Genomic DNA, 144,179 nt, shown 5'->3' on the forward strand with positions numbered 1-144,179 from the left:
AAAATAAAACTAAGAAAATAAAATAATAAAAAATTAACTCTTAAAAAGGAAAAAATTACAAGGGTAAACCCTCTTTGATGGTATAACCAGGCTTGTTTGTGTACTTATCCCTTTTGTCCCCTTTGGTACAGAAAGAGGAAAAAAATAAGGCACAGTGTAGTGACGTGGTTATTGCTATAAGTTATAATAATAATCTGTCTTCACTGCAGAAATTACATGTATGCTTTCAGGATAGTATGAATAAAGTTATTAAGATTAAAGTGTAAAAAAAACCTAAAATCTTCCCTCAAAAATATATTTATGTAAGAGAGTATCCAAATTACAAATAAACTGTATATTTATTTATTTATTCCAACCTCATTAATTGTAGGGAAATGCAACTTCAAGGTAAAATGAAAGATCACTAGTCACCAACATAGTTAAAGTGAAAACCTCGACTTGTAGTATATTAGAAATATTCAAAAACTGCTGATAGACATGCAAATAAGTTACAATTTTGAAAAGTTGTTTGGCATTACCTAATAAAGTTGAATAATGGTGTATTATGGTGTTTGGTATATACTACCAACAAAATATAATAAAAACCCAGAAATAGTAATTTCAGAACTATTTGTAATATCCAAAATAACATTAATATCTAGAATCAATAAACTATATTGCTTTAATATACTCAAAAAAATCCCTGTAAATATGCAGCAAATGACATGAACAGAAATGTTCACTGGGATATTATTTATAATTGTTCCCCAATGGAAACATCTTAAATATTCATTAAATTACAGTGCATATTTACTAGTGTGGTCATATCATAGAAAACTATACAGCAACAAAAATTATGCAGCAACTATATGTGATTGTATCTAGAAAACATAATACTGATCAAAACCTGTAACAAAATGTTTTATGTTCTATTTGTATGAATTTTAGAAATAAGCAAAACGAATCTGTGATGAAAAGCATTGAAATGGTGTCTATGGGAGCAAAGAAATGATTCACTGGGAAAGAATAAAAATACACTTATGGGCTTATTTTGTGAAAATCTATATATTTAGTACGTATAATTCCTATGTTTAAAGTGTGTTACATTTCATTTTTCAAATTAGTTTAAGCATCATTTGGAATATCCAAATACTACATTGTAGATTCAAAATTGTTTAAAAAGATTTTTTTGCCTTAAAAATGCCATACTGTTTCCATCTATCCTTCAGGTTTTCTTGCATAGCCTCTACTTAAAAATATAAATTCACAACGGAAATTAATATCTCTTATAGGAGGTCAAATTCAAAGGTTAAAAAATAGAATTCAATATTATATCTAGGCTGCTGAGATGATGTTTTTCTTACATTAACTTAATTGACCTTCCCCAGTTTCTCAGTCAATAAGTAATGGATCCAGAATTCTAACCCAGTTGTTCTACTTTTGAATCTCTTACAGCTCCCATTCTGTTGCATTTGAATTCATTTAATTTTTTTTATGAATCTTGTCAATTCTAAATATGAAAATCTTCATCTGTAGAGAGGTATCATAGAATCTTATTTTAGGATAGTTTTTAGTTAATATTTTAAAATGGATAAAGTGATAAATAGAAAAAAAATTCTTACTACTACAGATAGTAATTTATTAAATGTTACTACATAGTATTTGAAGAAAATCATCAGTGAAGATTCCTAAATACCACCCTCCCAACCACATACAAATGTAGCACACAGAGTTTACTGTCACTTTTTTGAAGTAATGTATGCATGTTAACCTAGAACCTTTTACTCTAAGATGTGAGTATCAGCATAAAGGAGAATGAATAACATAGACATTCCCTGTTTAAGGAATATGTCTTTATGTAGCTCTTTTTGATATGTATTTCTTCCCAAATCCACTAGAGAGTGACTCATTTAAACAAGGATAATGTTGTGATCGGCTTTCATGATGATAAGGCAGAGTTTGTGATTAAATTTCACATGGGGCACAACGTTTTGCCACAGGGAAAAATGAAGGAGCTGACAATCTTGCCCTACGAATATAATGAAAGGGTCACACCACAAATTCCTTCTTTCTAGAATGGTGACTGGGTTTTCCTTATTGGATCTTGTCTGAGGACAATTTCTTCTGTAAATGTCACCAATCTCTTAGCAATTTCAGCTCCTGATCCTAGGAACCTCTGAGTCGTTGACATTAAGGCAAAGATTTGAAAGCAGATTAAGTGGTATAAGTGGTTACTGTTTAGGTTTTTCCTTTTAAGGGGACAAAAAGGGTATGCAACCACCTTTAGCCATACTCTATGTCTGTAGATCTTTGAACATTCTATGTTAATATGATTTAAGATAAAAAAAAAAAATCAAACTGCTGTGGTCCAGTGAGGAATGATATGGTCAAATTTGTCAGATTTTCAATCTTACAGGAAGTATAATGTCTTAGCAAAGATGGAAGACAGCTGTCTTAGATCATTGAGGCTGCTATAATAGAATAACATAGTTGAGTGGCTTATAGACAACAAGCATTTATTTTTCATATTTCTGGAGTTTGATTGTGATACCAGTAGATTCCTGTCTGGTGAGAACATCCTGGTTCATAAAGAGTCATCTTTTTGTTGTATCGCCACATGAGGAAGAGGGCAGGAGACCATCCTAGATCCTCTTTTATAAGGATACCAAACCCATTAATGCATACTCTGCCCTCACATCTTTAGTCATTTCACAATGGCTCTACCCCTTAATACCATCACCTTTGAGAGTTAGAATTTCAAAATACAAATTTTGGGGGAGATTCAGGATAATTCATAACACCAGCACATTCAGATTCTTCTCAAATCAGAAAATCACCAGTGAAATACAAGGCAAAATAAAGTCACACAACACTCAATGCAAAGTCAGAGCTGTATAACCTAACACAAGGAGCAGAGCCATTCTTTCAATTACCAAGTGTTTTGGATTGAGCTGTGTCACCTGCAAAAGACAGGTTGAAAGCCTCACCTCCAATACCTATAAATGTGAGCTCATTTAAAAATAACATGTTTTCAAATGGAATCCAATTAAGATGAGATTATATTTAAGGTGAGCCCTAGTTTAATATGGTTTCCTCAAAGAGGAAGAGAAAAGACAGAGACAGAGCGTAGATGGTCTATGTGATGACATAAGTAGAGTGATGTGATAAAGTAGCACCAAGGACTAATAGCCATCACCAGAAGCTATGAAGAGGCAGGGGAGGATTCTTGGAAGAAATACAGACTCGTTGACAACTTCAGTTCAGACTTCTAGTCTTCAGAAATATGAGACAATACATTTCTGTTGTTTTTAGTCACCCAGTATTGGGTACTTTGTCAGGAGATTTCCAGAAAACCAATATAGCAAGTTACCTAGGCCATCAGCATAGACAGGTAGCATACAAAGAATAACCCACATTGATGTGGTGCATGAAATACATTTTAAATACCACCATCAGCTGAAATTGGGAAACGTGTGCATGTAGCAGTAGGTTTCTGTAACAAACTAAAGTTCTTGGCTCAGCATTATATATCTAAAAGAACATGTGAAAACCTGGAGTTGAAAAATATACCCAGCATGGTGATGATTTCCTTCACTAAGGACTTTTATGTACTCCATAGCCTAGTTGAAAAAAATTAGAAATTAATACCAGATTCTTATTGTTTGTACCTTGTATGGTAAAGGTACACTATTCTAATTTCATATAAGAGTTTAGTTGCTTCCCCCCCCCTCTAAAAAGCAATGTAGCTGTACAATTTTTTAAGGAATAGCATCCTTCCAAATATTAAAAAATAGGATCCCGCACAGATTGGAGAGCTACTTTGTTGCCAAGGCTCTCTAGTCAACAATATAACTGATGTAAATAGCAGACTCTAGGGAATATTTTCTGGCAATGTTAATTTTCTGTATTCAATGCTACATATTACACCACAGATTATTTCTGATTCCAGAAAAAGCAAAGTTCAAGTTCACATGCGCAAAATGTTTAAAGCTAACCATGGAATTATGGGCCTCCCTGGTGGTTTAAGGGTTTGAGACGCAAGCTATGAGGCTGTCCACAGCCACTGCAGCATGAGTTCAAGCCCTGGCCAGAGAGTTACCCACATGGTGCAGCAGACCTCTCCTGGCTCGCCTGCTGCTCCTCTCAGCAGTACATTTCAGTCAATCTGCCTGTCCTGCTCCCCACTCTGTCTCTGGTGAATCCTCTCACCCCCCACACCTCTACCCTGTACCCCAGTTCTTCTATGAATAAATAAATAAATCTTTTTTAAAAAAAGCTAACCATGGAATTAAATAGGCAAAATAGGCTTTTGTGTTACTCTGTATACAGAATGAAAAATAGGAATCAGTAAATTTGTGAAATTTTCACAATTTTTATTTTCACTTTTCTACTTTATGCCATTTAGTGATTAAAAATGACATACTATTCATCTATTCATGAGCATGATTAGTGCTATACCATGTAAAAATAAGTTATAAGTAGATGTTGCTTCTAATCTGTCAGCAACTATCATTGCAAAGACAAAAACAAATATATTTGTCCTTGTATTTTCCTAACTTACATTTAATATAAAGAAATTGTGGTGTTTTTAAAGAAACTAATATAATGGATATTAAATGCACATATTAAATATACAGGATTATTCCAAATCTTAAATAAAATAGTCTATCCATTTACATTGCAACTAGGAAATTTGATATAATACCTCATGTTAACTATAATGTGTATATATGTATTATTTTTTATTTGGTGATAATAGCATCTTTCATCAAAGGAACTCTAAGATGAAATCCATTTTAGATTCAATATGCTGTTGTCAAAGTAATAATCATCACTATGATCCTAATATATAAAACATGTCATCTTAGAATAAATATAGATATCTATATATACATGTATCTCAAGGAATACTTTCATTAAATAGATTTACTTACCATATATTGCATATATATGTAAATATATTAATTTGTAACTGATAGCAGTCTGTATTACAGTTTTAGACAAGTATTCCAGTCTCATTTGAAGTTAAGGTTGGAGTACCAAATAAAAAAATTGTCACTTTTTTCTATATTTTGCTTTCCTAAACTATTTGGCTCACAGGCAAAATTAGCATCAAAGAATCACTGAGCTCCCTTAAGGACTTTGCTATCTACGTGTTCGATCATTGAAACTAGAAAGAAAGTGCTTAGTTACTGTTGAATTGAAATGCTGAGTGGTCCATTAGGTAGAGATGAGTGACTCATCTGGCATCCATGGTAAGTGATTGTTCTAGCAGTGTGTCTGTTGGAATGTGAGAACACTTATGAGACTGTGTGCACTGGATAAGGAGATGCTAACTTTTCTATTATTCCAAAAGTCTGTTCTTTAGTAAAGGTCTGTAACTCTACCTTCAATCACCAGTCTTGCTATACAGAGCATAGGCTATAAATAATTCTAACCAAACTTCCATATCTATTGAATGATAACTCAAGTGTTTTGTCCAGTATCATGGAGTCACTAAAACCCTCTGCAGCATGTGGGTAATCAGGAATTTGAAATGTTAAGTAAGGGGAGAATATACAAGAAAATTGTGATGCTAACTAGTGAACACCTATATAAAAATGACACCAAAATATAGCCATTAAGTCACCAAATCTTGTGTAACTCAAAATCAACTGAGTGTTTAGACTTACTACCAAGTGAGATATCACTTGAGAAATGAAGCACTGTATTCAATTAAAATGTTTACAAATCATCCCAGCTCTAAATTTTTCTTGCATCATAACCTGAACTATTAATAATGCTAACTACATACCAATTATATTTTATACCCATACTAAATAATCTATAATATAATTTTACTCAATAAATACTGTACACAAAAATGTGATTAAATACTAAAATATTAAAAATGAATAATTTATATTGCATTTAACACATTCATCAGAGTAGAAATTTTATCTGACCCAACTGGCATTAGTGATAATTTTTTTTAAAGATTTATTTTTATTCATCTATGCATATAAGAACTGGCAAGTAGACCAGAGGTAATGGGGAGTGGAGGACAAGGGGGAATTGGGTGAGAGGATTCACCAGAGACAGAGTGGGGAGCAGAACAGGCAGATCTACTGAAATGCACTGCTGAGGGGAGCAGCCAAGACAGGAGAGGTCTGCTGCACCATGTGAATTAGCTCCCTGGCAGAGGATCCAACTCCTGCTGCAATGGCCAATACCATGATAGTGCTGAGACTTAATCTCTGTACCACCAGGGAAGCCCCATTAGTGATAATTTTAATGAATATACAAACAGCCGTGTTAGCACAGGGTGATGACTTCTCCATGTCTGCAAGCATTGTGAGGATGGTGATTTGTGTGACATAGATGGAATAGTTGGAAAATAAATATATATTTAAAAAATGGATGAACAAATAAGTGAATGAAAAATTATAAAACCAAACCAATATGTCAGTTAATTAGATACAATTACATGAGTGCTTTGTTACATGTGACTGAAGTTTATGAAACAAATGAAAGGGAAATTTGATGTATAGTTATATTTGGAGGGATAATAATTAGCAGATCCATTTGCTTCATATCAGATGAAAATATAAAATTGACTCATTAAATTTATATATTAACATATCACCTCTATTAGTTTCTAATCTATTTGTATACATATATATGTAAGATATCTACATATAATGAGAACATTGATATTGTATTTTCTGTAGCAATAGTGTAAGCATGAAGTATGTCTGATTTTTATCACCTCACTTTTTGTATCTGCAGATAGCAATGATAATCAATGTAGCTTTTCTCTAGAAAGAATTTATAAGTAATCATAATCACATCTTCTAATCATTATCTTTTTAAAAATATTTATGCATACAAGCACTAGGGTACAGACCTGAGGTGTGGGGGATGAGAGGATTCACCAGAGACAGAGTGGGGAGAAAAACAGGCAGACTGACTGAAATAACACTGCTGAGGGGAGCAGCAGGTGAGACAGGAGAGATCTGCTGCACCATGTGGGTAGCTCCGTGGCCGGCTGGGGATTGAACTTGTGCTACAGAGGTGGCAGATAGCTTTACAGTGCTGGTGCTTAACATCTTGAGCCACCAGGGAGGCCCCTAATCATTGAAAGAAATGAGTAAATAGAATACATTACAAAAAATAGCAGAAATATTTAAATGTTCACAGAGGACTATTAACCACAAATTGTGATTCATCTTCAGAGGTGAAGAATTAACCATTTTCAAACCATTTTATGAATATAAGAATCCTTTCTGGAGCCACTAATTCATCTACTTATTCTCTCATTTAAAAAAGCAACCTAGTATTTACTGAGTATTTCCATGTGTCACATAAGCTCCTTGAGGGCAGACATCTATTGTAACCCAACAGGTTCTGACACACTTTAAGCATTTGATATATCTATCCTAAGTGAATATATGAACACCAAATGCTAGCGTGAACTAATGAACAGATCATGTATAACCCATTTTTCTTTCAATGTTTCTGATGCAATGGGTAGAGCTTACAGATGTCCAAAAATATTGTATTACATTGTATGAACTTTGTAGTCATACCCAAAAGCAAATCAAATTTTTTTTCAGCAATAGTGAAAACAAGGCAATCCAGATTCAAGATGTTGAGTGACTATTTAGGGCAAGGAAATGAAATTGCAGGAAGTACCTGGCTTTAAATGAATAGTTTCAAAGAAGTCCCTTAATGTTTATACAAACTAGGGAGATCTGCAGGTCTCCTGTTCCGCTTTTATATCCCTCAGCATTAGGGAAGGTGTCTTCTCATATGAAGGCAAGTATGGGCAATTTAAGAAAAATCTTCACTCTCAGAGTCTCTAAATAGTGGAATTAAGCACAGATTGACTGCTTATTCACCCCAAAAAAGATCCTCTAGGGAAAGATTAATGATCAGGAGTGATTCAGTATCCCAGGAGAAAATTCAGTGATAAACACCTTAGCTTTTCAAAGGCATTACATGAGTGAGATCTTAGATCCACAGTTTAGTGTGTTTATTGAAAACTTAGGATTGTGAAGACTTCAAAATACTCAATTACTTTTAAATAAAGAACATAAAGCCAGGGAGGTTGGAAGGTTTTTTTTTGTTTTTGTTTTTCTGTTTGTTTGTTTGTTTTAAGAAAAAGAAGTATCAAGAAAATCTTCAAATCTTTATAAGGATTGTATTACAGACTATACTAACAGTTATTACTATTTGTGTCAAGGAAAATAAAGGTGTAGATATTATATGCACTATAATTAACTTTTTAATTCTTTAAAAAGTTTCCTTACAGTTAAGGTTTTAAAATATTTGTAACAAATGTTGAAAAATGATAGTATGTCTCATTGAAAAACACTTGTGAATCACATACATTTTCTTCTTCCAGGTATTGATATATTTCCACCAAATAATCAGAGAAGGCCTGTTGCATTGTTTTAGTTCTAGATCCTCTCTAAAGTGATAATTTATAATCTTAATGCCCCCTTCATAAATTAACTACCCTCAGTTAACAAAATATCCTCAGGTACTTTTTTTTATACAAGTGTAAGCTGCTGCACATATATATATATATATATATATATATATATATACGTGTGTGTGTGAGTCATCTATTTATTTTAAATAAAACAGTGAACATTATCCAAAATACAGCAACTCATGTGAGGCTTAAAAGAACTGAGTAGTATTAAAATGGATCACTACTATTGATAAATTTTAAATGCTCTCTTATAGTTCTGAAGTTATTTTTAAAGGCTAGAATTTGAGTTAATTTCTAGAAAGACAGACTTCTTAATAATTTATTTAAAATACTAATCATAAGAGAAAGTTCAATTTAGATTTGCAATGAGCAACTTATGGTCCCTGATTACATTGCAATGCTCACATAACGTATTTAGAGGGACCTTTTACGAAAGCATGTGCAAGACTGCATTGTGGGAAAAGATGGAAATATACCTACACATAGCCCTTTTAGCATCAATGTTATTGATTTCCATGTTAACTGAGCCCTTTGAGAGCTCTACTTCAAAGCCATAAATCAAGAAGGGTACACAAATCATCTAGATTCTTGCTAAATGTAAAGAAGAAGTGATATGATTTAAAAGATCAGGGTAGAGATGTGTAAGCAGGATTTGTATGATTAATCATCCAAAGTAAACTTTTATTTAAAAGCTATTGGACCATAAAGAAGCTGATATTTCCCCCAACAATGTGCATTAGATTTACATGGTGTCATAAATATTGGCAGCATTATGTTAGTCATGCATTTTGATTTCTTTCCCTTACTGAGAATCCTATAGAAATAAGGATTATATAAACATGTTTGGGATGGATACACCAGGAGTTGAAATGATGGGGTGATGGAACCAGTGACTCTATGACTGTTAAGTTGTTTTCATGCTGTTAAATATTTTACGTAACAGTAGGGAACTAGGTACAAAGGGTTGTTTCTGCATTTCTTACTCCAACTCTATTTTTCCCATGATTTGTACAGGATTAAAGTTAATAACTTTGATTCTTTCCCAATGTTCTGTAAATGATAAGCACAATACCTCAAATGTTAAGTGGACTTTTTTGGAATTCTATCTAAAGTCTAAATCTGAAGGCGATAGGTATTCAATAACTACCCATTCCAAAGAATGGCTTTGAATAAATCCTTGCAGCCTTTATTATAAGGTAGCAAAACTGATCAAGCAACCTCATTCCAAATAAGTTATATGATAAACACTAGAAAAGTGAAACAGATTTTGTCAAGTGAATTTAGAGTTGAGGATTCTCTGCAAGAAGGGGAGCCTGCTAGCTCACTGACTGTTGGGATATGGACTACACTCTGACATTGTAACAACTGTGAGATTTTGTACTAGACAAGCCATAAAACAGAGCTTGATAGGGATAGGCACATATGTGGACATAGAAACTGCTGATGCCTGCTTTCTGTTGGCAGAAGTTTGAAGGCAGGAATCTGGCTGGAGCAACCAAGAAAGTAATGTAAGGGAGGGAGATAACAGACATATTCCTATTTACTTAAGCAAGGATGCATGAGCCATTGTGTGTCTGTTGGAGCCCAGCAGCACATCCTGAAGGAGCTGCTTTTGACTGCTTAGAAGTGAGGATCCTGGGGATAAAAGAGACTTTGTTTCAGGGTTAGGAGATGTGAAGTAGTCAGGAGGTGGCAAGAGACTGGTTTTCCTGTGAGAGGAGGAGTAGTGTGATTAACACCAAGGGTGGATCTTTGCAATCCAATGACTCTTATAAAAGAGCCAGAATTTGGATGCCATCATAATGGCAGTGTGATGTCAGCCCTTAATAGCACACATAAAATTAGAAGCAGCCCTAAATATAGTGAGACTCAAACAGCATTGGTTCTAATTCCTCCAGTTACTTTTACTATAGCCTGTATTCATTTCCAAACTATGTATTTCATAAAGCCACATAGAAGAAGAGACTGGAATTCGATGGAGCTGGAAGGGATCATGCTCAGCGAAATACGCCAAAAAGAAAAAGAAAAATACTGGGTGGTTTCACTCAGTAGGAGTTTAGAAAACCTAAATAAGGGACCAGGAGAAAGACTAATTATAAATTAAAAATCAAAATCAACAAGCAACTATAAACCAGAGACACACTACGGAGGGGGGCGCGTAGGAGGGATTACGGTCAAAATAAGGGGAGTGGGAATTGTATGGGAACTATAACCAAGATGAAAAAGCATATACTGGGCAAAAATGAAAAATGATATAAAAAATATATAAAATAAAATATATAAAAAAAATTTCATTAGAGTACCAATACTGTTAAGGTATGTGAAAATCATGCTCCAAAAAGGACAATAGTTAAATATGATAGGGAGGAAGATAATTGCAAATGCAGAATTACAGATAAATGGACCTATTCTTTCTCTCTGGATTCTACCAAATACTCTCTTCCCTAGTCCCTTTAGGCCTAGAGTTGGTGACAAATAACTGCATTAGCAATACCTGTATGGCTTCAGCATCCAGGCTATCCTTTCTCTGTCTCTCTGTCTCTCTGTCTCTGTGTGTGTGTGTGTGTGTGTGTGTGGGTCTCAACTCTGTCTTAACCACAGACTCCTGATTCAGTTCTTTTACCTTTTAAGGTTACCAATAAGGAACTAAGTATTTGTGTTGCCAACATGTGGAAATAATAGGAGGAAAAGAGCAAAAAGACATTAGTATTCTTGCATCTACTAAAAATAAACTAAAGAAGGCAATTATATGTCATCTTGCCCAGGAGATAGTCTTGATTTATAGCATTGTTCTAGCATCCTGTCCCTTTACTGTCCCTTTTCACACCAAATGTACACCAATTTGGGATTAAAATGTTCAAAGTATATATTTCTTGTTTGATTTACAGAAAATAAGGAACCAAAACAAAACGTTTAATCCAATTGTAAAAATTTATGTACAAAAAATAGTTTAATGAATACTTTTAACTTGGTTTTGTTTGGCACTTTTTAAAGTTTACACATAAAAACCAATTAATCTTTTGGAAGGCAGATAAGTATTCATTTCTCCTGAGTGTAATATATTTTCTCCTGAGTTTGGCAGTTTAGAGTAAGACCCGTGTCTATACTATACCTCTTTAATCTCATTCTCAACATATTTGCATTTCCTATAAATAGTAAATGAATCAATAAAGGTAAATGAAGAGTGAGCATAAATTTTGTTGGAAATTTAGGCATAATCTGGAACAAAATCATTCTCAGTTTCAGAAGTTGTCCATGGTTTTAAATTTCATTGCATCATAATTAAATGTAAGGGTATGACATTATTCTAGGAATAGCTTCACGAAGTCACATCTGAAATTATGTCTCCAAAAATAGGCTAAGTACTGACATAATTTACTTTGAAGCTTAGCCTTTTTGTGAAAACATCTTTGTTGTAATAAAAACTGGGATGATTAACCTGACCTGAGAGAAATAATTTCTTAGGCTGTATTTAACAAAAATAAGTTATAAATAGGAAAAGGAAAAATAAGCAGGTGGCTAGAAGCAATGATAAATAATTATGGAAAGTCATAGACACTTTATAGCATTCTTCCTCTGAAATTGGAAATTAAAAAAAAATTATAAAAGAATATTTCAGGATGATGCAAGTATCACTATTTCAGTATCTCTTAAGCACTGAAATTGTTTAACAGGAGGGAAATGCTAATTAAGATTTCACTGCACCAAGCAATATTTACTGTAGTTGAACTGGATGAGTTTTAAAGCAGCTCAATCTCATTTCCTTGTTAAGATCTTCACACAAAAACCTGGGCTTCTTAGATTTAATCAGACACAGAACCCTCTCCTCCCCCTCTCTTCAGTAGAGAAGAAACACATTTGGTGCTCCACGACCTCAAGAGATTATTAATCTATGAAAATGTTCTTGCCCTCCCACAACCTCCCAGCCTATGACAATAATTATGATGACTGCTGCCGGGTTGTATTGCTGTTAAAAATGGCAATAATAAAGATGGAATTAAATTCTCTTTCCTTATGTATAAATGCAACACTTATTTCCATGTTATTTGGATAGGATCCATCCATTCTTTTCTAGCAGACATAGCTATGCATCATTCTTAAATATGTTGTAAATCTAATAATTAATAACTGCTATAGCTCAGTTTCTTAAAAATGAATTTATATGAATTATGAATCACCTGTAACTGAATTCATTTTTCTTTCTCCTCAGCTGTAAAATGAAAAGGGAGCTATTGTTTAATATGTATATATAATTAAATTAATTTTATCTTTAAAATATTTTGGTTATTCTTGTTGGCTTTTTTTATTGGCTGAATTTGTCAGAACAACTATTTGACTGCCGTTTTCAAACATACCATTTTGTTATGTTTGTTTCCTCAAGTATAGTTTTGTGCTCTAAATGTGAATTTCTTTTTATTATGGAAATAGCAGTTTATTTAAGAAAAAACAAAGTCAAGAATACTTGATATAGCACATATATAGCTACCATTAAGTTTTTGAAATATCTCCATTTAAAGTGTTCTCTATATACATAGTTATGTGTTACTATCTCTATGACTATAAAAATCCATATCTCTATCTCTATCTGTCTATATCTATCTAAGTTGATGGGGTTGTACTATAGATTGCAATTTTAACTAGATTGTTTTTACTTCAAAAACACATTACACACACTATTACAAACTGAAAAGTATATGCTACCTCATTGCTATGTAAGGGTTTCAAACTTTTTCATTGAACAGGTAATTTGTGTAACCCAATCATAATTTTTCCTATTGGTTTTATTTTTATTTTTACCCAATAAAAGGAAAATACACTAAATTTGTAAGCTTTTTAACTTACATACTTTTGAATTTTCATTGCTATCTCTTCCTTTTGCTATTGTGTATCCCTCCTCATTTTAGCCACAATGCTAATCTTTTCACAGATGCTGGGGTTCAAAAGGCTGAGTAGTTTTTCTAAAGTCACATAGTCATTAATCTTTGGAATAAGACTTGATGCTATCTGCTTTCAGATATTGTGTATTGTGGGTAATGTTACAAATGGAGAAAATTCTGAATCAGAAGTGAGGCTGACATTTAGAGGGCCCCAGAAGAAAAAGCAAAAGTATTTGGAAAGTTATCCTCAGTTTACCAAGAATCTGTAACGTGACTTCTTTCTGATTCAATTTTATGAGGGAAGTTGTCTGTGACTAATAACTAAAAACTTAATTTTAAGTGAATTTAGTTATTGACACATTACTTTAAAATTGTTAAGATTCATTTGTTAATTTATAGTCAATTTCGCTGACTTTATATATAAGTGCACTAAGACTATAAATGTTTTAAATGGCATTCCCAAGGTTGCCAGATAATTTGTGTACCAGTGCATAAATAAATAGTATTGAATTTCTGTTTCTCCACTTGAACTCAAAATGAAAAAAAGCACAAAAACGGAAAGGTGAAAAGAAAGGAAGAAATCCAGTTTTACTCTGTCTCCCTAGTTTGACTCAACAGCTTGAATGTATTTGCCTATTGCTTAGTAGCCATTTAATATGGAAAGTATATCTCAGTTGTATTTTCCTTATTATTTTCATACAAAAAATGAGTTATGGAAATCAGGGAAAAGGAGGGAAAAGGCAAGGTATGCTGGTGCTTAGGGATGCCGTTTCCAAAAAACAGTTAACTGGAATACTTAATATATTTGTTAGCTTTTTGACTACACATAATGGCCCTTTATCTGAAAAATAATGTTCATTCTGATTACTCATCACCGGATCTTAAATTTATTTGAATTGAGTTATTTTCCCTCCATGTTAACTATGTCAGCGTAAAAGTCTATTGAAGTTCAACTATCACTTAATCAAAATTGAAATTTCAATTTTTTTTACTAGTATGTTATAACATAAGGGATAAGTCAAATAGAAGGAAACTTTGACCCCTTTCTACAGAATTTTGCAGAATGCAGACCAGATGCTTCTTACCAAAGGTATTGACTACAGCATAGCAGCAGGTTTTTTTTTTTTTTAATTTTGAAATGTCATATATTTAAGATATTTTTTGAACCTTTGTAGTATACATGCATGGTGCGTGTGTGTGTATACTATACCTTTACAGGTAACATATTAATTTCAGGAAAAAAAAAACAAAAACCAAACACTTACAAATAAAAATGCCCAAATATTTGCATGGGGAGCCAGAGAGAGAGATGTCAGTGTAGGGAGAGCTCAGTCAAGGCTTCAACCAAATATTGAGGGTAAGGCCTTCAGGCAGAGAGGGCAGCTGCGGCTTTACAGAGAAGAGAACAGGGGCAAGCCCTGTGACCTGAGGCAGGGCTGCAAATCGCAGTGGGGAGCTGGCTAATGCCTGAAGTGGGCCTCAGCCATCCTGTAGGAAGGCCTGTGTTTCCCCAGTAGAGCACCCTGGAGAACGAACACAACTTTGCTGGAGGGCTTGTCTTACTTAACACAAAGAATGCAATCCCAGAGGAAGAGGATTTAGCTCAGTTTTGTCAGAGAAAAACTTTTTAGTAATAAATGGAGGAAGAACTCTCAGCTTTTAAGCAACTACTTCTGAAACAAGGTCAGACAGAAAGATCAAGCTTCATCAAACAAGTGAAAAATATCCAGCAAGGAACTTCCTGAAATAGTGAATAGAACTGAAACTAAACCCCAGAAAGTTATCTTAAAGTTCACACACAAAAGGAGATCTAACATAGACCCTTAAGTATCACTAATAGATAGGTTTATTACCAAATGATTGATTAGCAATACTTCCAGATGCTCCAAAGAAGTCTGGGTTTCCTCTCTGAAGCCACAGGTGCTTATCTGGGACAAAATTTATTGTCCACATAGTTTTATTTTTAAATTTCAAATACTAAAACTAGGTTTTAATCTTAAAAAGTCATCATAATATTTTAATGTGGGCATTAAGGACAATTTAAGATTATCAATTACTTTTAAAAAAATTGGTGTGAAATATTGAAGCATTCATAGCTACTTAACTGACTAAAATAATTGCATAGTAATCTTATCTAAAATTGAAGTAAAGATAATGTACTATATAAAGACAGGGGCTGCTCAAAATGACCAGTTAATGTGTTGAATTGTAGTCCAGCTCTGAGTCATAATATCTATAAAATTGTTCCAATTTATATGCTCTTAATTTAGTATGACTTTGACAAATAAACAACCATGCAGAAAACAGTGGCATGTGAGGAAAGTACACCAAATGATCAAACTAGGTTTTTGGCCCAAGAAAACCTTTTGATTTGAGGCAAGGAAGAAAGGAGGATACACCATGAACTTGAGACTCACAGGCAGCAAGCAGGTTACAGACAGATATAATTTGGCATTTCCCATCCTTTTGTAGAGAAGGGAACATATATCCACAAAGGATAGGGAATTTATCCTGTGTTACCAAGGAGACCCTTCTGGGATAGACCCCTGTATCACAGTGGCTTTTTACTACTCTATGAGTTGAAATGTTCCCCAAAAAGGATATTTTGAATTCCTAACACCCAACATTTTAAAATATGACCTTATTTGGAAAAAGGGTTTTTGCAGATATAATCAAGTTGTATTGCAGTAGTGCAGGCTCTAATCCATTATGATAGTTGTCTTAGTATATGAAAAAAGAGAAGAGATCCTGAGACACAAGCATACAAGGGAAAAATGCCATGTGGCAATAGAGAGAGATTGAAATGTAGCAGCTGCAAACTTAACAATACCAAAGATAACAGAAAATCACCAGAAAGACAAAAAGGGTCCCCCTTAGAGGCTTTAGAGGAAATATGACCTTAGAGACACTTTGATTTTCCTCTGCTAACCTCCAGAGCTGTGAGACAACAAATTTCTGTTTTTTAAGCCACACAGTTTGTGGTAATTACTTACAACAATCCTAGGAAACAAATACACCTACATTCTAAAGATCCATTTCATTATATCAAAGGATAATAGTAGTTTGCAAGTAAGTCAACAATATTTAATCTTATTAACTGTGGACTTCTAGATGATAGCTTATATGTGAATAACATAGTAACTTTAGAGCCCTTGATTATCCTGAGATTACTGAATAAAATTAATGTGTAACAGCAAAGTGGACTTAAAAAGACTTTACTGCCAATTTCAAGACAATTTGGAAAATAAAAATGCTAAATTTCATCTTTGCTTAATTAAAGTGTCAGTATTTCTTCATTTATTATGCTGGTTCTTCTTCATTTATACCATTAAAGTCCTTCTTCACTCTTTTTTATGAATGATATGGTATGATAATATGAGAGAGCATCAGAATTGCATGTGGAGTTGGGTACTGGGCAAGTGTAGCAGATTCTAGTGCATCAGAGTAATTATATGTGTGTGTGCACATATATATAAACACATACCTATATATATCTATATATAGCTATATAGATACATGTTTTTATATATATATATATTTAGATCCATATAAAATGTACTTTTGTGAGCCAAGGGTAGTGAAACTTCCTGAGAAAAATATGTATCTTTCTAGTTTATTAAAAATTACTAAATTTAATAGAGCAGGGATGTTTTCTAGGTGTTTCATTTAGACCTAAGAGCTGAAGAGAAAACATAGATGAAGTAAGGCCAGAAAAACTAACTGAAAATCCTTGTTTACAAAATCTACACCCTTCTGTCAGCCATTGTTCACATATTTTCTTTGACTTAGGCAAATTGAAGATTTCCAGGTTTGATCCTCCGCAGAACCAGCAGTCTAAAAGAAAAGTGAAAAACTGGAATTTAGATTATACTAATTCCTAGAGTTTCAAGAGAGACAAAAGATTTAAGGAAACATCATTAACTCTAAATTACAAAAAAAAAAAAGAAAAGAAAAGAAAACTGCTTGTTTAAAATTGCAAATTCCTAACAGAGCATATCATGTCTGGATCCTATCTTATCAAGAAATTGTTTTGTGACTTTGTAAAAATATTGGTGAATTAAAACACGATCATCTACTTACTTGTCTTGTTAACTCTGGGTATTTTAAATCCTATTCACCATGATCAAAACTTATACAGAATATACCCTATTGAAACTTATGAGTCTTTGATTTATTTTAACTGGTAGGAGATAATATAAGAAATGCATTTAAAAAAAAAGTTGGCTATAAATAAAATGATTTATTTGATAAGAGAAGATAATATTGATGTATTTTCAAATAAGGGTTAAAAGAATTTATAAACAAAGATTTATAAATAAGAGCAAATGTCTATTGCTTCCTTCACTTTAGCTCTGGGAACATGTAACACAGTAGTTAAGAGCAAAGACTTGAGCATCACGTAGATTGTCTCTATCACTCATTAACTAACCTTGATCAAATGTTCTCAGTCTCAGTTTGCTCCATATATGCTTAATCAACCTTATAGATTTTGTGTGAAAAATATGAGATAGCACATGTAAAGTGTTTATCTATAAAACCTATCTCATCGAAATTCCTTAAAACTGTTTATAGTTATGCCATTATGAAACAGAGAGCACAAACTCATTCAGCCTTCTAACATTATAGTAGGAGTAACAGCAGGCACCCTTGTAAAGATTTGATGTATTGAATCCTTTTAGCCACCCCATGGGTAGTTATTTACTATCACTGTTTTAAAAACTGAGGCCGAGAAACTTGCTTAGGTTACACAAGAAGCTCAACGTGTGCTATCAAGGAAGTCTGACTTCAGAATCTGGTCAGGACCTTAAGCCATTCTCGTTAAAATACACATCATTCTGTAGATTTGTTGGTTATTCATTTTACTTAGAGGTTTATATAAAGTTTAATTCCAGATTTACATTCTTCTCCCACACGAGCTAATGTGCCATGTCTTTATGGTATTTAACCAATGTAAATCAGATAGTTTGACCTTCACTCAATTAAAGAAAATATTTGTCCATGTATCTGACTTTTAGTTTCATTCAAAAAGTCTTTTATTCAGTGAAAATGAACCAAAAGAAGCTGGGGATATGGCAGGGATGGTTATACATGGAAACCTTTATAGTTTATATGTCTATGCCCCTAACAAAGCAGGAAGCTAGTGATTATAATTCACAAAAGAAAATCCATTGGCAAGTGGGATTCATAATAAAACTCGGGGTGAGATCACAGGCTCACAGAGGGAAAAATTATATATAAAGGAGGAAGAACTTTTTTCCCCATCATTTCCAGCATAGAAAGTTTTCCTAAGAGATTTATGCAGAGTCATATCTGTAGTAAGAAGAAAAGTGTGTTCTGTCCTGAGAATCAAAGCTAAAGAAAGAATGAAGAATAGAATAGCAACAATAAGCTTTTTCTTTTTATAGTCTTGTAAAAAAAAAGGAAAGGAAAGTATATCTGATGCTCCCATTAAATGCAGTAAACTGTTTTAGGAAAAGGATTATATTGAAACCATTTCAATAAACTTAAAGAAATAACACTATTCTCAATTTCATTTAAATTTCAGTAGGTTTAAATGTGTTTGTATTTTTCAACTTTATATTCAAAATTTTTCAAAGAGTAGAACACTAGTTTTTTCCAGTGTGTTTTGTTATAGTGGTCCAAAATAAATTCTTTTTCTTTAAAATTATACTTAAGCTTGTTCAGAATATTACTTGAATAATCAGTTTTCATGTGTTTGTTTACTCTCAAATTATTAAAATAGCACTATATTTTTCTTTATGTGCTATGCATGCCCATTCAAATAGCATTTAATACGAAGAATATTAGCTGAATTTTTATCATCCATAAGTTACACTGTTAATATAGATAAATATGATGCAGTGTCATTATTTATCATAATAAAATTGTGTCATTCCTATATATGTATATAATAGAATATTTTAGGATTAATACACTTAAAAATAATTATGTTAGTACCATAATTTTAAAGCAGTTCCATATTGAAGGATATTGAAATTGACTTTTGGAGTTTTTACTGTTACAAATACAACAAATAATATACTGACAAATTTATCTTTTCATATTTTTCCAATAACTTTATTTTTGGAAACATGTTTATAAATGGAAATAGTTTGTTAGAGAATATTCACGTTTAAACTTTTTAATACATAATTCTAAATTTCCATCTAGTATGTTTGTTTGTTTTTAATTGAGGTAACATTTGTTACAACACAGCAAATGAGTCAGAGATACAGCTTCACACCTCTTGAGACTTATGCTGTCACACTACACCTGCTACCAAGGCAGCCATAGTCTTCCACCATAGTCCACTAGGTTTTCTTTCCCCTGTCCTGGCCAACTCTTACATTCCCCCTCTGGTAGCCTCAATTCTAGATGAGATTGCTAGGGTTAGTTTTTATCTGATCCTTTGTTTTGTTCCCACATGTGATACCATCTGGTCTTCGTGTTCCTCCTTCTGACTTATTTTGTTAACATAATCCCCTCCAGTTCCATCCATGCTGTCACAAATGACAAAATTTCAGTATTTTTAATAGCTGCATAGTATTCCATTATGTATATATATATATATATATATACACACATCTAATTCTATTCATTTGTCCTTGAGCATTTAGTTTGCTTCCATAATATGGCTATTATAAATACTGCTGTAGTAATTGTAAATACTGCATGTATCCATTTGGATTAGTGGTCTTGTATTCTTATGGTAGATACCTAGTAATGAAATTGCTGGATCAAAATGTAGATCTATTTTTTTAATATTTTGAGAATCCTCCATATTGTTTTCCATAGTTGCTGGGACAGTCTATATTACCTACCAATAGTTTGAAAGGGTTGCTTTTTCTTCACATCCTCACCAACACTTGTTTCTGGTCTTTTTGATTTGGACCGTTCTCATAGCGGTGAGGTGATAGCTCATGGTGGCTTTAATATGTAATTCCCTGATTATAAGTGATGATGAGCATTTTCTCACATGCCTGTTGGCCCATTATTTGGAGAAGCGTTAATTTAGCTCTTCTGCCAATTTTTACTTTTTGAGTTGCATTGAATTTTCTGTGGGCCTGGGATAGCCTCTTGTCAAACGTATGATGTGCAAATATTTTCTCCCATACAATAGGGTGTATTTTTGTTTTAATGATAGTTTCACTGTGCAGAATTTCCTATTTTATATACCTCCATTTGTTCATTTTTGCTTTTATTTACCATCATTTTGAATTTGTGTCCCCAAAACCATTCCTGATACCAGTGTCATGAAGTGTTTTGCCTATTTTTACTAATAACATTTTTATGGATTCAATATATATTGATATTATTTTCCCCCCAAAATAGAAATATCAGTCTTCAAATTTTCTTATAATAATGGGAAAGGCCAGGGGAATTTCTTTTACCCATTCTTTATATATGTTAAAAAATTATTTTATAAATATACTATACATCTTGACCAACCCTATACACTAGTCTGCAGAAAAATGTGTTAAAATTTTGAGGTTTATGAACATTGTTTTATGCATTATAGATAGTATTTGACATTTATTAATTCTTTATATTATTTTACAATAATATATGCTAAATAGTCCAACTTTGTTTTATAAATTTCACGTAGTTTTCAAATAATTAGAAAGTAGTAAAATGGTTGACAAAAAACTTTTGCACCTGATAATGCACTATTAAGCAAATGAAAATACAGGTCACAATTTGGGAAAGAATATTTGAAAATCATATATCTGATAAAGGACTTATAGCCAGAATACTTCAAAAATCTTATGCAATAGTAAAAAGGTAAATATTCAGTTTCACAAGGAAAATATTTAAACAAAGAAGATACATGAATGATCAATAAACATAACATGATGCTTTGACATCATTAGACATTAGGGAAAGACAGATTATAACTAAAATGATAGGCTGCCTCACAACTGCTAGGAGGGCTGGAATAAAAAAGACAGACAATAACAAGTGGTAGGGAAAATGTGGAGAAATTAGAATCATGTGCTTTTCTGGTAGAAATTCAGAATACTTAACTTTGGAAAAAAATTAACAATTTCTTAAAATGTTGAGAGTGACGATAACTAATGTCTACATAAGACATGTAGAATGTTCACAGTAAAATTACTCAGTCAAAAAAATATAAATAATCCACTCTTCCATCAGCAGATGCATGAAGCAATGGACTACTAATAATAAAAATAGAAAATACTGATACACATTGCAACATGGATGGTCTTAAAATCATCATGCCAAATTAAAGAAGTCAAATATCAGTAACCATGCATTATATGATGCCTTTGAAATGTCCAGAAAAAGCAGTCACTAAAACAGAAAGTTTGTTACTGCCTGGGCTTAGTGTGAGAATTGTAACTACAAATGGGCATGATGAACCTTTATTTGAGATCATGGTAATGTCCAAAAATGGCATTGTGTTGGCATTTGCACAACTCTGCAAATTTCCTAAAAACCATCAAATAGGACATTGAAAATGTGTGAATTTTATGGAATGGAAATTATACCTCAATCAAGCTATTAAAAATAGATAGACCAAAAATTTAGTTAGTATCATACCTCTGGGGTTTATGGCTATAAACATGATTAATTTTTACCTATGAAATGCAGATTTATGAAATAGTTACCCGATTTTCCCAAGAACACTAAAAATGATATCATATCAATCTAGCTAACATATTGGGTACCTAATTACCAGAGAACATGAGGTCGAAAGAGTAAATCATTATAATGAACTAAGATATTTAACATTGTTTTTTGTGAGTTTTAAAACACTGTTAAAAAGCACTAAGCAATTTTTAAAAACTCACACTGAAACAAAAAGAACCTAATTAAAATAAATTTCAGCCTTTTAAAACTGACTAACTCTTACATTATTGTAAAAAGAAAAAAAAATAAGAGTACATAATTTTATAGATAAAGGTCACTAGGTGTTCTGCAAATATAGTACTCAATGTAAACTTTCTTTGACTGAAATTTATTTGTTGAATGACACTGTACTGCAATGGCAGTATTCTAGGTGTCAAAATTGTACAGAAACTCTGAGAACATGAGTCTTTGGCGAGGTAAACACTATTTACCTATCTAGCTTCAGATCATTTCATGATAGAAATCCAGGGGAAAAACATGTGCTTCGAAAGAAAGAACTGAAAATGGAGAAACCACAGAGGATCAAAGTACATTATTTATTTATTTATTTTTATTTTTAACAAAGGATTGTCTTTGAAAAATAGCAGAGGAAGAATTCAAAAAATCTTTCTCTCAATTGTGCTTGTAAAACCACAGAACATGTTTCAAAGTAACTGTCTTTGTAGAACCTGAATAACAGGAGAGGAATAAATTGAAAGCTATAAAAAATGAATGCAGTTTTAATAGGCACTCAGCATTTCTGTATCTGCTATGCAGTTCTGTTTTCTAATTCTCGGTATAGTTTCTACAGTTCAAAGTCTTATTTATATACATGTTCCACTGTTTTTATTCATATTTATCATATTTCTTATTCAAGAAATAAATTTTGTCTAAGTTCTTAAAGCACTTTTATGTCATCATCTTGTTCTGATTTCATAACAAGATATCAAGTAGTTGGACAGATATAATTATTCTTATTTTCTACATGAGAAAAAAAGAGGTAAATTACTCTTAATGCCTCAGAACTGGCAGTTTATGAAGCTTAAAACCAATCTTAAGACCCCAGGACTTAAAAATTAAGTATTTTTTTAATTTGTTTTATTTTATATTACAATATTGCTTTCACTACTCGTATTATTTTGTTTTTATTTCAAAAATAGAACTTAATGTTTATCCACTAGTCACAAAACAGTCTGAGAACAAATCTGACTGTGACCTTTAAAAAAACAGAGAATTATTTTGGAAAATAAAGTGATTGTTTTAGACAGAAGAATTTAATTGTGTCTAAAACACAATATATCAAGCTCTATCACTGAATGACAGATTTTGAGACATCTTATTTTATCTAAATCATTGTTGATTATTTTTCATTTATTGATTGCATGCAAGAAAGAATATTTAATAAATGTTCAAATTCTTCAGAATTCTCAATTTGGAGAAACCTAGCAAAGGACCAGACAGAGACAAGCTGTAAGACTGACCCTTGAAAGCAGAGTTTAGATGTGAGACACCCAGGAGGAGAGAGAGGGAAAATAGACAACAGCAGGGAAGGGGAGCATTGTGGAGTGTGGTAGAGGGCTGTGGGCACTTTGGTGCTGGGAAAACTATGGTGACCACACCTGAGGGGAGAAATTCTATATTATGAAAATCCTATATTATGAGGGGAGAAATCCTATATTTTGAAGGATGTTTAAAAAAATCAGTTCTTAATTTTTCATACATTTTTCTTTTTTCAATTTATAAATTTTATTCTAAAAAGAATAAAAATGTTACTTTATTTTGAAAAAGAAATATTGAGTACAAAATATTATACACTATACCTATCTCCTTAACCTCAGCCCTGCAGCCAAAACAAAATATACTAAACCTAATGCTAAAATGGCTGCTATCCCCCTGTTTCTGTAGTTGACTCATTGCTTTGACTACAAACAGGAATTGACACTCTGGGTTGCTGTTATTAAACTTGAACCAAAGGGGTTAGATTGAGTAATGTAGCTGATTTATTTAAATAGAAAGTAAATTATGCATCTGGAAAGTACCATAAGTGTCATTCTAAACTTTAAGAGAATACTTTTCCTTATTGGAATGAATTTCAGCAGTCAAACTACCGTCAAGACTAAATCTTTTATTTTCAATGATTCCAATTATTTTGAACACCATATGCTTTAATTACTTCAAGAAGCAATTAATAAGCCCCATTCAATAAATCAAAAATCCCCATCAGTTTCTGCAGCATTCAAATATTCGTTCTTTCTGTTATAAATGAGCACTCTCTAAAGGCTATATTTTCACTTTTTTTTTTTTTCATTTTAACCTAAAGTGTCAAGAAGATGGACATTGTTCCTTAGGTCAATGGGTTTTCCAATCTAGGTTTGCTTTTTAATTTCGGTTGCATTTGTCTGAGCTCACAAAGAACTTAGAAACTAAATTCATAATTTGTCTTAGCAGTGACATGCACAAGGAAGATATTTTTTTGGAGATGAATTTTGTTTTTCAAACATTTTTCGAAATGTTTTTTATAGTCTCATGTCCCCTACCCTCTTAGCCATCATAACATCAGCTTTGTCACAGTTCAGAGATGAGAGCAGAGTCTTTCAAACATTTATAAAATGGGAATTTTTCAATTAGATCCTATTCTACCTCAACCATGTTCAATCATAAATAATTCTATATAATGAAAATATATTCTAAATAAATGAAAGTGGTCCTCATGGCATACTGGTCTTAACAGTTTCCATGCTTAAATTATCTCCTGTAAATAGCAATTTAAATCTTATAAATCTCAACAATTCCTAAAATTCCTTATAATTCTCATTTCCTTATGAATAAGGTGTCATATAATGAAATAAAAACAAATATATCAAATTATTTATATCAAATATGAGTTTCTGTTTGTATTTTCATTTATATATTAGAGAAGATGTTATCAACCTTGGAGAGAATCTTGCTAAATGAAGAAAGACCAAAATAAGTTAGAATTGGGGTATCAAAAAGAAGCTTATCTAGTATAATTTTGGCACATTCTACTTAACTAGCATTTCTTAGCATTTATTTTTCAAAATACAGAGAGACATGAGACTATAACAAAATAGACTTTGAAATCCCATGCTTTAGAAATATCAATTAAATCCATGAATAGTATTTGTTAATTCTTTCCTCCAGCAGTAGTGGCTTTCAATGTATTGTTTTATCCTTCATGAACCAAAAAGAAAAGTAGTATATGCACTGAAGCATAAGGTTTGGTTTCCTCTGTCATTATCTATGCTTTGCATACAACAAATGTTATTAAGAGTCATAAAACTACAAAACCATGGTATTGGGCTCAGTGACCTCCCATGATGGTGAATTCAACAGATTGACTTTATGAAGCATAGAGTGAAATTCCTCTTCTTTTTATAATTTATAGGAGTTAGCATTCCATTTGAACTAATCTACCATGATTAAATTCAAATCTGTATATTTGTTTCCTAGCCAGGGCATAAGAGAAACCAGTAATACATGATATTCTGAGTCTAGAACTTGATTCAGAGTAACCAGCAATTATTTACTGAATAATGAAACAAACATATGTTTACTATTTATTAAAAAGAATAGAGATAGTGGATACAAATATAAATTGGATCCTCTCTCGGTACTTATTCATCTCATTTTTATGTAAAAAATTAATATTCTTTTCATACTACCCTTGAAATCTGAATAATAAAAACTATTTGAGGGGAAAACTCCCAGCTAAATACCAGTATCTTAATTAACTGCCTTCTTCTGCCTGAGGCAGAGGTAATAACAGATATTTAGCTGGGAAGGACAAAGGGTAAAAGATGTTGTAAAATAATATGCAGTTTTGAATGTTGAGAAAAGGACAAGAATGGTAGCCATTCATTTTCTGGCATTCAAACCTAAGGCAGTAAGAGAGAAGTTTTGTATAATCCAGGAAGCCCCTGCTTGTAACATTGTTAGTGAAAATTTAATGAAATAATAGTTCCCAGCATCTCTCATTTTTTTTTCAGTATATACTCCTGGAGACTTAAAAAGATGCACAAAGAATGCCTATAGATTTATCTCCTAAATACTCTATTTTGCCAAGTTTGAAGCCATTACATTAACATTATGAGAGCCATTTGAAAGAAAGTTGCCTAAATTCCATGCTCATTGACTCTAAAAGTAGAAACCGAGGTCCACATTGATCTCATTAGAGTGATTATCTGGATTACTGATTAAGATATTTGTCAAAGACAATTTCAAGCTCCTATACAATTTTTCTATAAAGTTCCTTGAATACATTTTCAATGAATGTTAATATAGTTAAATTTTTCATAATCATAGAATGATTTTAAATTTGGAAATTCTACAATTTGGATTTTTCATAATTTCATTTTTAATAAAAATAATTCATGGGCCTCTCCGGTGGCACAGCGGTTGCGCGCTGGGTTGCGAAGCTGCCCGCAGAGTCTGCGGCGCCGGTTCGATCCCCGGCTGCTCCCCGGCCACCGGAGGAGGATCCCGCATGGCGCGCAGACCTCTCCTGCCGCCCGCTGCTACCCTCAGCAGTGTACTTCGGTCCTTCTGCTTGCTCTGCTCCCTGCTCTGGCACTGGTGAATTCTCTTGTCCTCCCGCGCTTCTGACTGTACCCAGTGCTTGTATAAATAAATAAATAAATCTTAAAAAAATAATAATTCACAATTAAAAACATCTTTGCAAATTTCATTATGATGGAACTGAATTCTATATATGGGAGAAGACAACATTTCTGTAAAACAAATATAATGAATAATTTCATCAGACTTTATATACAGCACACATGGCACACATTTCTGAATCTAGACATGATAATAAAGGTAAATGTTAGAAACCAGAAATATTTGAAGCTTCTTTCTATTTGGGTCTCCAGTTGGGCATATCATTTTGTTATAAGTTGAAAGAAGTGAATATAAAATCAGATGCAGAGATGCCTAGCTGTCAAAGAGAAAAAGTACACAAGAAAGGGAAAATACCAATTTATGAGAGAAAACAATTATTTCCCTCTCTTCCCCTGTTCCAGCAGCATAGGTAATTAGGAGAATTTGATTATTATTGTCATCAAGAGATTTTTTTCTCATAATATCCTTTGAATAACCTAAAGGCAAAATATGAGCACTCAACTCAAAGTGAATGGTTCTGAGAGGCTAAATTGATCTGATCTGATCCAATGTAGAGATTGTGACTATTGGCTTCATACACTAATAGGATTTAGCCTGTCCTTTAAATGATATCAAGATATTGTTTCCTTCCAGATAGTATTCAATAAGAGCCAGTAGCACATTAAAAATTACTCTTTTAACTAGACCTGGAAAACTGACTCTGTTTTCTGTTAAGCTCAATTCCATGAGCATTAGATGCCAGATAAGAATAGCAAGGTAGAAAATAAAGTGGATAGTATTGGAAAAATAATAATAAAGAAGTTAAATAGAAGTAAGAGGGGAACAGACAAAAAAATGAAGCTATTTTAAGTACAGGAAATAGAGTAAAGAATGGGGCATGGGGTGGGGAGAAGATATACAGATGTTAGAGTTAAATGGACTAAATGGACTGAAGATGGTTCTATATTTTAGGTAAGTTACTTTGTTCTAATTGCCATTCATAAAATTAAGGAGAAACTATAAGGGTAAACTAATGTGGCAGTCAGGATTAATGTTGATTAATCATTTTGTGGGACAATCTCCTAACATGGCAGGAGATACCATCTATGCAAAACAACTAAAGGAGTATTTCACCAGACACCTCTGTTTAGTGACTACCTCATTCTTCTTAGAACTTCACATGGATATTTCATTAAGTCTCAAAGTAGTTTCTTTCTGTTGCTTATTGTTAGAAGTCACAAGTGCTATTTTTGATGCTGTTATATTATCTTTCCAATTACCAAGAAGAAATAAAAGCAAATGAAAAATGATAATTTGCCATTCGTTATACATGCATTCTGTAGTTTAGGGCAGCAATGGAGGTCATTGTGGACTAGTTTACTGTTATAAGGTTGCCTTTTTTTTTTTCTCACAGATTTTGTGAAACAGGTCATTCTTCTTTTCTTGATTTTATTTTCAATAATATCTACCTGTTGTTTATCTTGTGCTTCTCATTTTTTTATCACCTTCCTTGAACTGTAAGATTTAAAAAGGAAAATTAAAAATATTATTGAGATGTTTCCTTTTGGGGAAAAAAGTTATTTGCATAGCTTTTTAAATATTTTATGTTACTTATTTTCACCATTTTCAATGTCATTATTCAGCACATTTGCATTCAAAACCTACCCTGAGCCAGGAGCTGTGGATATAAAAAGTGGATCTGTCACAAGCCCTGCCATTGAGTATTTATTTAGCAGGAAATGTGAAAAAATAAAATATGATTACTGAGACACTGGCCTGTCCCTGGTGTGCACAATGGGAATATAACACAACACTAAGAAATTAGGTCTAGAGGAGGCCTTAGAGATTATCTACTTCATCTTTGCAAATGAGAAACCTGAGGAGTGCAGAAGTTTAAGTGATTTGCCCAAAGCCATACAGCATGTTTGAAACAGAGCCAACTGATGACAGTGGAACAAAGATATTTCTGACCATGTAGCTAGTAACTCTCTACTACAAAATATAATCATTTGATTCAGAAGTTGAACTTATTTCAAGCCTTTAGGATTGATGTTAACACTTAGTTTCTTTATTTTGTGTCTTATTTTCCACCCCCCACCCTCATCTCTTATTGCCTTTAAATATTTTCCCTTACTTTGTTAAAAGTGCTCAGGAAACTACTGGGGGTAGGGGCAAAACTTCAAAAATCTATAAAATCCTAAAAAGTTATCTTAAAAAATCAGCAGATCCTTAAGAGTTATATCTTGATGATTTAAGTTTAAATTAATCAGGAATGTAGAGGTGAAGGGCCATATTGGCATTCCCCTCTGCAACCACCTCATTTCATCAGTGTGCAGAGTTCCAACTAATTGCAATGAGAACTTCATGTACAGAAGCAGTGAATAGGGTGCAAGATGCATATTAATTTTGTACAGCATTTCCCCCAGTTACATTTGGTTTTTTTAAAATTGAAGGGGGAAGTGCTTGGTTAAATAGTTCAAGACATCCAAAGAACACCAAATGTAGCTGGGATCCCTAATTAATATGTGTTTTACAGAGAGGAACGCCTGTAAGTTTGAAAGCATTGGGGAGTTTGATGTTATTTTTGAAATAAATTTTTAATTAAATTTTCCTTAATTGAACATACTGAAATTCCAGTAAAGGATGCCTATAAAGTACTCCTTGGGGTGTAGAGGATATCCACAGAGGTGTGGAGAAATATGTGAATTGGACTGAGTATCTCATTAATTCACATAACACCCTGGGAAGAAGATAGGAAGCATATTGTGCAAGCCACAATTCACTGAAGTAAAATGACCTTGGAGGGTACGTGAAAATCTTTGATGTCTGGGGACTAAAGGGAGCTTAACAGGATTTCTTCCCATCAACCTACTTGTTCTCCCCCACGTTCTACCTTGTGAATTAGGCAGAATTCTAAGTATGGAGAGCTCCTGTAACTTTGGTTTATGTGGCAGAGACAGGATTTTTAATCATGATGGGTAAGGTATATATATATTTTTGTTACAGTCAGAGTAAACAATTTAACTTAGCATTTATTATTATGTACAGATCACACTCTGCGGGAGACATAAAGTTGAAAAGTCTACATTTCTTCCTAAGTCTCTCTCCATGAACATGTCACACCTTCTGTACAATTCCAAACATATGCCAAGCCCTGAAAATTTTCTAAACCTTCCTCATTTAATGCAAATTCCATTATGATGCAGATAGCATGAATGGAGCATTTCCACAATAAGATCAAGGGCTGCTCAGCACCATGTTAGAAGTAAAGGTCAAATGGGAGACATGGAGGAAATGAACTTTCTTCCAAAGCAAAAACTGATTGACAAGAACCAAAACAGACAAAAGTTTAAATGACTAGTTCCAAACTATAGGAATTTGGAGAAAAGATAGGTCTGCAATATGTGGATTTTATAAACTTCATGGACAATATAATGTTAAGATTCTTAGAGCAATGTCAACCTCTATTCTACCATTATGAGTCCTGTACCTAATCTTCACATTTGTACCAATCTCAAAATTTGACATATTTATTCTATATGTCAAGTCAAAATGCATTCACTAGGAACAGGTTTGGGTAGGCTTGTTAATGGAGCAGGGAGAGTTCATTTTAACTTCTAACTTGTAGTACCTTATGTGAGGCTCACAGTACCATTAATACAGAACAAAAAGTTTAAAAACTGTGACTTCCTTGTTTTTCCTATAAATGAATACCATGAAAGGAATTAATAGTAACAATGTTCTCAAAAACACATAATGTGATTATTTCCTTTTATTTTTTACTGAACTCCAAATTCCTTGAGGATAGCTTCTGTCTGGTTTACTACTTTATCTAAGAGTCTTGCATACTTATCATACAGGTTGCCAATGCATGGTAAATATTTGTTGAATGGATAAATGAATAAATGTATTTTCTTCCATCTTTCTATAATGATGATTATCTTTCATAATAATGAAATGTTTTGTGAACTATTTTGGATAAATTACTTTGAACCAACATATAGAAGAAATATGACTTTTTTTGTAAAACTAATCATTTTAATGATTTGCCAGAATCTGTTTTTTAAACTTTAATCCTTTAATCCAATATGTTCAAAAGTAAAACTTGAATTTACCAAGTGTAATATATACAGTTTTCTGTCAAGATAGCCATTGCATAAAGTAAGGTGTCTATACTGAGATAAATTGTAGGTCATAGCCCATTTTATTGATTTATTATTGGCATTATATTTCTATACAGATTATTGTAGCAGTTTTTAATCACATGCATTTGAATATATTAATTCAAAGCAAAATATTTTCTTACTTAAATACTTTTGTCTTTCTTAGCCCGATTTTATTCTCTATAGGCTATGATCTTCCTATTTAAGGATACCTCTAGAACTCATTCCTAAATGGATAATCTTTAATACTTATCATCCTGAGGTTTAAGATGCTCTTCTTCCTTCTTTGCGTTACGTCCTTTAACGTAATAATCTTGCCCAGATGTCTGCCACATAACAACAGCAGTATGTGAGTAGATATGGTTAGATGTTATTGAGCTGAAAAAGTATAATTATCAATCCAAAATAATAATCATAACAATAATGATAATGCTGTTCTTTATTAATATCATGTCAAACAATTTATTTCTGAGGCAATTGCAAAATTAAATGAATAATAGAAAAGGAGTTTCAAAAGAAATGCCCCAAGAAAGGCAAAATTATATTTTACAAAATATCACATAAAATAAAAATTTTAAAGGTCCCAGAATATACTTTCTGGTTGCCTGGATGAATATTTCTGTTTCATACTTCATGGAAATTTTATGGCAGAAATAGTAGGCAATTTTGATATGTTTAAAATGTATAAGAGCTATCAAAGAGTTGTGACATTCATTGCCTTTTTTTATTAGAGCAGATAAGAATGGACTATAGGTTATGACATTTCCTTTCAATGAAAATTCTAAAAATTGCTCTTAAGTACACAGATAACCTTCAATATCATATCACACTAGTTCATTGGAGAGAAATAGTCTGCCTTTTTTTCTGTACTTCTCTCATATAACACACTTGTCAAGGTATCTAAGGAGCACACATTACAGTATTATACAAATAGATACAGCGAGATGAGTGTTCTTTGACTTAGAAATAATAAATTCCAAACTAAAACTGTTTTTCTTATTGTCATTGGAGATCAGAATGAGAAAAGGGAAGAAAGAATACATTTTTTTCAACAAATGAATGAGGGACAAATATGAAAAAATGAAAGTACATGTGTGACTCCAGTGACTAACAAAAAAACTTGAAAACTTACTAATCAGAACATAATAAAGTCTGAGTGATAGGTTTGGGCCTAAAAATAAGGGGGAATAGAGGTAAAATATTACTTCATAATAGGCACACAATCTAACTTGACCAAACCAAGAATAAAAGTATATAAATATCCCAGAGAATCTCTTCCATTAACTGTAAGTAAGAATTGTAAATTAATTGAAGTTATGTCTAAGGCAAATTCTTCTATTCCTTTAAATTTATCTAAGTGAAAATGTTTAAATGTAAACATTTTATTTGCTGGAAGGGATATTAAAGATAAGATAATGGAATTAGATAATTGCCTAATGGTCCTAACTAGGACTTCTAGCACACCTTTAAATGGCTACAGAGAGCATCCTTCCTGGTCTTCAAAGGACGACATCCATTTATTCTCCCTGATGATGTTAGCTTTGTGTTTGTGTAGATATTCTTTATCAGGTGGATGTTTCCTTCTTCCAGGTTGTGAGTGTTTCAGAAATGAAACAACATTAGATTTTATAAAATGTTTTTTATGACAATACTGAAATGGTCTTGTGGTTCTTATGCCTTATTCTATTAACACGATATACTACATTGCCTGCTTTTCTTAGGTTGAACCACATAAAAATGCCTGCATTTCTGGCTATTCTCACTTGGCTGTATTTCATAATTCTTTTCACATATTGCTGTATTTGGTTTGTTAGTATTTTTATAGTTTTATATGTACATATTCATAAAGAATAATGGTGTACAGTTTTCCCTTATTGGATTGTCTCCTAGTTTTGTCTTTGCTTGTCAGGTATAATTTAGTGGACAATCTGTGACTAGACAGGTTTCTCTTAATACCTTGCCCTTACTTAACACCTTGCCTGAAGAAAAAAAACCGCAGATCCTGTTATCATACTGAAGGTTAGTCCCTTCTCTTGGAGCATGAATTTCAGTTTGTTTTGGAGATTTGATTAACTGGTTAGAATTCTGAATAATCCTATCCACATTATTATTGTTTTAGAGGGAAAGTAAAATTATGGAGATCCGAATGTCCCAATCTGGGACTCAATCACCTCTCTGCTCCTTTATTTGTTATACCTATAATTATCATTCTCTAGTTATCCCTAACCAACTTAAAATTTTAAAGCCCACCCCCACCACCCCTATTTTCTAATGTGATGCTTCCAAGTGTATTTCAGGCCTAAAGTCTTTATTATCTCACATTACAAGTATATGTGAAATAAAAATCAAAAACATTATAAGCCAGAGTAACAAACAGAAGTCAAATAATTTTCACTGCTTATGTTTACTCTTGCATTTCTCTTTGCCAGACTTTATACTTGGTTTGCAAACAAGTATATATTGCTTTAAAATATCAGATCCAATTTCTTTATCCTGTAAAATATCCTTCTCTCTTCCAATCAGAATATATCTATTAGCACTTGATATAAATTTACTGAAATAATTATACCATTATACTTAATTTATTGGCATTCATTCCCTTCTTCACACCCAAATTCTCATTCTACATGAAATCAAAAATTTCTGTAGGCTTATGATTTGTGTCTTAATTGGGGAAATTCAAAGTGAAAAGAAAAGCCAAAGAATTCACCAGCATCAATTGTTAGCTGGCCTGATATCCTCTCCAACTTTAGGGTACTCTTAGTTTCACTGAGTGGAAGGAATATAGAAAAGTATGTCTACTCCATTTTTCTGGATAAGAAAGTTGTCTGAAGATCTGCCCATCTCTATATTTTACACATTGAATCAGAGAGAATTTATATTTGACAAATAGTTGTTAAATGAAAGACTTAATAGCAGAGCTTTATATGAATAATTTTGGGGATCTTATATTTGGTTTGACTTACTTCTGTTTCAGCAACACTTGATATTTCAAGAAAATACTCTTCCAGATTAAGAGACTTATCACTGAATTTTTAAAACTTTTATAATTTCTGCCCTATGATTTTATTCAAATTAGTTAATTTGAAAAGGGAGCACAAAGTCTTTTTTTTTTGCTGTTGTTGCCATCATTTACATTTGAAATTCTCCTAAACCATTTTATTCCTACACTTATTATCTTTATTGTGCTGATTTACAGCTTCTAGATAATTTAGAGAATGTAATTTGTGATTAAGAACATTCTCACTCACATATGCAAATTCTAATGACTACTTGTTATGATCTTGCTATTTTTAATAACATTAGTACTGCTGGGCTGAAATTTCTTAAAGATCAGACTAATTTTAATGGCACAGTTCTTTTTATACTTGTCTGACTCATTTATTATCTCATTGCAAATAAATTATTTTTGTTGTTGTTGTTTGGATATTGGTTATTTTTTCTATTAAGTTGGTTCGTATAGAATGTGACAAAAAAACCTTGGCACTGGTGATGCAATGAACAACTGTCATTTAGATGTTCTCTAATTCTAGGAACCAAAAATGGAATTTATTTTTGAAAATTCTTCAGTAGAATGCTTTGATAGTTTAGGGCCTTGATTGTGGCATTATTCCATCCCTTAATGCCTGTAACTAGTTTTAGACTAACTTGAACTTTTCAAAAGCTATTCTTAGTTTCTCCATTGAATAAATCAATTAAACCAAGTTCAGTTCAGGTAGTCTTGCATTCAACAAAAATCATTTGTCAGAAAATTATGTGGTGCTGTGGTTATTTGGAATTAAGGCAACAAAAAGAGCAATTATATCTTTTAAGTTGATTTTAAGATCATATGACTACTGTTAGATGAGGACTTCTTTGAGACAACATTAATGGTATAGTAATGAGTAAGGTGACATATGGGGCCTCAGCCATTCATAACCCTATCAATAAATAGAAGCATAAGCAATATTATTTTTCTAATAGTGACATAACATTCATCAGCTTAATATAAGTAATAGATACTAGAGGGTTTGCTCATGTATGTCTTATAAATATTTTCATAACTAATTTGAACAAGTACAACTCAGAATAGTTAAAACTTTTTTTTTTTAAGATTTATTTATTTATACAAGCACTGGGTACAGTCAGAAGAGTGGAAGGGTGAGAGAATTCACCAGAGCCAGAGCAAGAAACAGAACAGGCTGACTGCTGAGGGGAGCAGCAGGTGGCAGGAGAGGTCTACCTGCCATGTGGGACCCTCTGGTGGCCAGGGATCGAACCATCGCTGCAGAGGCTGCGGGAAGCTTTGCAACCCAGTGCTCAACCACTGCGCCACCAGGGGAGGCCCAAGTTAAAACAATTTTACCTGTGACATTGTTTACAAATGTTTCATCTAGGGCATTTCATTTTAAGGTTTGGTCTCTCAGAGTTCAGTATTTGTGTTTCTTATTCATCCTTGATTGTTACATCTGAAAATTTATGATCCCTTATTGTTCATATTCATGCTTCTTTTCTTTATTCTGGGTCATTCTACATTCCAGGTCTTCACAAAGTGATTTCAGGCCTTTAATCCCTCTTCCACTAGCCAAAATTTTTACTGTATTTTATCAAATCTGGGATGCCACCCACTATAATATACAAAGTTTTTAATGTGTCTTTAAGCAAGAAAATGCCTTCTCATTTAATTTTTGTATACCATCAATTGTGTGATACAGTAAGATTTCATAAATATTAACATGTGAAAATATGTATTTTAGAGTCAATAAAATATGAGTGTTTCCTGTTTGAAGCCTGATCTTATCACAACATTAATTATGCAATAAAAGCATAAGAAGAGAAGAAGGAGGTTCGAGGGAACAATTTACTTTGTCCAAGGGAATTCTTCAGCAGAAGCTGGCATTTAAAGTAATTTTTTAAAAACAATTATTTTGACAAGATTGTTGTGAAGAACATGATAATTTGCAGGAAGTGCTGCCTTAAGACTATATAATACATACATTGGTGGATCATTCTGCCCTAATATTAAGTTCCATCTATGCCTCTGGCCTTTTTCATTGATTTCAAGCTTTTGGGAGTGCAAACACTGTTACTGACTAATATTCAAACAAATAATCTTACAATAAAATTTCCCATATAAGTAGAATAATATGAATACTTTCTCTACACCTGAATTTTTGTTTGATATTGCATCAATAAGAAATTTTCCTGTTTTAAAAAGCAAAATAGTGCAATATTAAAAAAATTTCTTTTTTTTGGCATTGTAGTTCTTTGGTCTACCTGCAGTATACTGTGACAGTCCAGACGTTCAAGCTAAACCATTATGGGTAAACTGAATACTGTTTTTGTGCCAATATTGAAACTGTGGATTGTAAACATTTAATTATTATCCAACCATATTGTTGATGGAAATAAATGCAATGTCTTCTATATTTGTTATTTTTAGTGCCATGGTAATTTTAGTATATACATACATATATAATTTATTGTGAAGTAGTGATATATTTAATGATTGTACTCAGGAACAAGATTAAGATGATAAGATATGAGAGTTAAGAACTGTCTGACTTTGGTGTCATCAATATTAAATGTTATAAGTTTCCCTCAAGACTTGATAGTCTCAAGGTCTCAAACATCTGTTAGATAGGGATTCATGAGTTGCCTCGGATATTTGGGAGTCAAAATGGTCAACATAAAGTAGTGTAGTTTACATTTTGAGGTAAGAACTGGATACCTTCTAACTTAATTCCAAAAAGCCAATTCAGACAGCTTCACATGGAAAGCTGTCTCCCAATGGTAATAAGAAGAAATAACAAGACTGCTTAGCATTGGTCATTAGTGCTGCCTAGCATATTGCATATTAGTGATATGCACTCTAGGATGTTATGTGATGATATGAAGATACTGCCTGGGGTTCTCAGGTGTCCTGATATTTTTGCAAAGAATTATTCTAGGTCTCTCACTGCTGACCCTATGCATTTCCTGAAGCTTAACCACTGTCCAAAGAACTGGTGCCACACTCAGGTCTGTCCTCCTTGGGGGGCAATATAAGCCTTTCTTCTCATTCCAGCCTAAGGCAAAGCAGTCTGTCTTTCCCTGAAATATTTTCTAATGAACCGTCCTTAATTCTGTTCCCTTCAATGATTTATTTTTGATTCTGAAAATACCACTGGGAAGGTCTTAATTCTCCTAGATCCAATGTGACTACATCTGTTTATTAAGAAAAGGCTCATAAACAGGAAAATATGTCCAAATTTTAGAAATTTTCAGTCTTCCTCCAGATACTTCAAAAATACAATGTTTTGAAAAATAGACATAGAGGACTCATTTAATAATGGTGTTCCTGTTTTCTCTACAGTAAATTTTTGAGTCTTCAAAATTGTCTTCAATTCAATGAATTATCTAGGTGTTCTGTGCCTTCTTCCAAGAAAGAGACAAATAAAAATTGTCACCTGAATTTGATTAGGGATATGAAATTCTATTTCTCCTGAACCATAGCAGTGATTCAAGTTGCTATCTCTTTAGAGATACTCAGATTCTTGGATATGTTTGGGCATATTTTCTACCTTAAAGAGTTCAGAAAAATATTCCTAGATCCACAGTGAACATTCTATCCATCATTCTAGTTTATTATTATAATCTCTTTATTCTGACTATGATTTGATTTCCTATTTTTCTCCTTAAGAGTAGGGGTCATCAAATTTTTACAAGGATAGAACATTCACTACCATATTCTTGGGCAGGCTTTATCTATCTAGAACATGGGATATGTTTTTTCTTTAAATGGTCTCCTAAAGTGATACATTCTTTTCAGTTATTCTTGAACAGAGATCTAAGTACATCATTCCAAAATCGAAAAGCATATCAACTGCCTTATGTTATAAAAAGAAAATTTACTTTTGTTGTGGATATAGTCAATTGGCAAACACAGATGGCCTACCATGATCCCCATCCTAGCTTTTAAATGCTCTCCTTCCATTTATTTTAGCAGAGTTAAACAAAAACTGAGTATTGATCTCTTACCTCTTGCAATGGCATTGAATAAAATCTCATGTGTCTGTTTAATTAAATTTATCTAGTGCCATTTTTGTTTTGCCATGCTCTGAAAAATTCTGGTTTTGTCAAAGGTTCATGCAATGTATTTGACATGTAGTAGCATACCATAACTTGGTCATTGCTCTGAAATAAAAAGTAACTCAAGATGCCTCAGTGTTGTAAAATGCAAACTATAACCCCCCCACCAGAAGAATATATGGAAAAAATCTTTATAAACTTGCAATTGTAATGGAATTTTAGATAAAATGAGAAAAGTGTGATTCATAAAAGAAAATAAATCTGTAAGTAATTTTATGACATCATAGGAAAAGAAATAATTTCAGCTGAAATCATTTTTAAATGAAGATCATTATATACTCAAAGATTATGTACACCCAGAAAACAGCCAGAGAGAGCAAATTCTGACAGAAAGTATGAAAAACCATTATAGGTTTATATGTTTAATTCATCGTTTCTATTTTGAGGACTTTTGTCATTTAGTTTCTATTGCTTCCAAAGTAATAGATTCAGAAATTTACTAACATTTTGCTGTGCAATAATCTCATCTATTAAATTTCAAGAAATTGATCCAAATGCTTGCATGCTAGAATTGGATGAATGAGATAATATTCTTTATGTTCATATTCTTAATGATGTTTTACAGTTTAAAAGTATCACATCCTATATCAACTCTTGTTTTTTCCAGACTGCCTATTTAATTGCTCCATATCCTTACCCACTGAACCATTTTCACTGTCATTTACCTTTTTTGGATATTATGACTATATTAGATTTTAACTAATTTCTGGTCTCATTGAGTATTGGCACACTACTAAGGATTAAGGTTTCTGTTTGTAATTAACAAAACACTTAAAAACAAAAGGAATTTATTACAAGCACATGGTACTGTCTAACGAAGGTGAAGGGATTCAGTAAAAGATTGAGACAGAAACTAAGAAATTATATTACAGGCAGTTACTACTCTCCAGTCTCACCACTCTGCATGTCAGAATCATATCAACACACATCTCTGTAACCCTCCATACTTGATATGTCCTCTTAAGAATAACTATAAGAAAGAAAATATCAAAATCAACAAACAACTATGAACCAGAGACACTCTATGGGGGGTGGGGGGCGGAGAAAGGAGGAATTGGGGTCAAAATAAGGGGGTTGTAATTGTATGGGGAATATAAAAATAACATTTATGTAATAAATAAATAAATAAATTTTAAAAAGATTTATTTTTATTTAAGAACTGGGGTACAGGTCAGAGGCACGGGAGGGTGAGAGAATTCACCAGAGACAGAGCAGGGTGCTGAACAGGCAGATGGACAAAAGACACTGCTGAGGGGAGCAGCAGGCAAAGCAGGAGAGGTCTGCTGCGCCATGTGGGTATGTCCCTGGCCAGCCAGGAGTCGAACCCGCACTGCAGAGGCTGCAGACAGCTTCACAGAGTGGTGCTCAACCCGCTGTGCCACCTGGGAGACCCGATTATGTCCTCTTATTCCTGTAGCACTCACACGACCATCTCACCCATAATTATTAGCGTATTATCAAACTTCCCAAAATCTCACTGAGATTTCTAGAGTCATTCAACTAAAAGATGGTTCATTTTCATACTACCAGCCATACATTTCAAATCACCACCTGAGATGTCTGATGTGAGATTTGATTGACGACAGGTTTGCAAATTCGAATTTGTACTACTCTTAAGTGTCTGGTTTCACCACTTATGAATTGTTATTCTTCCACTACTCACAGCACACTAGCTCTTCACTTTTTCTCCTGTTTATCTACTACTTATTCACCAGGTGATCTTAAATGATCTATTTCATGTTTGGTTTTACTAAATATCACTGAGTGTTGGACTTGTCCTAGCTTTCCATCCCACTGTTTGTTCTTATGTTCTGCCTCTGTCCTGAGGCTGCAGCGATCATTTCCTTTTAGTTATTTATTACTGGGTTGAGTATACTATTAGTATTCAATAAATTAAAATAATAATGATACAGCTCATCATCATAATTATCTTTATTTCCTTAGGCAGATCAAGGAGGGAATGAGAAAATTCAGAGAATGCTGATTTCTATAAATGCCCTGTAGACTTTCACTCCACTCATATTTTCATCAAAACAGTCACAGAGCAGTAATCATTGAGGAGTGCTCTTTGAAGCTTACAGCAAAATAAGATAACATAGTCTGGTTTCTGCTTTTAAATTCCTGAAACACACAGAGTCCTTTTCATTTATGTATGTATCATGTTACTCTTTCATTTCTTCATATGAATAATTTATTATCCATTCAAGGGAAGGAATAAGGTTGAACTCACATCATATACCAATGACTGCTAGTAACAGAGTCTAAATAGTTTCAAATTATAGATAAAAATAATGATGATGTTTCTTCATCAACTTATATGAAGAATCTTTCTCACTTATGAGATTTTATAAATATGTGCACCCAGTAACTCGTGAGCTCCTTAGTTAAACATACATTTTGAATAGCCTACAAAAAACAAAAACACAATACAATTTTGAACCAAAAGCAATCAAATTTAAATTGAATTTTTAATTTTAATGCTGAAAATACATTTAAATTTTGTGCAATTTGTCCTATCTTCAAATTGAAATGATTTCTTTATCCAAATAGGACAGAGTTTTTATTCTCAGTATCTTTCCTATACCTTCCATCTGATACCCTCAATTCACTAATGTTTGTTCATTAACCTCCAAAAACATCTTTTCCTTAGCCTTTTTTTAAATCCCATAAGGCTGAGGACTTTCTGGTTTTATTTCCCTATTTTGAACATCAAGAAGGTCATAACTTCTCAATCACTTTAAACACTAGTTTTCATTGTTTTTACCCAAAATTCTGAATTCAAGTTTATCTTCTTCAATCTATCATCTTTGTTATATCTGGTTCTTGAAATCACTTTGCTTTGCAAATGACTGATTTTATAAATTGATGGTTATAATCTCAAACTTAGCTTTACTACTGCCCATTGTTTTGCTAGCCTGTTATTTATCTTCCTTGTCTTTTCTGAAATTTCACTACATTTTCCCTACAATCTTTAGTCAAGCTCCTGCTTTACACCCTCAGAAAGTTGCTTTGCCTGCTTCCATATTTAGAAATGTAAAATCTATAAATTAATTTTGCTGTAATCTGGAAACTTCTTATGTGCATACTTACCATTATCATGTTCGGCCATAATTCTTTCTCTCCAGACTTAGGGCATGAGAATACCCATTGTTAACATTTATTCCATTCTCTCTCATCTTGTACACCTTGTTTCATAATTTAGATTCCCAATAATTTATTATATATTGAAAACTTTGTTTTCCAATACTAAGAATGAGAATTGTTTTTTTCAATTTCTTTTTTTAAAGATTTATTTATTTATGCATACAAGAATTGGGGTACAGGCCAAAGGTGCAGGGGGTGTGAGGATTTACCAGAGACAGGGTGGGCAACAGAACAGGTAGTTTGACTAAAATACACTGCTGAGGGGAGCAGTAGGTGAGTCAGGTGAGGTCTGCTGCACCATGTGGGTCACCTCCCTAGCCGGGGATCAAACTTGTGCTCCAGTGGCTGTGGATAGTTTCATAGTGCTGCGTCTTAACCCCTTGCACCACCAGGGAGGCCCTTGACTTTTTAATTTCTATAGAGAAATACAAAAAATAAAATTTCTCAACATTACTGTCCCCTATAGCCATGGATCAACTTGTTATCTTACCCTTTCAGTTTTATTTCTAGGAAGAATAGTGATGAATCAGTCAATTTCTGTCTGTCTGTTAATATATTACTATTGAAATCCCTCCTAATGTTAGTGTCTGTGCTATGTCTGGGAAAACTGTGAAAAACAAGATGGTTCTGTTTCCTGGTACTTTAACCTCTATTTGCTTACCTCTCATTCAGTCTTCATGCTACTGTAATTATTATCTCCTTCAACAACTATACTGAATCAGCTTCACTCTTGACCTCGTGATTGCCAAATCAAGTACATTTTTCAGTATTTTTTGTCTTATTCTTTGGAATTTATGATATTAACCTCTCCTATTAACTTCTCTTGGGCCCAAGATCAGCCTGTTCGAAGATGTGCCAAAGTACATGTTGATTATTTTGAATTAAAGAAATAGTGGTAAAATTTTCATGATAATAATGACTTGGTAAGAACTTTCCAAGCTTTTTCTTTTGTAATGCTTTTTTTAATAGCCAGATAAAAATATTCCTTCTGCCAAAGAGGCATATTTGGGGGGAGGTTAGTCTCATCTTCAAAGTCTTTTACCGACTCTTCTTTCTCAGTCTGCAGTTTAAAAGATGGGAATCCTTACATTTCCAGTACTTCCCTCATACTACTGCTCTCCTCATAATTTTTAACTAAAACTAATGACTAATATTAGATTCCTATATTAAAAATTTATTAAGTAAAGACCTATACCTTTGTGTATCACTGGATCCCTCAAATTCCAAATGCTTTCAAATAAGCTCATATTTTCTCATAACCTTAATCTCAGTTGCTGACACCTCCATTCTATTTATAAACATTTTAAACTTTATAATTATCTTTTATGTGTTGTTTCCTCTCTACACTTACTATGACTAGCCAAGATCAAGAGTTACTTGAATAGTTCTCTAACTGGTCTATCTTTGTCACCAGAGTATCCTAGTGTTATATGATCACATTAGAATCCTGTTGAAAAAAAAAAAATTTAAAGATTTATTTATTTATTTATACAAGCACTGGGTACAGTCAGAAGCATGGGAGGGTGCGAGAATTCACCAGAGCCAGAGCGGGGAACAGAACAGGCAGACTGATGAAATACACTGCTGAGGGGAGCAGCGGGCAGCAGGAGAGGTTTGTCGCGCCATGTGGGACCCTCGCCCGGCAGCTGGGGATCGAACCGACGCTGCAGAGGCTGTGGGCAGCTTCGCAGTCCAGCGCTCAACCGCTGCACCACCAGGGGAGAAAATTTTTTATAGTTGCACAGGCCTTATCTTTTAGGTACCAGATGTAGAAACATGTAGAAAAGCTCTTCATTGCCTAACTACTCAAAATATTTCTATCTTTATAATTTTGTCTCTCACTACCCCTTGCCTCTTTATTCTCCTTCAGTCTTTTATAAAAATTTCTAACATTTTTTATCTTTTTCCTCCATAAATGTTCTTTATTTTTGTCTTGGAAGCTTTCATTGGCCCACATTTTCCTTTTTTCTTCTACTTTATTACAAAGTTAATATTTTATTTTATTTTGAATAGTTAGTAGAAATATATATTTTTATGATGAGAGTTTTCTGACTCCTCTGGACTATATGAGGTATTCCAATTCTGTTTTTAGAGCATTAAATGCATAAATTTATCATAGAATATATCAAAATCTATCTGGTTGATAAATATTTATAATTTTTCTCTGTTGAAGTATGAATTACTTAAAGGATAGGATAGGATATTGTTTTATTGACATTCGTATCCTCAGTATCTAGATTTTATTGATACCACCAGTGAGTATTAGATATTTTTACTTGAATTATAGAAATGGAAAGTCTTTGACATCTTACTTACTGTTCTTATGATATAAAAGAGTTTAGAGATGGACAATTAATCAAACATAACTTAGTATCATCATAGTTCTTATCATTTGTCCTAAGCAAATTTCTAAGAGCAGTCGAATAAAAAAAAAAAATGAAGAATGGCATAGACCTCAATATTGAATTGTGGCATATAAATACAATATGCCCTCTCCTTTGACATTCCTCCAAAATCAAATGGAAATCAGATTAGACACACTCACTGTGACATTTGAACTTCCCCTAAGGGAAATGACAGTCTTTATTCACTGTACCTGGACCAAAATCTTTATTTCATCCTGAAAAATTGTAAGGAAATTTTTGTGACTGTGTTGCAAGGAAGATCCATATAATTTACTTATTACTTAGAGTAATTATTTTATCCTGAGCAAAGTAGGTGACTTTTAAGTATTAACCACTCCAAGATTCAATGATATAGAAACAAAGGTAACATCTTTCATTTTGTTCTGATTACATGATTTATATAGTCGGTATAATAAATTCAAATCATTCTTTTTACTGTCTCATAATATGGATGTTATAAACATGAAATTACTAACTCAGGAGAGAATATTACATCGTTTAATTTTAAATTTTATTTTATGAAAAAGACTTAAGCAGGGAAGTATTAACAATTTTCTATAACCAGAACATTTAAATAAGTTATATAGTCCTATTAACTCACAAATGGACAAATGAAAAATGTTAATAGTCCTAGAAAATCCACCATGAGAATTATATCTTGAATTTAAAATTTTGATCTGCAATGAGTTTTTGTGGCTAAGTTACAAAACACTCAATCTTGGGTCTTATCATGGAAATGCAAAAAGACCTTTAAATATAAGAGCAAGAGTGATACTGCCTTAATATAAAAGGAATCCTTTTCTAACAAAATGCTGAATATATAAATCATTGTTATGAAAAATACCTTTCTTCTTAGTTATATTCAATCTGCAAATCATAAACTCATTCTTGCTAGCAAAAAATGACTTGGATTTGATTTTAATGTTGATTTTTTGTTCATGCTTCTCCTCATTCTACATCTGTTCTGACTCTTCCTTTCAATCATTTCCTTTGTGATTGCTTAGCTTCATGCTTCCTATGTTTTGTTAGACTAAAATGTAATATACTCAAGGTTTGTATTAGCAGGCCCATGGAACTAGTGAGCTCTGAAGCTAGCTTTCATCGCAAATGGGCAAGGCAGGGGACGGGTGTATAAGGGAAAGGCAGGCAGCAGAAACTGGGACAGAGGGGAAAAAAAAAACCCACTTTTATTGCTGAATTGACTAATGTTCTTTGTTATGCAAGTTGTTCTAGAAGAGAATACCCTCTTCAGCTAAGTATTAGCAGCTGTGTTATCTGCAGAGCAAGATACCTATCTCAAAACATGCAGCTTGGCTTATTTTTAATAGTCTGATATTTGTCTCCTGTTTACTTATATCCAATAAGTTTTCTCAGGTCTGCTGTCTTCTTTAGCTTCCTACTGATTTTGGCTTACCTTGTGTTCTGTGTTGACATGTAACTAATGGACTTTGGGGAGGCATCTGATCAGAAAAATTATTTTTTTATCTAAAATACTTTAGGTTGTGCCAAATTGTTTGGTTATCACATTAGCCAATGAGGGGAAAAGGATTAGGTTTTACTCTACAATTTTACTTGTAATATAATTGGTTCATAATAAAAGGATAATAAATGACTCTGAATGCATGAACAAAAAAGACTTTATTTTTATTCCTCTCATTAAGAACTGTCTTGAATTTCCAAGGATGGACTGAGCAATAGAATACCAAATTCTACCTGTTTATATGAGTAGTAATTATAGATTCTGGGTGGCAGAAAGCAGGCGGCAGGACTCTGAGGAAGTCTGTTAGTCATTTCATCATTTTATGCAGCACTGATCTTGCTGAGTGCACAGAGCGCTCATAGAACAAGTTAATGGAGTTTATTCTGTCACAAATGCTTCCAGTTAAAGAAGATGATTGCTATGTATGGAAAACCAGGCTCTCTAACTTTTTCCTAAAAGATATATTGAAATATTAAATCTGTTATCTGCCATAGAGGAAATGCATAAATATTGCCTCCTAATATGGTACAGGCAAACCGTATCTTAAGGTAAAAACTGCAGAGAATTTTGGCAATCTATGGTTGTAAAACCTATAGTGAAATATAGTTGCTTGCTTTTTTAATTAATCATATGATATCAACATGATAGTTTTTTGCCCAAGAAATTCAAATTATCTTAACAGAGAAATGAGAAACTCATATTTGATGAGCTGAATTTAAACCAAATTGTGCTATTTAATAAGTAACTTGCATACTTGGATTGGTGTTGATAAAGATGTAAAAACCAAATGTTGTTTCCCAAGCTGCAAAATTGCATGTTATTCATGCTAAAATATGAAGCTGATTATAAGATTCAATGGTAATCAGACTGAATTAATGGGAGTCCTTTAACAAACCTTCATTTTTCTCAATAGTCCCAACAATTCAAGTAAATAAAAATTGAGAGGATGTACCAGTTCAGAAAATGAATTTAGAATCTTGCTTAGTGACTAAAATATTTTTCCAACTGATCAATAAAGCTACCTAATTAAAATATTTTTTTATGGACGTCAAGGTTTCTGTAAGAATGTGTATTACCATTTACATGGGTCTAATTATTAGTTGAAGCTAATCAAGAATTTTATATATAAATGTACACACACATAAATATACATATATAGTCATTTGTTGTCACTGTGTTATAGACTAATTGTGATTTGTCCAGTGTATCACTATTTTTATTTAACATTTCCCTCTGTGAGACTATGGGCTTTGACTTTCTTTCAGGGAGACAAAAACTAGTAGAAAGTTAATACTTGAAGACAAATTATTGAGTTCACAAAAATTTTAAGTGTGTGTTTTCTATGACAGAATATATGCTTTCCTACTCAAATCTCTACAAATTAAAAACATTGAGTACACATTCTAAATATTTTTCTTTTTTTATTCATTAATTATATATGTGTTCCCTTACAAATAAAGTATGTACATCATAATATGTGTACAACTTTAAATATTGAAATGGATTCATTAAAAAACATGTTTCTGAAAATGTAACTTTAAAACTGAGTATGTTAAGATTTAGAATCAGTAATCATCTAAGAGAAGAAGTTCATTTTGTGAACATAGTTTTGGTGTTTACTCATAACATCTTTCAACATTCTAATTTGTAGGCCATTCTTCTCCTGTCTCCAATTCAGTATAGATTAAATTTTAGATTTGTCAATTAGAGACCAACATTTTAATAATTCATCTTTTAAATGAAGCACACATTAAGGACAATGTTAATGGATTTGCATTTGGAGAACATGTAATCTATTAATACAGTTAAAGATATAAACAATTCATTTCTGCTTCCAAATATGAGAGAACATTCCATCAATATAATCATCCTGACAAGACAACTATAAATGGCAGAACATTCAAAAAATTATTCTTCAAGAAGCATTGAAAATCAGTGAAAATTATCCAGATTTAGGAGCCAAGGAGTTTAAGCTGACGGAGAGAAAGAGCATATTGAGATGCATTTTGCACTATCATTGCTTTTGTCCTAAAGGTATTTCTTGATTCTTAAGCTAAATAATATTAGAAGGTGGGAAAATAATCTTGAAATTAATACAGGAAGCAGGAGCATAGAGCTCTCATCTGTTCACAGAGAAAGGTCTTAAATGTTGGAATTCAGGACTTACCAGGGAAAGGAATACTGATAAAAATCTTGGATTTTGAATAATTGTCACGAAAATTCAAAACTTTCCTTCAAGAATCTCATCACCTGGAAGTGATATGTCACTTTTCTAACTACCACCCGGACATTAAAATCTCTATCTTTGAGTGCCCCAATAAATTATTTTAATAAATAATATCTGAATACCAGCCAAATATTAGCAGACGTGCCAGAAGACAGGAACAAATAATTGAAATACAGAGAAAAAGGGACAATGAAAATTGAAATAAAGATGATCATGATATTGAAGTTATCAGGAACAGATTAAGAGGTGACTATGTAAAATTAGTGCAGGAGAGTAGCTTCAAAGAAGTAGAATTTCACTGAATAATTTTATTAAATTTTTATATCTATAAAATAATTAAAAGGAAAAGTTCAAATTGAAAAGAAATTTGAACTAAAATTAAGAACAAAAATTGTTTTAAAATTACACTAGATAAAACAGAGAGAAGGATTACTGAAAGGGAAAGTAGAGTAATAATAGAGTAATAAATATGTAATTTTATGTACGAGGTAACATGTGCTGAAGGAAAAAGAGGATATGATAATTTTATAAATTGTATTAGGAGAGTAAGTAGCTGAGAGAGAAGGAAAGATGAAACAAGAGAGGGAGAGAGACTTTTCAAGAAATTTCAGACAATTTTCCAAACTTTATATCAATGATATACCTGCAGTCAACAACCTAATAACATTGAAATATCTGGAGATTTTCCCCTAGATATCAGGAATGATTGAATGATACATTATATCATTAATTTTATTAAACATTCTAATGAATGCTTAACCAGTAAAATAAGGTTAACCAAAGAAATGACAGTATGAGAATTAGAAATGAAGAAATAAAATTATTACCCACAAACAATATATTTATAAATCTACTACAGATATAATTTACAAACAATATTAAATTAATGACTGAAATCAGTAGGTTGATAAAATCAGGGTCACTGATTGTTAAAAGGTGTTGTATATAGAACTAAAGGGAGGAACATGTAGATGGCCATCTAATCTTTAAAAAATAATGAAAACTACTTTTTCCAAAATCCTTTTTAGATCTATTGTTTTGAAGCGGAAGACAAATTTATAGTTTCTTGACTATGATATATCAGACTTTATATTTCTGTAGTTAATACAATTGCTGTGAGTGTTTGAAAGTGTTTTTGACTTTATGTAGAACTGCACTGAAAAATGGATTCCGCCACATATGATTTATTAGTTTATCTCATGTCTCTATGCTTCTGAAGGGAATTACATCTTGATTTGTGCATGGGGTATGAAGTTGCTGTAAGTTTTCTAAAGCTAGTTACTCTTTAGGTATACCCAACTTTACTGCTAATTAAATACTGTGAGAAAGAAAGATAAAGGCACAATAAAATATTCCCAAAGGACCTGTTTTCATCCTTAAATACTTCTAAAAAATGATCATAAGGAAGTAACTGTCCATTTTTTTCCTACAATAAAGAGTATAGTTTTATATATCTTACTACAATGTTTTATTTTGATTGATGGAAAGTACCCAACAAGTAATGGGCAAATGAGAAAAATGGCTTTAATATATATAAAGGACATAAGATTAAATGTTACAAAGACAATAGTACAAGCAAAAGATCCAATAGTATCTTCCTTTCACTGTTTTAAGTTCCAACAGAGCTGCCCCATTTTCAGTAGCTCTAGATATCTAGGGCGAGGAACACGTATGGACCATCAAACTTCCCATTTTTAGTTTTCTTAGGATTCAAGGGAGGCCTTTATTCCTCTGTGACTATTCTCTACTTTGTTTATAAAGGATGCAATCTTTTTAGCTGTCACCTAGCCATTTGTGTAGTGCTTCCAGGAATGACTCTTGAGAAGCTGTACCAGGGAGAGGACATTTACCTAAGACTATTCACACTTACATGTCTTATCACTGTACAGGTCGCAAGTTAGTAACTGTAATATCAAGCAAACTGAATAATCTTTGACCATATGGCATTTCCAAACTCTGACTGCTACTGGTCACTCCTAAGATTGAGAACACCCATAGTTATTTTCAGAGAAGTCATTAACTCCTAGGTATCTGGCGATCCCTTCAAAGTAACATTTTTAAAAAAGTAAAATACTGTTGCCATTTGAAATGTCTTATTTCAACAGTGGTATAGAAATATGAACAGACAATTTTAAAAGTTTCCTGTCATTGTAATGCACAAAACTGATAAAGTCAACATGCCACATGTCATTCCTGACAATAAGGATATGTTGTTATTTTAATATTACTAAGAAACAATAATACTGCTGACAAAATTTTCATTTTCTTTTGAAAAATTATAAGTTTTAATTAAAGGTAATATTTGATATCCTCCATCAGGTATTGCCACCATAGTGAGCCCACCACCAACTTTCCATAGTCCACCATTATAGTTCATTTTTGTTTCTTCCCTCTGACAAACATTTCTTTTTTTTTTTTAAGATTTATTTATTTATGCATACAAGAACTGGGGTACAGGCCAGAGGTGTGGGAGGTGAGATAATTCACCAGAGACAGAGTAGGGAACAGAACAGACAGATTGATGAAGTACACTGCTGAGGGAAGCAGCGGGCGAGACAGGAGAGGTCTGCTACACCATGTGGGTGCTCCCTGGCCAGTTGCGGATCAAACTCGTGCTGCAGAGGCTGTGGACATAGGTTGTGTCTTAATCACTTGCACCACCAGGGAGACCTGACAAATATTTCTTGATGTCAGAAATGTTTTGTTTTTTTTTTAAAGATTTATTTATGCATATAAGAACTGGGGTGTAGGCCAGAGGTGTAGGGTATGAGAGGATTCACCAGAGACAGAATAGGGAGCAGAACAGGCAGATATACTGAAATACACTGCTAAGGGGAGCAGCAGGAGAGACAGGATAGATCTCCTGTGCCATGTGGGTAGCTCCCTGGCTGGGTTTGAACTCATTTTGCAATGGCTGGTGATAGCTTGATAATGCTGAGACTTTAACCCCTGAACCATGAGGGAGGCCCTTGATGTCAGAAATGTTAACCTAAAAAATGGATCTCTGCATTAAAGGAATTCAAAGTATATCTATAAGAAATAACTTTTAGAAATGAAAACTCTTTTCCTGCAGTTCAGTATAATACAGTAATGGAAATAATAATAATTTTCTATGTAACCTTAATATGAAATTAAATATGTAACAACATTAGTTTTTACAACATATGGAATACTACATTTGGAAAAGTTTAGGAAGTGAATTAATTACAGAGTTTTACAGCTTCTTATAGCTCAAGGGTTGGAGGTTTTACTAATTACAACACTGTTTGATGTTGCCTAATAGGAAATGCAATGTTATATCTCTGCCATGGGTATAAATCAATTGAGAAATAATAAGTAGCATAAGACAAAAGGAAATCAAAATATCAACTTTATTAAGGATTATTGAAGAAAGTGGTCTATTTGTAAGAGTTAAATGGTCTTCCATTTATTGATCTCAAGTTAGACAGACTTATTCTACCGGCAGTGATGGATTGATTGGGAAGAAGCTGCTACTGGACAAGCAGAGAAAGGTTTACTTTTGAAATTCTTTCTCCAAAGTAATGCGAAAATAAAAGATTGCACTCTATCTGATGAATTTCTTCCAAACTTGTGAATCTCAAGTCTCCCCACTTTGTCAGGGAGGAGAGCATGGAGGGATGAAGAGGGAACAAGAGTGTTACACTAATGGATATATGTCAACTTGGAGGGAAACAGAGGCAGAGGGGCGAGAGTGCTGACCCCATCCAGCAATTCAAATAGAGTTTGTATGTCATCCTGTGCATTGGAATGTAGAGAACACTTATCACTTCTTGGTTTAGACTATCTAAAAGATTTAATCATCAGAATGAATCAGACTTATGGATCAGAAAAGGTCTAATTTACACCTGATTATGTGTGATGCATGTAGGCCTCATTGATTGGTGATATGCTAGCATAGTGAAACTTAGTTATTCGAATACAGAATTTTAAGAGGTAAGGAGAAAAGATGGTGTATAGCTCTTATTTGTTAGTATTTAGTAGTTAACTTGAGTAGTGGTGGTGATGGTGGGAAATGTGCCTAGAAAGAAATTTTAAGCACTCATACACATAAAATGATGACCAATTTTTAGTTTAGCTTTGGCTCTAGTATCTCTAGAAAACTTTGAGTTAAAAGAGAAAAGTAACCTATTTTTGTGTTGCTTTTTCCCACCAGTATAGACTTCTGGAAAATACTGCTCCAAAAAACTTTTATAGATGTACAAATGTGAAATTTGTAATCTGAATATGTACCAATTTTTACAGTTGTTAATTGGAACATTTGGGATGTTCGAATTTAAAATAACACAGGACAATATAATGTAAAGATGGAAAATACACTGATATTTTTGAAGACTAAAGTAAAAGTATTTTTCTTTAAAGGATACGTAATCATTATAGGAACAAGGAAAATACAGGAAAGAAACAAAAAAGAGAAAAAATATCATAAATACATGCATATTGAGTAGAGAATGAGATTTTATGAAAAATGAGCTATACTATATATATAATTTTATTTTAAAAGTATTCATATTTTTCAAAAAAATTATTCCAGGGCCTCCCTTGGTGGGGCAGTGGTTGAGCGTTGGACTGCGAAGCTGCCCACAGCCTCTGCAGCACCAGTTCGATCCCTGGCCGCTGGCAAGGGTCCCACATGGTGTTACAGACCTCTCCTGCCGCTCCCACTGCTCACCTCAGCAGTGTATTTCATCACTCTGTCTGTTCTGCTCCCTGCTCTGGCTCTGGTGAATTCTCTCACCCTCCCGCACTTCTGACTGTACCCAGTGCTTGTATAAATAAATAAATAAATAAATAAATAAATAAATAAATAAATAAATAAATGAATTAAAAATTAAAAAAATAAAAAATTAAAAAAAAATAACTGCTTTAAAAAATATGTATTCCAATAACATTGGTTTACAATACAGTGTATGATTCAGACACATAGGATCATGCCTCTTCACATTTCTGTTTCCATGTCACATCTGCAACCAAAGCACCCATAACCTCCCACAATGGTCCTAATGGACCCTTACCCCTTTGCTGCCTACTATCCATTCTCTCCTTTTGGTAGCCTCAATTTTATGGTCAGTTTCTAGGGTGTGTCTTTGTCTAACTTTTGTTTTGTTCTTCTATATTCCACATACAAGTGAAAACATCAGTATTTGAATTTATCCTTGGACCACTAGTGTACTATGCATATAAGAAAAGGAATTGCCAAATTTAAGTTAAATGTTTGCTCACATGCATCCACATTTACACTCAAAAATGGGCCTCCCTGGCGGCGCAAGGGTTTAAGATGCAACCTATGAAGCTGCCGAAGCCACTGCAGCGCAAGTTCAATTCCTGGCCAGGGAGCTACCCACATGGCTCAGCAGACCTCTCCTGACTCACCCGCTGCTCCCCTCAGCAGCGTACTTTAGTCAGTCTGCCTGTTCTGTTCCCCACTCTGTCTCTGAATCCTCTCACCCCCCACACCTCTGGCCTGTACCCTAGTTCTTATATGCATAAATAAATAAATCTTAAAAAAATACACTCAAAAATATAGTATTTAAAATATGTTCTAAAATAAAGAAAAGTGGTAAAAATGGTGTAAACTTCATGTGTTTTTTAACTGTATATTACAAGTTAGACCAATTATTGACACCTTGCTTTAAAAACCTAAGGAAATAATCACAAATATGTATTCCCCTTTCTCCTTCTCTTCTATTAAACATAGGTCTAATCATTTTTAGTCCTGTTTTATAACAGAGTGGTCTAGTGGGTCATTGTATGAATCCTTTGAATACCACTTCTCTATTCCTGATTTATTTTATTTAATCTCTTTGGTCACTGCACTATTTATTTTCCATTACACTTTACCCAAAATCTTCCTTCTCTCAACACCCACATTTCCCTAGCCTCTCCTTTTTTCACATTTCCTGTGATTATGCATTTTGAGAACATTTCCATCTCTTTTCCTGTGTTTCTGGTTTCTGGATGCAAGTGAACAATGTTTCTTTCACCTCCAAATGGTGGAGATATCATCAAGACCTTTCATTGCTGATTAATTCGGTGAAAGAATCAGCCTTTTGAACTTTTCTATTCAATATACCTGACTTGCTTTTTTAACCCTTGAAATTCTGTAGTTTGACTAGAATAGTCTTTCTATTATAACATTTTTTTAAAAGATTTATTTATACAAGAACCAGGGTACAGGCCAGATGTTCAGGAGGGTGAGAGGACTCACCAGAGCCAGAGCGGGGAACAGAACAGGCAGACTGATGAAGTACACTGCTGAGGGGAGCAGCAGGCGAGACAGGAGAGGTCTGACACTACATGTGGGACCCTCGCAGGCCAGGAGGACCCTCGCAGGACACTACATGTGGGATCCTTGCAGGCCGGGATCCAACCGGCACTGCAGAGGCTGCGGACGCTTCACAGCACTGTGCTCAACCGCCTGCGCCACCAGGGAAGGCCCTATTATAACATTTTTCTCAGGAATAATTTTGCCTTTTAATCAGAAGATTATAAAATATTTTTCAGGTAAGATACATGCTTTATATACATTTTTTACTTTGTTAAGTTTGTTCAATCAGGATTATTGATCATGATTCATTTCCTTGATTTCCACTTTGTTGCCCTCTCTAATAAATTGCATCACCATTCATTTGCATGCCTCTTTCTTCCCTGTAATATGGTCAAGTTTTCCCCTCTATATTTCCAGATTGAATTTCACCTTTTTTTTTTTCATCATCTAAACACTTCCTTGAACCTCCATTTCTCTTCTCTGAGCTGTGTGCTTGTTTTGAAAGGTCAGATGTTCTGTAACTTTTTGAGACTAAAACACAATATTTTTTTGAATTCTCCCATCTTTTTTTTTTTAAGATTTATTTATTCATATATACATGCACTGGGTACAGTCAGAGGTGCGGGAGGGTGAGAGAATTCACCAGAGCCAGAGCGGAGAGCAGAACAGGCAGAGTGATGAAGTACACTGCTCAGGGGAGCAGCAGGCGGCAGGAGAGGTCTGTCCCGCCATGTGGTACCCTCGCCCGGTGGCCGGGGATCAAACTGGCGCTGCGGAGGCTGCAGGCAGCTTCACAACCCAGCTCTCAACCTCTGCACCACCAGGGAGGCCCTGAATTCTCTTATCTTAATGCCCTTTGATCCAGTTATTTTAACTGTACCTCAAAGATCTTGTGCTTAGATCCTTTTCTTATTTAGTACATGTATGTCTCATTCATGGTAATTTTTGTAAGTAAATGTATATATGTAATTATATATATGTATTTTATTGAGGTAACACTGGCTTACATTATTGGTATATTGGAAGTATGGCACCCTCCCCCCTGGTATAACCAACATAATACACCCACAACCAAATCGCCCATACTCTAAGGAGACAGTGACTTCATGAAAAAAGAATGGGAGAGAGGCAACAAATGAATAAAACTGTGCCAAATTCAGCTTTGACTTGTGTTTGTTGTCCTAGAGATGTTCTTAAAAATGTTATGCCATGTATTATGGGGGTGTGGGTCATTTAGCTTTTGTAATGAAGATTAAATGTGACTCCTAGTAACTCTCCTTTGAGACTCTGCCAAAAACATTGGACCCTGCTGGATTCTTTCAGTTGCAAAGTAACATTATAGAGAAATTAAAAGTTTGAGCTTGCATTTTCATTTAATGATTCTCTTATCATGCTCTGCAATAAAAATCTGTTGGATCATCACAGATATGGGATTCAAACCTAGATCTGGTTGCTTTATGCCAGGATGCTTTCTCATTTACTTTAGACTCCAAAATTCTTTGAAAGTATATCATAACTGACCTCAATTAACTTAGATATTTGGAGAATGAGATATTGTGGTCAATTATATTTCAGTTTAACTCAGACACAGAAAATGATTTGATTTCAAAATGTATTATTGAAAACTCTTTTAAAATGTATTAGTCAACTTCCTTGTTCTTCATAGTACATTATTCAAAAGGTAATTGATTCTTCTTTGGCTGATTGAGGTTGTTTAGGATCTCTTAGTTAATATTGTAAGGAGAGACTTTTAGCATTGTGTACAGTATATGTAGGTGACTGACCCAAATATTAGAATATATTCTATATTCTAAAACCATGCAATCAGCTAACATTAATTTGTAATATTATGTTTTTGTTAATGAGTTTTTTTCCCTATGGAAATAGATGGCAAAATATTCATGTATGTGCCTGTATCTCCAAAATAAACAGAAATTTTATGTAGTGGTATATATATGTAGTATGTATATATAATTATTTTATATATTACATATATACATACATATGACATATACTAAAGTATATAATTATATGTACATTTGCTTATCAATATTTACAATTTTAAATTACCATTTATTAATGTTTTACTGTAGCATATTTTATTTTCTTCTAGGATTTTAAGGTAACATAGCAAGGCATTGAGATAACAGTGAACTGAACCCATCAATGCTGAACATCAGATGACATTTTTATGAATATGACATAAGTAGATATGATATAAACTAAAATAAAACAAGGAATATATCTTTTATGTCATCTATTATGACTAGGGAACCCTATGAAATATCTAAAATATGTTTGCACAAAGAAGTTTCAGGTTTCTTTTTCACTTAAGTGCTAATAATTGTGAAAATTGAACCAGTTATGCTGCCGTTTATAAAGGTAGATATTTAGAAATTTCTGAAAATTTGACTCCATTTTTCATTTTTCCTTCACGTTTGGCAACTTGTAAACACAATTTAAAAGCACTCTGATAAACTATAGTTTGCTTGTATTTGACAGTATTTCAACTGATGTCTTTCACATCATATTCCATGATAAGAAGTTTTATTACCTTATACATTTTAGGTTGATAGCTCAAAGAAAAAAAGAACTAGTAAAAATATCTGAAAACTCCCTTGTGTTCTTATCTTTCAGAAGGGAAAGCATGTGCTGAGTAGATGAATTAAAAGCAGATAGGGAAGCCCTGACTGCAGTTTAACAGAAACCATTGATCTTTACAAATTAGACTGACAACAGAGATCCATTAAAGTCCACAGTATAATGAAAAAAATTCCTTTCCTTTGGCCTTTCTTTTATCTCCACTCTTCCTAATTCTGATTCCTCTCTCTCATACTCTCCTGTCCTTCAGAAGAGATGTTAAATGCTGATGAGGTAATGGCCGTTACAAACCTCTTTCAGTCTCATTTGAGAAATTACTCTGATTCCAAACATTAATTTTTGTACCTATCTGAATAACAATAAGGCAGCTATATCATTGATTATGCAGTGGGAAAGAATCAAGACAGAAAAAAAAAAAAGGATGCTATTCATTTTAATACAGCCATGGCAGTTTGATGAAATTCATTATGACTTAAAACATGATACCCACAGTCATTTCTTATACAACTTATCGCAATATTTAGAGCATTTATTACTTTCTGCATTCCATTGCTTTTATTTGTGTGCACATGTTTTGCTCTTATTTAAAGGTGAGCTTCTAAAGTTTATTATTCCTGGACTCTTCAACTCAAGTCCAAACCACAGTGCCATCATTTAACTAGTCATTTGAGACATATTTTTTGGATGTCTACAAGGAAGAAAAAATGCTTGCTGGTATATGCTGTTTTAATAGATGGATTGCTTAGTTAGTAATAAAGTGGAGTAATAACTGTGATTGAGTGTGACCTAAGCTACAAAATGGAGAAAAATTCTGCAGTGCAAAAATGCCTTTTCATTCTCACATTTCTGCAAAGGAGGAAATCATTATATCCTGTGTTCCTCAAATATATATTTTTCATCTGTTATAGCACATATCTGATTGTGTTGTAATCCATTTTTTCTTCAAAGTAAAACCTCAAGGTTCTTGGAGGCAGGGGCCCTAGTTTGCATGTTTTTATTGTCAGTGTCTATATTAATGCTTGCCAAGTATAGATGATCAGTTAAGTATGTGTTGTAGTACATGTGTGCAGATATATATGTAATGCACTTACATAGGTTGTGATGGTTACACAAAAGCTATTTGGAAATGTAGCACAAGGAGTTGTGGAGCCTGCTTCTCACTTGTCTGGCCATTTCACAAAAAAAGGAAATCTAGTTCCAAGCAACAGAAGCAGGACTTCTGTTTCTGGACTCTGCTATTGGTACCATACAGAGCTCGGTGCCTACAGTATCCCATTTATAAGAGGTACTCCTTTGAATTTGGACATTTTGTTTCTTTTCTAGTTTTGAAAGGGGGGTAGAGCCTAATGTCTCAATTCCATGTCAAACATATAAACACAATCGAAAATTATGTATAATGCCAATGTTTCTGCAATAACAAATTTCTAACTGCAAATATGTAAGTGTGTAAGTATAAAACACATCAAAACAAGCTGTCTTTCTTGCATGTTTTAGCACAAATTAAAATGCATTCATTAAGTGGGGATTTTATATCACCAAATGAAAATCAGCTAACTTCATATCATTCATGAAAAGGTTAACAATAACTGAATGTGTGGTCAGTCCTTCCTTATGCTTTATCTAGCAAAAACCAAATAGTGAAGTGATTTTTCAAGTACCAATGTCTAATTAGTTTCTAAATATCTTCTTCACATATGTCTGCAGCAAAGTCAGAGTCACTATTATCATTTTTCAAGAATTATCCACATATTTTGTGCTGTGTTAAGCAGCTTCAAGGAGGAATGTACTGGGGTACTTGGAACAGGATGTTATAATGATATTCTTCTGAGGTCACTTTCAACTCAACTCTGAAGAAAATAGAAATTAATTCTAGAGGAGTGTGTCCTGCAAAAATTTAAAAGTAGGATCCTGAAAACTAATTTGATAACTCTTACACTTATACTGAAGCTATAAAATACAATATCAATCAGAACGAAGATTGGGGCATATTTGGTAATGGAGGTTTCCTTGGGGGAATTTGTAATGTGATCTTTTGTCTCCCACCAGAGCCAATCTGCCCAAAGTGGGAAGGGATGAAGGTTGCTTCTCCAAAATTTTCAAGTTGAGACAAGCCTTCAAAAATTAGTTGGAGATTTTACTATATGCCTCTGATTTTGAGGTGAGTGACAACTCAATGGACAGTGGCTTCAGTCAATCTTGAGAAATCTGTGTAATGACAAGCCAGATAGTTGCTCAGGATAAACTGAAGGCAGGTGCCTGCTCTGCCAGCAGCTTGCCCTATCATAGTTTCCAAGGCAAAGTATGAATGCTTGTCCCATTGATCATTTAGCTATCAAAAGCACCAAAAATGTTGAATGAACTTTATCTTAAGACTCAGCTGAGAAAGGCTACCTGACTCTCTGATCTCATAGTGCTGCCATAAGGGTATGGGATGTGCTGCAGCAGTGTGTAATGAAATGTATCAAGAGAATGAAAGCAAATGGTACCAGTAACAGAGAGGGTTCCTTCCTCTATGAAGTCCAGAAATGGCAAAGCTATCTTGTAATAGAAATCTAGCACTTTCCTGCGTACTTAACTTCTTTTTTCTGTTCTCAATACCAAAACCAAATGGGCCAAGAAGTTGGATTAGCATCCTAAAGGGAATGATTTAAACCAAATTCTGCATTTGACTTTAGATTACCAGCGTAGTATAGACCTAGCAAGGGAGGGGAAAAGATTAAATTAGGTTGAACAGTGCAATTTCCATGGAATTTTCATAGAATTCTTTATTACCTATGTGTGAATAGAAAAAATACCACCTATCTGTGTTATCATCCAGGGGCAGGGGGAAATTTCACCTCTGAATAAACAAAAGGGAGAGAAAATAAGCTTATTGTATTGATTATGCCTAATGAGCCTGCTCACACAATGTACTATTTAAACCCTCCACTGTGTTAATCAACATAAATCATGTATTACCCTTTAGATTATTTATTTTAAAAATTATGTTTAATGGCTGCCAATCTGTCAGGCCATGCCAGGAGTTGGGTAAACACAGCTAGATTTCTTTTTCACCACGATTTCAAAATATTTGCAAGTAAAAAAAATGCTATATTGTTACATCCACTGGTAGTAACTAAACTCACATTTTACCAGAATAGATCTGTTTTTTTTTTAAAGATTTGTTTTATTTATACAAGAGCTGGGGTATAGGCCAGATGTGCTGGAGGGTGAGAGGATTCACCAGAGATAGAACGGGGAACAGAACAGGCAGACTGATGAAATACACTGCTGAGGGGAGCAGCGGGTGAGACAGGAGAGGTCTGCTCTCCATGTGGTTTGCTCTGAGGCCGGCAGGTATCGAATTGGCACTGTAGAGGCCGTGGACAGCTTGGCAGCACTGTGCTGAACTGCCCGCACCACCAGGGAGGCCCTACCAGAATAGATCCATACTGGTTCTGTTAGTTTCAGATTCCCCTTACTATCTACTCAGAATTTCTGAACATTATTAGTTTTCCATAACTGAGACTATGCATTTGTTTCTTAGACAACACTAAGTATAAAATATACCATAGCCATGTTATTGTCATTCCAAGTACACTCTCTTTAGAAGTTGAGAGTCAATTTTTTTCTAGTGTTTAGATGGCATGTTCCTGTTGAGATACCTTTTCATTCTACAGAGGGTATAAGAATTGGACATGTTATTTTTAGGAACAGATAAAACATTTCTCCAAGGTAATGGGACACCATGAGGTGTGCTCTTGCATATTACTTCCTTTACTAATTAAATGGAATGTGAGAGTGAAAGTAAGTTGACATTGTTAAAGTAAATGACCCAATGCTTTAGTAATGAAGACACATCTAAGCTGAAGTTTATTGTTTTAATTTTAATCTTGAGCAATTTCAGCCCTACAGAGTAAGTTGCTGCAAGTGTCCTGCAGTGTGTTGTTTGTATTGTACTACAGTGCAGCCCACAGACTCCATAAAAACAAGACTGTCTGTAATAAGGTGTATTTTGGAATGAAGTGGCTTATCTATATGCAAGGTGAAGTGCTATTGGACATTTATTAAATCTAGTTTTTAACAGGCTGTCATGAGTGGGGTTCTTCAGAGGGCAGAGATATTGAGAGACTAAGAGTTGCTTAAATTATACCCCATAAAAATATAGATGAGGCTCGGATGCTTTTGGATTAAATATTCATTACTGAATATTTACATAATGCATGTAAAAGTGCTTTTAAAATAAAAACTCTCTATATAACTGGAAACTATGGCCAAATTCTCTTGCATTATACCCTGTCAAGTACTTCAGAGCATTCTCTGGAGCCTTCAAGAAGAGAAATCCCTTCTATCACTTCCAAAAAGAAAGGAGAAGAGTGATTTTTCTGCCCTGTCCAAACTTATTCTACTTAAATTGTTTTGACAATCGAGAGTTGTTTAATCTTTATTCAACATTTATAGGACTACCTTTTTTTGTAGTTTATAAATATATGATTCTAAAAAAAGAGACATGGGTTTTTTTGAACTCCCATCCTCAGTTGAAGTGTTACCTACTCAACAGGGCCTTTTCAATAAATTATGCAGAATCACTTGATTTTTTTTTTTTTAAGATTTATTTATTTATACAAGCACTGGGGTACAGTCAGAAGCGCAGGAGGGTGAGAGAATTCACCAGAGCCAGAGCGGGAAACAGAACAGGCAGACTGATGAAATACACTGCTGAGGAGAGCAGCAGGCGGCAGGAGAGGTCTGCGCGCCCTGTGGGACCCTCACCCTGCGGCCAGGGATCGAACTGGTGCTGCAGAGGATGCGGACAGCTTCACAACCCAGTGCTCAACTGCTGTGCCACTGGGGAGGCCCCAGAATCACTTGATTGTAATGAACAGAGAGAGACCTGACTTCATACTCTCTCTCCACTATTTACCAGTTGCATGACCTTGAACAAATGACTTTAGCTCTGTGGTTTATTATTTTTCATCAGTCCCCATAATAATCCCAATCTACCTTAAAGGATTACTGAAGAATTAAATGAGAAAGTGCAAGCAACATTCCCAAGATTACCTATAGTCAAAATGTTGAAAAGTAACTTGCTTCCGCCCACATATATAATTGCTTCCATGCTGAAAGAAGTTAACTCTCAATTACCCATATTAATATGTGGAAATTTCTATAAATAAATTGATGTAAACATAATTTTCACACATAATGTATTTTGATATAATTTTCTAATATTTCACTATAGAATTTAGACTTGAAAGGCGGATAAGAATTGAATAGTTCAACCCTCTCATTTTACAGATGAAAACATTCAAACAAAGATAACAAATACAATTATGAATGGAATCCAACTAGTTAGTGGTAGAATTGGGACTGAAAATGAAGTCTTTTTTTCCCCTATTTTGTAATTTCATATTACTTCAAATGAAATGATCAAAATAGCATTCAAAATGAAGATCTCAATTTGAAGTAGCTGAAAAAATGCCTACCTTCACTAACTGCCATGCTAGTTTATTACTTTCCCTCTGACACTTGCATTCTGTGTGTGTGAATCATAATTGCTTACACTTATTCAAAGCACCAAATAAGCATATAATTCCAGTCAAAATTTTGAGGTCATGTAGCCCGAATTTTGGGCTAATGAGAACAGTTTTGGACTTAAATAAACATAATGAAATGGTAAAGATCTACAATAGTGATTGAATCACTTTACCACACAGCAGAATTCATTGTTTCCTTCAAGTGCTACCAGAGCGCAGGGTAAGGACTGCTTTTGAGCCTGAGCCCACAGCCACCATCTTAGCTTATAACTTCCCTCGAGGCAGAGAAGTAATTAAATGCTTTGTTGTAAAAGTCCTTCTATTATGATTCAGAATCAGGTATAACTAACATAAGAATGATCAGAACTACTGATAATGAAATAAGTAATGATAAAGTAAGAAGAGCTAATAATAATCTTTATAAGAATAGGAAATTGAGATTTGCTCTGGAAAATTCACAAAGATAATCTTCTAGGGGAAAGATTCATTTCCCATCATTCTCTAGCTATACTCCTCAACTGGTACTTTTTTCCACATTGTGAAGTCTGGTTTTGATAATACCATAAATAGCTTGGGGACCAATATTTTTAATTTCCAAGGCACCTAATCTATTATACTCTGGACAAAGTAGGTAGCTATCAAATATAGGTAAATTGAATTAATACCTTTATGTTTTGACAGTGTTAAAATTATATTTTATGTAATGGAAAAAAAGAAATAGTCATAAAATTGCAACACTTCCTGGAAGAAAAGGAAATATTCTCATGTTCTTATTTTTTTTTAATTTTTTTTAAAGATTATGCATATAAGAACTGAGGTACAGGCCAGAGGTGCAGAGGTGAGAGAATTCACCAGAGACAGAGTAGGGAGCAGGACAGGCAGATTGACTGAAATACACTGCTGAGGGAGCAGTGGGCAAGGTAGGAGAAGTCTGCTACACCATGTGGGTCACCTCCCTGGCTGGGGATAAAACTTACAGCTTCATAGTCTGATACCTATCCCCTTGAGCCACCAGGGAGGCCCCTCTCATGTTCTTTTTCAATAAGAGTAGTTAATTGCAGCCGTTCTTCCATGGTTCACAAATAAAAGGAAGAAAATAGCTGTGTTATAATTCCATAATTTATTTGAATTATTTCCAACATGATATTTATAAATAATACATGGACTGAATATTAAAAACAAGATAGGTTAAGTCCTTTTGCATGTGGTTAAGTTCTACCTCATGATTTCTAACCCCATTTACACAAAGCAAACAATGGTGACTATTTTCATAATATCCATTTCTGCATCTTTCTATAGAATCCTAAAGTTTTTCAGAGATTCATCCTGCTCCCTTGATTCCCAAGAGACTCAGGAGAAGCTAACTTAATGCCGAGTTCCAATCTAAGATTCTGACCTGATGCTCTGTTCCAATCATAGTCTGCCATCACTCTCTTCTGTGATTGGCTAGAATATTTGATTGAATCAATCAGTAAGTGATTGCCAGGCCACACCTTGAGTTATTGACCTATCAGATTGATGTTTGAGAGAGCCTCTTTTCATGCTCCCCTTCTTGGCTTTACTTCTGTTCCTTTCATTCTCTATCTCCTCTCTCCTCTCTCATCCATCTCTTTCTAGCTCACCTATCTCCTTTCTTTCTTTCCCTCTTTCCTCTGTTCCTCCAAGCCCTTCCTCTCCCCACATCTCCTACCCCTGTCCCTATTCCCCTCTTTCCTGCTAAATGTAAACAAGGAAAAAAGCAGTTCAACAGCTTTGCAGATACCAGCAACATTTTTACCCCCACAAAGAGAACCATATGTGAAAGAAATTGATGTTGAATGTGACAGAGCTGAGAGTTGGAAAGAATCTGAATCTGTGATGTCATCCCTGAGACACTATATCAACTAACCCTGAATTCTACACTCCATATGGACTGCCGCTTACTTAAGATGATAAATATACTTACAGTTTAAGCCAGTTTATTCTAATATTGCTGCAAGTTAATTCTGATGCATGCCTCAGCGTCAATTCTCCACTATGTTTTTAAATTTCCTTCCTTGCCCACTTATTTTTCTATATGGGCCATTATTATTCTTATGTAAAGAAACATGTCTAGCTTTATGATACTAAATGATTACCATTAAATACTGACAATAGCAAGGGAAAATAGCACAAACTCCAATGAAATACTAACAGCTAAAAGGCCGATTTTATAATGTGCATTTGTAGCAGCCATTTGAGTGAGTCTACATAATGGTTTTAAAGGACTTTCAATAATGTTTCCTGCAGCTGTACAGACTTTTAACTTTTAACTCTTCATTTTTAAAAATACATCTAAATATAAATCAAGCACTATACACTTCCAATTTAGCTGTTTGAATGGAAAGAGAAAGTTGAAAGCTGGAGCAGTCATGAGTAAGTGCTATAGAAAGCTGTAGTCGACAGTTGCAATTTAAAACCAATCAAGTGGGCAGGGGCAGGAGAACACAGAACCTGAAAATAACTGGGAAGCTTAGAAATAGTTTTAAAGCAATAGCTACCCTAATAATGATTATGCCTAATTAGTGATAAGGCTACCACCCTCTCAGCAAGGGGAATTTTGACGGAGCAAAGCAGTTGAAGCACAGTCTTTCAGTTTTCACTGGAGATTATCATGTGTGTTTAGTCTGGTACCAAAGTCAATAGAGTCTGTGATGAGGACAGTTACGTAGTGGGATACAGCCATACTCCATTGTAGGGTAAAATATTTTCAGGCTTTTCTGCCCTTCTGCCATTAGGTTTGCATGTCTGATGGTGGGCACCTGCATTTTGTTACATTGCTATTTTCAGTTGTGTTTTTACTCTGGTGGACCATGGCTGTAGTATTTTATATTCCCTAAGAGAACAGGAGAGAGAACAGGGAAAGAGAACTCTAGAGAGAGCCCAGTAAAGTGAAGATTCCCTGGGACTGGGAGGCCTGTTAGCCTCCTGGCCCCCTGACACCCCTGCCTGCTATGTACCTGTTTGCCACACTACATGTAAAACCTTAAAAAACACCTGAAAAGCCACCGAGAGCTCCAGGACTCCTCCTTTAGCTGTCTTGTCTGCTCAGATCATAGAAAACCTGACCTGTGCCTTCCTGGCCATGTATTTGAGTCCATCAGACTAAGGACTGGAAAACTAAGACCTTTTCATAGTTATGACACATGTGGCAAGAGAGATGACACTGAGGCACCCACTCAAGTGCTTACTCTAGGAATGATGCATTAGAGTATGTCCCCATGTTGCTTTCTGTATTTTCACCTTAGCTATTATATCATCTTTTATTGTATGACTTTTTTTTATTTGCGGTATAACTTATTTCTAACATTGTATATGTTTGAAGAGTACAAATTCACACCTCTTCAGATGTATTTACCATACTGTGCAAACCAATAACTTAACAAAATGTTCCACCATATTCTACTGTTGGCCATTTAATTTTTTTTTTGAGAAAAGTTATTCATAAATCAATTTATTTGAATTGATCTTAACTTTAAAATGTGTAGCAAATTCTTAGTATCTCATAAATAAAAGAGAGTGCTGAATCTTTATACTAATCCCAAACATCCCTTTCTTACTAAACCTCAAGAGATAACATAATCTTAAACAATAGGGAAGGGCAAGTAATTTTAAAACTAAAATAATTCCTTCTCCTTTAATATTGTAAAATATAGTAGCCTTGGTGCTCTTAGTCTTACCTACATGTAACCTTGGCAAGTTACTTAAATTCTGTGTCCTCTAAAGACAGAGAACATTAACCTGCAGTGCTTTCCCTCCAGAGGTGCTTATGAAAACACAGTATATATGCACATGAAAATCCTTTGTAATAGCAAAGTATATATAGATATTACCAGTTGAAGTTATTATCAGTATACAAACTAGAAAAAAATTGGTGATGATGTTGCATCTTTGGGGAGTTTATTATTTTTTTGGGAATTATCACTGAGGAGGTGAAAAATCCCCTTCCCTTAATAAAAAAGCACCTGAAAGGGATATTAGACTACTAAGAAGTATGGAAAGGTAGCTTAGGACATTTATATATATATTTTGGATATATTTACCCTAAGTAATGTTTACATATTTCATTGTGAGATACCTCGCAGAATGTATTGTGTTGACTTGCTTACTGTGCTTAATTTCTGCATCTCTACTTCTGGAGCCTTCCCTGTCTGTCCACTTTCTTTTTTTTTTCCAAAGATTTATTTATTTATGCATACAAGAGCTGGGGTACAGGCCAGGGATGCGGGAGTGGGGGGGTGAGATGATTCACCAGAGACAGAAAGGGGAACAGAACAGGCAGACTGACTGAAATATACTGCTGAGGGGAGCAGCAGGTGAGACAGGAGAGGTCTGCTTGACATGTGGGTAGCTCCCTGGCTGGCCGAGGATAGAACTTGTGCTGCAGAGGCTGCAGATTGCTTCATAGTGCAGTGCTTAACCCCTTGTGCCACCAGGGAGGCCCTGTCTGTCCACTTTCTAAGGATGGAGGCAGAGGATAGTATGAAATAGAACTTCATTGTTTGAAAACATATGGGTTAGTGGTTACAAATGACTCTAGCAACAGAATCAGGAGAGGCAATGAGAGAGTGAAATGCAGTTGGTGCAAGAGTGACTGTTGATCCAGAACACTGTTTCATTTTTTTCAAAACCTCTTTTTTTAAATTTATATGTATCTTACATCATTGTTCATTTTTAAACAATGTTTACTCTTTCTCCATTCAGGTGTAGTCCCCATAGAATTTCCTTCACCAATTCATCTGTGCACCATCACCACAGTCCCCTGTGTTCCTCCCTCCCTCCAATCACTCTCCCTCCACCTCCCATTCAGGATGTCTCTGGTTTATAATTGTCTGGTTTTTTTTGTTGTTGTTGTTATTGTGTTTTGTATTCTTATTAAATTTTCCACCACTGATGTCTTATTTGGTTTTCCTATGTTCCTCCTATAAGTGAAACCATCCGATATGTTTCTTTTTCCTTCTGAATTATTTCACTGAGCATAATCCCTTCTAATTCCATCCATGTTGCTGTGAATGGCATGAGGTTATCTTTTTTGATTGCTGAATAGTATTCCGTTGTGTATATATACTACATCTTCTTGGTCCAGTCATCTATTTTTGGGCATTTGGGTTGTTTCCAGGTTTTACCTATTATAAATAGTGCTGCAATAAACATTGCCGTATAGTATTCTTTTGAATCAATGTTTTTGTGCCCTTTGGGTAGATCCCTAGGAGTAGAATTGCTGGGTCATATGGTAGCTCCATTTTCAGTAGACTGAAGAACCTCCATAAAGCTTTCCATAGTGGTTGGACCAGTTTGCACTCCCACCAGCAATGTAGGAGAGTTCTTTTTTCACCACATCCTCACCAACGTTTGTTGCTGCTTATTTTTTTGAAATGTGCCATTCCTACTGATGTAAGGTGATATCTCAATGTGGTTTTGATTTGCATTTACCTAATTATAAGGGATGTTGAACATTTTTTCATATGCCTGCTGGCCATTTGCATTTCCTCTTTGAAGAAGTGCCTTTTAAGTTCTTCTGCCCATTTCTTGACTGGATTGTTTACTTTGTTCTTATTGATTCGTGTGCATTCTTTGTATATCTTTGGGATCAGTCCCTTATCAGTTGACTAGAGTGCAAAGATTTTTTTTTGCAATCGGTGGGTTGTCTCTTTGTTGTGGTTAATGTCTCTTTTGCTTTTCAGTTTGATGCAATCCCAGGTGTTTACCTTTTCCTTAACTTTCTTTGCTTTGGGTAATGAGTCTTTAAAGATGTTACTGAGATGTATGTCTTGTAATGTTTTACCTATATTTTCTTCCATATATTTTATGGTTTCAGGTCTTATTTCCAGATATTTTACCCATTTTGAGTTGATTTTTGTGCATAGTGAGAGGTATTGATCTAGTTTCTGTGTTTCATTTCTTGTAGCTTAAATAATAAAAGGAAGCATCTATTTTTTTATATTACAAGGAAAATGTATGGTCGTTATCCCTGAATAACTACTTGAATGATATAGTAAAATACGAAAACGAAATTCAAACATAAACCCCAGATACAAAATAAAACACAAAATAACATTAATGTGTGTAGTTATTATAGAAATGCAGCACTTGATAACAGACAGATACCAGACAAATTTTAACACCTTTAATTGAATGCATTCTCTTACAAATCTTTTAAAATTTTGACTATATAGCATAATGTGAAATATTTTGAGTCAAGTATTATTGGAAATATGAAGACTTTTGCATTGCAGAGGGCAATTATAAGATTTCTTTCTACTTCAATACTAGTTCTCGTGAAATTTTAACCATCAAGGAGAATACAATTATTAAAGTACATACTTAGATCTTTTTCTATGATGAAACAAAATATGCTCCATTTGTCTGCCTTTAAAAGTAATTAAGTACAGTTGGTATAATAGAGAATGAAGAAAAAATATCTAGATGCCATGGAGAGGGAAAGACTAGGAAGAAGAGGAAAACAGAGACTCAGTAGATTGCAAGATGTTTATGTTAAATGAAGACGCACAAAAATAGTTACTATCTCAACTCTGTGCTTTGAGTGTCCTTTGAAATTTAGGGCATTAACATGCCTACAAATCATTTAACGTCCTTTGAAATTTAGGTGGCCACAGGAACCTGCCAGTAAGAAAATTATTCTTAAGGCTACATGCTATCTCCGTGGTCTGTAAATGCAAGACCAGTATCACTGATTTAATATTAAGAACTGTCCTAAGTAATGAGTAAAAAGAAAAGACTATGGACAATGCTGTTTTTAATCATAGAGTTATACTTATTATGCAACATATTTAACATCTGTTAAAATAAATGTAAAATTAATTTTGTTCAATTACAATATAAATCCAAGCACAAAGATTTCTAGCAATGTGTCTGTATATATATAAAGCAATTTAAAATTCTGTTTTTGTGTGCATTCTATGCCCACTGACCACCCTAGCTGCATACCAGCTGAGTGACTTTTATCTTATTAGGCAGTCTCATATTACTGCAGAGTCATATGTCACCTGGGCAATGGAGAGAGTTATAAAATGTCTATTATTACCTTGTTTGGAGGGTTAATGAAAGATTACTTGTAATACACTTTAAAAATGCCCAGTGCAAAATAAGCATTAAGTAATATGAACTCTCAGTATTATTATTCAACTCTATTTTTATTTAAATAACTCGTGTCTACTCTTAGACAATTATCCTTTTTTTCCTAAGATTTCAAATAGTGGTCATTTGCAATACCAAATAATTGGCAGTATTGTAAATTAGCCTCTTAAAAACAAAATCATTGGAAAAATATTAATGTCTAAAGTAGATCATTTCAAACACTCCATAGCAATTGAAAACTCCAATATAATTCCCATATTTGTCAAACAAAATTTATACCAGTGTATTAAGTTAAAGAAGACTGCTTCCTTTTGAGGAATGCCTCAAGATCATAGATCCAACCTCTCTAAATGCAGTCTACAGGTGCCAGAAAATGCATCTGTGTTGGCCACGATCCTCTCCTTTTTGGATCTTTACAGTTAAGGGTATTCTGATGGGAAAGGAGCTGAAATTTTACATACCAAAGCATTTTTCTTTTAATCCTTTAGAGTACAAAATACAGTTATGTTACAAGGGCATACATAGAATAGTATGTAATATCTACATTAGAATGATATAAAGTACCCCCATCAATTTCACAATGATTAGCAGCTTGTTATATTGTATGTTCCTCAAATGCTTCAAGGACAAAAAGAAATGAAGATCTAATACCAAGCCCTCTGGAAATGCTATTTCAAACTTTCAAGCTTTATTTTTGTACTAAAAGTAATAGAGCTCTTCAGCAAAGCATTTTGCTAATACTGGGATTTGGGGGTGTTGGTGGGGAGGCTGATAATGTAACATTAAAAAAGACAATCCCTGTCCTTAGAGAAACTTATAATTTAGTGTGGGAGATAATCATGTAAGACATAACATGAGGGAGTGAATGAAGAGGAGTTGGACAAAAATGTGAGTTATATATAAAAATACCCAGCTGATGGGACTTAAATAAAACATTGAACTAAATTTTCTCTAGGTAAGTTGTTAGAGCTTTTTCTGGTTAACATTCTGTTTTTAAACTGAAATTATTTCTGGGTGACTAATTTTCAAATTTCGTACTTAAGATACTGAAAGTATTAGAGTTTCTACTAATGTGGGGGGGGGCAGGGGAAGCACAAGTTAGACTATATTGTAATATTTGTATCATTTTCTGATGTCACTTTTGGTAAAATATCAATCAATATGAGGTTTTCTAATATTTCAAAGATTCATCTTTCTTATCTTTACCCATTTCTTCTTGAAATTTTACCCATCATTTTGAAATCCTGCAAAAAAAAAATATTGGAAATGAAATTCCTGATTTCAAAATCATAATACTTAACTAGGAATGTGAATGAAATAGTCTTGGTAAACTAGTAAGCACAGTATGGTTGATCATAACAAAAGAGTGTGACATGAGTACACATATTGGTAGGTGATAAGTTCTCCAAAATTACATATTCAGCTCTCAGCTGTAAATCTTATAGGTGTGACCAAAAGTGCCCTATGCCCTATAAATCACTAATTGATGAGAGAAGACTAGCAATTCAAATGAATAATATATTGAAGATGGAGATGGTCTAGGTGTTATAGGACTCAAGGAGATTTATTTGGCTTTCTCCTCTTTCTTCATGAGCAAAGCTCCCCAAGTCAAGGAAGCAGGTCTCAGAAGGAGCCTCGGATAGACTTTGACATGTCTGCTTTAGGATGTGCAGCAGATATCATTGGTGCTCTTGTCATATCCCTTTCCCTCTCCTATCCGATTCAGTAGACATTCACCGGCTTTCCAATTGCCAGGACCTTAATTGTTTTGCTTGAGAGCTTTCATTGGTCCTTAGATCTTGTTTTGCTATGTGAGTAGCAGGCCAAAAGCATCCAGGGATTGACACACCCTAACCACCAGCAGCATTCAACAATGACTGACAGACTGATAGGAGCTGGTATATAATTATATTTGTTTCTACGCACATTGGTTCAAGAAAATCTGAAGGATGGATTTTCCATTCGTTTCTTGAGTTGACTCAGTGGAACTAAAGCTTAATGCCCAGAGTGGCAGCTGCTTGATAAAGCTCTCTTTATGAGCTGCTTTCCCTTCATTGTGTCACATCCCACAGCTATACCTTCACTGTCTTAATAGTCTATTTGCTCTCAAATCCCTGATTGAGGACTGCTAATGAAGTAATTAAAACTGAAAAAGAGGCAGCAAACTGACTAATTTACTTTCATGTTGTTTAAGCAAGGGAGTAATTAAATTCCTAAAAGAAAACAGAGTCCTGAGAGGAGCAACTGTGGGACACTGCATCATTCTAGTATTTATTGGGGCAAATATATGTCAGCTTCCTGTGGACCAAAAACTGTAGTCCAGCGAATTTAACTTTTAATTTAAACAATCCTGCAAGATGCAACCCGAAGGGGCTGACCATCAGGTAAGGGAGTCAAGTAAGCATGAAAACTGGTTAGAAAAGTAAATGATTTAAACTGGATTTACTATTTAAAAATCTGAATGAGCACAAATTCTCAACATTCTTAAAATATAAATTTACTGGAAAACTCTACGGGAGATTTATTCAGAAGTCAGTAAGAGTAGGGAAGGGAGATCTGATATAGCATAGTTGTAAGCAGCTATGGGAGCAGATCAAAATCATTTCATGCTTATCCCCAACCTAATTTAGACTGTTGAATAAAGGAGTTGATTAGACATGTCACAAGTCCCTTCTGAACTCCTCCTTTACCCAGGAAAGACATTGCTGGTTAAACACGTCACTAAGCTTGCACTGGTGCTCCAAATGCCTCTTACTAGCAGGGTCTGGGCAGTCACTACCAATCAATCAGCATTAGTATGCAATTCACAACCCTTCCCCAGTCCCCATCCTTTGAAAAGTTTTTTTTCAAAGATTTTATTTTTACATAGAACAACTGGGGTACAGGCCAGAGGTGTGGAGGGTGAGGTGATTCACGAGACACAGAGTGGGGAGCAGAACAGGCAGATCTACTGGAATACACTGTTGAGGGGAGCAGCAGGTGAGACAGGAGAGGTCTGCTGCACATGTGGGTAGCTCCCTGGCTGGGATATAACTTGTGCTGCAGTGGCTGGTGGTAGCTTCATAGTGCGAGCCTTAATCCCTTGCGCCACCAGAGAAGCCCCTTGGAAAAGATTTTTAATTCCTTAACATCATATTCAGACTTTTGTCATCTGTCTCTTAACTAACTTTCTAATCTTATGTTCTACCAAACTCCCCCACACATACTAAAATTAAGCTATAACAACATATTTAGAGGTCTTCAAATAATTATTGACTCACAATCACCCAATTTAGAATCCATTTGTCATTACATTTTTTTTTTGAAATTCCAACCTTCAGTGGAGTTCAAATGCTATTCTATTTCCTCAGTAAATTTGATTTTTTTAATAGAATGTTGATCAATTTTTAAAATCTATTATAAAATTTAACTTATTTTACCTAATGTTTGCCTGTCTTTCTAATGCATTATAATTTATTTAAGAAAACAATTGTATATTACTCATTGTTCATCCCCTGGGCACCTGACACAAATATTATATATTTTATCAAATCAAATTAAATTGATGTAAAAAAAAAAAAAACTGACTTCTGTTGTCATTGCAATCTCCTCAATATCTCCCACAGATTATTCTGATCTGCTCTTGCCCTGACTTGTTTTGTGTTCTTTGGTTTATATAGGAACTATGGTACTAGTTTACCCAAAACTGTACTAAGTATAGACATATTTAAATTGTAAGAAATTAGTAGAGATGTATGAGTTTTCTAGATTAGTAGTTTAAATTTTCTCAGCAGGGTCTATGATATCTAACATTCATCACATACACACACACAATTCCAAAAGTGTACTCATACTCACTACTATTCCTCTGAAGTAATTCAAATTATAATTCTTAAAAGAAGTTTTGCTCTAATTGACATGATTAATCCATGAAATTTTCATGGATTATCATACCTGGCCACAGGCATGGGGGCAGTGTACCAAATAAAACATTTCCTAATCACTTGAGTAAAAAGATCTTTGGAAAACAATTAGAAATGCTGCCAAATTGCTTGCTAGTAGACTAATATTTTGTGGATCATAAATTCTCCTAGAAGGCTTTAGGCAAACTTAATTAGATAAAAAAAAAAAAAAGCTTCTCTACTAGGATTAGCTGACACTTTAATTAGGTGCACACAAAATAAAAAGTTCAATTTTATTAAATTTATCAAATTATTGCTTGAAATATTTCTTTCCTTTGACATCTTAAAAAGAAGGCCCCTGCTGAGGGTCTAGTACCTCCAAGAATATTGGACAAATCCACCAGAATTTTGAAGTACCTGCTTTTCTCTGTTTTCTTTGCTTTTTTTTTCCTTTCAAAACATTATCTCTAATTGTACTGAAGTTGCCCATTGCTCTTGCAAATAGCCTAGTCTAGTTTATTTAGTCAATTCAGAGAAAATATTGATAGCTGGGACAAGGGTAGAAGAAATAAGATTAGCAGAAGTGAAATTATGTAGGATATGTTTGAGCAATAAATATCAATTACAACTTGAAGTTAGATCAACATTGTTAAGAAAGATGTTAAGGACTACTTTAAGATTATTCTCTTATGCAACAGAAGGTTAGGAATGTCCATTTACTAAATTAGAGAATACAAGACTTACCAGAGTTGAGCATAGACCAGTATCGAGAGAGGTAATGGGTGAATTTTAGAATGTTTTCTTTTACTATAGCCTAAAGTGTTTAAATTTCAGTTAGAAAACCATTTATAAAATATTAAAATTGATCTGTCCATTTTTTCTAATATCATTCCTTCTGAAAAATGACAGTAGCACAGGATGAACTTTGTATCTTGTAATGCATGGATGAATTTATCAGATTTGTAACCTATGAAATAATTGTAAAGGGTCTGTGATAAATAAGAAATAAGACAACTGAGTGTAGAGAAGAGACCCAAAGGAAAATATCTGTCTGTATATTTCTATTGACTATAGTGAAGCTGTTGAAACTGAGTAACTTCCATATTTTTAAAAGTTAGATTCAGCAGGTTATATACTTTTTCATAAATTTAATAGCATTTGAAGGTATATGATTAAAAAGACTTCACCTAAGATTTCCTCTCAGGTCTACATACCTTAAATTTTCTTGTTCACTATGTTCAAACAATCAAATGGAACTAGTCATTAGCAAATTAACTGAGCCTTCTAAAGTGTGCATTTCAAGCTCATGCTCATGATTTTGAATGAGGATCAATTATGTGCTCACATCTGTCACTCACATCATCAGCTGTGGAATGTCAAGACCCACTTGCACATGGTGTATGTCTGAGAGCAGAAGTTCAGGGGTGAATTGTTCATCTTAGCTAAATGTAGTTGTCAATATCCATTGGCACACATCAACTGATTCTTATATTCTTGGTAGGCGCTCATTTGGTTTTTCAGGTATTTTGACAAAGTTCTTCTCTGTATTAAAGGATATTTAATTCTTTATATTTCTGATTTTAGAGTCTATTAATTTGAAGGGATCAGGAGTCTACTAATTTGAATCCACCTTAAGTCTGATGTGAAACATATGCAAAAAGTACTGTAAGAAAACATAGATGAACAAAATATCTTGAGGAAATCTCATGTAAGAATATCATAAGACAGACTTAAAGTGGTAGTTAAACAAATAAAGGTAAAATTATTTTAGTGATATCAAAATATAAATTGAAAGATAAAAATTGACATTTAAAAACAAATACAAATGATTTTATTATTACATCTAAGTATTTTTTCTTTCCCACACAGCACAAGGAATTAGGAATACTTTAGAATCATTAAAATGACATATTAAAATTCTATTTTATTTAAGTATATTTTATTAGTTGACGATTCTGAACTTTTGATATTTCAGTACCATTTGCACAGTTTCTTCTATGAGTCTCAATAAGTCTGCTTTTATTGATTTTTATGGGCTCTTTATATACACAAAAAAACTCTGTCAGTCTATTTTAAGCTCATTTTTTTTTCCAGTTTATTTCCTTATGGACTTTGTTCATGGGAATTTTTATCAGACAGAAGACTTTCTAGGACAAACAATCAAACTTTTTTTTAAAAAAAGACATAAGTTCTGAACTCTAAGTATCATTGAAAAGCTTAGAAATTTCTTTAACTGAAACCATGTGCACATATTGCTATGAACCTCTACATTCTGCATATTAGTATCCCTATATGATAGTTGAAACTATTTCCTCACCCCCAGTGGGTGGGTACTCTATACAGTACTTGGGTTCCTATTTGTTGTTTGAATTTCCTAATCTTAAATTTCTTCCAGTAGTGAAACAGATAACTATCACTTACAGAGATATGTCTTCATAGAAGTTTTTTTTTTTAAGTGGGTGTTGATACATATATTTTCATGACAGATATAACACCTATTAATTTTACATAAGAGCATATTTTCCTAATTTAATAATTAAGTTTTTGTTTAGAAGAAGCATCAATTCTTCAAACAAAACATTTCGAGAGACACTCAAACAATTATTATTTCAATCCCAATTATTGTCCTGAGACAAAGTTTCATCAGGCAAATTTTAACTCTTATCTTAAAATAACAAAACTTGAAGTTAATTAGAAATCTTACTAAAGAATATGCTGTATAAATATAGAATAAGTTCTCTTGATACAGAAATGATATATTACAAGAGAGGTACTATTAATAATATTCTATTACTGAAAGTAATAAACCATCTTAGTCAAATCTAAGACTTGTTTAGGGGTAGGGAGAAAAGGAGAAGAATGCTAAAGAAATCCTTGAAAAAATGTTCAACATCACTTTTAATCAGGGAAATGCAAATCAAAACTACCATGAGATACCATCTTACATCAGTGAGAATGGCACATATTAAAAAAACTAGCAACAACAAATGTTGGCGAGGATGTGGAGAAAAAGGAACTCTCCTGCACTGTTGGTGGGAGTGCAAACTGGTCCAACCACTATGGAGAGCTGTGTGAAGATTTCTGGACCTACTAAACGTAGAGCTTCCATATGATCCAGCAATTCCACTCCTAGGTATTTACACAGAAACATCAATTCCAAAGAGCATCTGCACCCCTATGTTTATAGCAGCACTGTTTACAATAGCTAAGCTTTGGAAACAACCCAAATGCCCAAAAATAGATGATTGGATCAAGAAGATGTGGTACATATACACCATGGAATATTACTCAGCATTCAAAAAAGATAAACACATGCAATTTGCAGCAACATGGATGGCGCTGGAAGGGATCATGCTCAGCGAAATAAGCCAGAAAGAAAAAGAAAAATACTGGATGGTCTCACTCATAGCAGGAATCTAGAAAACTTAAATAAGGGACCAGGAAAATGAATAACTATAAGAAAGTGAAAAATCAAAATCAACATACAACTATGAACCAGAGACACTCTATAGAGGGTGGGGGGTGGGGAGGGGAGGGATTGGGGTCAAAATAAGGGGGTTGCAATTGTATGGGAATATAAAAATAAAATTTATTAAAAAAAAAAAGAATGCTAAAGAAATTCAACTGTTCTAGATCTCACTCTACTACAGGTAAAGGGAGGAAGAGAAGAACAGGAATGTGGAATTAGAATATCTTGGTGAAGGACATTGCTTTTGCATATTGGTCATTTTATAACTCTGATTATTTGATCTTGACTTTTTTTCTTTTTAAGTACAACGCATGCAGGATCTTAATAGACTGCATATCTATTTCTACCTGAGGGGCCATATATTGATCAGTGACTTCCAAACATCCCTAAGAGTTAAACCATTTTGGCTTTGTACTTACACATGATTCCTTTTTCATTAATCACAGGGTGATTTCTTCTGTCATTTAAATTTTGTTGCTGACCTTAACTGCATAAGATATCAATATCTGCATTAAAATGATAGATCCTTTTTCAGGGGCTGAGTTTTCTAATTCCATCAAAGGTCCTCTGGGGTTGAATATTTTTAAGTTCATGGTACTTTTCTCAGAGATGTAGGTGCCAAATTCTTGGTGAAGGGGTGCCCCAAGGCATTCTCAGGCTCTTGGAAAGGGGATGAGTGAAGACCTTATAAAAAGAATCCACTCCCAACATTTATATTTCTAAACATTTTGAGTCCTTTTTTCCAGTATAACACAAAATTCTGCATATTTCAACTTCATTTAATTTAGAACACCATTGATAGTGTATGCCAGTTATCAAGGCTATAAGAAATTAGAATCATTTTTAACTATTAAAGATTATTCATTGAATCTAGAGATTCTGGTAAGTGTACATATAGCAGAAAATTGAGACAAATCTACAATTGTATTTTTCTCTCCCTTTTCCTGTATTCACTGTATTTTGTCCTATATATAATTCCAAGGTTAAAGCAGTATAAATAAGGAAATGTTTATGATTCTATTTGACATGCAAGCTAGGTTTCATCTTGCAATTGGCCACCAGGTTTTAATGGGATGAGTAGAGAAAATGGTCTATGAGAGCTGACTTTTCCTTACAAAACAACTGCCTGAGGAAAAGCTATTTTAGGGCTTTGAAGAAGACAAATCGGCCTCTAAAGACAGGAGAAGAGGGAAGACCCAGGGGATCTGGGGATTCTTTGTGTCATCTACATGCTTTCACTTAGCTGTATTCTAACCTTTTGTCCCATTTTTTCCATAATAAACTCTTTAATTTTCATGTAGAGACCTCCTGAAATTCTGAATCAATCACTATAAATCAGCAATCCAAAGTTTCTCACAATGGACTTTATTTCTAGCTACATTAGCCCTACAATTAAATGATTTAAACATAATACTTTACTGAAGCCTGGCCTTACTTAAACCAATAATTCCAAACTATGAACTTCACGTGTCCTTTAAATGCCCTACTTCTCTCTTTCTCTATATATGTGTGTGTGTGTTTGTGTGTGTGTGTGTGTGTGAATATATATAATGTATATGTGAAGAATCTTTATATATTCTTTATATAAAAGTTCTTTATATATAAGAAAGAATTAGACAAAGAAAGAATTCAGACAAAGAATCTTCAAGGAAATGGGTATTTGGGATTGATTTTCTCAACTGGTTTGGATTCAAGGCACTTTTACACTGTTTATACTTTTGTGACCTGACTGTGTCATTCTCCTCCTTTGCCCCTGGCCCAAATTTATATGTTAAAACCTTATTGCCCAATGTGATGGAGAGACAGGTCATGGTTAGGACTTCTGGAAATTATTAGATCACTAGGTAGAGCCCTCATGACTATTAGTAGGGACCTAATAATAATAATAATTGGTAGGGATCTACTAATAATCTATGGACCCTTATAAGAGTCCCTAGAAAGATCTCTAGATTCTTCTTCCATGTAAGGATAAAATAGTCTGCCACCCAGAAGAGGACCTTCCCTTTGCTGACATCCAGAACTCAGGCCTCTAGCTCCAAAAAAATGACAAATAAATTTCTGTTGTTTATAAGATACCCAGTATGTGTTGTATTATTTTAGACTGAACTGGCTTAGACTAGAGTGTGGAACCTAGGAGTCCTTGACTTCTCTGGGCATCTATACAAGGTCCACTCTACTTCTGATGCCAAGGTTTTAGCTGACTGAATAGTCATTAGCATTATACACACACACAAACACGAAGAGCTCAGAATATATAAATTTAGGCAAGGTGGCAGGGGATGGGAAAGATACAATCAGGTCACAAAAAATAAAATGCTATAATATTGCCTCCAATCCAAATCAGTTGAGAAAATCAATCCCAAATTCCCATTTCCTTGAAGATTCTTTGTCCGAATTTTTTCTTGTTATTATCAGCCATTATATATGGCACAAAATTGTGAGGCATTCACAACTAAACACTTTCCTTCTCTTTAAACAGGAAATACATTTATTAAAGAATAATGAGTAGTTAGTGAAATTTAGAAAACAGAGAGCCAGAGTGCAAAGATTCATAACCAGGAAACATGTGAGCCACTGAGAGAACTTTTTAATTGAAAAGTACGCTGTTACTCTCACTAAGCACCGATGAAATTGCAGAACTGGTTGCATAATCACTTCTCCTGCCACCATTAACAAAACTGGGCATCGTAGCACTTTTTAGATCAACCTTCCTATAAGAAGTCATTACTCATATTAACTACTTCCAAATCTCATTCTCATGAAGATGCTTCTTATTGTTAGACTCCAAGTCACCCATGTGATTTCTAGATATAAGAAGAGATGAGAGAGTAAACCCATAAATATTCTTGAGGCTGTGTAGACAAAAATATAGTAACCATTATTGTAAATGGAAAAGTAACTGAAACCACATTAATTAAATATAAGGAGATGGGTGGAGATAGGCATTCTTGTCATTATGCTTTAATGAAATTTTAATGGAGTCATGATGAAATTATTAGAATTTCATTTGACATAAGTCAGGTTCCATCTGATTTCAATAAAAATCAAATTTAATAAGAAAATGAATGAAAGACAATAAAAACACTGGCAAGGAAGAGATGCAATGTTTTTTAGTTTTGTTTTTTTTTAATTGTGGATGTCATGATCATACACCTAGGAAACACAGAACACAAAAGGTGCTACCAAATATTGCTATAATTTTACTATAAAATGTCTTGAAGTAGACATGGATATAAGATAGATTTGTGAAAATTGGTGTTTTATCTGCAGTGTTTGTTTGGAGTATCAGTAGGGAAGCATAGCTACTCATTTGGCCTTGGCTGAAGAAAGGTCTCTCTGTACTAGGGTAGGCCATTCTCTTTTGTCCATTCTTAGTATCAAGAAAGGGCTAGAACATAGAAATATGAAGGATCTGTACAATAATACAGAATCTTATGCTGGACTGAAAATAAGATCTTAACAAATGAAAGCAAATCCTGTTGCATCAAGCAACACCACACTGATAAATACACAGGAGTCGTGGAGCAGGCTGCACAAGGCAGGATGCTGCTGAAAGCAAGATCCTGGCCGTTTTTATTCATAGAATAATTATTGAGCATCAGCTATGTGCGTTAGGAGGACAAGGAGAAAGAGATGGATGAAACTCAGGAATGTCATCTAGGGCTTGAGGGGACAAGAATCTGCTGACCATGTTATCAGCTTGATGACCAAGTGTTGTAATCAAAACTGGACCCCAGACCCCCAGCCCCAGTCCTAATCTTATCAACAAGGCATTCCTACTGATCTGCTTCTGGGGTCCCTTTTCATACATCGGTCTTCGGCCCCCCAGGTTTTCCCGATCATACCTCATGATGTATGAGTCGGGAGTAAGTTTATGCATGCATCCTCAGCCCCCCGGGTGTTCCCAGTCATACCTCTTGATGCATACTCTTCCCAGAGTGATCAAGCTTTCTGCTCTTGATTGATATGAAAGGAACCTTGTAAGGTTTGGCTCATGTGACTGTGATGAAACAGTTCTGACCTTTGTATAGGAATGCAGAACTGCAGGTAACCATAACGGTGGTTGAACAGGCCACTTAAGTCTAGCAGACCCACAAAATCCCTTTTTTTGGAGTTTATGCTTTAAAATATCACAGAAATAACAGTCATGACTAAATACCAGCTAATTTTGATAATACAAACAGATGAAAAAGGGAAATGGAAGATCACCTTATTACATATCATAAAAAAACTATAGAATCACTTTAATAATATTGATTTGATTATTGAAGAGGGATAAAGACAGAGATAAATGAAATAGAGTTTTACAAATATATTCATAGGAAAATTAGAAAAATGATAAAAGTGATATTTCAGTATGATGGAAACAGAAGCTGGGTTTATTCAATAAGTGCTACTGGTTATCATTCTGAAAAAAAAGCATGGTATCTATCTCACATAAGATAACAAATACAATTTCAAATGGATTATAAATTTACAATATATTAGAAATATAGAAATAATTGAAAAGGAATATATAATATAAAAATGGGAGAAAACAATTTAACCAAAGTAGATTAAATGGACTTAGTATTTGTATTCCCCAAAATTTGTATTTTTATTTTTTAAGATTTATTTATGTATACAAGAACTGGGGTACAGGCCAGATGCGCAGGAAGGTGAGAGGATTCACCAGAGACAGAGCCGGGAGCAGAACAGGCGGCACTCAACTGCCTGCACCACCAGGGGTGGCCCTCCCCCAAAGTTTAAAAGTTGACTTTTTAACTCCAATTCTGATGACACTGGAGGGCATGAACTTTGGAAGATGATTAGGTTGTAAGTATGGGTCCCAGAGAGAGATTCTTTACTTTATGAGAAGCAAAATCCCATTGTTCCTTCTTTCCATGCGTACCAAGGATCCTCTGCAAGCCAGGAACAGCCCTTGCCAGGACTTGAATCAGCTAGCATCTTGACTTTACACTGCGAAGCTCCAGAATTGTGAGATACTGTCTATAATATTTTGTTATAACAGCCCAAAGACTCTAATAAAGAAATTGATGCTATGAAGCCAGGTGCTGTTGTAACAACTAAGAATTTTGAAAGTGGACTTAAAAAATGGGTAATAAGGGCTCTCCCTGGTGGCACAAGGGTTAAGCACAGCACTATGAAGCTATCCTATCCACAGCCTCTACAGCACGTGTTCGATCCCCAGCTGCATCCGGAGCAACCCAAATGGTGCAGCAGACATCTTCTGCCTCACCCCGCTTCTCCCTTCAGCAGTGTATTTCAGTCAGTCTGCCTGTTCTGCCCCACACTCTGTCTCTGGTGAATCTTCTCACCCCACATTTCTGGCCTATACCCCAGTTCTTGCATGTATAAATAAATAAGTCTTAAAAAAATGGGTATTAGGTAAAGGCTGAAAGAGTTTTGGGATGCATATAAGAAATAGGAGTCTCAGGAAGGGACTCATGAAAGTGATTCTAAGAAAGCTCAGAAAGTGAAAGGAGACCTGGGAAGAAAGCCTCCATCTCCTTACAGAATATGTAAATAATAACAAACAGGATGTTTGTAAAATTAATGGAGGTCACAGACAGAAATAAGGAACTTATCGGACAATTGAGAAAGGTGATCTTTGTTATAAAGTGTCTAAGAATTTGATTGAATCTGTGTTCTGTCTAGTGTTTTAGGAATGTAGAACTCATCAGTCCTAAAATTAGTTTAAGATTTTAAGGGAAGTGTTGAAAAAGCAGTGTGGTTTCTTTTAATTGCTTATAGTTAAATGTAAGAAGTGAGAAATTAATTGAAGAAGGAATTATTAAGTAAATAGGAATTGAAACTTAAATATTTGGGACATTCTTATCTTACCAATATTGCAGGGGAAAAAAATGAGAAAGTATGTTTAGAAAATCACAAGGGTGTGGTTATAGAAGCATTTCCTGAAGAGATTCATATAGGTGTGAATCATGGATTAAATCAGCCACACCAGCCTAAGTACTGTCAGCTGTAATTCAAAGGTATGAAATGAAGGAAAGGTGTGATACAAATTAGATCTTAAAGGATCAAATCGTAGAAACATCTGGCTGTGAGTAAGCACTGTTCTTCAAGACAGGGGAATAATGCCCCAAAAAGATAATTCAAAGATCACACAACTGCCTCCTAGTCTTCAAGTCAGGGAGGCATCCCTCTATATCCAGTAGGCTAATTAGCAGCCACCCCCAAGTCTTCAAGGCAGGATCTCCCAGGGTCTTGGGGGCACTATGAAGACACCCGACAGAGACTGGAGGGTCCACTTCCTCTCCCACCCTTCCCACTCCTGCCAGCTCAGAAGGAAGAGCTGCAGGGCTGTGATCATTGCATAGCAGAGGTGGGACTGCCACCCGGAGAGTGAGGAAGACGAGTCACTGGACCAAAGTGGACTGTTCTTAACATGTAAAGATTTTTGCCTTGTGAGTTTTAGGACTCTTGAGAACCATCATCTTTTCTTTCTGATTTCAGATTTCTCTCTCTCTCTCTCTCTCTCTCTCTCTCTCTCTCTTTTGGAAAAGAAATGACTCTATTTGTCTCACCAGTATATTTGGGAAGCTTATAACTTGTGTGGTTTTATAGGTTCCCAGTTGGAAAAGAATTTTCCCTTAGGATGAATGATTATCTCAGGTTACCCCCATACCTGATTTTAGATGAGACTTTGGACTTCAGACTTAGATTGATGCTACCACGAGTTAAAATTTGAGGGCTTTGGGGTGGTATGAATGCATTTTATATGTGAGAAGGACATGAATTTTGGGAAACCAGGGCAGAATGCCATGGCGAGTGCTGTGTTCCCTGAAAATTAATATCCTGAATCCTTAACCCCAATTAGATGGTAATGAGATGGGCTTTTGTGGAGGCAACTGGGCTTAAATGAGGTCAGGAAGGTGGGGCTCCCATTATGATATCATAAGATTATAAGAAAACAAGAGACTAGAGTCTCTCTCTCCTCTCCCCTCCCCTCCCCTTCCCTCCCCTCCCTTCCCCATCCCCTCCCCTTTTTCCCTTCCTCCCTTCTCCCTCTCTAGCTTTCACTCTCCCACTCCTCCCCTTTCTCTTTCCCTCTTTGCCATGTGTAGGGGCAGGAATGGACACTGAGCAGGTTTTCTATGATCCCATGCAGACCAGGTAAAGGCGGAGTCAGAGTCCTCAGTGGCTTTTGCAGGTCTTTTAATTTACCAGGCACATGGCAGGCAGGGGTGCTGGGGGGCCGGGGGACTGGCAGGCCTCCCAGCCCCCAGCAAATCCTCACTCTTTCTGGGCTCTCTGGTATTCTTTCTGCTTCTCATTTTCTTCTCTCGGCTTCCGTTTATTCTTGGCTTCTGCTGGCATCCCCGTGACTCTGCCCTTATAGACTCAGTCTCTCAGCCCAGGTGTACCCACCTTAGGTGCCTGCCACCTAAAGTTTCCCTCATCTATCCTAATGGCGGGAGGGCAGAAAAGCCTGATACTTTTTCCTTACCCTACACCATGTGACTACAGAAAGAGAAAGTGATTATCTGCAAGCCAGAATGAGGGCTCTCACCAGGAACTGAATCTGTTGGCATCTTGCTCTTGCTCTTATACTTCTCAGGCTTCAAACTAAAAAAAATTACAAAACAAGTTTTAGAATTAATCAGTTAGAAAACCTTTTTTTAAAAGTATATGACAAAGTATACAAAGAAAGACAGTAGGAATTTATTTGGAAAAGTTAATTGATGGCAAAATGTTAGTATTAATCAAAACTTTTATGATGTGATTAGGAGATAAATCAACCCCAATATCATATTGAGAAAAACAAGAGATACACTGAGGGGGGGAGGGAAGGGGGCAGGGTGGAGGAGCGATTAAGGTCAAAATAAGGGGGGTGGGATTTTATGGGGACTCTAACCAAGATGAAAATGCATACACCGTGCAAAAATGAAAAATGATGTAAAAATATATAAAATAAAATTTTGAAAAGTTATTCTCAAACAAATTTAAATTGTCAAAAGGACAAACAAAAGAGAGAATAAATGAATAAAAGGGATGAAAAGAAAGGGAGAGAGGAAAGAGGAAAGAGGAGAGAGAGGATGAGAGACAGACACAGAACAGTATAAATTGGATTAAAGAATTTGTGAAAACCAGTATGACTCATTGTATGTTGATATCTGCCATTGATACTTGAAGGGAATATGAGTGATTGTAGTTTTTGTGAAAAGCAGTTTGGAAACACTTATCAGAATTACAAATATATCTACCCTAGGACACATAATCCCAGTAGATTGGCATCTATTCTTTAAAATTAAATTGTTTCACATCAGTATGCTCCTAACCATTAGTATCTATTGTTATGGATAATGCTTACACCAAATGAGTTGTTAAATTCTTTGTTATTTCTCATAACAAAAACATGAAAGCCTAAGGATATGTGTACAAAGATATTCACTGCAGAAAGATTGATAACGCAGGAGAAAAAAAGGAAATCAAATAACCCTCATGTGTAGGAAAATGGTTAAGTGAATCAGAGTATATATAAATAATGGTATATTCTGTTAATATTAACAGGAGTGAATTGGCTTGTACCTGAATTTAATAAAAACATTAAATTTGTTACCATTAGATATGATGAGAACTAAAATATTTTTGTAGATTTTCTTTATCAAATCAAGGAGATTCCCATTGTCCTAGTTTATTGAGAACTTAACTTTTACTAAGCTTTTTATCAATTGTTATGATCATATGTTTTTTCTTCTCTAGTCTACTAATTTGATAGATGAATGTAATAGATCTTTGAATCTACTAAAGATCAAAGGGCCCTGCCTACTTGAGCTAAATCCCATTTGGTCATAGTGTATATTATTATAAAATACTGGATCCCATAATATGTTATGCTAATAATTTGTTGAGTGTTTTTATATCTGTGTTCCTTAGAGGTAATGGTCTATAGTTTAACTTCCTTGTGTTGGCTTTTTCTGGTTATGGAACTTGTGGTTTGGTATCTGACATTAATTTTGGAATACAGTTAGTCATTATTGGTTTAAATATTTATTCTGATTCTTTATCTCTCTTTTCTCCTTTTGGTATACCCTTTATATATCTTTATACTTGACCGAAAACATCTTATTTTGTTGCTTTTAATTATTCATCTCATGTTTTCTTTGCCCTTCAGCATATAGATTTGAGATGTCAGAGGTGATTTCCTCATCAGTAAGGAAATAATGGATTATTATATGATCATGAATGGATATAACTTGAATTATATCTCTGTAGTCAATGATTTATATATAAATGCTGCATGAATCAAGCAACAAGTGTGAAATTAGAAAACTTGAAACATTTAATAAAAAGTTAGAGTAAATAATTTATGATTTCAAGGTCAGGAAAGATTTAGGAAGGTATAAAATACAATTACAAAGGAATATAACTCTCACACATGATTACTAGTAAATCCTGTCTGAAAATAGAATTTAAGACCAACCACAAAATGGAAAGATATATTTTCCATGCCTATCAAACAGAACAAAATAATATACAGAGTACATTAAAAAAATAATTTTTACTTTTCCATTAGCAAAGGAAACAACAAATAATGGAATTATGACTATGACGGCAATTTACAGATTAGTAATGTAAGGTGGTAGAAAATGTATTGTAAATGGCATCACTGTTAATCCAGGAAATGCAAATGAAATCAGTAATAATCTAAAAAAATAAACAACTGGAGTGAATTAAGATAAAGATGCAGGGAAATTTACCAATGAGTGGTTTTGCCTGAGAAAAGCAAGATATTGAATTGTATGTACATATTATCATAATGGTTTTTAAAGGAGTCAGTCACTAAAATATTAAATATATGTGTTATTATGTTTACGTATATATGTGCATATTAATATGTATGTGTATGAGAGAGAAACTGACAGACAGAAAGAGAGATAGGGAGAATGATATATGACCACAAACAATTCAGATGAATCTGTGGAGTGAATGGCCATCTGGATCTATCGGTTAGCAAGATGGAGGATGAAAATATCAGAAGACTGAACTGAAAAATCTTTATGGTATTAATCACATGTAATTATTTATATAAAATTATAAAATTGCACTGGCAAGAGAAATTATTTTAATGTTAGCCATCTTCAAGAGGCAAGCAGCTAATTTCAAGGTACTAGGAAGTAAACATATGATGAACTAGAGTTAGCAGATAAAAACTATTTTTAGCAAAAAATTTGACAAAGGTAAGAGATAAAGAGAGGTGACTTGGCAGAGTATTAGATTCAAAATTGCCATTTAATGATAGAGGTGATTTAAGCTTGTATTTATTTAGAAAGAAAATAATTTTGGCAAAAGGGTAAGTATGTAAAAAAAAACAATCTTTCTATACACACAGGAAGCAACGACTTCTGGAAATTTTAGTAAGTAAAAAGGTAGAGATTTCTTTCTGCTAAAAAAAAGTAAAAGAAGAAAAGAAAAAATATAAAGAAAAGTCTGGATTACTAGGAATTAGGTAGGGACTGTTGCTATTCTATTGTAGGATTGTGTGCCTGTTTCCTTCAAGACACATGCTTAACAGAAGTGAATGGATTTTCACTGTCCAGGGATGAAGATATTGGTGACATCAAGATATTAAAAATAATGATGAGTAACTATTATTCTATAACTTTGATCTCACTCTTTAACTGATTACTAACCTGTGTGGGATTAGTAAGAGTGATAATTAGGATAAGTACTCATCATCTAGCTACAATAGAAATATTCTGATTAAAACAAAGCCTGCCATCATTCAAATTTATTCTAACATTTGAATATCATTTCAATGGAGATTTGTGATAGAGTAAAAAAAAATCAGTGTTCAGTGTATGTTGAACTTCTATTAGTTGAAGTCTAGTTGGATATTTAATAGTAAAGCAGTAAAATGTTGCAGTAATTAATTTGACTCAATCAATGATAATTTTATATATCAAAATATTAAATTGATGGACTCCCTGGTGGCTCAAGGGCTTAAGCACAGCTCTATGAAGCTGTCCACAGACTCTGATGCACAAGTTCGATTTCTGGCAGGCCAGGGAGCTACCCACATGACACAGCAGACCTCTCCTGACTCACCACTGCTCCCCTCAGCAGTGTACTTTGGTCTATTTGCCTGTTCTATTCCCCACTCTGTCTCTGGTGAATCCTCTCACCCCTGCACCGCTGGCCTTTACCCCAGTTCTTGTATGCATAAATAAATAATTCTTTAAAAATATTAAACTTGAAGTAATTAAAAATATGAAAATACACTAATATTTTTTTAAAGTATTGGGTAGAATAAATTAACTCAAAACCATGAAGGACATGACTCTTTGAAGTAGGAATATTAATTGGATAGTATGATTTTTTCTGAATAGGAATTGCTGTTGAATATTACCATCATTAAGGAAAATAGCTTTTCCTTATATTAGGCACTATGAAGAAGAGGTACATCTGACTATTTTAATGATAATATTACAATGCTCAGTATTCTGACTGAGCTAAGCAAACAAACCAAAAACAATTTATTTCACAACTGACACCTGGTGAAAAATAATCTGTTTAGCATTGCAAACATTCAGTACAGGAAGGACAGAAGCATTCTAGCAGCTAATAAATTTAAGAAGTTATTGTCTTTCTATTATAATATCAATATTTTTTAAAATAATCAAGTACTACAATGTTAGTAATAGAATATTAATGTTAATAATTGTTATGTTTTATATAAAACCAAATTTATTCTTTATTCTCTGAGTTCATCAGATGATGATATTTGTCTTCTGCCTGCATATAGTAGGAATATTGATTTTAACACTCAACCACTCAGCATTCAGCCAAAATGTACATCTCTAGTTTCTTTTATCCTTTAATCAAACATTGACAATTAAATTAGATGAAATTACAGTGGGTAAAAATTGTTACCCACATTTTCTTTCTTGAAACTCCTTCCATTCTTAAGCACAAAGATTAAGATTAATGGATTAACAGAGAGGAGTGAGAAGCAATATGAAAGTGCATGGGATCTTGTGCAGAAAAATTGGGAAACAGCTATGTCAGGGAAGACAAAATATGGGAATAATATTGATCAAAGGGTGCTTACCAATAGGGGAAAAAAGCACATCTGACCACACCTACCTGTGATGGTTAATGCATGAACTGTGATCAGTAAATAATAAAGAAATCATTATCCATTTTATTTATAAAGATAACTGCTTATTTGCTTCTGTAATGTTACATAAGCAGGTCAAAAAGAAAGGTATGTCGCTATAGATTTTTATTCAAGTAATCAAGCAGGAGGATGCAAGGAAACAATAAGTAAGATATCAGAAAAAAATCAGAAAACACTGCTTACTCACAGAAAATCCAAGACTAAACATAAATCTACATTTATGGCAAAGAGTATGGAGAATAAGGAACAGTTACCGTAAGAATTTTCAGTGGGGATTTGTGTGTCTATATTCCCTGCTTTCATTAAATCTCAAAACACTGAAAAAAAAAGTTGCAGTTAGGCATATCTTAAGTAAATAGTCACAATCAAATTATTCTTTCTCTCATGAAAGCTAGTGAAATTCATTATAGTGTGTTTAAAAGACTCAAGGATAGGAACATGATAAACATTTAATGAAAAACAGGGATGCCAGCATGAAAAAATTATATAAAATATTGTAATTTTCTAGTCATGAGGATTTTAGTATTTTTTTATTAAAGAATCCATATTAGTATGTATAACATGACATTTTTGCTTCAATTTTCTCAGACCATCTTAGTTTTATTAGGAAGTACCATGCTGGCCAATGATCTTTATGGACTAATAGGATTCATAGCTTTTAGCACAGCTTTCATTATCAAAATAATTTTGCTATCTACCCTAATATGTCTTGTGTGGGTAAAGAAGATAGAAATTGTCTTATGAAAAAATATATATCTCATTCTGAAGTTTCCTCCCTCCTCCCATTAGTAGAAATATACAGGTATGATTAGATATTTATGTTTATAATGAAATTAGATATAATGTAGAAAAATAAAATTATGCATTAAAAATAATTGGAAACAAAAGAGAACGTGCAGTTCTCATGCAAAAATGTTTAGATCAATTGTTTAGAATCTAATTTAATTATAAAATGAGTCAAGTGGGATAGCAAGTTTTAATCTAATGCTGAGCAAGGATTTTAGAGCTGCTATTAAACAATTATTTTGACTTTTATTTCCCAGTGATGGAATGTATCTCTGACCCTGATGCAGTCCCCTGTTATTGGATCATTTTGTCTCTTTGTATACAATTCCACTTCATTCTTTTTCCATTATATTCATCATATTTCCAGAGAATATGATAGGATTGAACATATGAGGTCTATAAAAAAGAAATACATATATATATACACACACATACTTTTAAAAAAAGATTTATTTATTTATGTAGTGTAGAAGAACTGGGGTGTAGGCCAGAGGTGCATGGGGTGAGGATTCAACAGAGACACAGAGAGAGTGGGGAGCAGAACAGTCAGATTTATGAAATACATTGCTAAGGGGAGCAGTGAGCCAGACAGGAAAGGTCTGCTGAGCTATGCGGGTTAGCTCTCTCCCTGGCAGGGGATCAAGCTCAGGCCATAGAACTGAGACTTAACCCCTAGGCCACCAGGGAGGCTCTATATCACATACTTTTGACTGATGCTATAAAAAGGAATCTCTGAGCCTTTTTTCAGCTGTATAAGTATTAGCAAGTTAGCAACTCCATGCTGTCTCATTGGATTATCATCAACAATTCTAAATTGTTTGCCCAAGAAGTAATGGATAAGTACATTGAAAGATAATTTTTATCATCTCAGAAGAAAAAGAAACATTTAATTTTTTTTTTCAGTAGTTAAAGTCCCTTAATTCTAGCATCTTGCTTCTTATGCTTTTCATTAGTGGCACAATATCCCTTATGTTTCATGCTATGGTGTTCTGTGTGATTTTCAATTCATGCATTTACATCCTATACGTCTATCCACCTATGCATTGTGCCCTTTTTTCCCCCTAAAACTTGTATTCTATGTTAGTTCTTTCCCTCAATTTCCAGGGCTTGATTAATCACAGATTGCTTCTTGCCTGCTGACTTGACTTCTTTCACGTTGGAATCTTGCTGTTTCAACTCCACTCACTCAATCTTGCCCTTAATTTTTTTTTTCTATTACTCATCTGTTTAGATAACCTTACTGTTATTCTGTTTGCTTTCTAGCCTTAATATGGAATAGCATTCTTATCTATAGTTAGATTAAAAACCAGATGTTCTAATTTAATATCAGTTTGCTCAACTGCTTTGGGCTGCATATTGAGATGAGTGTAAATCTTGAAATACCAGAAAATTGAAAGTAATGATATGAAAATGACTTCTACTACTTTAAGTCTGAATCATCAAACAGCTGAAGAAGGTACTAGAGAAATTAAAATTAATGAGCATTCTCCTGTTTCCCTAAGAATACACCTGAAACATCCCCAACAGTTATGTATTACAAGTGAAATCTTCAAAGCTAAATTTTTGGCTGCTTAGCAGGGGGCTGAATGTTTAATAGTAAGGTGAAGGGTAAGTTAAAGAATTTCTGTGATGGTTGACACCTGTGAAGTCCAGTGGGTCACTATATTCTTCACATTGAACATCCATACAACAGTTGGTAAAGTTTAACTCCCTTGAGCCTAACACAGAAGTGAGTGTAAGAAAATCTCATACATGATTTATATCAGGTCTGAAGCCTCAGGATGTTCTAGTGGTCCACATTCTTGTCCCAGCTATCAGATCCAGGTGAGGCAGTCACCCCGTTGACACCCTGACCTGACCTAACCCTCTCAGCATCTCCCTTGTCACCCAGTCTATACATGGCTGGAAAAAATTAGAGGGTACACTGACCACAGTGACCTGGCAGGATTGCTATGGGGCAAAGGCCATGCTAAAATACCAGTGCAGCTGCAAGATATGAATAAATTAGAAAGGGTTCAGAGGACAGACACAAAAATGATAAAGCACTTTAAAAAACAGACTTTGTAGAAAGGCAAAAGGGATATAAATTATTTAGCTTTGAGAAGTGAAGACTGAGGATAAAGAGAATGACTATCTTCAAATATTGAAGAAACTGTCCTTGATTTAGTTCCATTGCAATCAAGAGTACATAATTTTAACATCAGGAGTGAATTAGAAACTTTGGTTTTACAATCTCTTCCCATGAAAAAAGTACCTGATCACTGCAGACATTTGAAATGTGATCTTTTGTAGTATCTGGCAAACTGAATAAAATAACATCTCCAACCATGTATTCCAGTAACATACTCCAGATATTGAAATGGATTACATCTGATTCTCCAAAGCTTATATGTAAGGTTATTGTGGGAATCATAGATTCCCAAAAGTCTGAATGGCCTAAATGGATTATTTATTTGGATACCACTACTAAAGGATATCAACTTACACATGTTAAAGTTAATTATTTAGTGAGGAAAATGGACCACACCTAAAAGCAGTCACTAGATGAATAAATTTAACTAGTTATTAAAGTTACACTGAAATATTTAAAATGTGCAAAGTGAATATAAAAAGACTATTGTGATTATTATTTTTAGTTATACAAAAACATTAGGGATCTAAGTTATTTAAATGTGGAGAATGCTAATGAAGCAAGTATCTGAAGTGTAGGTGAGACCTACAATCTGCTCTCATTGGGGGAACATATGCTTTGGGGTGGACCAGTGTTATCAAGGCTAATGGATCCTTGTTATTGCTCTTTGTTCCAGCTTTGCTTTTCACTCCTAACTTGTAGGACAGCTTAAATGCTTGACTTGTTTAAAGTGCTTAATTACTCATGTGGTGGCTGTTACCAATACAAACTGTCTACAGGATACACAGACAGCTATTGTATCCCAGCTGATGTTACAATACTAAATGGGACCTGATTACTGTACATTGCTTTTCAATGCTGTTAATTTGCATGTTTGAATAAGTCTGTTGGGACTCCATTTTATAGCTATTGCTGCATGTACACTGCTTGGGATCGCTTTGGGAAACAGTATGTGATTGGCTTTTTCAATTCATCAGAACAGAGGATTTGGAGCTGCTGACACCATGGACATTGTGCATTGTACCTATGGGTTTTGTGGCCCATTACATATTAGATTGCTGCACTGGCTTTTTCTTTTTCTTTCTTTCTTCCATTAGTTCTCAGTTTCTGTTTCATTTTTAAATCTTCCTCTTAAATGTAGAAGCTACCATCAGTATATGCTTGGTAAATACAAAAAGGATTATAAGGAAAAAAGACAGTCATCAGGTGGGTAGATAGATTTCTAGAATTAATTTAATGAATGTTAATGGAAATGAATGGCTCTTTTCTTAAAATCTAGGTAAGCAAATGTTTTTTGCTGTCTCAACCCAATATATTCAGTCCATTGAGACTCTTATAAAAAGTTGAGAAATTAGTCCCTACAAAAATATTTTAGGGCCTCCCTGGTGGTGCAGGCAGTTGAGCGCAGCGCTGTGAAGCTGTCCACGGCCTCTACACCGTAGTTTCGATCCTGGCTAGCAAGGGAGATACCCACATGGAGAGGCAGACCTCTCCTGACTCGCCTGCTACTCCCCTCAGCAGTGTATTTCAGTCAGTCTGCTGTTCTGTTCCCCGCTCTGTCTCTGGTGAGTCCTCTCATCCTCCCGCATATCTGGCCTGTACCCCGGTTCTTTTATGCGTGAATAAATAAATCGTTCAAAAAAAATTTTAGATTTGTTTCCCCATAACTTCTGCATTTAACAAAAAAAGAGAAAAATCAGTTTCTTAAAAAACATACACATCTATTTTAAATGTACAGGTAAGTTAGTATATTTGATTTAGCATGATGAAATTAAGTATCCAGGTAAAACCAGCTTCTAGCATTGTTCTGTTCCTAACATATATACATATGTATGAGAGTTTATAATGCTTTTGAATAAATATCAAAGAGCTTGGCATATGTTGTTTTTGACCAATAATAATAAAAGTTTCAAAAAATCTCTAATGTTTTTCTCAGGTGGCCTTGCCTTGATTTTTCTATAAGAATGACAAACTCAAAGTCAATCAAACATCTATGACATTCTTTTTTTTTTTAAATATTTATTTATGCATACAAGAGCTGGGGTACAGGCCAGAGGTGTGGGCCTGAGATGACTCACCAGAGACAGAGTGGGGAATAGAACAGGCAGATTGACTGAAATACACTGCTGAGGGGAGCAGCAGGTGAGTCAGGAGAGGTCTGCTGCGCCATGTGGGTTGTTTCCTGGCCCAGGAGCAAACTCGTGCTGCAGAGGCTCCAGATAGCTTCATAGGTTGCATCTTAACCCCTTGCACTACCAGGGAGGCCCCCAACTATGACATTCTTGTAGGACTATAGTATAGAGGAAGATGTTAAGTCCCTGACTGGGCTCATTGGGGCAGAACTGTGGATGCCAAAAGACAGAGCTCAGTATTCATAACTCGTGATTTTATGTCTCTGTTTTTAAAGTGGTGAAGAGTTTCTTCTGGATTTTTAAACTCTTCTATTAGTTAGAGAAAACAACTTATGGGCATAGGGAGTTTCTGGAGAAGGGAAGAACAAATGGCATGTGAAAATATCAGTATTATGCATTAAATAATAGAAATAACTTAATAGCTAATAGGGAATTTAAGTTAATGGATTGCCTTTAGTTGAAGAACCTCTCTCCAGTCATTTAAGTCTACCTATTCTGCACATCTTATGGGCTCTATCAGGATTAGAAGACATGACAAAAATGGCCATTTTAAACTTTCATTTTTATGTATATTTGGTCAAGTAGCAATGATTAAAATTAATAATGCAGTATGATGTACATTAGCAAAATGGTTAAAGTCTAGGCAAGCTGATTAAGAAAGCAATTATTTTGCTCTGAAAATATTTATAGTAGGAAAGAAGAAATCATGGAAGATAGAAAACTTGCCTAATGAGATAGAGTTTTAAGATAGTAATCACACATACACATACCCTCTCACACACATCTCATGCTGTGGCAGCTTACATTCTAAGGATATGGTTTCTAATTGTGATTATATAAAAGTATCTTTAAAAACAGGTTTCTAGTTCTTATTTTTGGAAATCATTTATTAATTGATTCATTTGATTTTGGGTAGAGAATAACAATCTCAGCTTAGATAATTTTGTTCATCACCAAGTTAGCATAATCTTAGTTAATGGGCTAGTTTAAATATAGCTAGATTTAGGAGTTGTAATATAAACCAAATAAATTAGAAAGAGATAGAATAAAAAATAAAGAAAAGCAGTAGAAATCCCTTCCTGTTGAGGAAAAAGTCATGCTGTTTAAGAACACTAAAGGCACTTAAGGAAGAGACCAGAGCTATTGCACAATTGAAGGGATCTAAAACAGTACCTTTCTCTAGTAGTGTACACAAATGATGTCTTTTTTTTTTAAAAGATTTATTTATGCATACAAGAACTGTGGTAAAGGCCAGAGGTATGGGGTGGAGGGAGGTGAGAGGATCCACCAGAGATGTGGTGGGGAACAGAACAGGCGGATTGACTGAAATACACTGGTGAGGGGAGCAGCAGGCAAGACAGGAGAGGTCTGCTGCACCATGTAGGTAAGCGCCCTGGTCTGGGAACCAACTTGTGCTGCAGTGGCTGCAGCTAGCTTCATAGCACTGCTTCTTAACCCCTTGTGCCACCAGGAATGCCCACAAATGATGTCTCTGACTTCTCACTTTCATTTACTATGTATTGTAGAGCAAATAGAGTCAAACATTCTGTAAACATCAGCACCATTTCCATTTAACATTTTTATACAAATGTAGATAGAGATATACATATATGTATATACACAAAAATGTATATCTCTATATGACATACAGTATAGAGATTAATGTGGAAACTATATGGTTGCATGAGCCTATAAATGCCTTTAAAATGAATATTAAACTCTTCTTGAGCCTATGCTAATTTTTCAAAATATTCCTTTTAAAAATTAACTGGAGGATAGCATTTTTCATATTGAACATTTATAATTCATTTAAAACTAAGAATAGAACATTTAAGAAGGCAAATGTAATTAATATACTTTCATTAAAAGCCATGAAAATACATTAAAAATTAAGGTTAATGCATTGCTTTACAGAAATATAACATTGTATTATGAAAATAACGTGAAAGGTATTATTGTTTTCAAAATATAGTATTGTATTTCTTTAAAAATAGATTTTGTTTCTATGAGAAGTTTCAAATCTAAAGAAAATTTTAGGGGTAAGTATAGAGAATTACCATATACCTCCTCTTCCCTTGCGTATAATTTCCCATAATTTTAAGTCATTCTTTAGTTTGGTTTATTTGTTATAACTGATCAATTAATATTAATTGATCGCTATTAACAAAACTCCATAGTTTAAATAAGCACTCTTGTGTTTTTTTTAACATTCTATCTATATCTGTAGATAAATTTTTGTACTTTATTTGTACAACTAAGTTAATATTTCAATATCTTTATTACTGGGGAAAATCTGAAAAGTAAAAGAAGTAAAACAGGGACCAATATTAAGGTGGATTTTTTTAATTAATGGAGAAATTTTTACTTTACCATATGTACTGAGAAGCCAACTCACCAACGTGTTGGTCAAGTTCTTATAGAAAGCTCCTTAAATGTAAAAATGTGACCATTTTCTGATTCCTCATGGTGTTCCATTGAAGCATCTAGTCAAGACCTGTCCATGGTTGACCAAACAAAGTGAAGGAAGTTACTCTCTTCAAATAAATCATGTTATTTTTTAAAAAGTTATTGCAATCAAATGCTCTAATTCCAATATGTAGGATTTGAAAACATAAGAAAGAAGTTATGGCAGGAAAAAAGATTAATGTACAGATAATCTTAGAAATATTGTATAGTTTAACCTTATCTATTTGTAAACATTAAGATGATCAGTATATTTTCTTCAAGGCATAAATGGAAATTAAAACAAATTCTCCAAGGAAAATTAATATTTTCCTTTTCAAGAAAACTAATTTCTGGAAGCAGCAAACTATATCAACAGTTATTCTAAATATTTGTTTTGTTTCCACATTATGCTATGTTGATGAGGCATCACATACATTCTATTTTAAGTATAAAATATGTATCTGAACATTTAGCTGGTACACTTTGCAGAAAAGTCCTTTGAAATTACTGTTACAGTCAAATAATTTAGAATTCTATGGACTTTTATTAATTTTTTGTTGTGGCATCTTGAACAAATTAGTTACTCTTGAATCTCAAAAAAAAAAATAAATAACAATTCTATGAAAATGCTTTTTTGAATCTCCTACTAGAGTTGTTTTTAAATTTTTGCACTCTCCAATTTGTCTTTCACACTAGTACCATGATTCTAGTCATATGAGTCAGAGCAAAATCTGAATCAGATATTCAGATGTAAAGTGATGCATGGTTTTACAAAGAAAGCAGAAATTACATATAAATTTAGCCTTGCTTGTTATGTATGGGTTTTCAGAATCGTGTCATGAGAATTCTGGTCTGCATACAAATGAATTATAGTAGGAAGCAAATAGAGGATATTGCACTGGGGGTGAAGGGACGTAGCTCTGAGAGTCTGATCTTTTGCATGACTAAACTTTATGCAATTCAGGGTTTTTTCCATAAAACTACAAACCTATGTGTCACGATCTTAATTAGTGTAATATCCTACATATAGCATTGCTTAAATCTTCTGTTTTGGCAGTGTCCCTTACATTTTTTGTCGTCTTTGCTTCATAATTTATTTTACTTAAGAAAGGGGAAAAAAATCCACAGCTCTGTTAGCAGCTTTTCAACACAACTTACTCACTTACTAGACAAATTTCAGTGGTTTGTAGTTTGCTGCTGCACAAAAAGACAAACATTTTGGATGATTCTGAACTATTTATAGAACTACTAACACACAGTTACAAAAAATGCAATTGTATATATTACCAAGACTTAATTCTGTGTTTTTTTCCGTCAGCTGTAATGGCATTACCATGGATTGGATACAGTTTCAACTGATCACATCATATTTGTCTAGCTAGACAAATTTTGAAAATAAGGCAATACAAAAATGTTTAAGATGAATTATTCACGATTTAGTATCTCTTTGTGCTCACTGTGAAGCCAAGTGAATTACAGAGTAGGTGGCATTTGTCAATAACACATTCTGTCAGAGAGAAGCTCTAAGAATATGACACATATTAGCGTTGAATAATCGTGATTTAAATATTAAATCCAGCTCCCTTAGTCTCCAAAGTATATGTAACAATGTCAGAATAATCTATGGGTTAAAATGCTATTTTGCAATGAAATGAAATGGAAGTCAAAGGGGTAGAATTAACTTGAGGTGTTTGAGATAACACATTTACTTTAGTGGGAAAGTTGCATTGTCTCTCACATTCTCCCTCTCTTTGACTACTTTTTTGACAAATCTCTTTAAGCAGTCAATCTAGGAATAATCTATGGCAAAGTAATTAAAGCATATGTAAGATATAATTCACATTAGTTCACCCCTTTCTATAAACCATTAAGAACAATTAATACAGAGCTGCCGAGCCTGAGTTTGGTTGGGCTGACTGTTGATTTCCAGTGAACCATCATCTGACCTCTCTGCTGGAAAAAAAGTTTTCACATAGACCATTGGAATTACTGGATGATACTGGAAATTAAAAAGCAATAAAGATAGGAATGAATACATTGGGGGATGAGTATAAATTAGGTATATAGATAATACAAATATATAGATAATACACATAAGATGGTAGTTATTTTAAATATATATTTGGAGTGATTTTATATTATGAAATGAATCCTATATTTTTCCATATCCCTTTTCCTGATTTTCTTGACCCCTTGATTTTAATAACATTCATTTCTTCGCTTTTTCCAATTTCATTCAGATGAGATTTCCTACATTCTTGAATGAATCAAACAGGGAAAAAACATAGAACCTAGATGTATATTTGCAGATAGAATCCTTATGAGAAGCATTGATATGATTTTATTATAATATTTCATCTTCTCCATCTGAAGAGGTGTGAACCTATATTTCTGAGTCATATACAATGTTGAAGACCAATGTTACCTCAATAAAAATAACACAAAATAGTAAAAATTAAAAGGGGAATAAGATAAAAAGTAAGCTTCTCTGATTGATATTTATATATCTATGTTCTTGCTTCAAGTAATTTGTCCTCAGAAATTTCCCATAGTCTCATTTTTAACATAGTTACATTTGAAAAATAGATATCTGATTTATATTCTTCTTCAAATATCAAATTATATTAACAAAAATCTCTCCTCACTCCCCATACACACACATACACACACACACACATATACACACACATTAGTTTTGTGCACAAGGTTATTATGGTATTGAGATAAAGATATGCCACTAGAAATATTATTACAATATTACAAATATTATTATAAAACTCATTTGAGTTTATGTAAATAAAATATTTCATAATAGAGTGTACACATTAAAATAGCTTTATATTATATTATACACTGGATATTTCAAGTAAACAAACTCAAGTTCAGCTTTGTCCTACATGTCTTCAAAGCAAAAAGTTAATAATATAGTCAATTATTTGTTTGGTTATTTGAAGAAAAAAACATATTTTCACACTATTTGTTTAATTTGCTGAAGCAACTCATTGTTTATATCATATTGATGAAACAATCAATCATATTGATGTCATTAATCATATTGATGTCAACGATGAAACAATGGATTCTCTCTTCATAGTGACTCTGGAATGAGGTGATCATCAACTAAATAGATCAATTTCATGTCAAATGAATAATGACAAGACTGCTGAGTATATTAGATGTCTTATGCCATCCCTAATTATTCCATTTATACAGATAATGTTAGAATGAAAAATAATAGGAGAAGATGATTAGGCCAATTCTCATGTTAAAACACTAAAACAATTAATATCAATTAATTGATCTCACATATATAATCAGTATTACAAAATGGAAACATTATGATAGTGTTGTAAAATTGGGTACTTTTTGCATTTATATAAATGTAAACTGGGTGAAATGGCATTTAGTTATGCAGGGAATTTTTTATGATTCTGAATTCAACATTAAATGATCATGTGCACTTGGGTAGCTAATTCTACTTCTTTCACACTTAATCTATGTGTAAATAAAATTCTGTGTAAGGGAAAATGTAATAGTAATCCTTTGAGTTAAGTGTGTGAAATCACTTTATTAATTGTAAATATGATGATAATTTTTGTGTTTGTCTGGTTAAGTTGATACATATATAACTCCACACACTATTGAAAAAAAAAATGAGCATTTAATATTCCTAGAAGTTTGTCAAAACTTCAGAAAACTGCTAAACTAGACAAGATAAACTTGGCAACTATGTTAGAAAATCATTGTTTTTTAAACAATATTTAAATGACATTCTAACAATGAAGTAGCATAGTCTATTAGGTAAATTAGTCAAGTGGGGGATTAAGATACTACCTAAATTGATAGGATTATGTGAAAATTAAGTATTCAGACTGCCGAAAAGTTTTAGCATTCATAACCATTACTTAATTCATTTGTTGTTTCTTCATGTTTAGAGATTAAAAAACAATATATTTGATTTGTAAAAAATATATTTGCTGCCTTATTTTAATTAGTAGTATATGTAAATATATAGTTAGCAATGTGTACTTATTTTTATTTCTTCTAGTCTCTATTTCTTGTAAATTTTATTTTGTATTTTATTGTTTATCTATCAGATAACAATCAGTTGTATTTCACCTGCTCCCAAATGAAAGACACTTGATATCACAACATTCTTCCTTGTTAAAATTTATTAGTCATCATCCTTGGTGAAAAGAATCACATGCTTAGATACTTTATTTCATACAGAGTGTATCTATCATTGAAATCTGTGAATAATGTTCCACTATATGAATGTCTCTTGTGATCCTAAAAGGAAACTGTGATGATAAAGATGTCAATGTTATGTCCATTGAAAGCCTGTCATTACCCTCATTGAACTTACTACACATTATAGTGGGATATGCACACACACTATTCTTCTTATTTGAACAAATATCTTTATGAGTGTGTAGAGTGAGATATTTTATGTACAAAAATAAAATAACATCGTATGATTGGGTAGGAAAAATATGAAAATCATTCGTGTCTTGGTGGTGATAAGGAAAAGTGAATACTTTCCTAGGCTAACCAGGGGAATGTAAATTTCAAGGAAAGTAGATATTTCAAGAGGTCAGTTTGACACTAAGGCAGAAGCTTTTAGAGTATTTTCCTTGGACTCAACTATGTACTTTTTTATCTGTGAGGTAGAGTATTTGCACCAAGCTGTGACGTTTCTCTGGAATGTGAGACAGGAGAGCAATAGTGACAGAACTGGACCCAACCAGCTATTCTCTGGATGTGCTCTTTCCAGGAGAGTGAAGAAGGGTAAAACGGGCATGTGCAAGAGTGTGAGTGCTTGAGAATTGTGCATGGCCATGAGACTCTGCCCTAAATTCATGAAGTACTAGCACCCCAGGTAAAAAGGAGATTTCTTTGTTTTCAAACAAGAATTCTCCCTTCTCCACAGCTTGTCAGGTCCTAACGTTCTTTTTCTGTAACATGGAACCTGGTCTCTGAATTTTTAACTTTCTGTTACTGGGCAAATGAACCCTCACCCTAAGGGGGTTTGGTAATACTTTCAAGAATTTATGAAATTAAGAATTTATGAATTTATGAAATTAAGGAAATTATGAAGAAAACAAGGATAAAGCTATGCTAAATAGGTGCCTACATACAAACACACATGCATGTTTTTTAAGTTTTATATAATTTTTAGGAAAATGTCCAATAATGTGAACCAGTTTATTAAGTTGTTATATATATATAAATGGAATGCAGTCATGTAGCTTTTAATACTTTTGTTATGTGTGTGTTCACATAGTGGGGATATAAGATAGTATAAGATATAGAGAGAGGAAGAGAGGAATAAAGATTCATGGTATTTTTCAGTAAATAAAGCATGTTAACATATATATTATAATCAATTTCATGTTACAAATTATTATTCTAATGCCATAATGCTCTGAGTTTACTGGAGACATTAAGCTTTTCAAAAGTTGATTCCTGTCAGGCATCCGTGGTGGCACAGGCGGTTGAGTGCAGCACTATGAAGATGTCTGTAACCTCTGTAGTGCTAGTTCCATCCCAACCGGCCATGGAGATACCCACATAGCGAGCAGACCTCTCCTGTCTCACCAGCTGCTCCCCTCAGCAGTGTATTTCAGTCAGTCTGCCTGTTCTGTTCCCCACTCTGTCTCTGGTGAATCCTCTCACCCTCCCGCACATCTGCCCTGTACCCCGGTTCTTGTATAAATAAATAAATCTTTAAAAAAGAGAGAGAGAGAGAGAGAGACACCTCCGTGGTGGCCCAGGGGGTTGAGCACCGCACTGTGAGGCAGTCCGGAGCCTCTGCAGAATGAGTTTGATCCCTGGCCGGCCAGGGAGCAACCCACATGGTGCAGCAGACCTTTCCTGACTGCCTGCTGCTCCCCTCAAAGTGTGCTTTGGTCAATCTGCCTGTTCAGTTCCCCACTCTGTCTCTGGTGAATCCTCTTATCCCCCCGCATCTCTGGCCTGTGCCCCAGCTCTTGTGTGCATAAATAGATAAATCTTTAAAAATAAAATAAACATTTTTTTTTTAAACATTTTTTTAAAAGTTGATTACTGTTCATTTATTGCACTAAAACATTAATTATTGCAAATTTCATGGTCGAAAATCAGTCATAATTTTGTCATTCTGATATAATCAGGTTTAATATTTTGATATTCAATTTTGAAGGTATTTACTAGGTATATGAAAACATATAGGAAATATTTTATTTACATATTTGCAGTTGATATACTGTATTACAAGTCAATTATTTTCAAATACCAACATAATTCAATGTGGATACCAGACTTTAAATAAAAACACAAATGCAAATGTCAGGATCCTGTACTTTAAAGCAGGTGGTGTTTATACCCTCATGCTTTTTAAATGTCTTTCTATCTTTATTAACAACAAGGTGGGTGGGACTGCAAGCTGCTATATATTTAGCACTACTCTTTAACTTTAAAGAGCTTATAATATGTATTTTTTTGATGACTAATCTCTAAGGTGATTCATTCTCAACTGCCTAGAAACATTCAGCCTTATTTTGAAGAGGAAAAAAAGCTACCAGTTTAATCAAGATTATATTGTTGGCAAGGAACCAAGAGCCAAAAACAGATTTTTGTTTTATTTTCAAAAGAAAGCATTGGCAGGATGACAATTTAACAAGTAGCAGCTGTAGGTGTAGTGACACTACCTTTAAAACCAAGTCTTCCTAGAGCAACTGATTTAACTAGCTTGATTCAAAGCCCTTAGATAAGGTAGGAGGTTATTTACAGGTTTATATTAACAATAATAGCTGTTATATACTAGGTAATTTACAAAATTTGCTGTACTCAGATATTTACCTTTGAACAAATTTTCTCAAGTCTAACATTCATGGCATATTGGACTAAATATGTTGTTGGGAGTAGGTGTGTTCTGTGCTTTGTGAAATATTTAACAGTATTTTTTGCTTTTGTGTTCATCACGTTGGTTGTTGTCATCAAAATGTCCCCAAATATTGCTAGAAGTCTCGTTGAGGGGATAAAAATCATAGACACAAAGTGCTGAACTCTCCTTCTCAGTGCTCAAGAACCTGCAGTGAGGAGAGAAGTAATGGGAAGAAAATAATGTTTATACTGGTAATAAAGACAAATAACCACTGCGTGTTATATGAGAGTGCTTCAGAGAGAGTTCATCCAGTAGTGAGGGTTTCCTTGGAGAAACAAACTCTTCCTTTTCCTACAACTCTGTCTCTAAACTTGAATCCTCACACAGAAAAACAGAAAATTAATTTTCCACATTTCTGGACTTCAAGCACTCCATAAAAGATGAGTCACAACTCATTTCTTCTCAGGAGAGTTTTATGCACAGGTTAAATTCCACTTTTCCTGTGTGTGTGTGTGTGTGTGTGTGTGTACGTGCGCCATTATGAATGTTTCTCAGAAGATATATATTGAAAATAAATATAATTTCTTCCCAGGAAATACTATATCTCCATTGGAATACTCAGCCTTGTATTATCATTAGGCTTTTATTACATCCATTAAGGTTCTTTTGTGAAAACTATTTCCTGTGTGATTTTAGTAAGTATTTTCCTGTTCATTAGGGTTGCTTGCCTGTGGTTTTTGCCAACCGTGGTGGATGGTTCAAGAACAGCACCCACTCTACTCAAAATTATTAGAATTATAGGTAATCAGATTATAGACAATCAACGCAAAACAACTTTGGAGAACACATAAAAAGAAATGAGACCTCTCTTGATCAAGAATACAGTGTTTTTCCACTTTTGCTACTATATAATACCTGGGGGTAAAATTATTGGCTCCAAAATTTGCAGAACTTAAAAATTTGTGAGAGAAAATAAGTGTCTGCTCTGCTATCTCAAATCCAAGTCAACAACACAACGTGAGTTCTTTGCTGTCGTAGCATGTGCTCCAGCAACTTTGGGGATGAGTATCCAGATACAATTTAAATTCCTACTTTTCCAGTTTGTTGCTTTTGCTTTGTTGGATTCTGTGATCTTGGTTTTTTGTTTATTTTGTTAATTGTTCTTTGTGCTTTCATGATGAATATTACTGAGGATAGCTTAGAGCTATAATAGCAGTGTATCAAGAATTCCGTGTCCCGAGTCAATTTGAATTGACTAATGCTACATATACTAAAAAATCTATACAAACAAAAACAATATCATAAGGTCTACCTACCTCTACCAGAGGTAAACATCAAAAGAGCTTTGATAGAACCTATACAAGAATATTGTATGGATGAAGAGTTAGAGGATGTGAATTTATTGCAATCAGAGGATATTTATGAAATCTTTGTAGAAAACTCTGCATTAGGCAGTAGACACTCTAATTAGTGTCTAACTCTTAAGAAAAGTTGAATTGTCTATATTTCTCCAATCAGATTGAATTTTGTGTTAAATATCTTACCGTTAAAAACTCCTAGAAATGTTTAATTTCTACAAGCTAAAAATAATATTTTTACATTTTTCCCAGAAAAAAATTTATGATCAGTCTCATGAGGCTTCCTATTTGATATGATGATCCGATGATATACTGTTGCAATGAAAAGAAACATAATGTGTTTTTTACTCATTTCAAGTCTTATGCTATGTTGACCTCCACTTGATACTTCATTCTTTGATTATAACTAGAAAATAAGAAATGTTCTTATAAATAAGAGAAGAAATTTAAGGGGGAACATGCAAAATCTACAAAAAAAAAATGCAAACACATAATACTTTTAAAAATTGACCGACTTTAAATAGAATGATTTTTCTGTAGCTGTTACCTTTCAATTTATAAATAGAGTTGCAAAATAATTCACAAAAGAGCTTGAGGGTGTCTGAGATATTATGGAAAATGGGAGAGGATGCCAGAATGTTAAAACAGATCAGATATGAAGGTGCATTTCAGAATCAGTTGCCACATATATTTTCCTGACAAAAAAAGCAATGATTCATTTATTTGGAACAGAGCAAGCCCCCCTCCTTTTATGATATTTCTGAGCCAAAGCTTAGGAAATCCTAGTGAATATATTATTTGTAGATCTGAGCAATACTTCAACAAGGTGTCACATGATATCCTTTCAAAGATGAAGATAATGTGATTATGTGATGTAAGCTTGTAAATGATAGTGCATCTTGCACCATGAATTAGTGTCATTCTGGAAGGCTGGTATAATACCATGTCACAGTGGCATGCTGATCTGTCTCAAGAGTTTCATTAGTAGCTTGAATAAATATATACAATGTCTGACTATTAAATGTGCAAGTAGGGCCTCCCCTGTGGCGCAGCAGTTGAGCGCTGGGTTGTGAAGCTCCCTGCAGCCTCTGCGGCGCCGGTTCGATCCCCGGCTGCTCCCCGCCCACCGGAGGAGGGTCCCACATGGTGCGCAGACCTCTCCTGCCGCCCGCTGCTCCCCTCAGCAGTGTACTTCGTCAGTCTGCCTGCTCTGCTCCACTCTCCGCTCTGACTCTGGTGAATTCTCTCACCCTCCCACACTTCTGACTGTACCCAGTGCATGTATAAACAAACAAACAAACAAATAAATAAATAAAATACGTGCCTCTTTAAAAAAAAAAAAAAAGATTTATAAATGTGCAAGTAACATGAGTTATAAAGAAAAGGAACAGATTAGGATATGAATAAAAACATTTCCATGTCCTCATAAAAATATATAAACAAGAGTAATAATAGTTTTATGCAAAAGAGCAATTGTACCAATTCAGGATCATTGTTTTTGTGGTTTTAAAGTTATAGTCACAAATTCTTCAATAATCCTCCATTCAAGGGGTAGAGTTAATTACCTTCTACTTGCGTATTACCTAGACTTAATGACTTACCTCTATAATTATACTACAGCAGACATGAGAACAATCTCTTAGAGTTTTTAAAGGATTTCAAGTTCTATTTTGGGTGCTGGCCCTTTCTTAGATCACTTTTTCTGGAGGAAAGCAGATGCCAAGTCATCAGTTAGCCCATAGAAAGATCCATAAAATGAGGAACTGAAGCCACCAGACAATAGCCAGGGAGACAACCAGGGGCAGCCATCAAAAGCCTGACTGCCACCTTGTGAGGCAACACCACCCAGATAAGACACTACCAAGATGCCTAACATCAGAAGTTCTATAATAAAATAAATGTTTATCATATATTCTAGTTTATTAAAAATGCTTTATGATTAATATTGCTGTATTTGCCTGTGTAGTTTTGGAGGCATGTTGATATGCAATCATAGATTACTAATGTATAGCTATGTCACTTAGCAGCAGGATGTGGTAACTATAAAATGTGGTTAAAGTCACCTGAAAACTAAATGAACCCTTAGAATGACTTAGTAGACAAAGAATACATCACATACATAGGATGGTAATCATACCTGAGTAGTGGTCAGTCCTGAGTATCAAACTGAAAAAAGAAAGGGTAATCTGGATAAATTAAGAACTTTGTTGTCAGAAAGAGATTGGGATGCATAACTTTTTTAAAAAAGATTTATTTTTATTTTATTTATGCATACAAGAACTAGGGTGTATGCCAGAGGTGTGGCGGGTGAAAAGATTCACCAGAGACAGAATGGGGAGCAGAACAGGCAAATCAACTGAAATACACAGCTGAGGGGAACAGCAGGCGAGACAGGAGAGGTCTGCTGCACCAGGTCTGCTGCTCCCTGGTCAGGGATCAAACTCAGGCCACAGTGGCTGGGATAGCTTCATAGCACTGAGACTTAACCCCTGCACCACCAGGGAGACCTAGGATGCATAATTTTTTTAGAGAAAGACTTGATAGGTGGAGTGAACTGTTTAGTGATTTAAATATTTGAAACATCAACATGTGATAAACCAAAAATGTTGTTAGTCAATATGGAATGTATATTTGATTCAGGCTCAAAATAAGGATTTTGATGTCAGAAATAAGTACTGGTGAGGACGTGGGGAAAAAGGAACACTCCTACACTATTGGTGGAAATATACCCAGGTCTAGCCCCTATGAAAACATATAATATGGAGGTTTCTCAAAATATTTAAAATAGAAATACCGTATGATCCTGTAATTTTACTTGTTATTTATCCAAAATGCAAAAACATTAATTCAAAGGGATATAAAGCACTTCTATGTTCACTGCAGCACTATTTACGATAGCCCAGCTATGGAATTGAACTAAGTGCCCAAGGACAGATAAATGGATTAAGAAGATGTGATATTATATACTGATGAAGTACTTCTTAGCTCTAAAAAGAGATGAAATCATGCCTTTTGAGACTAGATGGAACTGGAGGGGATTATGCTAAGTGAAAGAAGACAGAAATAGTGAATGATTTCACTCATGTAAAATATAGAGGAAAAAAAAAACAAAAAAACAGGCAAAAATAAACCAAAACAAAGCTTAGAAATATGACTGCAGAATTGAGGCTACTCCAGAGAGTCTATTGGGGTGGAAACAAAGGATGAGGGAGTCCACTGGTACACATAATCTGTGGGTGGGTGTGGTACAGTGATGGACATCTAAGGAGGTATGAACCTATTCCTCTAAATCATATAGAGTGTTGTAACTAACGTTACCTCAATTATGAAAAATTAAAAAATAAAAATTTAAACAAAGATTTTTTTAAACTAATTTCCATACCTGTTCAGAGAATGGGCTGCATCAGTTAGAAGTACTCAAATATATGCAGAGTAATTGTGTGTTACAGAGATATTTGAGTCAGATAATACATAAAATCACTCTCAGAAATGAGGGTTTATCATACAATCATGTGTACTCCATGGAGATTTTCTTAACTTTGGGTGCACATCAACAAAACCTAGGAGGGCACAAAAATACAAATGCCTAGGCTGTCCACAGATTTATTGTGTTATAATATCTGGAGATAAAAGCTGGTAGTCAGTATTTTTTTAATGACCCCCATGACTCTAATATACAGTTGTGTTTAAAAGCCATTAATGTTGGATATATGTATTTTGTGGCTATGTAATTCTGGAAATGACTAAATTTCACTATTTACATAACTGCATATTTAGAGAACACAAGCTAATAGAAAAGTTACCTAATTTGAGTATAATGTTTAGTACAAATGCTGTATTATATTGCTGTAAAATTCACTAATAACTGAATTAAGAAATAGCCATGCATGCAAAGTAGTAATTTTCAATAGGCCATTTGTTTGCCAGTTAGAAAAATAAATTCAGAAACAAAGTTAACAATGAAAATAAAAATGATAGCAATTTTTTGTTGTTCAGTTACTATGTGATAAACAATATCGGAATTTTATTGTTTATCTAAATTGTACAATAGTTCTAAGTGTTAAGTAGTATTATTTGGTTCATTTTTATATTTATTATATTCATTATATTCTTCATTTTTCATCTATCCAATTATTAAATTCATTCATAAAATATTTATAATTTATGCTATGCATGTTTATATCTATCTGTCTGTCTCTCCATATAACCATATTAGAACATTTGTACAAGATTCATTCAAGCAATAACAGTTGGAGCAGCTACTGGGATCCAGGCATTCCAGGAACCAGAACTCTTCTTCTTGATCTGTATAGTTGAGTTATTCATGACTGACAGAGTGATATTACTTGCATAAGAGTTTTCTGCCTTTTTTTCATCCTGTTTGTCAAAGATAAGTCTGTAGTTGTCCATGAGAACTTTCACTTCCTGAGGGCTAAGAGTAGTTTTGGGTTGTAAAGAAACTCAGGGAAAAAGGAAAAGATGTTATAGAGTTTTGCAAGAACTTAGAAACAGGGCCTTTTGATGAAGAGAATGGAGTACGCTTTATTTAAGTATATTTGAGTGATTTTACATTACTTTCTCTCACCTTCCCTCTTGGGGGCTTCTTGAAAATGTTTTGTTCATCTTTGACTGTTAAATTGTTAAATCAGTTTGGGGGTTTGCTCAGATTTCCAAAACAGTGAACACTGTAGATCCTTAGGTCACTAAATCCTTAAAAGTTTTTGAAGCTACTGCCTAAACAGAATGGGGAGAAAAAGTAAAAAAAAAAAAAATAAAAAAAAAAAGATCATATATATCTTAGGCTAGAGAAAAAGGAATGAAAGATCTCTTTTAGCATAGCATTATCATATTAATGCCATTTTCAGTTGTAGTTAGGTCCCCAATTCCAAAGTGTGAAAATTCAATTTTTAGTACATTGCACTTGAGTGTAAAAACTAATTTTTATTTTTGCCCTATCTTACATGAAATTAAAAAAATCAAAAAACTAAGCTTACTTTTGAAACATAAGATTAAAATTAATTTTTCACAGTAGTTTATTATTCATTAACTTGTGAACACAGTATTGTTGATGATTGTGCATTTATATAGCACTTTTTATTAGTAGACTAAATTAACACATAGTTTACAAGTACTTATTAGCTATTCTGATAATTGACTGAATCACTTTAAGTTGCAAATAGCAAACCAGAGTCCTTATTACTATTATATCATTAGATGATAATGCTGTTCTTACTATCATGAATAATAATGATTCATAGAGCATTACATATTTCCATCTCAAAATGAGAATTTAAAGCTATTTATAATCATCAAGGTATAGTCTATGCCACTGCATGAAAAGATTTAGAAGGCTGCATGTGGAAGATTCATTTGTAGCTTATATGATTGGCAGAACTTTTGAAATGCAAGTCACAGAACTTGTAGGACATTTGTGACAGGCTGAATACACAGAGTCTGATGGTCAATTCCAATTCCACTTAGGTTGTATAGATATGGATGTAAAGCAATGTAGGTCATTGTGGCTGACACGAAGCATAAAAAGCAGAGTCTTCAAGGAGTTATTCTCAATTGAAAGTGACACACAATAATAAGAAAACAATTCTAGGCAAAACAAATAGTAGCAACCTGAAACATGAGAAGAAAGAAAAAAGAAAAGGAAAAATATAGTGGGGGAAAGGGAAATAATTTATTCAGGGTAGAGTTGTGTTTGAAAAATATATTCCTAAAATTATCAGAAAGTTAAGACATGAATCTACCTGGTTATTTTAGCAATCACAGCATAAATGCATAATTGAAATTATCAGTACTTTTATTAGCCTATTATATTCTCTAAGATCCCACATTAAAAATAAAACATTAGTTAAGGCATATACAATTTGAAGGGCAGAAATAATTAGATAAAAATATAGTATAGAACAGGTACAAGCATGCAAACAGATATAAATTTTCTCCAGAAAGTCTTGAGTTGATTAAACTATGTCTATATATTTAGCTTAAATTTAGGTGTTTGGTTTAACAATGAATGTTTAAATTCTGTCTGGGCTTGAGAAATATCTGGAACACATTATGTACAAAAACAGGGTCTGAGATATGGGACATTGTATGGTTTTTGCAGAAGAGGCATGTTTTTTTTTTTTTTTTTTTTGAATCTAGGACTTGGTAACACTCTAGCTAACCAGCACAGACCATTTGCTAAATTAATGCTAAGATGTTGGTACTCTCCTCCTAAGAGTTTCTCAAAATAATCTATATAGACCAGAAAAATGCACCTAGACCTGACAATTTTTTCCCTATGAAATTGGCAGTGTTTGTCCTATTGCTAAGCTTCCCTCTCAAATTCCAAAGTTCAAATTTGCATATTTGCCTGTGAGTTACTTTTTCCAGACCCCTTTTTGCTTTAAAATTTCTAGCAGGTTAGTTAGGAGTGAATTGTGATTACAGCCCTATCAACTTTGTGAGACTACACCATTATCTTAATTGTGGCACACCTCTTTTAGGTTAAAAACAAAATTTTAGCAACTCTTTCATTTCTAAGTACTGATTATAAAAGTGATAATAATGACTTTTCACTAAATTGCCCATATCAATATAAAATGTAAAAAATTATCTTCTTTTAATACCTTCATCGAATTTCTTTTTAATCTATCAGAAAGATAAAAGATAAATCTTTTTGGTTATTTGCTATTTGCTTTTAGTTTTTTATATTATTCTGGTCCTAGTTCTGTCTCTGAGTGTTACCTCACCTCTTTTCCAACTCATATTAATGCTCTTGGTAAAACACAGAGTCTGCAACTTGTCTCTATGACAAAAGCCCCTTCAACCTGTTTTAGTTAGTCTCTCTTTTTTTTTTTTTTTTGGTGGGGGGGCAGAGAAAGAGATGCACAAGTCAATCTTGATTAAGATGTTCCACTATCCACAGATTTCAAAAAGAGTTAAATCACAAGGGTTCAGTTCCAGCAATTATGTTGGGATTGTTTGCAAAAAGGGAGGACTATTTCTACTGCCCTCACCTCCTTTCCCGTATCTGGCCTCTTTCAATTTCTCTTTTCCCCTGCTCCTTTTTTTCTTAGTTCCCTCTCTCAATCTTCAACTTCCCAAACTTTTTCAGTACTTCATTGGGCACACGGTCAAAGTTACCATATCTGAATTTTCTGGTTCATGAAAACTCTAATTCATTCATAGTTATAAATTAATTGTCTCTAATTTCCATTTCAAAAAGTCATAGGGAAAAAGCGGATTGGCTCAGCTTCAGTGAGGTATATCCCTTAACAACAACAGCTGGGAGGCATTGGTTGTAAAAACACCATGTGGACGAATAGGTGACCAATTTTACATTTTCATTAATTCTACATCAGAATTTGCATCTACTACACTTTCCTCATTTTCCTGTCACTTTTAGTCCATTTCTTAGTCTGAAGACTACTCTAGTTGTTTTATCCTACAATATTATATTTCTATTAATAGATTTTAAAAATACATATGTATGTTTTTAAAACTTGAAATTAATTTTAAGCAAACTGCAATTGATTATAATAACTTTATAACACCTTACTTTAACTTTACATTTCAAGTAGTTCTAGTGACTAGAACTTTTTTTTTTTTTCATCAGCACATGGAAAGTTTATTAAGGAAAAGAGGAAAAAAGTAAAAGAAATGCCTGCATAGACACAGGTAGACAGGAGAGCTGCATTTTTGAAAGAGGTATATTTAAGAAAAGAAACACTTGCATAGACACAGGCAGTGTCAAAATTTTCCTATTTATACATTCTGATGTTACTATTCTCATGACTATTTCACAGGACTATTTTATCTTCTAAGATTTTATTTGGAAAAATTCTAAATTCTTACAGGATGTATCTTCTAAGTTAATCAGTGTTCTCAAGAGAAACAGAATTAATAATAAATCTACAGCTATATCTAGGTTATATATCTATGTAGATATATCTACATAGGTATTAGATATTTGTATATACCTGCATATATGCATACATACATGTATGCATAGGCTATATATTTGGAGAGATATTTTGTTTTGGCTAACAGATTGTCAAGGATGTCAAATCCCAAAACTACAGAGTAGGCTAGAAGACCAGAGAGTAGTTTGAGTTTGAAGGTAGTCTGCTGGCAGAATTCTTTCTTGGTCTGGGAAAATCAGGTTTTGTTCCTAAGATCTTCAGGTGTTCAGAGGAGCACCACTCATGTTATGGAAGATAATCTGCTTTACTCAAACTTACCGATTTAAATAATCTAAAAAATACCTTTAGAGAAACATTTAGAATGGTGTTTGGCCAAAAATCTGAATACCAAGGTGTAGTCAAGTTGAAACTTAAAAAATTAACCATCAAAACTTTGTTTGAGCTACTTTAATAATTATTTCTAGTTTAACTGCAGCAAGTTGAAGAATAATATTGAGAGGAGCAAATGCAAAACAGTGTCTGGACCATCACTTAAAATTAATTTAATCAGACTTATTTTTATTATCAACAAAATCAAATTTGAATATGATATTGAAATGATACTTTAATAATAGAAGTTAAAGAACACCTCTTCAAGGCACAAGTATGATATAAGCATTGTAATGAGTAGTGAAAATAGGCAAACAGTTCTCAACTCTAAAATTAATGTAGTTAAGTGAGATAGTCTCAAACCTCCTTCCTTTATCTCTCAAAACTTTATATATTATTTTCAATCTTGCCTGCCCTGACTTAACCATGTAAAATTCAAATCCATCCTATTTCTCCTATCATATACTTCATTTCCTCCTTCCTGCCATGCTTTATCTTTTTGCCCTAGAAATTGTAATATCATAACATAGTCTATAATTTCTTTATCTCTAATTGTTCACTGTCTATCTCCACTACAAAGAATTGAAAGAGGATAGATAGTGTTGCACATTTTTTTCCACTGATGTATCTAGAATGGTGTCTAGTATGCAGAAAATGCTCAATATTTGTTGAATGAATGAATGTTTCTCCAAGCAACAGTCAGCCAATCATATCACATCACTCTTTAGATGTCTGATGGCAAAATGAAATTTATTTTTCCTTGTGACTTACAAAGTCATAACTAATTGCTTCCATCTCCCTCAAGCATTTTTTTCTCACACTGTTCTCTCCCCAAGTAAGCCAACTTCCTTTCTGTTTCTCACACATGCCAAATTTTCTCAGGCCTTAGGGCCTTTGTTCTAGCTAGCCCCACTGTCTGGAATTCTCTCCAAGTGATCTTCGCCAGCATGAATTTTGTTATTCAGATCTTGGTAGAATTTTCCCGTTTAGCAAAACATTTTGGTCACCAAAACCAAAAGAGTCACTCTGTTACTTGACATACTGCATCTTATTTTAATAATTTGCATACCTTTTACTATTAACTGATTTTTTTTTCCAGTTTGTCTTTGTTGTATCTCTGTCTTATACTAGCAAGCAAACCTGCCAAAGATCTGTTCACTCTTTTTCCCTTTGCATTCCAGGCCTTTAAATACCATTTGACACACAGTAGTTACTAAATAAATAGTTATGAAATAAATCGGTCTGACATTTAGCATGTTAATATGTTGACAATATCAATAAATTCTCACTTTTAGCTAACTTAGATTAAATTTATAGAGTTCTAAGTGACAATCATTTGATAAGAATTAAATGAATAAAGATATTTAACTGACTTACTACTGGAAGAAGCAATTTCCAAATTCAGGCTATCCTGATGTGCTCAATAATATAAACTATAAAGAAACAAAACATAAAATAATTTATTGGGGTCTTTTTAATGTAACAACAAAAGGAGTATAAATCATGACAATACATTTCATATGTGGAAAAGCAGGTTTTATGTTTTCAGTTCCTCTCTTCACCCATCTTCCCTTCCTGTCAGAATTTACTTCCTGATATGAGAAGCTATTTCCCCACTTATCAATATCCAGGTATCTAGCTTTAGGTGTCAGATTTTATAATCGTTGTCAGATTTTCTGGAACATCTTTTTTATTTATTTCCCGGTCCATGACCAGGTATTCTTTGGCTAAGTAGATTTCTAAGAATAGTTAAGATTTCCCACAAGTATCCAGTTTTCTTACATATCAAAAATATTAAGTAGAGGCTTGGGATGCTTTAAATATAGGATAGAAATTCTAGAGAGAACCTAGAAACTGTACAACACATGTGTATAGTTAAATAAATATCATAAGTCAATATACAATAGGAAAAAATGTCATGGGGCATTAAATAGCACAGAAAGAATTGCTATAGTTGTTTTGTATTAAAATCAATTTATCTTTAATGCTCAGTAACAGTGCCTGTTATTAAATGGAACTGTATCAATCAGTCAGGCTTTAACAAAAGAACTGGGGAGGAGATGAACAAAAATTTAGGCTTCAACAGTGTTTGGTGAATTAATAGATGTTATTTGTCTTATAGTTTTCTCATCCTTTAGATACTTTTTTGCATTTTCATTACTTTTTACCAAAGCCAACGTCACTCTTCATGTCTCAGATATAAAGAACTATGTGATCTCGAATTATCTCTATTAGCAGCTGAATTTCCTTTGTGCTTACTTTCTGACTTGCACTGCTTATTTAATCCTTACAACAGACCTACCTGTTAGGTATTGTTATACATATTTTGCAGGTGAGGAAACTTAGTCATTGAAAAATAAGTTGGTTTCCTAAGGCCAAAAAGCTAGTAAATGATACAGTCAGAATCTAAACTCAAGCATATCCTAAACAGAAAAATTCGTAATATGTAAACAGTTCTCTTCCTAATTTCTTTAATTAGCCTTCCTATTTGTTCTTTTCTCTTCCTGAACATTAGGTCAGATCACTCTAGTATATGGTATTACTTTGTTATTCTCACAAGTAGCTACCCTTTAAATTTGTTTTCTTTATTACTTTTGAAGAACTAGTTTTTTTCCCTTTGTAACATCTTTGATGATGTAAACTTTCTCTTCTGTCTCCAGCTCATTACCACATCTTCTGAACTTGATCCATTGAAACTTGACTTCTCTTGTCTGAACGATATACAACACCTTTCAAACATCAAATTCAGTAGGCTTTTCTTTAACTTTTTTGATCTTATTAAATAAATAACTCGGGGTATATGGTTTTTGGCTTCAGAAATGTGTTTGTTTGAATCATGCACCTGTCATTTCCATCTAAGGATAAAAGGGGCAAAATGTAATACTGTCATATATCTACCATTCAACTTCCCAGTTACACTTGCTCAATTAATACTACCCCTGTGTGGTTGTTATAATCACTCAAGAAATGTTCATAAATATGAATAGGGAGAAGTATATTTTTTCCTTTGAAACTCTTTTTAATTTCCTGACATATGCTTATATATGTCTGATACATATTTTCTGATTCTTCCTTCAACACTGCCTGTGCATGAGTCTTGGCAAAGGTTCTGTCCTTGAATTGCTTTTTTCTGAGAAAAAGTTTTGCCTGTGTGACATCATTCACTATCAAAGCACCACCTGCTACCTTTATGCAGAGAATTTCCAAATCAACTCTTGTTGTATGTCTTCTCTCTGAAGTGTCAAGTCCATATTCCCAATTGCCCCCTACACGTCTTCACTTGAATTTTATGCCAGCATATCAAAATCACAATCTACAGATAAAGATGAGAAAAAGCTTTCTTCCTTCCCAAATTCTTAATCTTGTTCTCCAAATTTTATATTTTCACTGCTACTTTTGTGCTTCTCACTAAAGTTTAAATATTTGATGCTAACTTGCATATCTGCAACTGTAGTACCTACCTAATATAATCACATAATATCAATATCAAGCATGTATTATGTATAATATTGAAACTCTGAAAAAGCAGAGAGTTTTATTATCCCATTTTATGACAGGTGAGTAAGTAGAACTACATATGCAGCTAAAAGTGAGGAATCAGAATGAGAGCCAAGGTTTCAAAAATCCTAGACCATAGTTATTGCCAGTTACAAACCTGAATCTGATGCCAGTTTTAAGAAATTTTGTTCCTATACTGTTTACTTTCAAATTCACTAATGCTACTCTTCTTCATGCTTTCTTTATTAAGAATGGGTCTATAATTATCAAACTTGTTTAATTTTAGAATACACACTGAGTAAAAATACAACATTAAAATACAACATTAGCCCAGCTCACATACATTCAATATTACTATAATTCTTAGTGATTAATGAAGCTCATTTTCATTGAGTCATATGTACTATGAATTCTAATAGATGTAATCTACACCCAGGATCCTATTTAATCTTTACAACAAGCTGTGATATTCCTGTTCAGATTCCTCTCACACACCCACAGAAAATTAATGCAATCCATATTTGCCTAGTGGGTAAGCAACAGAACTAGAATATAGGGGTTTGTCTGCCTCCAAAATTCTTTCAAATGTGAGAACCATCTGTCTTCCTAAACTTGTCTACGAAGTGTATATTCAAGCTGAATTTACCGTTCATGAAATAGTCTCAATTTCTCAATTCATTTCTGTGTTTTGACATACTATTCCCTGGAATACCTTATTTACCCTTTCACATACCCATCTTTCAAAATATATCAGCTGCTGAGAGTTATCCTGGTAACTTGACAGCAGTCCCTTTCGACAATTAAACTCTGTGTGATTATAATCTACACATCTTTGCTCCTACCAAAGCATGGAGGTCAGTGCTTTGCACATAAAAAGTAAATGTGCAAGGTGTTAACTCTACACTGCATTTAATGTAGAAAACCACCCAATGATCTTGACGATTATAGAAGAAAATTCTGAGAAGTGAAGAAAACACAGGACAAAGCAAAAACAGAATGTTATGATTTGCCTGAAGCATACCAGGTCAAAATCATATCAGTATGATTTGAGTATCAATGATATTTCTTGAAAACCTGCTAGGGACTAAGTATTATGACCTACAAATGGCAAATTGGAAAAGTGATCTTTCTTACTACTACTAAGCTTACTAAGTATGATATAAATAAAAGACACGTACAACTCGTATAGATCAAACAATACAAGGTTAAATGCTGAAATTACAAACTGAGTAAGAAAAGTTGTGAGTTCTTTGGCTATATACGTCTCTCCAAAGTTATTTACTACTTTCCAAGGCAGGTGAGAGTTCTATCTATGGCTATGCAGTTCCTTTGCCTAGATAATACATTGTATCCTTCTATTTTCCAATTTATTAATAACTATAACCTATCCTTCAGGAAACTCTGACACCTGCATAAACAGCTAGACTCTGCTTCATATTTATATATGCAAGCTTGAAGGTTTAGGTGTAGCTGCATGAGAACTGGTTATTTTGCCTTTTCATTTTAGTTAATTATATGTATCCTTAGCTTCTAAGATATTATTTATTGGCCTCCTCGAGTACAATGGTGTTCCAGAAGTCAGTATATCAAAGAGTTGTATATCCTCTAACTATTCCTCTTTGATTTACTCAGAGACTGCCACATATTGTAATGCTACTTCAGAATAACAGGATGCAGTTCCCTTCCATTAGTAACAAAAGCAATTACTCAAAGAGAGGCACAGTGTCTTCATTCTGCTTCTGTTGCGCTATCCAAATTAGAGATCCACTTCTATGAGAAACTGCTAGTCTCAAAATTGCTAGCTTATTGTAGTTGCCCAGTGATTCATTTCATTTCTGAAGTTAAACCTGTTTGATTATGCCATAATTTTAATCTATGTACTTTTATGAATTTCAGTTACTTCAAGACTGTAAGAGGATGGTTCAGATGTTTCGAAGGAGGAATCAAGCTGTTTATTCTCTGGTGAGCCTTAAAATTTAGAGAAATTCCGTACTCCTTGCTTCCAGCTCTGCTTCTCTCACTTAATCTTCATTGTCAAATATTATATTTTTAGACTTTTGTTTTCACCATGCATCCCTGCTCTTAGACAGTGCCAAGTTGAAGATATGCAGCCTTTTGTTCAGAAGTTGAACAAATATGTGCATCCCTGATCCCCTGAGTAGTTTTGCCTGCTTGTTATAAGTACTTTTCCATTATGGACTCATAAAGTACAATTAATCACTTTTGGAATTATGTCCTTTATATGCTTCTCTGACAATGACTCCTTCAGGGAAATGACCATGCCTGCCCCATACTTTGTACAATTAGATGAATGAATGAAGCTTATGCACAGTCTTTCAGCACTATTTTATTACTTTTCGCTGCAATGTCCTGTCACTTCCTTTGAATTGTTTCAAGTGATATCTTTACGCTCATTATCCCATAGTTTTTCTAAGGCATCAATCTTCCACAAAAATATATTCTTGCATGATTAGAACAGGAGTTGGCTTTGTCCATGCTTTCCTTTTTTTCCTTTGTACAAGTAAAAATAGCATTTATTCTAATTTTAAAAAATGTAAGAAGTCTTTAATAAATAGTGCTGGAAAAATTGGTAAGTTGCACATTAAAGAATGAAATTGAATCACACACTAATACCATACACAGAAATAAATTCCAAATGGAATAAAAATTTAGATATAAGACCAGTAACAATAAAATCCATAGAATAAAACATTGACAATACAATATTGACAATAAAGATATTTTGCTGACTCAACCCCTATGACAAAGGAATTTAAAACAAAAAAATAAAATAAAACAATTGTGTTTACCTCAAGTTAAAAAGCTGTTAAAAAGCAAAAGAAAATCTAAAATGCTTAAATAGACACCCTACTAAATGGGGAAAAATATTTATACAACATATAACTGATAGGGGATCACTATCTAAGATATAAAAAACTTATACAGTTCAACAACAACAACAACATCAAAAATAATCTAACAAAAATTGGCAGCAGATATGAACAGACAATTCACTAAAGAGGATATCTGGAAGGCCAAAAGACGTGAAAAAAATGTTCGTCATCACTCCTCATAAGAGAAGTACAGAGTAAAAGCTCAGTGAGATAACACCTCACACCTGTGAAAATGACACATCACAAAAATATCCCCCAAAAGTACTTAAGAGGATATGGAGTAAAAGGAACCCTATTATAATGTTGGTAGGAATGTGAACTGGTGAAAGAAACCCTTATAGAAAGCAATTTAGATGTAAGTTACAAAATCACCTTGGGCATATAGCCACAGACTATGAAACCATTAACAAAAAACCCATAGGTTTTGCAATATTCACTGCAGCATTATTTCCATTAGGTAGGATATGGAAGCAGCCTAAATCTCCTTCTACAGGGCAATGGATCACAAAGATGTTGCACATAAATTCCACATAAAATTACATAACCACAAAAAAGGGTAAAAAGCAGCTATTTTAACAAAATGGAGGGAATGTGAAAAAAAATATATGCAGTGAAGCAAGTCATAATCTAACAACAATAAAAAATATTATTGAGCATTCATATAACAGATATACTGACAGCATAAAATACTTCCCCAAAGTAATAGACATCAACAAACACCCTGAGTGCTCTAAGGTTAAGAACAATGAGTTGGCTTTGGGGACACATGGGATGGTGGTGGGGGAAATTGAATATAACACTAAAAAATGTAGGCTGGAAAAAATATTTTTGTTCACAGATTGGAATTAAGGTGGGTGAACATACTTCTCCCTTATTTCTGCTACCTTGAATCTATGTCTGTATGATTTAAGTAGATCATTTTCTCTTCTTAGAAGGTAAAGTATCTTTCTGGAAAGTCGCACATAGAACTTGAAAAAAAAATGTTTCAAGAAAAAAAGAGAGGTTAACTGAGTGAACTACTGCCGAGAGATAAGAATGTGAGGACACAGAAGCAATAATGCGAAATGATAACACGGGGGCTAAGGCAACCAGGCAAAAATATAGTCAAGTTTGTCACTGGAATCTCATGTATCATATTTATCATCCTCCAAACCCTTTGCATAAGTTTATTTCTCCCCTAGTCCTGTACTTTCCTTCCTCTAATATTTCATTTTTCTCTTCTCATTTTACTTCCATTTTTGTTTTTCTCCTCTATTAATATGCTTATCTAAATCTATGCCTTTTTAGGCTTTCTGACCCTTCATAGCACATGTGGGTAAATGAAGCCATGAACACAGTCCCCCTCATTAATGTTCATGTGCCAGCTACACTGTAGTCTACTCTATAATCCCGCTTGTTGGCTCACACTATGTAACTGAAATTCTATTTTGCTTTCAGAATAGGTTTCAGGTCCTTTGTTGGGATTTCTGCCTAGAAACTAGGACTTCCTCCTTCAATTGTAGTCACTAACATTAGTCATGCTCCAAGTCAGAAAGGCCAGCCAGAACCGTCCTAGTGCTACTCAAATAATTGTTAGCATATACTTCAGAGTGTTGCTGCAAAATTCTACCTGCCAATTTTTATGGCATTGAATATCAATACCAACCTGGGTTCAATGTACTTTTTTTATATGGAGATTTGAACTAACCTGTGACCCTCTGGAGCAATCTGTTAAGCTGTAGTAGAAGTCCATTCCTTAACTTTCCTTTAAACTGTTCTGAGTTCTGTCATCGTATCCCAAAGGCTCTTTATAATATCTCTGACTTTGCAATAACATAATAATTGCAGATATTTTATTTTAAACTTTATGTTCATGTCAGTAAAAATAATTAGCCTGCTTATTAGCAGAAAGAAAGCTTATTAGTAGAAATTTCTGATAAAGCAAGAATGCAAAAGGACAATAAATATGTCACTTATGTAGGCGCTGGATGCGGGGGCAGGGCATGTATGTGGAGACTAAGAGAGTCATATTCACATCACAGTGGAGGTGTAGGGAATAATGCTAAGTGAAATAAGTCAGAAGGAAATAAACAAATACAAGATGGTGTCACGTGTGGAATATAAAGAAACCAAACAGAGGGTCAATACAGACAAAGTTAAAATAACCCTTGAAAGCTGACTACAGAACTGAGAAATCCAGAGGGGGAGGGGTGGAACAGAACAAAGTAGCGAGAGAGCACAATGGACTAGGTGGTGGACTATGGGGTGCTTTGTTGAGGGGAGTACTATGGTAATTATACCTGAAGGAAGGGATCCCATATTCCAAAATACCAACAACAAAGTAAACCAACAGTACCTAATTTAAAAAAAAAAAAAATACTTAAAAATAGTTTAATATAGAGGGAAAAAGAAAACTATAGTCATTAAAATATGGTACATGCTCTGATCAAGGAAAACATATTCATACTATGTAATGACATTAGTCATACTAATTCAAAGTTCTTGTCATTTACTGTATTCAGTAATGATTAAAGTTTTCTAATTATGATGAATATTCTTCATATTGGAGAAGACAGAAAATGAGGAGAAAAAACTCAATTTGATATTATAGATTTTTTTGGCAAACTTCTTGCTAGCAGGCTTCATTACAATGGAGTAAAATGATACAGTAAATAATATCAATTAATTTTATTGTAAATTTTATTGAATAACAATGGTACACACTGCAGCTGTGTGCTGAGACTATGAGTGCACTCCACATAGCATCAGGGCTGCAGGCTCATGTAGAAGAGTTCACCAGTCTTTCAACAAATGTACAAAAATGCCACAGCTTCTGAATAATTTGTTGGACCCTATAATTGTAATATCATGTGTGCATGTTTTTTTCTAACTTTGTTCTTGTTCTCATTTTACAAATTTTAACTGGTAATTTATAAAAAGTATAATCAATCTCTGGGTCCATGTTTGGTTTAACTATTCTGTTACCATAGGAAAAGAGAAATGACATGATCGTATTCTAAAAATTGTGTAAAAGTGATATGGGGAGAATGAATAAAGTTCAATTGAGGGAAGTGGGAATTACTTCTTTATATCTACTTTATTTATGGCAATTGAAGGGGAAATATTAACAAATATGCGGAAAGGGTGTTTGATAAATTTAGAATTAAGCATTTTCTAACAGATTTTTAGTGCTCCTTAAATTTATGATAGAAAATTTATGATAAAAGAGGATTATTGAGCAGTTATTTGTTAGAAAATCCTAACTGCTTGCTGATAGTTAACTTTCAGAGACTGATTGATGTTAATTTTCAGTTTGCAGTCATAGTGGGGAAAAAATGTTGATTATATTCTTTATATATTATAAAATAAATTCACTTTGATCCTAAACTTCTTTTAGGAATTTCTGCAATCTTTACGGCCAATTATATACTTTATGGTATATATAAAAGAATTTTAGAACCTGAATGAAAACATTTAAAAACAATGATATATCTAGGACATTAAACGTTTCTAAGATTCCCTGATAAAGGGTACCACATACATAAATCCCAGAGGCAAGAAGTGTAGATATTTGGCTGACTCATTAGAGTTAAAATAGGAAATGAGACCAGATAGGTAGACACAGCTAGAGTATTAAAAAAAAAAAAAAATTAAAACTGTAGTTAAAGAAATGGGACTTTATCTTAAAGGTTATTTTAACCTGAAATTTATTGAAATACTGCAAGCAGAAGGAAGGCATGCCTATATTTCTATTTTAGGGAGAGTCATCTATCAGGATAATGGAAAATGGGCCAGCTGAAGAGGAAAATTAGGTAACCCCCTCAGTGGTGGAGGTGGCAATGGACTTGGTTCTAAATCTGAGTAGTCACACTGTCAGCAGAGAAAGATATCTAAAGTAGGGAATGTGGGAAGCCTGGGTGAAAACAAGACTTGTGGGAGACACTTTCCAATAGATGAATTGAACGAGTTTTCTAGTTATCATGTACTAGGCCAGAGGAAATAGGAATAGAAGGGTTTGAATAAAAAAAAAAAAAAAAAAAGAATGTTATGAAGTTAGCTCTGGAAATTTCAGATTTTCTGACTGTAATTCTACAACTGTAAGCTAATTCTCTACTTAAACATTAATTATACAAATACCATATGTTTACAAAATGTTTCCTGCAGCTGCCTCTTAGTGTTTGGGGAATATTGTATTTCTCTGCTGGTCTGGTGAAGACTGCCTTTTTTGTCTTTAGCAAAAAGAGAATAGCATCTAGTAAACTGTTCCCTTCAAGTCTCAGCCACTGCTCACAAAGATTAGTGAGATTGTCATTTTCTATTTTTTTTTTTTTTCATAGTGTAGTGGGTAAGAACACAAATCCTGGATTCACTTTGACTTGGTTCATAATTCCATTTCTTAAATTTAGAATCTTTGTGGTCTAGACCATTGTACATTTCCTTTTCTTTAATTTTCCAACAGTAAAACAAACAGACAAAAATAGTAATTGTCCCTACTTCCTGACTGAGTTGTGTGTAAAATGAATTCTCAACAAATGTTCAGTATCATACATTTCAACATTTCTAGGTAAAAACCCCCATTTGACTCTCTTCCTTAGATTTTGAAATCTGACCATTTGTCCCTCAATATATATAGTTATGCACTCATAAATAACTTATGAGGTTAGTTTGCTAAATTGTAAGATCGTGTGAATTCAATTATTAAATTTTGAGATTGTATTTTGAGGCATAATTCTGGAATAAAGATGAGGAGATTCAGTAGAAATTGATAAATGTTAAAGAAAAATGAATCTCTATAACCTATGTGGGCAGATACAAGTTTAGGATTATAAAGTTATAGTAATTCTTCTGAGGTAGATGGAGTAAATTAGTGGATGAAGGATGTCTATAGATTTCATATATTGTTACATATGCTGGAATACTATACAATGACCCTTCTGAAGTAAGATGGTTAAATCTCTAAATTAATGATTTTCAAACACCTTTGCATTAGAATATGATTCTAATTTCAAAAGTGTGACCTGAATGTTGAGATTTTTCTCAGATTCTAATGTCAGCCAACTTTGAGAAAATTTACTCTAGGGCAATTATGTTATATTCTCTTGCTCTGAATTCCTGCTAGGGAGTTATACAGTCAGTTATAAAAAGAGAGGACACAGAATTTTACTCTATTTTTTATTACTTATTTTATACATTTTCAAAATACCAACAGCAAATATAAATCCTGAGTCATGATATGTTTATTGTGCTCTACTCAAATTGGTACAGAGATTTTGAAAACAAGAGGGGAGATCTAACATTTTAGACTTACTGTCTTACTTAGAATAAAATTTCTAAATCATTGAAATGAGTTCTAAATAATAATTAGAAGTAGCCTTTTGTTGTATTCTATATACTCATGTTTCACTAAGGTTGGTGAAACTCAGGTTTCACTAAGGTCTGTTAATTTTCTTTTCTTTTGCAAGTATTCTAGCTTACTTATTTTTCCAGATACCAAAAACAAAACAAAACAACAAAACTGTACACTGTTGAAAGTTTAAGTTAGCTGCTTGGTACAAGAAGGAAATCTGAAGAGGGTTTTTGTTTTTGCCACAAATGCAAAAGTAAAAATCCTGTGTGTGGTGTGTCTTACTGCAGCCTTAGAGAGACAGTCTGCCCCAGTGGGGAGTGTGGTGCCACCAAGCTCCTTCCTTGGGGACTCCTTATACAGGCAGTATATATATCATAGCATTCCTGTTTCCTATATGTTAGTGCAATTGTAGGTTTTAGGTGTTATTTGGTATGACTTGATAGGTTGTGTTTTGAATCTGGGACCCTAAAAAATGTTTCCATATAAATTAATTGTAATTGCTTCTTAGCTTTACACAACTTTGACTTAGGAAAGTTTTCTTAAGGACCCTCTATTTTCCAACAGTGGGGAAAACCTGTATTCTAGGACTGTGATTTTTGCATCTGAATCAGTGTTTAAATTATGAGTGTTAAAATTAACACTGTATACAGTACTTACCTCAGGTGGATATGAAAATTATATTAAATAGAACATGAAAAAGACCCAATTTTATACCTAGGAAACTAGCATATGAATTTTATCAAAACATTCTACATAGATGAAGTTAATAAAATACCATAGTTTGTAAATACGAATGTATAATTTCCTATGGAATTGTGGAGATAGAATAATATTTATTTATATTTATTTAACCTAATTTTTTTGCCTGAAAATCTGTTGTAGTAATAAGTTTTGGACCATGAATGGAACATAGAACAAGATAAGATATGGTGAGTACCCACTTCCAATCTATGTGAGAAGATAAATAATCTGCCCAAAAATCACTGCAATTATTTTTATTTGTTTTATACATTTATATATCACATTTTAGTCCAAATGAATTTAAGATTTCATTGTAGGCAGATTAATACCTCCCCTCCCCAGAAATTCTTATCCCCAGAATCTAACAATATGTTGTATTACAAGGCAAATGGGAATTAGGCTGCAGGTGAATTATGGTTGGTAAACTTCTGACATGGAAGTGGGGAGATTATATTGGATTATCTAGTGGATCTAATGTAATCACAGGGCACTTACAAGGTACATGAAGGAGGCAGTTGATTCAGAGTTAATAGTCAGTGAGGATTATGGCTGGTCATGGTTGGCTCCAAGGGGAAAGGAAACATTTGCCAAGGAATGATGGCAAGGGCATCCTTCTGAAGCTAGAAAAAAACAAGAAAATGGTTTCTCCCCAGAGCCTTCAAAAAGGAATAATATATTGCTGACACCTTGATATAATAGTTCAGTGAGACCCATTTAAAACTAATAACCTCCAGAACAAAAGATAGTAAGCTTGTGTTGTTTTAAGGCACCAAATTTCTGCTAATTAGTTACAACAGCAATGGGAAATTCAATAGAGTAACTTAAATATACCTAGATAAAAAAATATTAGTAATATTTTATTAGCAATATTAGTAATATGTAACAAATATGACACAGAGAGAAATAAAAATAAAATAGTAATATGGTACCAGGGAGTAAGGTTATCACAGTAATTGTAACTTAAAAATTGTAGGAATCAACACAAAGAAGGGAATATATACAGCCTCAAAATTAAAATGCCTGTCTGGGAAAAACAAAAGGATAATGTAGACCATAAACATATGTTTTATTTTTTTTAAACATTTTTTTTTAAAGATTTATTTATTTATTTATACAAACACTGGGTACAGTCAGAAGCACGGGAGGGTGAGAGAATTCACCAGAGCCAGAGCGGGGAGCAGAGCAGGCAGAGGGACCAAGGTACACTGCTGAGGGGAGCAGCGGGCAGCAGGAGAGGTCTGCGCGCCATGTGGGACCTTCACCCGGTGGCCGGGGAGCAGCTGGGGATTGAACCGGCGCTGCAGAGGCAGCTTCGTAACCCAGAGCTCAACCGTTGCGCCACCGGGGACTCCCCATAAACATATGTTTTAAATTGTCATAGACCAGTGTTTTCCCACGATGTGTCGGGTGGAATTCTAGCTCCATTAAATGCTGTGCAAAAATGTGGGTCCAGTGACCAGTGCTCCTTTTTGTCTCAACCTGCTGGACATGATGTTGATATGAAGTGTTTTCTATATATCCCACCAGCAATTTCAAAATTTATTAAATATTTGTTACTAACCTTGATTATGTTAGAATTAGTGCTGTGTATTTTAGGGAAGAGGGCAGAGATAATTGGTGCTATAGTTATTCAGAAGAAAGGAAGGTTATTATCTAGTGTCATCATCACATAAATAGAATTTGTGCTGGGCCCAGAGGAATGATGTGGAGGAATGGAGAATACAAAATACACATTTTAAAAAGTGTATCAATATGAGCAGAAATACTGAAAAGAAAAGTGCGATGAGTGTTATGAAGATTGTGAATAGATTTAATCAAGAATGATATAGAAGTAGATGAGTTGGAAGGAAAGTTTGCAGCTACATCTGGAGAGAGTCAGAATACAAAGATAAGTAGACTGGAAATTATTCTGTTGATACAGGGGCTGGGACATTGCTGATATTCAAGCAAAGGTATAAATTGTCATGTTCTTGCCGTAAAAAAAACTGGCCTGGCATTTTTATGCAGGATTGCAGAATGATTGTTTAGAATTGAGAGAAGCTGAAAGTGGGGAAACTTCCAAACAGTCTTTTCAAAACAAGAAGTAAATTTGAAAGATTTTATAAATGAATAAAAACAGCCAAAGGCCATTTGAAACTAATTAGATGAAAATCAGCCATTATGTTGAAAGATTTGGAATATCACTAAACTATATGTCCACAATATTCTATCACTTAACTCACCAGCATTTATATGACCTTTGCTCAGGTTCAAAATTTTTCATTGTTTTTTTCCAACAATCATCAATCTTATTCATTGGCTTATTCATGTAAAAAGTATCTCTTGGATGTACTGTGTCCTCTATGCTATGATAAACCTGGAGGATCCAACAAGGATCATGACTAAGTATAAGATAAACATGAACATTATTTTCTTTAGTGAAGAACATTATCAGTTACTCAGTCTGGCTATACATTTTGATCTAAAAGGACAGTGACTTTGTGGAGGACAAAGAAAAGACTGTATTTTCTATAATTCCCTATATTTTTCTTTACCTTTTTATTTTTCTCTTTAATTAATTCATTTTTAAGGTTCACATTCTTAAATACTTGACCACTACAATCCACGTATCTATGGTGTCCATTGTGTGTGTGTGCCTGTGTTGCATGTCTATTGCTTCTGTGATGCGTGCGTTTTTTGCACAACTGTTTTGTGTGCAACAGTGAGTGTGTGAGTATGTGTGTACATAACCTGGAGATTGAGGATTGTATCATTTGACCATTGTAACGATACTTGTTCTGAGTCTCCAAGACTCTCTGTTAATGCCATGGATCAGAGAAGCAGCCTTTTTTGTCTGTTTGCAAATTACTGGTTGTATGGTTCTTCCCAACAAGAATTGCTTTCCCAAATAAATGCATAGTCATGAAAAGGAGAATATTCAACATTTAATAAATAATTTTTATAGCAGAAATTTTGTGCTCTTTGTGTTCTCCATTCTTGATGAATAGAAATATGATTAACAATTCCAGCTGAATCAGCAAGCAATGTAAGAACTGCTTAGATTACTAGCTTCAGGAAAAAGTTATAGAAAATACATCTAGGGACAGTAAAATACCCTCTTTTCATGATATTTGTAATTCTCAAAATATAGAATAAGTGTCATAATGAAATGTCATAATAGTTTATATTTTCTAAACACATGACTTTTTTTATTAAAGACTTTTTGAAAAGAAATTTAGCTTCCTAGATATTTCCATATATCTCTGACTTCACACACACATGCCTTTTCCATGGTCAACCCACTATAAGGTGGTACCTTTGTTAGAATTGATGAAACTGCACTGACAATCCACCATCACCCAAAGTCCATGGTAACATAGGGTTCACTCCTGGTATTGTACATTCTGTGGATTGACATAAATGTATCATGATATGTATGTGTTATCATCATATCACACAGAGTAGCTTAACTGCCCTGAAATGCTCTGTATTCCACCTATTAATCCACTCCTCCGCCATCTCAATCCCTGAATAGCAATGATCTTTTTGAACTATCTCCACAGTTTTGCCTTTTATACCTTTAAGGTGAGAAGCTCATATCTTTTAAGTGCTGAATGATATTCCATTGTCCAATGTACAGCGTATATCTTTTATCTACTGAAAACATCTGGGTTACTTTCATATCTTGGCAATCTAGGAATAAAGCTGCCATAAACATTCATGTGCAGGTTTTGTGTACACACCGGTTTTCAACAACTTGGCACAAATATCAAGGAGCATGACTGTTGCAACATATAGTAAGAGGATATTTAGTTTTGTAAGAATTGTCTTCCAACCATTTTCCAAATTGTTCTGTTCTGAGTTTCCAGCAGCACTGTAGGATAGTTCTTGTTGCTCCTCCTCATCCTCCAGTATTTGGTGCTGTCAGTGTTCTGAATTTTGATCATTCTAGTTGAGTAGTGCTATTGCACTGTTGTTTTCATATGCATTTCCTGATGACATATGATATGAAACATCTTGTCATATGGTTATTTGCCATCTGTGTATCTTTGGTTCATTTTTAATTGTGTTTTTTTCTTATTGCTGAGTTTTAAGAGATCATGTCTAGTTTAGATAATAATCCTTTATTAACTGTGTCTTTTGTAAATATTTTATTCCAGTCTTTAACTTGTCTTCTTATTCTCTTGATACTGTATTTTGCAGAGCAGAAATTTATAATTTTAATAGGTCCAGCATATGAATTTTTCCTCATATAGAACACGCTTAGATATTGTATCTGAACCTTTATCTCCATAACCAAGATCAAATCAGTCTTTTTCCATAGTATCTTCCAGGAGTTTTATAGTTTTGCATTTACATTTAGGTCTGTCATCCATGTTGAGTTAGTTATCTTGTGAATAACTGTGTTTCAATTTTCTTTCATTCTCTTTGCATTTGGGTGTCCAACTGTTTCAGCACCTTTTGTTGAAAAGGCTTCTTTGCTCTATTGTATTGCCTTTACTCCTTTGTCAGAGATCAGTTGACTCTATTTATGTGGGTCTATTTCTGGAAGTTCTGTTCTGCTCCATTGATCTATTTGTCTGTTCTTTTACCAATATAGGACTCTCTTGATTACTGTAAGTACAATAATTTTTAAATATAATTTTCACCCCAAGATCATAGCATAGTCTCTATCAAGTATTCCTGCAGGTTGATAAATGAGGAATAGTGTATAAAGTTACCTAGAAAAATGTTTAAATTACCAGAATTACTATTGCAACCAACCACCACTTTCACTTAAAGTTCTCATCACCAACAGTATAAAATGAGGTTTATTAGATGCTGTCTGGGTAAATTATGGACAATGTACATGTATGTTCTTTGACGGGGTATGTGTTTATGTATGTGTGTGAATTGCAGGTCACTGCATCATTTATGGATTGCTAAAGCATTATTTTTTACTTTGTCAAGGATACATACATGCTACTTGATCAAACTGGATGTGTTTACTTTTACTATGAGCTGTTTGAATTTTGGATAATTAAAATTACAGGAAGTTTTGTTTCTTAGCTTATAATTAGATTGTGTACCATATTTCTTTACACTATGTTAAAATAGAGGATAATTGTGGAGACTGATTTTGAATATTTTTTTATCTACATTGTAGATGATTATTACAGCACATATAATATGTTCAAAATAGAGATACAGGCCCAAAATGAAGTTTTTCATGCTGGATCCCCCCTACCCAGAATTAATACCTATTGTAGTTTTAACATTTCCCAAAAATATAATCCTAAATCAATCAATCCAGAGTTTCCTAATCAGCCTGGAGGTAATCTGCATTATAAGAACTTGCCTTCCCCTGAGGGCAGGTGGCTTAATCTGAAATAATCTTTTCCTTTGCTGATAACCTTGGCTCACCCTCTTTCTGCCTATAAATAATCTCCATCTTATAAGCTTTTCCTATATCTAGACTGGATGTTGCTGAATCATAAATCCTCTTAAAACTTTGATTAGATCTCTAAAATTGTGAATTTTATTCTTTAACAAATCCAATTTTATTGATATTGATTAAGCATTATTCCAATTCAATACTATTAATATTTCTTTCTCTGCCATTCAATGTTTTTCATTTGTTATATTAACATCTTTTATTTTAGTGAGTAACATATTCATCAAGGGTTTTGCAATATTTTCCTGGCTGGCTCAGTCTCTACATTCTTTATGACTGCTTCATTAATCTACCAAATATAGACACTACCAGAGACCAACGATGTGGCTTTTGAAACAGTGTGTGAAGAGACACTGTCAAAGAAATTGCATTGATTTTCATTTTTGTTAGGTTGGCAAACGAATGTGAGTTGCTTGTTCTTTTACCGATAGTCAACACTAGAATGCAAGAGAAAAATTGACTTTTAAGAGTAAATGTTGTAATTAAATTTTCATCCAATAAAATGCAAGCACTTAAAGTACATTTTGATGACCTTTTAAAACAAATTCATGCACCATTACTATTAATTATGATATGGAATATTTCCATAGAAAATTTCCTCATGACCTTTTACAAACAATCCACACATCCCTTCTCCTCCATTTTTCAAGGCAACCAATAGTAAGATTTTTATCACTATAGATTCATTTTTTGTAGACTTGTTTGTTGTTCAATACATGAAACCACACAGTGTTTAAATTTTTGTCTCTCAATGCTTGTTCTTTTGTTTTAGTGAACACCATTACCTTGCATTAATATAATTAAATACGCTTATCAATGAATTGATTGATGGACATTATTTTGCTTCCAGCTTTCAATTCATAAATAAAGCTGCTATAAAGATTCCTGATATACACATGTATTTTTTGGTTTTGTGTAAACACTAGGAATAAAATCACTCAGCTATGTTGTAAGTGGATGCTAACGTTTATAAAAAATGGTCACACTGTTTCCAAAAGTGGTTTCATTTTATAACCCTCACCAACACTTTGTATCATTGGTCTAGTATATTTAGCCATCTCGGTAGACATGAAATAGTACCTCATTGTTATAGAAACTCTTCATGACTAGTGATTGAATGTTTTCATTCCTTGTTGGCCATTTGTGTATCTTCTTTTGTGGGATATCTTTTCAGGACTTTGCCTTGACTCTTTTTTCTTGAGTTGATTATTATCTATCCTGATAATAGTATTGCACTGGTTTGAATCATATGGCTTTGTAATAATTCTTGAAAGCAGGTGGAAGCCTTCAGCTATTTCATTGCAAACAAATATTGGATTAAGGAAGTGTCCCCCATGTCATTGTCCTATTACTGACTATTAGCATGTAAACTATTTTTCTACTTTCAGCATCTGTGTTTGCTCTGATACTGAATTATGGGAATAACCATAATGCTAATACTTCTACTAATTTTTATACTAACATATGTTAAGCACTTAGCATTTTTATGTAGTGAGTTAGTTATTTCAACTTCACAAAAAAAATAGTTTGGTGTTATCAATATTCCCATACCATAGGGGAGATAACTGAGGCAAAGAAAAAATAAATTATTCAAGGTTATAGATTAAATAAATAGTGACAACAGGAACTGCAAAAATTAAGCAACTTGACTAACATCTAATCTCTTACTGAAGCTAATAACTAATGATAACTACAGAATCCTGGCTGATGTTCTCAGTTCAATTTGTTAAAGAAAAACATAATAATTAGAATATTTGAACATATTATATGTGTAATGAGGTCATTCTTATACAGTGCCCTTAAATCATTTAAGATACTTGATTTTTTCCTTACGTTTGCAGCCTAGATAATAATAACCATTTATCTACGTATACAGCTACCTTATATATCAAGATATTCTGAATCAGATATAAGGGAATCAGATGAGTCCCTTTTACTGAAATTGTATCAGATTCCCTTATACTGAAATTAAATGTTTAAAATATCAGTTTAGACTCTAATAATAAATTATATGAGAGTGAAGATTAGTGAAAGTTTAGGGTAACTAACTATGTAGTTTTGATTTGTAACTTCTGAATATATTTCTAAAATATGATTTTAGAAATGCAAAATATAAAACAGGACTTCAAACCATAAATGAGAGAAAAATGAGAGAAAATCTAACATAATTTAGTAAAGTAACTTGTTTCTCTTGGTACAGTGAAAAGGATTTCATTAAGTATAAACTGTGAAAGAATGGCACCTAAGGGAAGATGCAATCAAATCCCCTCATTTAATGGCTAAGGTCATTGACAATCAGATACAATAAGAATTACCCTAATCACTCAGTAAAAACAAAATCAAAACTGCAAATAATTTTATCATGTAAACTGTAAAACTCTATATTCAATGCACTAGTGATCTGCTATTAAACATCCTTTCCCATTTTGCTTATTAATCATGTATATTAATCTCATGCCCTAATTCAACCAAAATTTCCCAAATGGGAGGAATGAGATCTTCAACTTCCTTCATGTTCCTTTGGGGTTGAGTTAATCCCAAGCACAGAAAAAGCAAGGAAAAATGATTGTTATACACATGTCAGAATAAGTCGACTAAACAATCTGAACAACACCATGCTGTGTTTGGTTGAGGTTGCAGGGCTCATAGCAGGAGAATTTTCCTAAGAATCCCACTGCCAACCTGGATCTGATTTATTTCATAAGCAGATTTATTGTGTCCATGTGTTCCGTACTCTCGTACTCTCATTTAGTGACAATAATACCTCTATTCTAAAAGTAGAATTCTCTCTACTAACATGTGAAATCAGCTCTCAGCTATTTACCTGCCAAAGGTTACCAAGGTATCAACTCAAAGATTTTTCAATAGTTGCATAGGCCTCTGGTCAAACAAAGGAAACCTCCTCCAGGGAGGAGTGAAGGAATGCAAAGTTGTATCTATTGCAATATCCTATAATGGTTAGCGGGGCTAGGGACTGCATGAAGAAATGCTTTACAACTGATTTGAAGGGAAAATTCCTTGCATTCCAATTATTTATTTGTCTTGGTATTCTATGTAAGCTTTAATTTTCTCACTTGCATTTGCCATTGTTTTTGATATCTTTATCATCTTCACCATTCATAATCCAGATTCTGATAAATATAAGTTGGTAAGGTACTTTGAAGATGAGCTTGTTTTCATTTTAATCACATTTTTATACTATGCAAGCATTTATGGCTTATATTTCTTTTAAATTAGTCAGTAGCTGAAAGCACTCAGACTTCACCAGCCTGTGAGTACAAATGAGATTAATTTAATAAGATATCACTTTCTCATAAGCTCCCACCTATGGAAATACATTCAAGGCTCATTTATATTTCCCCTATTTTAAGTGTCTGTGTGCATCCCAGAGTATGGATCACCCATTTTCTTTCATCAATCACAATTGTTCCTTATGTTGCTGATAACTGTTGAACATGCCAGGCTCTCAATATTTGCTATGTCAGGTTGCACTGCCACACTGGTGCCAATGTGCCCCGAATTCTTCAATTTTCACACGGGCTATCACATAGCTCTAATTCAAGCCCAGGTAGTATGGTAACTAAAGCAACCTTTACCAACAGTGCTCAGTGAAGGCTATCATTTGTTGCACACTGCTTCTGCAGTCCCTGCAATGGATGTTGGAGTTGTCTCTTCCATTCCAATATGAGGTTATGGCAAAGTTCTCTTGTTGGCCAAATTTTAGTGAGGTTGGTTTAGGTTTTTACCTCAATTAGGCTTTACCCTTGGGTGTCTGTGTCACTCCTCATAGTATCCAGTTTTAGCAAAAATCCATTAAATCCTTGATATTTGATCAAATTCCTCAACCTCGCCCCCCCAAAATAAAAAACAAAACAAACAAATTCCTCATCCCCCATTGTCTTCATGGACTGTCTTCAGTAACAATACAATTTGGTAAGTTTAGCAAGAATTCCATATTCATCCATAGTGTTCAGAATAGGACCCTTTAAATTGTTCAGTACAGTTTTCTCCATGATGTGGACTTTGGCATGCAGATTATTTTGAGTTGAGATCAATCTAGACAATGAAGTCTCACGAGAAACTTTTACCACTCCCTTAATTATTTAGAAGAATGAAAATTGGTGTCTTACTCAGAATTAGGGGTATTATCAGAAATAATCTTTCTATTGGAGCAGCCTATCTATATGGAAAGCAAACACCTAATTTGAGAACATCAGGCCATTGTCATGAGTCTTCCTCTCCTTGACATAAAGGAGAAGTCCCAGGTTCTCATTCCTTAGCTCAGGATATATACACCTATTTTGCCTACTGGCTTTGTAATCTATTTATATGTAGATTCCTTGTATATATGTAGTAATAATAATTACTAACAGTGTAATAATAGTATATAATAATAGTAATTATTATTATTACTTTCCTATCAATTTCTCTGATGATAACCTGATTATTTAACCAGACCAAGAAGAATCCAGATGGGTAGGGGGAAATGTCCCTTCCTCCCTGACATTTTCAGAGATGAAGCCAATCCCTCCTATTGGGATAAAACACATTCATGTTTTACAAGTTTCTTTATAAAATTGATGAAAAAAAGAGTTAATTTGTGGCCAAGGCCACAGTCTGGGTGGGGTTTCCACATTCCCTCCATGTCTGTAGGTCCTTTGACCAGGTCCTCCAGTTTCCTCCCACATTGTAAAGATGTGCACATGAGGATTGTTGTGTCTAGATTGCCCCAGTGTAAATGAATGTGGGTCTTTGTGTGAGTGTGTCTTTGTTGGAAGGACATCTTCTCCAGAGTTCGTCCTTGTCTTGCCCCATGAGTAGCCTGAAAGGATTGACCCCGAACTAGAAAAAGAACATGAAAATGGATGAATGAGGATGATTTTTGTTTAATATTAAAATTGTTTTGGTAATTATTTAGGAGTTTGTTGATGTTTTTGTCACCAGATATATGCCATAGCAATTTAACTCTTGTTTATATTAATTAGTCTATAGTAAACTTGGTTTTATTATACATCATTTCATTGAAAGTCACAGATCACTCAAAACTCTGTTCTTACTGGCAAATCTGGTAAGATTAAGAATTTACTTATCAATTTATATCTCTACTTTTTACTCTAAGCATCTAAAAATTTCCATAAATAATTCCCTCCATTTTAGTTGAATCTCTAAGATGAATCTCTAAAATTCTATGACAGAGAGCTTAATGAGAAATATATTTGCAATGTTAAACCAAACTTCCTGGCCTCCCTGGTGGTGCAAGGGTTAAGATGCAACCTATGAAGCTATCTGGAGACTCTGCAGCATGAGTTTGCTCCCAGGCCAGGGAGCAACCCACATGGCGCAACAGACCTCTCCTCATCACTCACCCACTGCTCCCCTCAGCAGTGTACTTTGGTCAATCTGCCTATTCTGTTCCCCACTCTGTCCCTGGTGAATCCTCTTAACCCCCCACCTCTGGCCTGTACCCCAGCTTTTGTATGCATAAATAAATAAATCCTAAAAAAAAAAAAACTCCCTTGCCAATGAATGTATACTCACATACAAACACACACATATGTCTAATTCTAAAAAGACTACTGCAATCGCACACATTTTATGTGTTTATATATTCATATATGATTTATATATGTTTGTGTGTATATTCAATAATCCTGTAGTCTTCCTAGAATCAGTGTTGTATATAGTATGTGGTATTTGCTTGCATTACTTATTCACATTTATTTCAAGAAAGGCCTTACAAATAAGCATTATTCAACACAGTAAAACATTTAAAATTATATTAAGGAAGAATCAGGTATTTTTGCAATCATAATAGAGCAGGGAAGCAGCATGAAGTGAACAAAGGGCTTCACAGCAGGAAATCTATGCTAGTGAAGAAGCAATTCACACCTGTTAACTACTGTGAATAGAATGAGATACAACACCAGGCTTTCTATCTAAATACAATCCTAGTTTCAGGTTTTGTTTTTTTTTTTTTAATTTTTGGCAACTTACTCTTTTTTTTTTTTTTTTCAAAAATAATTTATGAATTAAATGACATAGGCTGTGAAATGGAGGAAAAGATTCCTAAACAAGAAACATGTGGCAAGAAGAAATGCAAACACCAAGAACAGTAAAAAACATATATATATATATACTGTTGTCTTCCCAAAGTAAAGGTAAAATGCAAAAAAATAACAAGCTAATTAGTTAAGAAAAAAATGTGCAGTGTCATAAGTAGTCTACGGATTATAGGCCATTATAATGAAATACAGGAGATATTCTCATGCCTTATTGTAATGAAATTTGGTAATATTGAGTTAATGGTAATGTTAGGGGGAAAATGATGTCCTAAAGCTAATTCCATACAGGTTTTGTGAACTCAGCCCCCACTCCAGACCAAAGCCGAAAGACACCGGGAACTACAAAACCCATCACCACCAAAGGGAAGTTTGCTGGAATCTGAGGGTGGGGTTAAGCAGCCAGGTTTGGTATAAAACCAGACACGTGGGCTTTGGGGGATTCCCCATTTTGGCTCTCCACCAGCTAGCAGCCTGCGGCCAGCTCTGAGAGTGACTTTGGGTTTCCAGGTCGGTGGATCGGGTAGGACACATTAAAAACATTATTTCCCTACTTTCTCCCTGAGTTGTACATTTCCTCAATTCCTTTTCCCTTGTAAATAAACCTTTTATTAACTTTTTGTGTGTGCCTGTAGTGGAGTATTAATAAGTCCCTTTTTAAGCGTGCGGGTGAGAACCCACAGCCAGGCAACCCATTATATATCGGGGCAGTTCCGTAACAGTTAGATAGAGTATACCTAGTTCTTAGGATCTACAAAGGCAGGTAGCTAAAAATAAGCCTTTCCACCCATATTTAACAAACCAAAAAAGTTCTGTAACTCAATGAGAAAAATATGTGCTCTAATGATATTTCATCTGAAGAGCTGAACTAAAATTCCTTACTAATGAAGAGGCAACAGAATGTGGGAACTCTGAGTGATATGCATCTCACATGCCTCTTTTGCACTTTCACCTGGTTATTTAGTTTGCTAAATAAACTTGTTACTTGTAAATAAACTTGTGCCTTGTTACTCAATGCAGATCCTTACAAGGATGGTAAAAACTGAGAAGAGTCATTGATCACAAAGACCAAAAAGTTAAAAGAGCAAAGAATAAAGCTCTGGAAACAAGGAGATGAGATTGAGAGCTCAGAGACAAACAGTTGAAAGTTAGACAGAGGCATATTAACAAGTTGAAGCCATTCTTTGAGCATTTATTGATTCTATTACAGCATCAAACTAGATGTGTTTAGGAGTGCTCCACCTACATAAATTTAGGTAGAAACTTTTATAGAGAAAAGTCAGAAACAAATCAAGAAACCATTAAAGCCTAGTTAGCTATTTGTAACTGGTCATCCTTAAGTTTTAATTTCATAGTCATGAAGAATTTTCAAACTTTGATTTTAGTTTCCTTATATAAACCACCGTGGGTTTGCAGCCAGCTCAGTCTAATGGTCTTGTTCAATTAACTAAATAATATTCAATGGAATGCATAGTTTTCTTTAAAAACCAGTGTATATTTAGCATTATTTCCCTGTGATATTTATGAAAAAATAAATTGGGAAAAAATGGATTTTGTTTTGTAAAATGAAAGAAGCAGAGAGAGAGAGATAATGCCAACAGAAGAAACCTTTGGAAAGAAAACTAATCAAAATATTATGTGAGCAAATCCAGTTCTGCAGAGAATACAGGAAGGTGTAAAACAATATTGTTCCCGCTCTATAAACAAAGTTGATTATTCACAAAATCACAGATTCCTCAAGTTCATCTTAAAGGTGAGGTTGAAAGAAAACTGAGTGAACCAATTTCAAAGAGTGACTGATCCCTCAGAGGTGCATGGGGCCCAGGAGGTTTCATATTTGCCATAGTATGGGAGCCAGTGACGATCTCCATTAAAAGGAGATAAGAAGAAATATTGATTTTATTAATTTTCTAAGGACAGACAGTGATCAGTGTGACTCAGATATATTGGAGATCAAAAATACAGGGCAGAGGGATTGGACTCACTTGCAAACTTTTTTTTTTTTAGAAGTGGGGTACAGGCCAGAGTCACAGGGGGGTGAGAAGATTGACCAGAGAGAGCAGGGAACAGAACAGGCAGATGTACCAAAACACACTGCTGAGGAGAGCAGCGGGCGAGGCAGGAAAGGTCTGCTGCGCCATGTGGGTTGCTCCAGGTCTCGGACAGCTTCAAAGTGCAGCGCTCGACTCCTGAGCCGGGGAGTCCCCTCACTTGCAAACTTTTAAAATAGTGATGGTGTTGCAAGAAATACTGAGGACTGAGCAGAGTGAGAATTTACACAAAGATGAGGGCATTTAGGAGACGATTGGTTTCTGCTAGGAGAGGGCATAAAACCTGGTTTCCCAGATCCTTTATCCCAGGATGTGAGAACCTTGAACTGTTAGGGTAGGGACAGGAAATCTTCCCGCCTGAAGGCAAACACAGGCAAAAAATCATTGCTGAGGGGAGGAGGGGGAAGGAGATGAGGAGGAAGAGGGAGAAGCAAAGGAGGAAGAAATGGAGGAAAAGGCAAAAGACTTCTCCCCTTGGGTAGGGATAGAAAAGTTTCCTGTCCTAGGACACTGCTGTGGAGCAAGGAAGTAAAATTCTTGTGGGTGATGGGGAGGAGAGTTTTGGCAGTTTGGCTTCCAGAGTGGAAAAGGAGCAGGCTGTTGCTAAAACTGGACTCTGAGGATGGACTCACTGCTTACAGTAATCAGAAATTTAAATGCCTGCCAGCACTTCTGATAGAGCATCAAGTAACAAACAACAGCAGAGGCTGAAGGAAGGCCAGGTTCTGGAGAGGGATCCTTTCAGCTCAGGGAGATTGCAATATGCTGATCAGTTTCCCTCTTCCTGAGCTTCAGGACATATAAACTCATATTCAGCCCACGGCTTCCAGTTTCTCAGGGACCTCTGCCCTGCACTGACTGCTGGTGAATATTTGAAAATATTTCCTCCTACAATTTTCTCACTGTTGTTTTTGGTATGTGTGTGTTGGGGGAGCTGGGGAGTGGGTAAAGGAACCCTCATAATGCCATTATGACCAGAAATAGGAAGTAACATTAATTCCTTTTGTTATGTAATTGCATTCTTTTGGGAGAGGATGGGGAATGTGTCAGGAACTCAATTTGGTACTGACCTGCTAGTATTGGTCAATGTGGGAAGAAATATATCTCCAACCAGGAGAGTATCCTAGAAGAAGAACAATAATCGTGTATTGTGCATAAAATTTGTGCAATTAGGAATCTGAGGCACTCCTGTCTGATCTCAAGGAAAGAACTAAACTCAGTTGGTTTAAGTATCTCTCTCTCCATCCATCTATTTGTCTGTCATCTATCCATCCACCCTTTATCTTTCTATGTAGATATTTGCATAGTATATTACACAGTGACAAGCATATATACTCTAGAAATTAAGTAATAATATTATACAGATCGCTAGGATAAAGTTCAAATATAAGCAAAAAAAATCAAAACAACTAAAATTTTGAAATTTAAAGCATGTTTAAGTTGATTTATATAATTTGTAATACTTGACAACCTGGGCTCTCAAAGTATACATAATAATTTCAGAAATTCAATTACATGCTCTTCATTTTTTCTACATGAAACTGGCCCCCTGCAGCAGGCACAACCCTGGTTCTTCTCCAGCACCCGCTAATCGGCAAGAGCCTTTGGAAAAGCGGTTTCTGGGTAGCCAGAAGCTGCCACCTGTGGGCAGCCCCTCTGCCAGGCGGGTTTGGGTACAAAGCCAGAGCAGGAAGCCTCTCTGGCAGCACCCAAGCTGCCCTGCAGCTTCCTGACCCTGCAGGGAGGTTGCGCACTGGGGGCGTGGCTTCCCCACTAGCTTCCTGCTATCTGGTGCCTGGATCATAGATGAGGTGCAAGCGAGCTCCTCAGCTCATTATCTAACTATTTGATGCCAGATGGACTGAAAACTCCAAAAATGGAGGGCTAATCAGGCAGGGTTCAACTAGTTAGGGGGCCCTGAAAGAGGATATAAAAAGAAAGAAGCAGTATACAGTAGCTGACTTCAGGAGAGGTGCTAAAGCATTTTGCAGCAAATGTTTATCTACCTGCTTCAGGTCCTGCTGCTGCCACTGCCTGAAAGGAGCAGCAAAGGCCCCAGCCTGGGATGTCAAAGAGCTGTTGTTGGTGGAATGAGCTCTAAAGCTGGTGTTTCAGCTTCTGGTGACTGCATGACCAGCACTACGGAATAGTGCTGCCGGGCTATGAGCACCTCCAGCTGCGGTGAGTTGGATCCCAGCCTGCCCTTGGCCTCTGTGTCAGGAGACCCAGGCCTACATTGGTGGGAGGGTGCCATCTTAGATAAATGACCTTTTTTGGGACTTGTAGACAAGTCTCTGGTGTGAGATAGCCAGCCACCTGTGGCCTTAGAGAATCTTTGTTTCCATGTTTGTTAAATAAATCCCATTGTTGTTCTCTGACCCTGAGTAGTTTTGCAATTGTACATGGGTGACAATCTACAGACAGTGACCTGTCCTTTACTTGGCCACTGTCCCATTGACCTGCTAGAGTACCCCTATAGCCCTTTTTAAAAAGTATGAATTTGAGACTGAAATCAAATGTGCAAATTTCTATTTTTAACATGTAGACATAATCAAGGTTTGAATTATTATCTTGCTTTCCAATAACAAGGAGCTCTTTAAAATGTAGTTTATTAAACTTGTGATAAACAATAATTGGCCATTTTTCCATTTTTCTAGCATAGTTCTAGACCTATATCCAGGTCACCAGTTTTATGGGTTTGTGATTTATAGAGTCCATAGGATCCTATAGTGTGTCCATAGTATCCATAGGGTCTGTGGTATAGGGTCCTATACCACGTTTAATACCCTCTTGCCATCTTGAAATGCTTGATAGTTTTTGAACATGGGGCCCTAAATTTTCATTTTGAACTGAGTCCTACCAATTTTGTAGCCCTCTCTTACAATACTTAGGAATTCCTTTTGTGAAGACCCAGGGAAATGAACTCATTAAAGCAAGAAACCATTGCTACAAACCATAGAAATGGGAAAATTAAATTTAGATAGTATGTGCTTTTGCTTCAGTAACCAGAGGAGTCCTGATTCTCTAGGCTAATTAGCTGTTGACAATATTAAATTAAATGAACATTCTGACTGATATTAATTCAATATTTTTCAGGACTGGTCATGCTAAAATTTGGTGATAAGCTTCTAAAATTTCACTAGAGTAAAGGAGTGTATATTCTAAAACAGAGTTGCTAATATATCCTTTAAAGCCAAGACTTTTCCATTTGTACAAACTGAAAAAAAAAATGTTAATTGCATAATTTATGTGGAAAGTTTTATTGCCACTGTCCATTAGAGGCAGGGGTGTTGACAGTACAAAAGTATCAATCTGGGGCTTGTTACAGGATGAATACAAACAGAGACTAAATGTAATTTAATCACACCATGAAGAGTCTCCATGAAAGCTAAAGAGAGATTGATAGCTACCTACAAATATCTGGAATGTTAGTCAATTGAGATGCATGGAAAACTCTTTTTTTTGTTTTCTGTTTTTTTTTTTTTTTTTTTACTAGTAGCAGAAATTACATTCTATTTTGTGTGCACACATTCTTTTGAAGTAAATTTTTTCTCTTTTCCTCACTTGTTTTGTTTCATGATTTTCTTCACAGACATAGATCTCTTTCTATTTCAAGAACAATTTTCTCTTAAATAGAATCTCACAAGGGTAATTAAGTACATTTCAAAATTAAAATTGTTTTTCTAGAGATCTGTGCCCATATGTGCTACTGATGTTCTTATCTGGTGGAAAGAGAGGGAGATATTTATATGCAATAATAGTCATCGTTGCATATTTAACCGTGTTATTTTATTTAATTGTCCCAAAAAACTGACCATGAAAAATTTTATATGTAACCTTGCTAGATGTGTTCCTTGTTTGGAAAGTTACGTACCACATTTTGTTGCTTACTACTAGAGAAAATGTGCCTATCAAAAATATGTCTGAGGACATATCTTATGCACTTTATTTTTGGTTTCAACTGATATTTTGCTTATTTTATTTATTAGCTGCTATATATTGAAAGTTCAATATATCCCTATCTAGATTTTATATATGTGGGTAGCATCAACGTTTTAAAAAGTTATAAACTCAAATTGTGGAGAAATTGATTTAATTTACACAGAGGAAGTTTTAAGCAATTTGTTAAATTTACATAGATAACAGTAGCCAAATAGGGACTTGGACTCAGGTCTGCCTAACTTCAAGTCCTAACTCAGAAGTTTGGGCCCCTATTAGGTAATTGGAAGACTACTATATTATAGTCTCAGAATAATCGGGCTTAATATTTGGAGTCAATAGAATGGAAAGAGAAACATGAGTATGTGTCACTATAGTTCATGGAGACAAAGTGCTTTTAAATGTAATATCCCTTTTTATGAAATTATTCATAGTTGTATATGTTTGATTCATAGGAAATGTTTAAAAACATATGGTGATATACATGAATATTAGTATGTATAACATAAATATTTTTTTGGTTTGTTTAGAGAAGGAGAAAATTTATAGAGGAGAAAAGGAACAGAAATAAAGTCTAACATAAATATTATCCTCTGACCCATGACATAGTTAAGATACTGTAGCTATAATCTGGTCTTCTACAATCTAAATAGATTAAGCATAATTAATTAATTTGGGTATTTCTAAACTAATTCTGGAAACAGTTGGTGAAGTTTGCACTCATACAATAATAAAATGGCTAAAATATAATCCTTTCAGATGGGAACATCTGAGTTCAAGCTATTTTATCATTTGCAAACTCTTTGAACTAGTAACTTAATCTCTCCAACCAAGATTTACTCACCTGGAAATGGACTTTATATTGATAACTACCTCTTATGATTTTTATAATAATAAAGATATAATACATGCAAAAGCACTATCTAGGATATAGGATACAGTTAATATTTCTTACATATTATAATCAAAAGTGGCTTCACATGCCTAAAATTTCTAGTAATATTTTGCAAAGTTTAAGGCAATTTAATAAAAAAGAAGTTGGAGTATATTCCAATTGCTGATTGATTCCAAATCACCCAAATTTTACTATAAATTTATTATAATAAATCTATTACAAATTTATAGATTATAATTTATGATATAAATGATAAATCTATAAATAATATATTTATATAATAAATATTTGTATAATTTGTTAAGTCAGAAAAGTGTCTATACAAAAATTAAATCAAGTGATAGGACATATCAATAGTCTTTACAGTTGAATCACTTAACTCTAATAGGACTAGTCTATGAAAAACAGCACTTGGAGAATGAAAGCATATTTTCTGTGGCAGTGAAAAATCTGAGTCTGTGCTGTTTCTATAGGACTAATATAATTTATGTATATATTTCTATATGGCCTCTTTTTTTAAATTTTTAAAAAATTCATATTTATTTATTTATTTGTTTGTTTATGCAAGATCCGGGGTACAGACCAGAATCACGGGAGGGTGAGAGGATTCACCAGAGACAGAGTGGGGAACAGAACAGGCAGGTTGAAATTCACTGCTGAGGGGAGCAGTGGGCAAGACAGGAGAGGTCTGCCATGCCATGTGGGATTCTTGCCGGCTGGCTGGGATCAAACCCACACTCAGAGGCCATGGACAGCTTCACAGTGCAGTGCTCAAAGTCCTGAGCCACCAGGAAGGCCCTTTTTGCCTCTTTTCTGCCAAGAAGACTTTAAAATTCAGCATATTGGGGTGGAAGCAAGATCTCCATATTAGTTAACCATACCCATTCTTAAGTCATATGACTTATTTGTATAATCTAAATCTCTTTTGCAAAATTACGATAATATTGCAGTTTCAATGAACGCCCTGCTTGGTTCTTTGTTCCTTTCAAAGTCCCCAGCAATTCTTTGATATCAATTTCTTTTCTAAAAATAAAGATTTTTAAAAGAAAATGAATTATTCATAGAATAATTGTTTTTTAGTTTAATTACTTGTAATGCTGAAAATGCATTATAATGTGTAATTATATTTTTCCAACATAATTACTAAGTATAATGACAATGTATAATTCTTTATGAGATTACATGAAGAAAATCACACTGCTCATGCATAATTTTTTGATAGTTAAACTTTATTATTC

This window comes from Talpa occidentalis, unplaced genomic scaffold (assembly GCF_014898055.3).
Source record: "Talpa occidentalis isolate TD23 unplaced genomic scaffold, MPIMG_talOcc4v2.1 talOcc4.5, whole genome shotgun sequence".
Lineage (NCBI taxonomy): Eukaryota > Metazoa > Chordata > Mammalia > Eulipotyphla > Talpidae > Talpa > Talpa occidentalis.